Genomic DNA, 144,179 nt, shown 5'->3' on the forward strand with positions numbered 1-144,179 from the left:
AAAAAACCAAAAACCAAAAACCAAAAAAAAAGACAGTTGGGTAGGTTAGTGTGCACATAGGAGATGGTGGTTCCCATAACTTGGGCAGGTAGGCTCAAAATAGAAACTCGTAGACAGGGGAAGGGATTGCATAGACTCGGATCAAAGAAGCTGAGTCCATGAAAGAAGCTGGTACAGTAGCTAGCATCACAGAACAGGTTTCTGTCAGCACCACAGCAGAGGAACGTCTGAAGAACGCGGCCAGGGCAGTTTCCCGGATGAGTCAGCAAATGGGCTGCCTCCATCTCCTTTTCCCAGTCACAGAGTCGGAGGGCCAGCCTGAGCCAGGCCACACGGAAATAAAGCCAGGCTTCTCCAAAAGCAGAACTGTTCTTTAATCAGAGCAGCTGAAGAGAGGCTGTGCACGGGTGGTATGTGGTATGGGGTCTTGGGACTGGGAAAAGGGGAGCTAGAGGGGATGGAAAAGTTAATCTGTGGGTCGGTTCTCCTGTAGGCTCAAAGTGGTAGATAACAGCAGGTTTGGTTTATGGATCCTTATCAGGCGTTATCAGCCAAGGCAACTTTCCTGTCCAGAGCTTCTCAGCGCACCTAAGGCTAGCCTGCTCCACAGAGTGACATCCTATCTCAGAAACCAAGAGAATGACATGTTATTATATGGACACAGAGACACAGGCTCAGAGATAAGGAGAACGGTGGGGCTGTGGGTGTGGCTTGGAGGTAGACTGCTTGCCTAGCAGGCAGAACCAAGAGGCAAGCCAGGCTCACATCATCGTTGTTACAGGACATGAGTCCGAATAAACAGCCATAATAAACAAGTGAATGATAACAGAGAAAAATGGAAGACAATCATGTGAATAAGACAAAACCAAATGATGGGAGAATCTAAAAGATTTGGACAACAGATACTTGTTCAAAGAATCCATCAAGCAAAATAAGTTATATTGGGGCTGGAGAGATGGCTTGGTGCTTAAGAGCACTGGCTGCTCTTCCAGAGGTCCTGAGTTCAATTCCCAGCAACCACATGGTGGATCACAACCATCTATAATGTGATCTGATGCCCTCTTCTGGCATGTAGGCACACATGCAAATAGAGTACTCATTCATAAATAAATAGTTTAAAGAATAAGTTATATTAAAATTGAAGGATTTTAGCTGGCCATGGTGGCACATGCCATTAATTCCAGCACTCGGGAGGCAGAGACCGGAGTATTGCTGTGAGTTCAAGGCCAGCCTGGTCTACAAAACAAGTCCAGGACAGCCAAGGCTACACAGAGAAACCCTGTCTTGAAAAACAAAACAAAACAAAAAAATGGAAGGATTTTGTAGCCAAAACTAATTTCTTTTTTCTTGTTTCTTCTTTGCCTGTAGCTGGTCATTGCTACTTTGTGGGTTCTTTTTTCCCACCTTTTAACTCCCCAGTTTCACACCCTATCACTAGATAGAAGAGAAGGAAGGATAGAGGGGGGAGGGGGGAGAGAGAGAGAGAGAGAGAGAGAGAGAGAGAGAGAGAGAGAGAGAGAGAGAGAGAAATCTAATTTCTTTCTTGTTGTTTCTTCTTTGAGCATGACTACTAACAAATTCAACCACTACCCGCCCCCTGAAAGACCACCACTACCAACCCCATCTCTTGGGGCTCTAGCATTTAGACACCATCTGAAAAGTTCCCAGAATTCCAAACATCACACACCCACAGAAACTATCTGCAGCTGGTAAAACCACGCTTCTGCTAGAACACAAAGCAAATCACAGGTGCTGAGTATAGTCTGAAGCACCCCACATCCCTAGACCTGGGATTAAATCATAATATTTCTGTGGTTTTTTTTTTTATAAAAGAAACTAAAATTGGAGAATTGTCACTACAGGATTTCAATTCTTAGAAAAAAGGCGAAAAGCAGCCACATTGGGTTTTTGGTTTTTTACCCAAATATTACAAGAGTGGTCTGTGACATGCTTTGCTAACACTGTTCCCCTCTGAGAGCTCTGAAGTTGGGCCTCCACAGCCCACATCACTCTCAGAGCCATTGTCTTTCATGCTTCTACTGGGATGGCCCATTGAACCCTGCTTACAGCATCCAACTGCTTTCCTTGTCCGAAGTCTAACCTTCTTCCACATCCCGCAAAACAGCCCGGTCATGTCTGTCACAGCAACACACAACTCGTGGTCGCAACCTTTATCGTGTCTGTCACAGCAACACACAACTCGTGGTCGCAACCTTTATCGTGTCTGTCACAGCAACACACAACTCGTGGTTGCAACCTTTATCGTGTCTGACACAGCAACACACAACTCGTGGCCGCAACCTTTATCGTAGTTGCTTTTCTATTGCCATGACAAAACACCATGACCAAGGCAACTTGTAAAATACAACATTTAATTTGGGGCTCATGGTTGCAGATCATTAGAGTCCATGGTCATCATGGTAGGTAGCATGGTGGCAGGCAGGCAGGCATGGCACTGGAACAGTAGTTGAAAGCTTACAGGTTTAGTCGAGCATGAGGCAGAGGGAGATAGAGCTAACTGGGCATGTCCTGTGCTTTTGAATCTTCAAAGCCCCCCACCCCCCACTTTTGACACACCTTTTTTTTTTTTTAACAAGACCATACCTCCTAATCCTTCCCAAATAGTTCTACTAACTGGGAGCCAAACATTTAAATGCATGAGTGTAAGGGGATCATTATCAGTCAAACACTACAAGGCCTATGTCAGATTAACTTTCAACCCTTTTAAAAATGTTGTCATTTAAAAACCCACTTGAAGGCTTACAAAGGCATGTACTAGCACGCATCTGCCTGAGATGACACAACCCTCTGTAAGCTTGAGGGTGAATCAGCATGCTTTCACAGGGTGATAAGTAACACAGCCAAAAGCAGCTCAGTAAGGAAAGTTGGTTACATATCCAGTCATAATTTGTCACTGAGCGAAGCTGATGACGAGTCCAGGACAGTCAAGGCTACACAGAGAAACCCTGTCTTGAAAAACAAACAAACAAACAAACAAACAAAACAACTCAGAACCACCTGCCCACGGGTGGCACCATCCACAATGGCCTGAGCTCCCTACATCAACTATTAATCAAGAAAATTACCCCCCCAACAGGCTTGCCTACAGAACAAGCTTAGGGAAGCATTAAAAAAAAAAAATTTTATTTATTTATTTTATGTATATGAGTGCTCTATCTGCATGCCAGAAGAGGTCATTAGAAAGTATATATGGTTGTGAGCCACCATGCAGTTGCTGGGAATTGAACTCAGGGCCTTTGGAAGAGCAGACAGTTGTAGGCATAATTTTCTTAACAATTATATTTTATTATGAACTTATTAACCAAGAGTATCACACTTATAACCTGACTAACCTAAACAATAGAAAAAGGAGATTAAAGAATACAATAATGAAACTGTAAGAATATCAGAGGAATGATTCTCCTGGTGTAATCAGCAGGATTTCTTCTGCTGGAATCTGGAGCAACCATAGCCTCGAAGACTCCCTCAAGGGGTTCTCTCTAGGAGCATCTCCGGAAGTGCAGCAATGAACAGACCAAACTATCCAAAGTCTCCAAAGTCCTGGCCTCCTGTTTTTGGCTCACATTTATATCTCAGAATTTGTTCAAGGATATTTTTCAGCGGGTTAAAACCAATCTCCCCCACGCAGTGGTTTGACTTCTAAGGGGATAAATATCACCTGCTCTCTCACAAATCTTTTTCTCATCCCCTACTTGTGATCTAAACAAAAAACATGTTTATCTCTCCTTCAGACAGTGCTCTTAACTACTGAGCCATCTCTCTAGCCCCAGGAAGCATTTTTTTCAATGGAGGTACTGTCTTTTCCACATGACTTGACCTTGTATCAATCAAGTTGACAAAAACAAACCAACACAGATGAAATACAGAAATCCTGAAAATAAAGGAATCATTAAAATAAATGATAAAGTCTCTCTCTGTCTCTCTCTGTCTCCCTCTGTCTCTGTCTCTGTCTCTGTCTCTCTCCCCCCCCCCTCTCTTTCTCCCTCTCTCTCTCTCTCTCTCCCCTCCTCTCATTTTTTGAGACAGGGTTTCTCTGTGTATACTTGGATGTCCTGGACTTACTTTGTAGACCAGGTTGGCCTCGAACTCACAGAGATCCAAGTCCCTCTGCTTCCTGATTGCTGGGATTAAAGGTATGCACTACCACACCCAGTGATAAATTATCAATACAACAGAAACTATGCCACTTTTTAAAAAGGAAGCAAAATATAAAAAAAATTATAAATTGTGACATCAAGTGTTTAAAATGTATGAAGTTATAGAGACTTTTTAGCAATAAAATTTACCAGCCTAAAACAGTATGTTTTAAATATCAGATGTTTTCTGCAAGCCTGAGAGTAACCACAAGTCAAAACTGCCACAGAGTCACTGGAAAATAAAGTAAGAAAACAGCAAGGGACCAAGCACTCAGCTGTAGAATTAGCGTGACCACGAAGGAAAACCAAGAGAGACAAAGAATCCTAGTAAGAGGTGATTACAAAGCATAGGCTTTACCTCCCCTGCCAAGAATCACCTTGAAAGTAAAAGTAATTTAAGGACCTGACGTGATGCATCCCAATCAACAGTCTTTCCACAGGCTGGAGTGGAAGGGTTAGAAAAGGAGTCCACGCAACCAGGTGTGCAGAACTATATCCTGTCATCATCGCGCTTGAGAGGAAGAGGCAGGACAATCACCTACATATACCCTGAGGTGCATAATGAGTTTCAGGACAGCCAGGGGTACATAGTAAATATCTGCCTTTAAAAAAAAAAAATCCACAGAAAGAAAATAGAAAAGACAGCGTATGTCTCTATAAGTCTCTGTTACTTTTCTATTGTTGTGACAAAACACCATAATAACCAAGGCAACTTAGGAAAGAAAGCATTTTTCTGGGCTTGTGGCTTCAGGGAGCCAGAGTAGACGATGACAGAATATGGCATCAGATGGCAGGGATAGCTGAGCGCTCACATCTTGATCCACAAGTAGGAGGTAGAGAGCAGGCACAAAGGAAATGACAGGAGTCTTTTGAAACTTCAAAGCCAGCTCCCAGTGACACACCTCCTCCGATAAGGCCACTCCCCCAACCCCTCCCCCAACAGTTCCACCGACTGGAGATCAAGTATTCAAACACCCGAGTCTGTGGGGACCCTTCTCATTCAAGCCACCACACTACAAGTAAAATCCTCCCTCATTCAGAAAACACAAAGAAGCTATTGAATGGCAAGGGATCAACTGAAGAAGCTGTACTAAGTATAAATACATACGTATTCAACAGCAGAGCACCTAAGTTAAGAAGGGAAATACCAGTCTAACAGGAGGGGAGGACTACAATACAACTTTGCCGAGGATTTCAATGCAGTGCAGAAGATTTATTTGACCTGAGAGACTAACCAGAGGCCAGAACTCACCAAGTAGCAGCAGACTCAGCTGAACATCTAGATTTTCTATTGAATTCTTGTTTTGTTGTCCCTGAAAAATAAAAGTAATCTTGTGTTCCATCCCAGCCTAGTGAGTCCCCTGACCCTAGCCCCCAGGCACCACATTTAACAACCTGCCCTAGTTCAGGTCTCATGTTGTACACTGGCATAGCCTGGTGAGTCACCAGAACTTCATCCACCCTCACCGTTCACAACTCTCAGGCATAGCCTCAGTCACACGGCCTGTGTGGGGCCTAGCCTTGTGCATACCCAAGACTCTGGGCCACTCATACCATGCCTGCACACTCAGGCATAAGGCAGGTAGTACAGCTTGCGCCAGCCGTGGCAGATGGGTGCCTGTGTACCACTCTCAAACTTTCTTGCTTACCACAGAATTGGAAACACTCTATTCCTCCATTACAAAATTATGTGGAGTATCTGAAGGAATGACCTACCAACTCCTTATGATTGAGCAGAAATCGACCAAACTTGGACAACAACGAAAGCAAAGCCAGGCACAGTGGCCCACACCTGTAATCTCAGCCCTCGGAGAGGGAGAGGAAGCCAGATCTCTGTGAGTTTGGGGCCAGCCTGGTCTACAAAATGAGTTCAAGACAGCCAAGGCTGCCTGAAACCCTGTCAAAAAACAAAACAAAAAAACAAAAAACAAACAAAAAAAAAAAACCCCAAACCCAAAAAACTCAAAAACAACAAAACCAACCAACCAAATAAGAATGACAAAAGCAAAGTCAAACTTCCACTCAAGGGACACATAGCTAATGAAAGAAATCTGCATGCCCAGGTCTCTTCACAAAAACACAGTATGAAAGGCCAAGGTAGTATGGCCTTCCCCGGCAAAATCCATCTGCTCTATAGACACGGTCTACAGTGAGAATTAACTAGAGGAACCCCACGGGGTATAGAATTTTAAAAGACCATAAACTTCACCAAAGAATTCAAGCAGTTTAGAAAAAAGACACAAACAGCTCAATGGACTTAAGGAAATACATTTCGAAAACACAAACATACGGATGAACGAAACAGTGAGGACAGTGGGGACTATTTTCACCCAAATCACCACAGTGGTCGAGCCCCACATGTTGAGAACTGTTGCTCTAGGATAACACGCATGCCATGAGCACTATTCACTGATAGACTCTAAGGTGTGTCAAGAGCTGAGGCGGGTATTATAAAAGGCGACCGCACGGTATAGGGGCCTTCGGACTGGCTCGTGGGAACAAGGTGGGAAGAGTTTGGCACTTTGGATTAGAAATATCCTTGAATGCTGTGAGCAGTGTTTCCTAGGCCATTCTGGTGGGGGCTCAGAAATCAAAATTACTGAGAGAAATGAGGACCCTGGAGGTCTGGCTTGTGAGGTTTCCGACAGGCACAGACACTTTGAGCAGGAGCTGTGATGGGGGCTAGTCATCTATTCATCTCCCATCGTGGCCAGGAATTTGGCCTTATTCCGCCTGTATCTTGAGAACCTCAGTGAAGCTGAATTTAAAGATGACGGACTCATTCATTTGACAGAGGAAATTTCTAGGTAGGCTGGTATTCAGGATGGTGCTGAGGAAGTAATGGGTACATCAGGGTTGCAGAGACCCCCTGCACTGCACTGGGAGTTGGGCAAAGTATCCTGAGGACAACACCCCACTCTTCAGAGACTCCATATGGTGATGCTCCAAACTCATTTCAAGAAGGAAAACCTAAGCTGAAGGAGGCAGCTAGGAGAGTGGTTCTCCAGGGTGAGCACGCAGATGCTAAAGCAGCTCTGGCTCACCATGGGGACCAGCTGTTTTTTGTTTTTTGTTTTTACTTGGGAGCACAATTTGGAAGCTTCATTCATGTTCTGTTGGTTTTGAAGGCACGGAAAATGCAAGGTTGAGGGGTTAATGGAAATCACCTGATGCACCTGCATAGTTTATGTCAACTTGACACAGGCTAAAGTCATCTGAGAGGGGAGAACCTCCATTGAGAAAATGCTTCCATAAGCTTGAACTGGTGAAAAGCCTGTAGGACATCTTAATTAGTGATTCATGGGGAGGACCCAGCCCATTGTGGGTGGGGCCATCCCTGGGCTGGTGGTCCTGGGTGCTATAAGGAAGCAGGCTGAGCAAGCCATGAGGATCAAGTCAGTATGCAGCAACCCTCCATGGCCTCTGCAGCAGCTCCTGCCTCCATGTTCCTGCCCTGTTTGAGTTCCTGTCCTGACTTCCTTTGATGATCAACAGTGATGTGGAGGTGTAACTGAAATAAACCTTCTCCTCCCCAAGTTGCTTTGGGCATGGTGTTTTATCATAGCAATAGAAACCCTAACTGGTTATAATGAAACTACGTATCAGTGGGATAAAATCTTATCACCACTGCATTCTATTCCCATAGAAGGTGTATCTTTTCATTTTCTTTGATTATTAATTTTTTTCTTATTTTCATGTTTTGTAGTGTTCAATGAACAGATTATGAAAATATTTTGTTAAAATTTTCCCTACTTAATATATTGATGTAATTGTAAATATTAGTGTCTTATACATTTTGTGTCTCTAAATGTTGGTTCTTGGTATATAGAAATAGCCTTGATTAAAAAAAAAAAACTTATGGTGAACAAACATAAAAACCATAAGAGTTATTATCTTATCATTTTGTTACCAGCCGAGAGTCCTAACCAGGTGTTTCTAAGTCTTTGGCCTCTTACAGGGTTGTTTTTGTTTTTGTTTTGTTTTGTTTTGATTTTTTGAGACATGGTTTCTCTGTGTGTATCCTTGGCTGTCCTGGACTCACTTTGTAGACCAGGCTGGCCTTGAACTCACAGAGATCCACCTACCTCTGCCTCCCGAGTGCTAGGACTAAAGGTGTGTGCCACCACTGCCAGGCCTTTGTCCTCTTATGCAAAGGAGTGAAATAAGAGCTCATACTGATTTACAAAAACTGCAAGGTAACTTGGTTCAAAGAAAATATTTCTGATCTGTTAATCCAGATCAGAAATGCACTGTCAAGATTGACAGTGGGCCACTGAGTGAAAAACTGAAGAGCTTCAATTATTATTTAGGGGCTTTCTTCTATGGGATTCAAGAGAATAAAGAGTTTGGTTCTTAGGGGAATAGTTGGGTGGCTCTCTGTTTGGTTGACAGCCTTTGCTCACTATGAATGGCCCTTCCCATAAAGCACTTGATTTTAATCATGTGCTTAACCAATTATGCATAGGCATAAGGTGGTAAATAGGGACTGTTCCTAAAAGTTCACTTGGCAACAGAGTATTGTCTTATTGTGCATGCACCTAAAACCAGTCAGGCTGGACTGCGCCATTGTCGGTAGACTCCGAATGTACTGGCAATCTGTTTGATAGGCTCTGAGTTTGACAGTTGTCAAAGGGAGGAGAGAGGTGTGCTCGCAGCTCAATGCAGGTGGGGTCCTAGGTTGCTAACAGGTTTCTGGTTATCTTGTTTGGAGGTGTGTGTGTGTGTGTGTGTGTGTGTGTGTGTGTGTGTGTGTGTGTGTGTGTGTGTGTCTGTGTCCCCGAAGCCCATTTACTAAACTATTTTCTACCCTTGCCTGCTTCATCTTTAGGTGTACAGTTCTGTGTTTTGAAGTCCACTAATATTGCTGTATAGCCTACTCTATTGTCTTCAGAACCTTTCTATCTTGCAAAGCCAAATTTCTATACCTATTAAACAACTTCTCATTTCTTCCTCATCAACCTCTTCCCCGCCACTGCCGAGCAGCATTCTACCTTCTGTTTCTGAGCTAGACTGCACTACGTACCTCGCATAACCGAAAGGTACCTTGCATAACCGAAAGCAGGCAGCGTCTGTGTTTTGATTGTCTTATTTCACTTAACACAGTGTCCTCCAGCCTCGTCACGCTGTAACATGTGTCAACTTGTCAAATTCTTGGCCTCACTCCCTTTGGGAACACACTCTCACTATGTAGCTCAAGATGGCTTCAAACTCAAGATCCTCAACACTGAGATTATTTATGGCTGTATCCCACCACACCTGCCAACTGGCGGGGTTTTAACTATAAATTGTATTATGTTGATAGCAGAAGAATCTGGGCGTGGTGGCTGGGAGGATCACAGAATCCGCGGCCTGTCTGGATGACAGAACAAATTCAAGGCTAGCCTGAGTAGCTTAGTGAGACTGTGTTAAAACAGGGGCTGGGTTGACACACGCCTTTCGTCCCAGCACTTGGGAGGCAAAGGCAGGTAGAACTGTGAGCTCGAGGCCAGCCTGGTCTAGGACAGCCAAGGCTACACAGAGAAATCCTGTCTTGAGAAACCAAAAAACAAACAAACAAACAACAACAACAACAAACCAGAGGCTGAGGATATAGCTCAGTGGTCGAGCACTTGCCCGCCCAGTTAGCATTATACCCTGAGGTCAATTCTCATTACTGAAAAAGAAACAATGAAAACCAAACCACCTGTTCCTTATTGTGGCTACTAGTAAAGTATGTCTTTCGAGAAAGTCTCTATGTTTTAAAGTTATATATTGGTATGAAGGTATGCATTGTTTTCTTTCTTCTTCTTCTCTTTCTCCCTCATCTCCATGCCCCATTTCTCTCTTCTCCTCTTTTGTTGTCTCATGTAGCCCAAGCTTCTCTTGGACTTACTCTGCAGTCAAAGATGACATTGAACTTCCCAGATTTTCCTGCTTCCACCACAGTGCTGGAGTTGCAGGGGTGTGCCACAGCCACGGTCACAGCCATGGCCACGGCCACAGCCACAGCCAACTTATAAAGTGCCTTGTGGATGGTAGGCAAGCATTCCATCAGCTGAGCTATATCCCTGACCCTTTTTACTTACCTTGCTTTCCTTGTTGCTTGGTGATCCCCACTGTGTTGGAAAGGCTGGCCTGGAGTTTGTGGGCTCGCGTGTCTTTTCTGCCCCAGGCTCCACAGTGCCTGGGACCACATGGGCACCCCGTTGTGTTCAGCTTTACTGTTCTTCTAACATGCTTGTGGTTTAATGCTAGGTTTCCCATTCATTCTTCATATTGGTAATTATTTCTTTTATTTTTTTCCTGGTCAATCTTCTTAGAGCTGTATCAATTTTATTAAAAATTTCAATGTCCTTGGTTTCATTGAGTTTTCCCTGTTTTTCTGCTTTTCCTCTAATTGATTGGTGTTATCTATGATTTCCTCTCTTCTGCTTACCATGGAAATTATACTTCCTTTTTACAAATTTTAAAGTGACTTTTTAATTTGAGACATTTATTCTCTGCAGTAGTGGAGGATACTGGACATTCTACCAAAAAGCTACAGTACTCTGTTCTAATACAACTCTTTAATGCTCTAAATTTTCTTGTGTGCATAGATTTAGCTATATATTCCACAAACTTGTATGTTCTTTTTCATTTCCATTCAATAAATAATTTCTCTTGTAACTTTTTTGACTTGTATGTTGTTCGATTTGTAAATATTTGTTGATCATTCTAAATGATTTCTAGAAATAATATTTTGTAGGGAATATCTAATTTTAATTTGGACAATAATATTTCACATGATCTCAACCCTTTAAATTTATTGAAATATCTCATGAGATACAATATAACCCACCTTGATGATTTTTTTGTGCATTGGCAGGTAACATGGCATTTCTTTGGCTTGGGTATCATGTTCTATAACTCTGTCAGATGTTTAACAATGCTGTTCAAGTATTCTATCGCATTACTTGTACTAGGTAGCTTTTTGTCAACCTGACACAAGATAGAATTATCTGGGAAGAGGAACCTCAACTGAGAAAATGACTTCCATACCTGTAGGCAAGTCTGTTGGCGTTTCCTTTATTAATGGTTGGTGTGGGGGTGGGGCTAATCCGCTGTGCGTGGTGGCACTCTTTGGCAGGTACTCCTGGAAGCATAATAAAGAAGACAGAGCAAACCACAGGAGACAAGGCAGCAGGCAGCACTTGTCCATGTCTCTTCTTCAGTGTGTCTCCAGGCCCCTGCTTGAGCTTCTGCCCTCAGTTATGGATATGATGTGGAAATGTATATGCCAAGTGAACCCTTTCCTCCCAGGTTGGTTTTTGCCACTTAAAAAAAAAAAAATTGCAGCAATAGAAAGCACGCTGAGGTATTATTTCTTTCATTTCTACTTTTAGTCATCAGTTATTTTCATAAACATTTAGTATTATTTGATCCACTTGATGAAGTGGCCTTTTAATTATTATAAAATATCCTTTTTTATTCCTGGTACTATTTGGAATTCTTTAGTATTTATTACTTGATACTAATAGTGCCAATCCATCATTCTATTTTGTTTTCTTTTTTGAGACAGGGTTTCTCTATGTAACAGCCCTGGCTATCCTGGACTCACTTTGTAGACCAGGCTGGCCTTGAACTCACAGAGATCTGCCTGCCTCTGCCTCCCCAGTGCTGGGATTAAAGGCGTGCGCCACCGTGCCAGCTCAGTCCATCATTCTTGTAGCTGGTATTTACCTGGCATATCTTTTCACATTCATTTCATTCTGTTTGGAATGTCTTCCTTGTGGACAAGAAGTATTGGGTTCATGCTCTTACAGCTGATGCAGTAAACCCATCCTTCTAACTGCATGCTTTGATCACTTATGTTTAATATAATCATCAATATGGTTCAATTTAAATATATATCTTGCTATAATTACCCATTTTTTTCTCATGCATTGTTCTCTTTATCTCTTCCTTTGCTGCTTTGGGGATTCCATTTTATTTTCTATTGGCCCATTTCATTTCATCTCAATTTTATTATTTATATTGGTTGTTCTAGAGTTTCAAATATGTACTTTTAGCTCACTAAATATATAGTATAAAAAAACTCACGACAGCTATTCACATCCCTAGAAGAGACTCACACATTTTACCTCAATGTAAGTTTGTTTGTTTGTTTGTGTATATGCTTAGAAAATGTTTGTTTTCTCTGGTTGGGATCGCTCAGGCAGTCAAATGGTAACACCTACAGTGTGCCCCCAGATAAGACAGACACGTTGCTGACAAGAAAGGCTTACACTTTTACCCGTTAAACTCTAAGAAACAAGAACACCATGGATGCTTTGCATGTCTGAGTATTTTTTATTTTTAGAACTACCTACTCCAAGAGGTAAGTGTTCTTTTCTATGCAAAGATGGGGAAACGGAGTGTTCTGTGGTCATATAAGATGACAAAAGCACAGTCAGGCACAGTCAGCATTACAATCCAGGTCTTACTGAAAGCCAATTATTTAACTATTTAATTTTTCCCTTTCATTTTGTGTGTGTGTGTGTGTGTGTGTGTGTGTGTATTTATTTCCCCATGCATGTTTAAAAGAATGAACAAATGACATTTCAAAATGGATGTTAACAATGTCTTAAAAATTAACCCAACTGGCCGTTAGTGGAAGCGCAAGCCTTTGATCCCAGTACTCAGGAGGCAGAGGCAGGGGGATCACTGTGAATTCAAGGCCAGCTTGGTCTACAAAGTGAGTCCAGGACAGCCAGGGCTAACACAGAGAAACCCTGTCTTGAAAAACAAAACAAAACAAAATACCCAATCTGTTTTTGTTTGTTGGTTGGTTTTTGTTGTTTTGTTTTTGTTTTTGTTTTTGGAGACAGAGCTTCTCTGTGTAGCTTTGGCTGTCCTGCACTCACTTTATAGACCATGCTGGCCTTGAACTCAGAAATCTGCCTGCCTCTGCCTCCTGAGTGTTGGGATTAAAGGCATGTGCCACCACGCCCAGCTTCTGACCATCTGGATTTAAAAGTAAAAGCACATACAGTATAAAAGAATTAAAGTTATATAAATCTCATTAGTAAAATATAACTAGCTATTATTTTCACATATTCCTTAATTTTTTTTCAGTAAATTATCTTTTTAAAGATTTATTTTCATTTTATGCATATGAATGTTTTGCTGACATGATGTGGTGTCTGGAGTTCATGGAGGTCAGAAAGTACCAGATCCCTGGAATTGGAGTTACAGACAGTTGTGAACTCCTGTGTGGATACTGGGAACTGAACATAGGTCCCCTTCAAGAGCAGTGTGTGATCTTAACCACTGAGCCATGTCTCTGCCCCTCAATTCTCTTTTTCCCATCTAAGCTTATAAAATACATGGTTTTTAAGTATGGTCAACAAAAGTTTGAATGGATGACAAAAGAAGGACTTGGTGACAGACCTTAGAGAGGCAGAACGTAGTCATACTTAAGGCCATCAAAACCTGTGCTCTGGCTGGGCATGGTGGCACAGGCCTTTAATCCCAGCCCTCAGGAGGCAGAGACAGGAGAATCACTGTGAATTCAAGGCCAGCCTGGTAAACAAAGTGAGTCCAGGATAGCCAAGGCTACACAGAGAAACCCTCTCTCGAAAAACAAAACAAAACAAAACACAAAACAACAACAAAAACTTTGCTCTGTCTGGTACATAGATTCCCTGTTTGTTTGTGTTTATGCATCCCAGTGGATCTATACCACTTATGTAACAAACAAACTTCCAGCCACATTTTTCAGAGAGAGAGAAAGGATAACAGCCAAATCTGATTAAAAATTTTTGTGTATCACAATGGAAAATATCTAATACGTTTGAAACATTTTGCACACTTAAGTTTATATAAAAACAAGTTAGCAGGAAAATTTAAAAGATTATTGATAATGGCTCAAGGAAATTCCAACTGTTAAAACAGACTTGATCTTGAATTATTAAACTTCCAGGGAGTTTATTATCAAAATTTTAAACGAAGCCTTAGTTGTACATGAAGTAATAGTCATTTTAAACAGTTTCTGGGGAAGCGACGGGTTGCTGAAGGCAAAGAGCAAAAGTGAGCTGCAGTTGGAATGCCAAATGCATTCAGGCAGTGTCCTCTTAATTCAGACAGTTGCACCATCAAATGAAATCATCATGTTAGGAATGCACAGCACTTTGTTGATCAGAATTCTATGAAAGCCCTCTGTCTGTCAGAGGCCTCAGTCACTGAGCCTCACAATACAGTGTTATTAGCTCGCTTTAAAGGTATTTTATCAGCCACAGAGGAAGGTGGATCTCTGTGAGTTCAAGGTCAGCCTGGTCTACAAAGCAAGTCCAGCATAGCCAGGGCTATACAGAGAAACTCTGTCTCAAAAAAAAAAAAAAAAAAAAAAAAAAAACTGGCTGGAGAGATGGCTCAGAGGTTAAAACACTGACTGCTTTTCCAGAGGTCCTGAGTTCAATTCCCAGCAACCACATGGTGGCTCACTACCATCTATAATGTGATCTGATGCCCTCTTTTGGGCCACAGATGTACATGCAGGTAGAGTGCTATATACATAATAATAAATAAATAAAATAAAATAAAAGAATTTTAGGTTTAGTCTTAATTTCTCAACAGTCTTTATATGCTTTGCTTTTAGCTACATAGTTTCATGAGAACCCTGATTCCTATCTTTCTTCATTTGCACACATATCTTTTCCCCCTGGTCAAAGTTAGGCATTCTACTGGTTTTCAACAACTTTACTATAATGTAGTTCTTAAATTCTTTGCCAAATTCTGAGGATGTATGAGACAGAAGGCCAAGAAGCCTTGGTGTGGTTCCACATTTTCCCTCTACTTGAACTGGAGGTTGGTACTTTTTGTTAAATGTGTGTGTGTGTGGGTGTCTTTCAGTTATCAATTCTTCAGCCATCTCCCACTCCCTACACTATCAAGAGAAGTAACTGACTCATTGTTGCAAGAATGGGATCAGGCCTAAGTTACTGCAAGGTCTTTCCATCCTGCCTAGTCACGGATGGGCCCTACTTCCGCTCTCATGGATGCTCTGGGGATCGTTTTTACCTACCCCTTTCAGATAGATGGTTCCTTTCTTCGGTTAGTTTCCAATTAGCTTCTTCTCAGATGTGCAACCAGTGCTTCTCCAACAGCCAGGGAAGCCCTCCGGGTGCCCTGAGGAGTGCTGCATACGGGAAGCTTCTGCCTTTCTGCTTTGCTGCCACGGGCTACAAATCCTGATATCTGTGTCTTCACGTGAGCACCTGGAAACTAGGACAATACACTGTGTGGGGGCAACTCTATGGCTCCGTTTATTTCTTATTCTTATCTTACAAATCACTGTCCTACACTGTCTATTGTTCAATGTCTAAAAATTGTCTCATCTAGTTTGTCAGTGTTTCCATTTGTACAAGTGGAGGAGAGTCAGTCTAGTGCCTGTTACTCAATTGTGGTAATAGCAACTGTTCTTACCTGGAGAGATTTTAAAACAAAGCCGAATTCATCTCACCCTCATAAAGTCATCATTAGCAAGGTCTGGTGTGGAATTAAGTCATTGGGTGCTCGTGATGCACAGCTATTGCTGGGAGGCTATATTCAGACACTTCAGGCAGTCTTGCTCCTGTTTAAATAGAAGGCCAGATGCTTACATTAAAAAAACCTTTTCTTGTTCCAAGAATGAGGAGAATAGGCAGATATTCAGCTGAGAACAATGAGGGTGGCTTAGATAGAACATTGATCAGTACCTTTGTCTCTTGGAGAAAGTCTAGCCATAAGTCTGCCTTCTGGAGTTTGCTTCTGAGTACAGGAGAAAGCTCTAGGTTACAAAGACATCAATGAGAGTTGAAGAGATAGTGGGGCCAGATTCCCAGAGATAAAGAATGAGTGAGTTGGTCCAAGATACTGTCAGTTTTTTTTTTCTCAACCCATCTGCCACATTCTGAAGATGCACAAGAAAGTGTCTAAGAAGCCAAGTAGAAGGACTAGAGATGGCTCAGGGGTTAAGGATTCGATGTTCAGTTCATGAAGAATGGGGTTTATTTCCCAGAACCCATGTCAGGTAGCTTAAAACCACCTGTGACTGCAGCTCCAGAGGATCCAATACTCTCTTCTGACCTCTGCGATCACCCACACTTATGAATACATACAACCCAAAGAAATTGACTCCCTTTGTAGGTCAGGCTGGCCTCGAACTCAGAGATCCACCCACCTCTGCCTCCCCAAGTGCTGGGAAGCAGAATGACATTTTTTTCTTTTTCTTTCTTGTTTTGGTTTTTTGAGACAGGGTTTCTCTGTGTAGCCTTGGCTGTCCTGGATTTGCTTTGTAGACCAGGCTGGACTAAGACTCACAGCAATCTGCCTGCCACTGTCTCCTTGAGTGCTGGGATTAAAGGAGAGCACCACCATGGCCTGTCCTGAATGGCATTTTTGGCAGACCTGTGCACACAAGGAAAGAGGATTGGAGTGAAGCATCCACTAGGATGGAAGGTTCTGGAAGGAACATATCTCCCAGCCAGATCCCGGGAATGTTATGCCACAGAAGCATCAGGGAGAGATGAACTAATCCATGATAAATTGTAGCTTCAGGTTAACTCACTCTGTGACTGATAAGGAACAGCCTTCTCTTCCCTGCTTTGCAGAGGACAAGCTCAGCCTTTTCTGGATGTGTGGAAAGTTAGCCAGAGCCTCTGCACACTTACCATAGAGGTGTCTATCAAATAGGAGTAACAGTAAGAGTCAGAGCTCATGGTAGAAAAGGAAAACGACAACAAAATGGCAAAAACTACACCCACAGAAGGTCCAGCAACCACAGGAATCAATAACAGCTTTTAAAAACCAGGGACTGATGTGTTCAGGAAAATAAATGCAAAGATATGAATTGGATTTATTTTTGCAATCACCTGACAATTTGATAGCCTAAAATATGACAAAAATTAAGAACTCAGTGAATAGGTTTAACAGCTCACTAGAAAATACATATTGTCTTAGTTACTTTTCTATTGTGAGAAAACACCATGATTAAAAGCAACTTGGGGAGAAAAGAGTTTATTTTGGCTTATTATACTTTTTATTTGTTATACTTCTAGTCTGTAATAGTCTGTCATTGAGGGAAGCCAGGGCAGAACTCCAACAGGGCAGGAGCTGATACAGAGACCATGGAGGTGTCCTTCATATTGGAGTGTTTTGTCAGAGCATTACCTATCACACCTCCTGCAGATGTCATCTCCAGATTCTCTGTAGACCTTAATATGATATAACAGTTATGTATTTACCGCATTATATCATTTAGGCAGTAATGATGAGGTCTGCAGTCTGTGATGTTGACGTAGCAGCAATTTCCCCCAGTATTTTTGACCCATGTTTAGCTGAGTCTCCAGAGGCACAGTCATGGAAGCTTCAGCTTCGACAGAGATGACATGACACAGAAAATAGCCAGAAGTTAAGTGGTCTGGGCTGTTGGCTGGCAAAACCTCAGCACCCCGGAAGCTTGGTGTGCTTTTTATACAGTTTCATTGGGAAGTGGGGTTATTACATATAGATAAACAAGGCAAGGTTTATGGCTTATGGGTTTCTGTATGCTCCTGTAAGGAGCTGTCTTCAGGCTACAAACATCCAGTGGGGAGAAAGCTATGGTAGATAATTCCTGCGCACACTACCAACATCCACACCAGAGGAAGGCTTTCCCATCCTCCATCAGTCTGAGCAGGGGGGTCCTTGACACGGCCACGTCAGTGTCAACAGCATGCTCAGAAGACAGAGGGAGGAGGGCAAAGTAACAGGAAGAATGCCTGAAAAAGTCACAAGGAATCATGTTATTATCTACTTGCAATTAAATATTTTATTATATATAGTTATATATTTTATTTACATATATAGTAATTAAAAAATATATGTAATCTTAGTCAGAGCTTCTATTACTGCGACAAAACACCATGACCAAAAAGAAAGCTGGGGAGGAAGATGTTTATTTAGTTTACACTTCCAGATCCATAGTCGATCATTGAAGGAAGTCAAGACAGGAACTCAAGCAGGGCAGGAGCTGCTGCAGAGGCTGTGGAGGGGTGCTGCTTACCGGCTTGCTTCTCATGGCTGCTCAGCCTGCTTTCTTATAGAACCCAGGCCCACCAGCCCAGGGATGGCACCACCCACAATTGGCTGGGCCCTCTCCCCCTTGATCACAAAGTGCCCTTCCAGAGGACTCAGGTCCAATTCTCAGTACCCACATGGCATCTTACAACAGTCTGTGACTGTGGTGTCAGGGGACACAACATCATTTCACCTCCAAAGGTCCTGCATGTACATACTACACAGACATATGTGCAGGCATTGAGAAAATGCCTTACAGCTGGGTCTCATGGAAGCATTTTCTCAGCTGGGGCTCCTTCCTCTCTGATGACATTAACCTGTTGACACACACACACACACACTTATATAATATACACATAATAAATATAAATAGTTTTTTAAAATTCCAATCGCGGCTAACAATGCTTTGTGCCAAGAGACATAAACTATTTAATACTAGGCACAAGAAGCCTCCTTTTGAATTGTTGGTCAGGGCTGTCCAAGAGGTTCTTAAAACACACAGCCTATTGCTGTTGTCCCTGGCTGCCTCTCAAAGGTTGAAGACAAATCCCTGTTGCCACAGACACCATGCACTTTGTGTACAGGACCTGCAGGATCAGAGCAGGTTCTGACCCAAACGCCTTCTCCGTAAGTACTAGCTTTCCTGTTCCAAGGGAGGGAAGGAATCCATAGTCCTAGCAAGACCTTATGCTCATGGACGACAACAATGACCTGTATGTCACTGTATACATAAGGATGCAATAACTGGCATTTATACCTTTGTTGTAACCAATAGCTTTTTAATATCTACCCAAAATGAGGGAAACTATGCCTGGTACAGATACCTAACCAACAATCAAGGGTTAGTGAAGTCATGGATCTCAGAGTAGAACCTACAAGGGCTCATATATTTTAATGTTTGGTTCCCAGTTGCTGGAACTGTGTGGGAAGGGTTAGGAGGTGTGGACTTGTTGGAGGACATGTTGCTGGGCTTCAAGGTTTCAGAAGCAGAAGAGGTGAAAATATTTTAAGAGCTAGAAGGACAGAAGTTTGTTGTGTGATTGTGTCTCCTAGAAATATCTGAAACTCTACACCCACAAGTCTCATCAACATGCCCGCTTAAATGTGAACTGAACAAGGTTGACACCCATAGACATGCTAACATGGGAGGTAAAAATCTCATGGGGTCCTAACCCTAGACAAAAACAAACAAACAACAACAACAACAACAACAACAACAAAACCCCACCACCACCACCACCACCACCAAAACCCAAAACAAAACAAAACAAAAAACTACAGGCAACTAAAGAATGCTGAGAGTGAGAGAAATAGCTTTCCCAGGGTGAGCTCCCAAATTGGTTATCCAGTTTACTTTTTTATGTGTACGTGTTTCTGTTTGCGTGACTGTATGTCATGTGTTGTCTGACACCTTCAGGGTCCAGAAGATGATACTGCATCCCCTGGAGCTGGAGCGATAGGCAGTCATCAACCACATGACCAAACTCAAGTTGAGTCTCTGTCAGCTATGGAGAGCATGGAATGCTGCCGGTCCAAAGGCTAATTGTCCAGAGACAAAATGAACACAAGTGCTCTGAAGGAGGAACAAGTGCTCTTAACTGCTGAGCCATCCTTTTAGCTCCCATAATTGGAATATATTAATGAACTCAAAAGAAGGCAAGATAGAACAGAAGATACAAAAGGGATGAACCAGAATAAACTAAAACATTAAAGCAGTGAATATAAGTGTAAATTCCATCCATTACTATATTACATGTAAATGCACTAAAAATATTTCCAGTGAAAACAGAACACAATTAGTCTCTTTGACTTTTGAACTGACCTGGGATGAATAAAACATGGTTACCAAGAATAGAAGAAAAGCAGGGATTTCTAGAGCAAATTATTTAAGGTGTGAATAAGAACTCCTGGAGAGAAGCTGCCTCTGCAGAGGCTGATTGGCTCTTGAGAGCTGTGGTGATATGGAGAGAATGGAATGTTGCTGGTCCAAAGGCTAATTATCTTATCTTGAGCTCCATTTAGCAGGGGGACAGCCATTCCTTGCCTACAATTATCCTGTGACTAACTGATAAAAATCTTTTGAAATCTTAACAGCAGACTACTAGGATCCACCAACCCAAAAGCTAACAACAACATCAGATGGCATCTGAGGCCTATTGAAAAGCTTCTCCCCTCTTGAAACCACTTCTCTCAAGTACCCACCAATGGATTTTAAACTTGTCTTGATTTATCACTTTCTGTTTTGTAAAACTATAAAACTTCACTAAACTGTTTCCACGTTGGAATGTGGAATTTGGGGTAACCTAAATCTGTGTTCCCAGGCTGTGGTCATTCAGAACAGTGCCAGAATAAACTACCTTTTATTCCCTTTATGACTCGAGCTGTGCCGTTTTCATTGGTAATTATGGAGTCACAACCAGGGCCTCAGAGAATGATCTGGTTTTCACTGGATGAGTCACCTGAATGGAAGCCACGTATCTACATGGACCCAGAGTCCAGGCCATCTGTTATTTACTTAAGAGGGTTGTGGGTGAGTTCTTTCCTGGGCTTGGGATGGTCCATTTGTTTACTGAGAGGGTTAATTAAGGATCCTAACGTGATAACTCTCTAGCTCATGTAAGGTATCTAGTTTGTTTGCTTTGAAAGAATTTTAAGGTCTAGATATTTAGTTCAATTTTTTCTTGGTTGATTTCAGATCTCTAACAACAATTTGACTTTTGCTTTTTTGAAACTTTGAAGCCAGTGTGGTTTCTGTTTTGTTTGTCTTGGTTTCATCTTTGAAATATTTTGACTTATCATTTGGGCTTTGTTTCTTGACACTCCTCCTCAGTTACCTAGTTTTGTCTTTTCCCTGATGAAATCGCCAAACCTGAAGCTTAGGAATTTTATGAGAGCCTGATCATAAAGACAGCAAAGAGGCACTTGTTCCCCCTACCTAAAAGAGTCAGGGCAAACACCTCACAACATGCAATGGCCACAGAACCCAACAAACTCACTCCTGGGTCAGAATGAACTTTATTGGCTTTCCTGGGGAGACACATACATATAAGCGATTGACTGGCCACCCAGTGTCTTGAAAACTCTCACATTCCTGTAAATAAGCAAGATGACCCCCAGATCTAGTGGAACAAGATGGCGATTTTAGGCTCAAAGCTGAGAAAGCCAATCCCAAAAAGTAGCACACACAACCAACTCCAAACCACATGTTCCCTAACTAGCACAAACAAGCAATTTCCCAGGAACATATATAATTCTACACACACACACACACACACACACACACACACACACACACACACACACGAAACAAGATTTCTCAAAAGGAGGGATTGTTTGGAGATAAACTACCCCCAATGCAAAAGCACAGCGTCCAGCTTAAAGGGAGTAAGAGAGAGTTAAATCTGGAGCCATTCTGAGTGACTAGGGTCCAGGAACACAGATTTAGGTTACCTCAAATTTCATGTTCCAATGTGGAAGCAGTTTGGTGAAGTTTTATAGTTTTAAAGAACAAAGAAAGTCATAAATCAAGGCAAATCTAAAATACCTTGCTGGATATATCACAGAGGCAGCTACAGCAAGACGGGGAAAAGTTTCTCTCGGTCTGAGACGCTATCTGGTAACACTCTTAGCTTTTGGGATGATAAAAGCTAGTAGCCTTTTAAGTTAATAAATCACAAAAGGGTTTATCAATTATTCATAGGATATTAGTTCTGACAGAGGTAGGCAAGGAACGGCTCTTCTCGGGCAGGCAAGAAATGGCTGTCCCAGGGATTAAGCTAGCTCCAGACTGGGTAATTAGTCTCTAGACCTGTGACATTCCAATCTCTCCACTGTACTGCAGTTCTAAACAGTCAACCAGTCCCTGCAGACACAGCGTTTTTTCCAGTTCTCATTCATAATTCTCCCTGTTCGCCAAGGATCCCACGAAACCCACTCATGGGATCTGATGTAGATGAGTCTGGACAGTGTGCAGGGCAGCAGTCTGCAGAGAAAATGACTAGCTGGGAAAGCCACTACTAAAGACACTCTAGGCCAGGTCAAGACTATCAGCCATCAGGATCCAGAGAGGAATTATTTTTCTTGTACCCTCTTCTTCTGACATAATATTTACATATGACACATAACAGCACTACTAGCTCTAACGTTAAGTAATCAACAACACAGCGTGGCCTAATAGAGTGAAGGCAGCAGATGGGGACACATGTATCTGAAATAAAGATTTGTATAATTTAAAAATTAGATGGACTATTTCCCCCTTGTATTTTTACTTATTTGTCCTCACATTTAAATGCTTGGAAATGGAACCTCGGAAGGAGCCACTGCGGTATATCATTCCCCCCTTTTTAATTAATAAAACACAACTACTGCTTAGTTACTTTTGTAATCCCAGCTAATTGTTCTATAGGACATTTTAAATATAAGAAACATCAGTGCTTAAGGTATAAAGCATCAAATATGTTATTAGAGATTTATGTCTTTTGTGTAATTTGGATGAAAAAGCCAGGGGAGGTGGCACATGTCTGTGATCCCAGCACTCTGGGAGACAGAGGCAGGCAGAGCTCTGTGAGTTCCACGATGGCCAAAGCTACATGGAGAAACTCTGCCTCAAAAAACAAACAAAAATAATGAATAAATAAATACAGTCTTTGGGTATCTCTAGCTAGAGTGAGTGAAGTTAAAGTTTAATTGAAAAATCTGCAGTTTAAAAAAATCCAAATGTATATAGATAATATAGACATACACACACAAACACATACAATATAGAAATGTTAAATAGCACAATTTAAGATCTAATCACAATTCTGTTTGGGGAATTATACCTATTTAGAATATTCCTACTAAAATAAATGGTGGTTGGGAAGCTTGCTTTAATGGACAAGTATTTAAATCTGTTTATACAATTTGGTCAAGTTGATAAACCATTAACATGTATCTTGTAAAGGACTTTTAACTATGATAATTAAATGAAAATCCCAGCGTTTTCATCTAAGGATAAAGAAAACTGAAGGGCAGAGCCATGACACCAAGGGGCCCGGTGTGATGAAACGTTCAGGGCTGTACCCAGCACTTCTGACCACGTCCTAGGACAGGGAGCTCAACCACCTGAGAGCGTGCTCATGTGCTTTTTGGAAATGCTGATACTCGCCTTCAGCTGAGTACCCCGAGGGACTGAGCATCTCTCTCAGTTTTTGTTTCTTAAATACTTCTGTAGTTAGATATTAAAAAATCGTCTACAATATTTGATATTCCACCTCGTGAATTTCTAAGTGATAAAATAATACTGTTGGTTTTAATGAAGGTACAAATGGAGCAATTATGTCCCGGTCGTAGTTACTCAGAATGGACACAGAAAAAACTCTTTGTCCCTTTCAGATGAGGGCGGTGGTTTTTTGGTTGACAGAGGAAATAACTTTTAACTGTCTGAATTGTCTCAAAAGATCAACAAAAATCTCCAACAAACCTAAGAGTTTTGCTAAAATAAACCCTGCTCTTTTAAAGGACTGCAGTTGTCTTTTCATTAGTAAAAACAGATTTCTCTTTGCTGCAAAACTTGCAAAGAGCTCTGAGCATGCCATTTAGTAATTAAAAAAAAAAAAACAAAAAAAACCAACCCAAAACAAAACAAACAAAAAAACCAAACCAAAACAACAACAACAACAACAACAACAACAAACCCTGTGCACGCAGGCCTGTCCACTTTTGGAGGCCAGAGGATGATACTAGGTGTCTTGCTCTGTCAGCCTCCACCATAGTCCCTCGAGACGGTGCCCACTGAATCTTGATCTTGGTGATACTCCGGTCTCCAAATTTCTCTTCTAATAGCTGTGTAATGTAATCTGGGGTTTGGAAGTAAGTAAGGGTGATTCAATAATCACAACTTCTTGTTATCAACGCCAGTGTTAGTATAGGGCACTGCAGGCCAGGCCCTTCATGGGAGTTTTCCAGGCTAGTCCTAATATGGAATGGCTTTACCAGTCTATGGTGCATAATAGTCTGGCCGAGATTTAGGGTGGAGGACTATACTGATCTGGAAGCAGAGAATGAGGTTTTGAGACAGGACATGAGGTGAGGTGTAAACTCGTCTCTCAGCAGCTTACAAAGGCTTATTCATTACAAGCGCTGTTTTGAGCCTAGACATCATGTTGGTTAGACTCTGGAGATGTCAAACAGCACTGTGGAAGAACATTTATCTGGGAATCCGTTAAAAGTATTAGGACTACGTCTTAAGCGTAAAACGAATAAAGCAAATAGCACCACAGAAGTTCAGAAAAGAAAGTAAATATCAAAGTTAGGGCAGCGACTAGCAGGTGGCTTTCGGGGGGGGGGGCAAAGCTGTGCTAAACTGAGGTCTTGGGGGAGTAGTCTAGGAAAAAGACACAAAACAGGTACATCTCAAACCATTGAGCATTTAACATGTCTTTCCAGTGAAAGTGTGTGTATGTATGTGTTTCAATTTCTCAAGTTTCTAGAAGATCAAAAGACAAGACAAAGGAACAGGTAGCCAGCAGAGGACAGACTTGGCCACACCAAGTGTCTCTTTGCAGTTCAGCCATCAGTCTGGACTGGAAGGGATGGGAGACCCAGGTTCCACAAGCAAGTGTGTGTCATAATAGCTACGTGACCTTGTCCAAGTCCTAGAAACCGAGCTCGGTGGGTGATGTTTCTTATAAACGTGTTTCCAAGCTCTGGCAACTTTCGGGCAGGGGGGGGGACAGGGAGTGTGCTTGGGTGGGCATCCTGCTGGCCGACAGGGTGTCCAACTCGGTGCCGCTCTCCCATCTCTGGCCAGACTCTATTATTTGAAATCACGGGGTGGAGCGGTTTGAGTGCAGAGTGAGCAGAAAGGCGAAGGCAAAAGAAGGAACTTGCCACCCGCGTCTCCCCACCCAGCCTCGGGGGCTCCCGGAGCCACCGTGGAGGCCCCACGCCCGGGGGAGCCGTACCACGGAGGCAGACACAGGTGCGAGCCCGGGCGAAAACATGCGACTGGGGATGGGAACGGACGCCGCGCGCGGGCTGCCCCGAGCTGAGTAGCTCCGGGTTTCGGCGTCGCGCCGAAGCCGCCCCACCCAAGCGCCTGCCCCAAGTTTCCCGGGCTATGTAATCCGGCTGCACCTTCCGCTTCGGGCCTCGCCATCCGCCAGACCTCAGCGCGTGAGAAAAGGAGGAGGTACGCCCCCAGCTGTTGGCCTCCAGCCCGGCCAACTCCCGCTTCCACCCTGGCTTCGGCCTTTTGTACCCGCCCCACGTGACCCGCCCAGCGACTCCTCCGCCCCCCGTCGCCCCGCCCTCCCGCCCTTCCCGGCGACGAGCCTGCTCTTCCAGCTACCGGCTGCCCTCCTCCCGCGCCCCTCCGCTCCTCCCCTCCCTCCCTCCCGCGCAGGCTGTTCCCGCTCCCTCCCCGGGCAGCCGTTCCCTCGCGACGCTCCCCTCCCCCCGCGGCTGTTCCGCCGCCTGGCCTCCCCTCCCCCCAGTCGGAGCTCACTGTCTCCAAGATGGCGGCCGTGTCAGTTTGGGGCATCTCCGCGGTCCGGCCCGGGCCCCCGGGATCCCGGCTGTCTTCCCCCCAGGTAAGTAGCCGAGGGGCCGCCCCCGGTCGCTCCCGGCTGCCGAGCCGGAGGCCAAGCCGCCCCGGAGTCGGCTTCGGCGCCTCGCGGGGTCGGCGGGCTGCTGCAGGCCCCGCCGCGGCCTGCGCCGCCTCCCGCTGCTCTGCGCCAGGCCTCGGGCTGGGCGCCGCGGCCGCCCCCTCGCGTCCGACTCCGCGGCCCAGCCGGCCCGCGCCGCCCTCCCGGCCCGCGCCCGCGGCCCCGCCGCCCTCGCTCCTCCGGCGGCCCACTCCCGGAGTCGGTGCTCACGGGCGGCGAGCAGCCAGGCCGCGGAGCCTGGGGCTGCTGTGCGGGCTCGCCCGCTCTCCCTCGGGGGCGCGCCCGCCGTCCGTCCGCCCGCCGCTCCCGGCGCCGGGCGCGCACTCCGGGCTGTGCCGAGTGCGCGGAGACCCGAGCGGGGCTGAGCGGTGCGGGGTGACAGCCTGGTGGGTGCCGTGGTTGTGGGTGCAGGCAGCACGTGTGGTGTTGTGTCTGTCGGACTGTCAGCCCTGGGCCGGGACGGCTGGCGGCTGGCTTTGCCTGTCAAGAGCTCTGCGACTTTGGGCCGGACCTGCCCGACCTGTCAGGCTCCGTCACTGCCCGAGTCCCCCACACTGCTCTTCTTAGCCGACCGCTTGGAGCTAAGAGCTCGCAGGAGCTGGGGATAGAGCTTGGTGCTCTTAACTCCACGTGATTTCATTGTTAACTTACTCTTCGGGCTGTATTTCCATAGAATGGGACCGGCGGAGCAGTCCGTTGGCAAAACTGCGAGGCTCTGCCGCTTCAAGTTTTTAAAGTTCCTGGGGCTTTTAAATCGAGGGCGCGAAGACGTGTGTTGGGATGGGAGGACGCGGGAAAGACCGGTTGGTCTGTCTTTCTAGCTGCTAGTGTACTTTCTGAGAGTTGGGGTTCAGATCCTAAAAGCGTTAGTTTCTGCAGACCTGGAGATGGGGGAAACTTCCGGCCGGAAAGACAATGAGTGACTGTCATTCATTCTTTCACCTGAACGCTCGACCACATAGGCTGTTCCCAGCTTCTTAGGTCTTAGTTCTCGTTATTTTAAAGTTTATGTCTGTGTCTGTGTCTCTATATCAAAATATAAACTTGAGTAATACATCTGATATTTGTCCTCTTAAGGCTTTCACCAAAATTAAGACCTCCCCCCACTCCCCCAGGAGCTTCTTTTAGTTAGATAATTTTGCCCCAGGTGCTAATGTCTTGTTGCACCCTTTGCTTTCTTGTCAGAGTTATAGTACTGTTTCTTCCCCAACCTGTATCAAATTTTCCTTTTGCTCTTAACGTAGCTATTAAGAATACTTGCTGGAGGACATGTCCCTCTTTTTTTCTGGTTGTGCTTATATTTCTCATGTTCTTCAGAACAAGAGAAGTTCAAAGTTAAACTTAGTTTTGAAGGGAAAAGCTTAAAATTCATTATTTTAGTGCTTAAAAAATGTGTATCTGACAGCTTCTTGACCCAGAAAAGTAGTGTATGTTTTTCTTTTATTGAGTAATGCTCACTGCGAGGTAGCTATCTCAGAGTCACTTTTTAAAAATTAGATCCTCTTCTATAAATACACATAAGCAATACTTGTCTACTATAGTGTACATTTCAAATGTAGTGTGTGCATTTGATTCAAATGATTCTAGGCCTTTCTTATTTCTAATTTAGCAGGACGTTGCTTATAAGTACTTTGACAGTCATTTCCCTCAGTATATGGGTATTAGTGAAAGTTTGAATGAAATTGGATTACTTTAAAATTCTTTAAGCACTTTCAAACTAAGCTATTTTCATTGCTTTTGTTTGCATTAATGCCTTTATTGTGACATGTGGAACATGTTTATTTCCTTTAGTGTATGAACTAGTCAAATTGTTCTCAGTGGTTTTCTGCATACCTTATTGATTGTTTTTTTTCCCCACTGGAATTTTGAAAGATGATTCATTCTTGCTTTCATTGCAGGAGTCTTTCTACTAATCCAGATACTTATTGAAGTACTGAATAGTTTCTTGGGGGAAATGTGGAGGAAGAGTTGAATCCATAGACTGGTGAGCACAGATTGCGGAGAAGAAAATAGCACTTCTCTGCTTAGTTACAGCTTAAGGTCATTCATAGACCATCTCATTTTATTTCCCCATTTTACCTTAACTACTCATCTTTTTTCTTCTGGTTTTGTTCCAGTGGTTTCCAGTGATTGTTTTGGAATATTGATAGTACTGTATTTAACTCTTAGGAGTGCTTGGTAAATACGTTGCTTTAAGAAAGACTAGAGTGTTTCACCTGATAACTTATTTATAGAGTGGCTCTTGATAGAAAAATGACATTATTTTAATTGCTTTTCAGGCTTAAGATACTCATTTTCTGCTTGAAGCCGGGAATCAGATGTGTGGAGTACAGGAGCGTATGTGGAATAGAGACCGATGTGTGGTGCTATTGGGAAGCTCCGAGATAGTTCAAAGAACCAGTGCTTCTGATTTCTAAAGGGAAAGTAGGTTGTAATTCTATTTTGTGAACAGAGGGAAGATTCAGGCCAGAAATCTTGTATGCTATGGTTAACTGGTTCCCATCCTCCGAGAATCTTGTTTTCCATGGTGTAAGACTTACTCAGCATCAGGATAAGGGATAACGACTCTATGGATATACAGAATCCTTCACCATGGTAAAACTCGCTAACCCGCTGTACACGGAGTGGATTTTGGAGGCCATCAAAAAAGTCAAGAAGCAGAAACAGCGACCTTCAGAGGAAAGAATATGCAACGCAGTGTCTTCATCCCATGGCTTGGATCGTAAAACTGTTCTAGAGCAGTTGGAGTTGAGTGTTAAAGATGGGACAATTTTAAAAGTCTCAAACAAAGGTCTCAATTCCTATAAAGATCCTGATAATCCTGGGCGAATAGCACTCCCTAAACCTCGAAACCATGGAAAATTGGATAATAAGCAAAGTGTGGATTGGAATAAATTACTCAAACGGGCATTTGAGGGTTTGGCAGAGTCTAGTGGCTCAACTTTGAAAAGTATTGAACGCTTTTTGAAAAGCCAGAAGGATGTGTCTGCTGCCTATGGAGGCAATGCTGCCTCTGGGTTCCATCAGCAGCTACGATTGGCAATCAAGCGTGCCGTAGGCCATGGCAGACTTCTTAAAGATGGACCTCTCTACCGGCTCAACACTAAGACATCCAATGCTGAAGGGAAAGAGGGTTGTGAGTCGCTTTCTTGTTTACCTCCTGTATCACTGCTTCCACATGAGAAAGATAAGGTAAGAAACTTGCATCAGTGCTCAAAGGGCAGAGAGAAAGGATTCACACTCACATTTCTGAGACAGTACATAGAAGTTGAAGACTTGGGGGGCTTTCCTGCGTCTAGCTGTGAAAACATAAATGATGTTAATTGTTTTTAGTGTTTAAAATCTTGGAAGTCGTAAGATTCAGAGTATAGAATGTTGACTTAAGTACAGGAACATATTTAGCTTAGCATCAAAACTTTTGATTGACAGTTCTTTTTAAAAATATTTTTAAAATATGTTTTATTAATTTATTCATATTACATCTCAATTGTTATCCCATCCCTTGTATCCTCCCATTCCTCCCTCCCTCCCATTTCCCCCTTACTCCCCTCCCCTATGACTGTGACTGAGGGGGACCTCCTCCCCCTGTGTATGCTCATAGGGTATCAGTACCTTACTGTTGCAACTTGAGGAACTTAGAAATGCTGGGGACTTGACTTTGAAAGAAGTCAGTCACTCACTCAAATAATTTTTTTTACTTTTTCTCCCATTTTGTTTCAGGCTGTCATTAGACAGGAATGAAATAGGTTCTGTGACCCACAGTAGGAACTAGCAAGTCAGTCATTCTTATTTCTGTGTTTCGTGCAGCTTTCTGTCATCTGTTATATTTTGATTTATTTGGTTGGTTTGTTTTTATTTTTGTTTTTGAGAGAGAGGGAAGGGTCTTGGTATAAAAATACAGACTGGTCTTAATCCTTATTATCATCTTGCCTCTGCCTCCCAAGAAGTGCTGGAATTATAGGTGTGTGCCAGCACACCCACTGTGGTTCTGTATATGATGAAATCCTGAATGTTCTTATTTGTGGCAGCTGTAGTTATGTGGAACAGAAATACAGTATCCTGTATTATAAAAAGTTGTGGAGCATTAGGTACATAGAGACATGTACCTTACTCTGCTGTCACTGTTGCTTTATGAAATTGAAAGGATATTATAACAGTAAATTTTGGCCCTTAAGTGGACTATTTGGGGACAGGGCGAGTTGTGTGTGTGTGACTATTCTTTTACATTGATAGGAGTGTCTTATATAGGCGTGAGGAACTCTGAACTGTTATTTGGAGAATGAGCTGTTAACCTCGTTGTGCACCTTAGTGTGTATATCATGGAAGCTACTTCTGGGCAAAAATGTTTGCTGTTTGTTTAATATTTGAAATTGTGCTATAAGTACAGCATTTCCCCCTTCCCTTTACTTCCCTCAAACTCCCCCATATGTCTCTCCCCAATTTCCTTCAAATGCATTGCTTCTTATCTCACTAGTTGTTATTGCATGCATGCATATATACATACATATGTGTTTCTAACCTGTTCAGTCACTATTACTTGTGTATGTGTTCTCAGGGCTGATCGTTTGGCACTGGACAACCAGTTGGTGTGTTCTTCCCTGGGGAAGGCTACCTTTCCTCAGTTTTGTGTAGGCTTGAGGTCTTGTGGGCTTTTTTTCTTTCTACTTTGGCCTGTTCGTTGATGTTATCCTTGTTCATTTTTGTAGACGTAGTCACGGACTAGAGTCTACTGCTCTGCATTTTGATGGGCTGTGGTTTTCTGTAGTGGTCTCTGGTTGTTACAAAGAGAAGTTTCCTTGATGAGGGGTAAAGACTACACTTAACCTATGGTGTAAGGACAAAGCTAATAGATTGTTGCCAGGGATTTAGTAAATCAGTGGTGACAGTTCTACACTAGCCATGACTGCACTTGCACGCAGCAGCTAGATTCCAGTACCAGGCATGGTTTAGGCCTCTTGTTTGAGCAGGTGTTAAGTCCAATTAAGAGCTGTTAACCATCAAGCTTTGTGTGCCCATGTTGCACGCTGAAGGTTGTCGTGCAGTGTTGGTTCTTGATGTGGCTCATAGGCATCGTAGGTGGGAGACTGTTAGTCGCTCCCTCCTTTGGAAGCTGACATGGTACCTTGTGATACATAGTCCTCAGGAGGGGCATTCAGGTCAGTTCCAGCTCAGGATCCTTTGGGTCCTTTGTCTGAAGTACATGGTGTCTTCAGCAACGGGGACCTACCTTTTACCTCTGGGAGGCAACCAGGGCAGCATCAATGGACTATATATTTTGGGAGTCTCTTGGATAGCCCTGAGCAACAACTCAAAAGAGGGCTTCTCATGTCTAGTATTGGGTTTTATTAGATGGTCTTTGGCTGTTAGTGCGGCACCATCAGTCTAGATGAGAAAATTTCATTAAAAATGTATATTTATACACAGAATATATGTATTACAGGGTTTTCTTTTGTTTCATTTTGTTTTTTGGTTTGTGTGTGTGTAAATAGTTAATAGTATGATTCTTTGTGGCCCTTACAGACATCCTTACTGTTATTTACCCACCTTTCCCCTCCTATATGCATCACCTTCCTACCTCATCCCTGAAGAGCATATTTCCTTTCTCATTTCCCTTTCAGATCACTGTACACTGCTATTCCTACCCTCTTCTGCATTGACCTCCTCCCTCCATGAGGAGCCCCCTATATTCTACTTTCACTTGTGTGTGTCTCACCTTCTAGAGTTAGAATAATAGAGGGTTGTGGGTTGCATGTAGCGGGTGCTGAGAGCTGAACTTGGGTCCTGTGGAAGAACAACAAGAGCTCTTAATAGCTGAGCTGTCTCTCCATCCTTCACGGTAGTTACCAGCAGCTCATTAAACTACACATTTTTGTTTAAATAACAATTAGAAAGTGAAAGTATTTTTCCTTTGTTTTCTTGTGGGTGTGGGAGGTGAGGGGTAGGGAGATGCGGCTTGCCTTTCTAGATAGCCCAGATTGGGTTTAGCCTTGTAGAAGCCTTCCTGTTTCATCTGTCGGTACTGGAATTAGAGGAGTGTACTACCATGCGTGGCACTGGTATATTTCATTGGTGAAATTTTTTTTTTATAATTAAAAAAATTATAATCACTCCGATTTCCCTCTTCACTTTCCTCCTTCAAAACCCCTCCCATGCACCTCCCTTAGACTCTCAAATTTTTGGCCTCTTTTTCTTTAGTTGTTGTTACATATAGTTAGTTATGTACACATATGTATAAATTTATATATATTTCTAAATATGTGAATACAGCCTTCTCAGTCTGTCTCATGTCACTGTGTGCATATGAACTCAGGCTTCGTATTAAAGAACCTGTTAGGAGGACTCTTCCCTGTGGGAGACCATTTCTCCCTCTCTAGTAGTCTTCAGTTGCATGCAGTTCTTTGTTGTGGTTGAGGCCCCTCAAGCTTATCCCTTCTATATTAGTATGCCCATTGGTATTTTGGTAGTTCAGGTCGTGTTTAGGCAGCCATGATGAGACTTCATGAGTGTAGCCTCTGACATTTCTAGGAGACACAGCCTCAAAATAAACTTCTTGTTCCCTTGGTTCTTAAAATCTTCCTTCCTGCTCTTTTGCAATGATCCCTGAGTCTTAGGTGCAAGGTTTGTGTTGTAGATTTATTAGTTGGGGCTGGCCTTTACAACTCTGCATTTTAATCAGTTGTAGTTTTCGGTAATGGTCCCTGTTGCAAGACGTTTCTTTGATGAGGTGTGAGAACTGTACTCACTATGGGTAGGAGGATGAGTATTTAAACTATAGTTAGGGACCATGTTGCTTTACTAAGGTGGTTATGTGTTTCTCCTCCACGGTCTTCACTAGCCCTAGGTGTTGGCCAGAACTAATACCAGAATTATTTCTCTCTTGTTGTGCAGGTCTTAAGTCTAACTAGAGAGCTGTTGGTTACTTCCAAGGTGTGCATGCCACTACTGTGCCCTGAGGGTTATTATGCCCTGCTGACTGTTGCAGCTGGGTAGGACTGTTAATTGCTTCCCTTCCTTAGAAGCTTGCATGGTGTCTCCTGATAAGATGAATGTTCTTCAGCAATAGGACATACCTTCCACCTCTGGGAGGTAAGAAAGGACAACAGAAAAGGGCTATCCGTTTTGGGAGTCTCTTGGACAGCCCTGACCAGCAACTCAAATGAGGGCTTTTCATGTCTGATGTTAGAATTTTTGTCTATAGCTTGTGGGAGTATTGTCAGCCCACATGGGATGACTTCATTTAAACTATATATACACATGCTTAGATGTTATTATATGTAATTTTAGCTAGATCATAAATAATATGCTTATGATTTTTTTCAGGCAATCCTTACTATTCTTTCAGCTCCTTCCTCTGTCCTCTGTATCTCCCTTCCCCTGCTTAGTGTCTTCCCCACCCTCATGTTTCCTGGTCAGATCGCTTGTGCCCTGCTATTCCCCCTTCTATTGCTCTTCCCTGCCCCATAGTCCCTTTATATTTTCCTGGTTTCTGCATTTACTCCAGGTTATATACTCATTGAAAAACTTAGAACGAACCACAGATAGAAAATGTGACGTTCGTTTTTCTAGGTCTGGATTACCTCTCTCAATATGATCTTATTCATTTACCAAGGGTCCAATATAGTGCATTTTATTTTAAAATTTTTAATTATTTGTGTGTTTGTGTATGTGTGTATGTGCATGTACCTGAGAAGGCCAGAAGAGGGCATTAGAGTCTCAGAGCTGGAGTTAGCAGACTCCTGTGAACAGCCTGATGTGGCACTGGGGACCACTCCAGGCCTCTGAAAGAACAGCTTTTAACCATCAAACCGGCTCCAGCTTTCTTAAATTAAATATGTCAAGTCTGTCTGTCTGTCTGTCTGTCTGTCTGTCTGTCTGTCTCTCTCTCTCTCTCTCTCTGTGTGTGTGTGTGTATGTTATGTTTGTATGTGTGTATATACATTTATTTAGTTTTAAAGAGAAGATCTCACATATCCCAGACTGACTTTGAATCTCTTATGTAGCCTTCAACTTCTTAGGTTTCTGCATCCACCTTCCAAGCACTGAGATTACAGGCATATGCCACCAATGGCAGTTGATCTGTGGGTTGACCCCAGAGTTTCATATATGTTAGCACTCTATAAATTAAGCTACATTCCCACCCTCATGAGTTAAAGTTTTAGAGATATATTTCAGAGTTCAATTTGCCCTGTGATCTTTGAGCTGGAAGCATATACTTTTACAGATTGAGGCTCTGTAATTTTTATCTATATCTATCTATATATCTCCCCTGAGAGAGGGTTTCTCTGTGTAGCCCTGGCTGTCCTGGAACTCAGTCTGTAGACCAGGCTGGCCTCAAACTCAGAGATCCACCTGCCTCTGCCTCCTGAGTGTTGGGACTAAAGGCCTAAAGAAGTGCACCAACACTGGCCAGGGAGGGTATGTAATCTTAGCAATCAAAAAAAAAAACACCCTCCAATTCTGAAACTTTTGAACATTAAGTGAATGCTCTTACTCAGCATAATGGCTCAAGTGGGGATTTTAGATTAGGGTGTTCAGCTGCTGATGTCTATGCAAATTTTCAAAAATTGAGGAACTCTGGAATCTGAAATATTTCAGTTTCTAAGCATTGCAGGGGTTTCTTGTCTTTATATTGACAACTTGTCATCATGAATTGATGCAGAATCACATTCATAAAATAGTTCTCTATCATTGGGTATTCTTAAAGAGTTTATGTTAAAGTGGACCAGTGCATAAAAACTCTGTTTTATAGTTTTTCTTTCTTTCATTTGAACTGTTTATTGATCACATGAAGCTAAGTAAAATATGATTGGATTATTATAATTACTATCAAATTATCCAGTGCTATGAATAGGTTATTGTATGTTCTTGTTAGAATGCCTGGGTACTTGCATTTATAATAATTCTCCTTGCTTGAAGTAAGTGTGTGTGTGTGTGTGTGTGTGTGTGTGTGTGTGTGTGTGTCTGGAATTGAATGCAGGAGGTCTTAAACAGTAGCTGTAAGCATGAGCTGTCACTGAGCTATATACAGTATATTTTAATGTAAAAAATATCAACCTTACATAAAGTGTCAGTTGTGTATGTTCTTTAAAAAGCAGCCAGGTGATAATATAGCTGAGGACAAATTCTAATACTAGAATTCTGAGGTTTGACTTTTGGAAAGAGCCTGAGAATCATTGTACAGTGTTTTGCAGCTGAACTGAAGACCTTTCCTTCAGCCTTCCTTTAAGGGCATTTCATTCAGTAGAAACCTGCGCTTTGCTTTGATTAGAAATATCTCTCCATTACTACATAGGTCTAATATGTAGTGTTACAGACTGAAATTACTGTATTTGGAAGTATATATTTAGGGGTTGTATTTCTCTTGAGTAGAATTCCATGTGCACTGATCAGTAGAGTATACTTTAACTTTTCATTTATTCTCAGCTGCTTTTGTAATATCTATGAACTTAGAAATGATGAGACGTTCTATATTTTACATGATTTTTGTTTCATACACTATTTCCAATAGTTTATTTCCTGAATGAACTTTCCCAAAGATGTGAAGAGCTTGCTCTCAGAATTATAATACAGTGAACTCAAAGGTGAGAAATGATTCTTCCTCTGAAGAGATTATGTCTCTTCTTTCATTACATCTTAATGGCTTTCCTTTCTCTCTTTGAAACTGCCTAGTCAGTTTCTGTGAAGAAAGGGGTTGGTTTGCTGTTTTGAACCTCTGTATTCTTTTTTTTTTAAATTATTCTTTTTTGTTTTTAAAAATTTAATTAATTTATTCAGATTACAACTCAGTTATTATCCCATCACTTGTATCTTCCTGTTCCTCCCTCCCTCCTGCTTTCACCCTATTCCCCTCCTCTAGGCCTATGACCGAGGGGGACCTCCTCCCCTACTATATGGTCAGAGGCTATCAAGTCTCATCTTGGTAGCCTGCTTATTCTTTCTTTGAGTGACACCAGGCCTCCCCACCAAGGGGAGGTGGTCAAATATGGGACACCAGAGTTCATGTCAGAGTCAGTCCCCGCTCTGCACAGTGTCCTGTCCATTGGCTAGATCAGAGTAAGGCTTCGATGTTTACTACTTGTATTGTCCTTGGTTAGTACAGTAGTTTGAGCAGACCCCCCTGGGCCCCCATCTATCTGTCACACAATGTCCTTCTTGTAGGTTTCTAGGACCCTCTATATCCTTCTATTTCCCCATCTCCTATAGTTGTCTTACCTAGAGTCTCAGTAGGATGTCCTCATATCTATCCCTATGTCCTGGTAAGTGAAGACTTTCATGGGAGATGCCTTTTGGGCTAGTGCCCAATTATAAGTGAGTATATACCATGTGAGTCTTTCTGCTTCTGGGTTAACTCACTCAGTATGATCATTTCTAGTTCCATCCATTTGTCCACAAATTTTGGGATTTCCTTGTTTTTAATAGCTGAGTAGTATTCCGTGGTGTAAATGTACCATGGTTTCTTTATCCATTCTTCAACCAAGGGACATTTAGGCTGTTGCCAGGTTCTGGCTATTATGAATAAGGCTGCTGTGAACATGGTTCAGCATATGTCCTTGTGTGGTGGGGCATTTTCTGGGTATATTCCAAGGAGTGGAATAGCTGGGTCTTGAGGAAGCCCTATTCCCAGTTTTCTGAGAAAGCGCCAGATAGATTTCCAAAGTGATTGTGCAAGTCTGCATTCCCACCAGCAATGAAGAAGTGTTCCTCTTTCTCCACATGAACCTCTGTATTCTAAACACATAGATATATGCGTCTCCAGAGTGTATTTGGTAGTGTTAGAAAAAGGAAGGTGTAGGCCAGAAGTGATTCCACTTGTAGTTGCAAATTAATTCAAATAGTTACTGAACACCTGTTGGAGGCTGCACATAATACTTGGAAGTGAAAGGGTGGGCCCTTCTGGAGTGCCAATGTATCTATTGACCTGGTCAACTGTGGAGTATTATCAGCTGTGGAGTATTATATTACATATAGTTTATGTTCTATGCTACTATTCCTTTTAAAAAATATGTATTTATTTTTATTTTATGTTGTATGAGTGCTCTGCCCCCATGCATGTTTGTGTGCTATGTGAATACAGTTCCCACCGAGGCCAGAAGAGGGCGTCAGGTCTCTAAGAACTGGAGTTACAGACAGCTGTGAGTTGCAGAGTGGGTTCTAGGAGTCTTTTGGAAGAGCAACTAGTGCTCTTAACCGTTGAGTCATCTTTCCAGCCGTGGTGGAACTAGTTTTTTTGTGATAATTGTCCAAATCATTAGAACGTTTTTCTGTGGGTACTTTTGAGCAGAATTGAAATATTTTTGCTGGAAAAGAAGAGAGTTTCAATTAAGCTTGAGTTTTTTACTCAGGTACGTAAATAACCTGGACCAGAAAGAGTAAGTGATCAATTGCCTGCTTCCTTCAGTTACTGCTTCTCAGTACAGTAGTTAATTAGGATAGCCCAGATTATCTAATTTTACTGGAATTTGTATTCTGAGTTTGTAGCACTAGTGAAGTTTTTGACAGCAACTTCTTTTTTTTGAGATTTATTTTGTTTTGTAAAATGTGTGTGAGTGTGTGTGTGTGTGCATATGTGTGTACAGATGCTCTCAGAGGCCAGAGAGGTCATATTCCATTGTGAGCAGCCCTGTGTGGGTGCTGGGAATTGAAACCAGATCCTTTAGTAAGTGCTCTACACTGATAAACCATCTCTCCAGCTTACAGCTTATATTTTTATGATAGAGATACTGACAAAAATGGTCTGTGTTAAAAAATATAAATAGATAATTGAATGAATGAATGAATAAATAAAGTGGGATATGATTTCAAGTTACTAAGAAGGAAGAGTGATATAGTTTTAGCTGTTTGGAAATAGCCATTATAGTAAAGCTGTTTTATAGTTTGTCTAATTAGAATAGTGATGCTATTAAGAATAATTTGTAACGGGTAAATAATTATCCTGTACTTTATTTATTTTTTTTTTTTGGTTTTTCGAGACAGGGTTTCTCTGTGTAGCCTTGGCCATCCTGGACTCACTTTGTAGACCAGGCTGGCCTCGAACTCACAGTGATCCGCCTGCCTCTGCCTCCCGAGTGCTGGGATTAAAGGCGTGCGCCACCACGCCTGGCTATCCTGTACTTTATTAAGAATACAATGAATAGTTGTCTTTCTTAGCAGAGCTATTGTTCATTAAAAAAAAACCAAAAAAACCAAAATCTTCTAGGTGTGACTAGAACTGAAAAAAAAAAGACGAAGGCATGATGACATAGAGGGTAGAGATTTTGCAGGACTGGTTTGACTCATTGGTAGAACGCTTGCCTAGCATATAGAGCACCCTCTGCTTGATCCCCAGAACTGCCAAAACTAGTAGATTTTTGTCATGTTATCGAATTGCAACTGTATTAGTCTCAATTTTTAAAATAATGCATGGTATTTATTACACACATGACACAGTGTTTATATTGTACATTTCCTACTTCATTTTTTACTATTGTGGTGACTATTAAGTCAGTGGTAGATTAGTTGTAAAGGCATGTAGGAGTTGGCTTTTCCTGTAGATGTGTTTATATTTGTGTGTCTGTCTGTTGGTGGGTGGAGGAGGGGCCCGCAGAAGTGCCTTGAGACCCAGGCTAGGTTGGGTTGTACATAGCAAGAGCTTATCTCAAAATAAATAAATAAATAAATAAATAAAAAGGGTCTCACTTAGCACTCAGTGTACATTTAGTGCTAAATATCCAGGAGAAGCTTGAGAAATTCATTAATATTACCAGTGAATCCTACAGGAAAGGCAGCAGACAACTAATTGGGGAGTGGAAAAAAAGTGTTTGCGTAAGATATCTTATTTCTGTGCCTTTCCAGTTTGGTAAGAGTGGACAGAGTCTATATTTCTAGAAAGCAGAATTATAAGACCTATTTCATGGACCAAATATTTCTCCAGTAAGTCATGAACTGCATTTGACCTAGAAAGCTGGTGGTTTGTGGTTTTTAATATACTAGACAGGTTCAGTGTTTTCTTAATCTTTGCCTACAGTGAAGTATTTAACTTCAGAGTTTGTAATAAACAACTTAAAACATAATATATATGCTTTGAATGTGATGGTGTATTTTGGTATTTCCAAGTCTCATTATTTAGGGAATCTTTAAATATCTGATTATTAATGTTTCTATTCTCTTTCAACATTTTCTTGTTTACTATTGTTTTCTTATTTTCTTGAGACAAGATTTCAGTGTGGCTCAGGTTGGCTTTGAGCTTGCAATAATCCTCCAGCCTCAGCCTCTTGCGAGATAGAATTACCTAGATGAACATCCCTGTTCTTTCTTTCTTTGGTATTTCTAGAGAGGGTCTTTCTATGTAGCCCTGGCTGTCCTGGAACTGTGTAGATCAGGCCGACCCTTGAACCTGCCTCTGCCTCGTAAGTGCTGGGATCAAAGGCATGTGCCACCATGTCCATTGAAATCTCTGTTCTTTCTAAAGTAGTAGGTCTTGACATTAATTGTCTTTAGAAACATCTGAGGAGCTTTGAAAAAATAATCAGGAAAACAAATTAGACCCCAGTAGAGATGGGAGAGCCCAGGTTTTTGGGGGGTGTGTCTCTGTGTGTATCTATGGTTCAGTGGAAGTTAAGTACCACACTGCCCTAATAGTTAGAACCAGGATCTCTGGAGTGGGAACCACTTGAGGGATGCAGAGGATAAAAGAAGGTTTAGTCATTAATAAGTGAGATAACATACTTTACGTTCTCCTGTGAAGATGTTTTGGACACAGGACTATGTACTACTGCAAATTAAGTTCCTTTTATTCTCCAACTACCATTTCCTACCTATCCCATTTCTCCTTATTCCAACTACACTTGCTATTTAATTCACCTTCATGATTCTGATTGCAACGTACTAACCTAATACTAACCAAATGTAACTTTACAAATGGTGTGTGTGTGTGTGTGTGTGTGTGTGTGTGTGTATGTGTGTGTGTGTGTGTATGTGTATTTGTATAAAAAGCAAAGTTTAACGTGTGGGAATCAGTTTGGTTCTCTCCTTGTACCATGTAGGTCCTAAGTTGCCATGCTTGGCTGCAAGCACCCTTACTATACTGTGCCATCTCATTGGTCTTTAAATGCTGTTCTTCTAATTGCAGGGTTTATGAATTGTCTTCCATTATTCCCTGTATTCTTGCATCCTGTTTGAAAATTCTTAGCTTAAAAAGTTAAGGCAAACATTTTCCTTTCCTGCTCTTCTGCAGGACTGACTTTCACTGTAGAGAAGATGATCCAACCCTGTGGTAGTGCTCTTACTCACAGATCTGTGATTCCTAATCTCAGTTTTGCCTTCTGTTTAGGATTTGTTGCTATATACTTTGTTTGTACTACAGTAATTCAGTATTTCCTTCAGTCTCTTTGACTTTTTCATTCTGACACATACTCCCATATTCTCTTTGATAGATAGAATTGAATCTATCCATCCACATAAGCTCATTCCTCTGGAACCAGAGTTATAGACCATTGTGAGTCACCATGTTGATGCTTGCAATTAAGCTCTGGTGTTCTGGGAGAGTGCCAGTGCTCTTAACTGCCTAGCCATTTTCCCAGCCCATCTTGTTACTTTGATTTTTAAGCTTTTGTTTAAAAAAAAAAAAAAAAATCTGTGTTCACTCCAGATCTGCTGCAGTCTGGCTTTTGCCCGTACAGTATTTTTTTTTTTTTTCTTTTAAACTTTTTTGGACATAGGATGTTATGTTGTTAGCTAGCCTACATGGTTTTTAAACTATCAGTCTTGATTCTGTGTCTTGAGTACTGGGTTTACAGTTTTGTGTGACCACTCCTGGTTTTAAATTGCCCTTGTTAGCAATTTTCAGGCTTATTTTACCTGACTTCCCAGCAGCCTTTTGTACTTGTTGACTGTTGTTTTCTCCCTCCACATCTCGGATAATTCTTTCTTAGCATTTTCTCTCCTCTTGTCTTCCTGGTAATGACATACCAGTGTCCTGGCATTTTGTCTTGTGTTATGTATCTTACTTGTTATCCCTATGGTTCTGTTATTGTTTCCACTTCCTGAGTTATCTCTAGACCTCTCTTCTGGACTCTGGACTTGTCTAATTTACTGGGCAACTTTTATCTTTATTATTTCTAACAAGTAATGGCACAGATGGGCTTTGTTACTTCCTTTCCAGTTGTTCTCCTAACTTGTTACTATAGTAAGAACCATTCTTATTGACTAATGCTTAAAATGTGAATTTCCATTTTATTTTTTACACTTCATTTGTTGTCTTTTAGATTTAGTTCTAAGCTGCTCCTACTCTTTTCATACCTTTGAAATTCTGTTAATTAACTTCATCTCTGTTCTAGCCTGCTGTTCCTCAGCAGTTCTCTTATGCTTGAGTTTTCTCATTGGTTTTCTTGCTTCCAATATAATCCTCTCTTTCCAGTTAACACAGTTGCTCAAAATACCTTTTATCTGGAAGGATCAAGAACCTAGGCTTAAATCCCAGCACATGTGGGTTAGCATTCCATACTGGTACTACTTGCTTTAAGACCTTAGGTAATTGACGTAATATTTTTGTACCACATTTCCCCCTATAAAGTGGAGATGAGCAGAGTGTTTATTTCCTAGGGAAGCTATGAAGATTTGTGTTAATATGCATCAGTTGATGGAACTTTGTGTAGTGACAGAAGTACTGTGGAGTTATGATTGTCTTCTCTAGTAGCCCTGCCCACAGTGAGCTAATGATTTCTGAAAACATGACTAGTTGACTGAGGAACTGAAGGGTTAATTTTAGCTGTAATTTGGTTGAATAGCCATACAAATAGTTACTGTATTTGACAGTACAGAGCATATAAAATCCTCAGAGTAGTAAAAAGGTGCTCTATAAATGGTTACTAGTATTGCCACTTTTTAAAACTAAAATCGCCTCTCTGCTTAAGCTCTTTCTGTGCCATAGCATAAACGACTTGTGATTCTGCCATTTGAGTTGCTCTGTATCCCTACCTATATGAGAATGTATGCCATTGTGCCCATGTGTATACTGTGTGTGCGTGCTGGGAACAGAACCCAGAAGCTTGGCAAGAACATTAAGTGATCTTAAACAGTTGAATCATCTCTCAAGCCCTCTAGGTCTCAGTTTTGACGTCACTACCCTCCCTAACAAACATCGTGTTTTATATGCTTTTTATTTTTGTTTATTTTGAGACAGTGACTCACTGTGTATCCCTGTCTGGCCTTGAACTCACAGAGATCTGCCTTTCTATGCTTTCCAAATGCTGGAATTAAAAGCACACACCACCAAATAGGCTTAGCATGCTTTCTATTTTAAAAATTTAGTTTAGTTTTATGTGTATGGATGAATGCTTTACCTGCATGTAAATGGTTCTCACAGAAGCCAGAAGAGGGTGTTAGATCTCCCAGGATTGGATTGATAGATATTGTAAGCCACCATGTGGGTGCTTGGAATAAAACCTCAGTCTTCTGGAAGATCAGCCAGTACACTGTACTGCTGTGCATCTCTCTAGCCTCATGCTTTGAACTTTTAAAGAAGCCTTATATACAATACTATGCTTTATTTGATTCAAAGTGAAGGTAACTTCCAAAATAGGATACACTTATTTTGTTTTTGTTTTTGTTTTTTGAGACACTCAGAGAGGTCCGCTGCCTCCCAGGTGCTGGGATTAAAGGCATGTGCCACCATTCCTGGCCTACAGTTACTTATTTTTAAAAAGCAAGAAAAAAGAAAAAAGATTAGTTTTATTGGAAAATTGATTCAACAGAGGAGGAACAGTGATTTCATTATATAAAAATAGACCAGGGTTGGAGAGATGGCTTAGTGGTTAAGAGTGCTGCCTGCTCTTCCCGAGGTCCTGAGTTCAATTCCCAGATGGTTCGTAGCCATCTATAATGGGATCTGGTGCCCTTTTCTGCAGATAAAGCACTCATATACAATAAGTAAGTAAGTGAATAAATAAATAAATCTTAAAAAAAAATAGACCCAAGATTTTAATAAACATTTGTAAATTTAGAACACAAGAAAATGTATCATTTAAATTAAAGACAACAAGCATTCCCACCACAGTTGTGACTTTGGTAGCTCCACCCCCTTTTCATTTGTTGCTGACTTCCTAGGATTCATTGTTCTCACCCTGCACTGTAAAAGATACAACACAAGGATGAGAGGGTTGGGATGTGTGCGAAAACAACTGTAATTACATACATGTGTGAAACGGTCAAATAACAGACCTTTTTAAGGGTAAGAAGTAACAAATGGCTGGTTGATAGAGAAAAATTCTAGTGTATTGTTGGTAGACATGTAAATTAGGACAGCCACTATGGAAAATAATATGGAGGCACCTCAAGAAATTAAAAGTGTAAGTATCACATGACTCAACAATCTTCTCCCCACCCCCGCCCCCCCACCCCCCAGATATATGACCAAAGCTGACGATATCGGTACTCACACATTGAGTAAGCATAACACGTGATAACCAACATACAGAAATAATATGCCTATTGGTAGATTGATGGGTAAAATGAAATACACTTGCATTTTATTATTATACCTTGACACAAAACACAACAAAAATCATATCATTTACCATAATACGGATAAGGTTGTAGTATATTACATTAAGTAACAAGGCCAAGCAGTAAATAAATAAAATATGGCATTTGTGCGTATTTTAAAAAACAGCAAAAGAAGGAATTGAATACCAGAGATAAAAAATACAGTTTTTATGTAGTGCTCTGAAATGAGATGTAAGGTAATGCTCAAAATCATAGTTATGTAGAATAAACAGATCTAAGAATTTGACATACATTAGGACGACTGTAGTTAATAGTAACATCTATTAAGATCTGTGAGTTTTTCTGAAAAGAAGTGCATTTAAAGAATTATTGATACACTGGATGTAAAGTCAAGAAATGGTGGATATGCTTAATTGCCTGTATCATTTTATATTCTACATACATGACACACATATATGTATAATCAGCCATTTCAATATGTGTATTTGTCAAAATGTATGGTATAGCTTAAATCTATGTAATAAAAATGGGGAAAATAGAGAAAAATCTTAGTTTCAGGACAGTTAGCACAGACATGTCAAGACAGATTAAATAATAAAACCATTTTTATTGCCAAGCAAAAGAAATGTTTTATATGGTTGCTTTGTGGTCACTATTGAGTCAGGTATTATGTGGATAAAAAGGAAACAAACAGTGTATTGGTTAATGTGTTAGGCTAGTACCTGCTATACTTTGTTGTTAAATTCGTGTTCCTGCGTGTTGGTTTCCTGAGACAGGGTTTCTCTGTATAGTCCTGGCTGTCTTGAACTTGCTTTGTAGGCCAGGCTGGCCTTGAACTCACAGAGATCTTCCTGCTTCTGCCTCTACCTCCCTGAGTGGTGGCAGGTGTTCGGAACTTTTTATACTAATTTTCCAGTAGAAAATTTTATTCTTGTGTGTTACATAATTTATTTGGCTTTATTTATTTATTTATTTTAGGCTAATATATAATTTTATTATTTTTATTTTTTAATTATGATGATGATGATTTTTTTGAGACAGGGTTTCTCTGTGTAGCTTTGGCTGTCCTGGAGTTGCTTTGTAGACCAGGCTGTCCTCAAACTCACAGAGACCCGCCTGCCTCTGCCTCCCGAGTGCTGGGATTACATGCGTGCGTCACCACGCCTGGCTAATATATAATTTTAAATTTTCTATGTTTGTTTTGTTTGAGGCAAGGTCTAACTTCACACTGTAGCTGAGGTGACCTGGAACGCCTGATCTTTTGCCTCTGCATCCCAAGTGCTGGGCTTAAAGTGGTGTGCCGCCACAATGGATTTTCATTTCTTAACTTTCAAAGAAGACTGATACAAATAGCAGTTTGTTTCTGGTGCCATCAGCCAAGCAGAACAAACCTATAGGAGAAGGAAAAGGGAAATAACACCTTTTTCATAAACTTCATGGTTCTGTTTTTTAAGTATTTCAGATTATAAAAAAGTTTATTTCACTCATTTATACTCCACAAGCTTATTACTTTTCCAGCCACATCACACTATCGCTGTAGAAAGACTAAAAGCTCATAAAAATAACAGATATTGAAAAAATCTTGACTATTCTTTTTGCATTTGTTACATTTGTTTGTTAAACCATTTATGAAATCACAGGTGCTATTAATTGGTGTATACAACTCTTTTAAGATGTTCAGAAATGTTTTCACATTGCCACTGCCAGGTTTGAATTTCAAATGATAGAAATTAGGTTGACAGGATAAATTGCTTACTGCAGAAGCATGGGGACCTGACTACAGATTTCAAGCATCCATGTTTTAAAAAGCCAGGCCCATATATATTTTATAAACCCCAGCATTGGGTGTGGTGAGGTAGAGACAGGAGAGCCCATGGAGCTCATTGGCTAGTCTGCCTTGCCAAATCTAGGTTCAGTGAAAGACTGTCTCTAGAATCAAATGAATGAGTGAGGGAGAGAGGGAGGGGGAAGGGAGGGAGCGAGTGAATTAATGTAGAAAGCGATAGGGGAAGGTACCCAACAGTGGCTTCTAGTCTTCACATGCATACATGCACCACGTCTTCCACATCAACTCATACGTACACACCACACGCATACAAGACAGAGCAACAATTATTATCCTGAATGCAGAGAGGACAGGGGCCAGGCCACTCACGCTACCAGGTGGAAAAGACAGGGTGACCAAACTACCAGGTAAGCAAGCAGTCCTGCTACTGCAAATGAGCTTCAATAGCAGCCATCTCAAAGAGGCCATCTTGCTGCTTAGACTTCACAATGTCTATTTTTTTCAGAGATGTAAATGCCTTTTTATAAAAGGACAGCTTTTCAGAACCACTCCAGTGCCTGCAGTTTCTCAAAATAACAAACTCAGAATATGCCAAAGAAGTCTATTTTTGGGTGGCACATTCTGGTGTCCTACAGTCATATTTTTGGGTGGTATATCCTGAGCCCCAGCAGTCTCTGCTGCAGTAGTAAAGGGAAGGTGACATTGAGTTCTGATCAGCAAAAAATACGAAATCATTTATGAGGTCAGTTATTTCCTTGGTTGGTTTAGGCCTTCATCTTTTCTTTCATAGGTTGTATAATTATCTTTCAAGATAGATTCCTTTCAGCCGGGTGTAGTGGCACACGCCTTTAATCCTAGCACTTGGGAGGCAGAGGCAGGTGGATCACTGTGAGTTTGAGGCCAGCCTGCTCTACAAAGTGAGTCCAGGACAGCCAAGGCTACACAGAGAGACCCTGTCACGAAAAACAAAACAAAAACTAACAAACAAAAAAACCCAAACAAACAAGATAGGTTCCTTTCATCAGTAAGTTGTGGTGACAAAAAGACCTTTGTCCGTAGTGGAGCTTTGTGATCGTGCTGACCCTTACGCTTTGTCTTAGTGTGCTCCTTGAAGTATTTTATCCTCCACTTGGTGCACTTAGTCTAGGTCCTTCTAGCCTTCTGGTGTAGTGTAATTACTGGAGGCATCACACTCTATGAAATTCTCTCTTGTCTCCTTATCCCTCCCTCCCTCCCTCCTCCCCTCCCCTCTCATCCCTGACCTTAGTACAAATGAAAACAGTCACTACAGTCAGTTGTTAGCTTTTTGTATTATCAGGTTCTACATCTGCAAATTTAGTCAGGTGCAGATTAAAATGAGAATATTGAGTCCATAATAAGTGTAGACTTTCTTCTTGTCATTCCTTAAGCAATACAGTATAGATATTTACATAGCATTTGTTTTTGGTATTATAAATCATTAAGAGATGACATAAAATATATGTGGGAGGATGTACATAGGTTCTATGAATGCTGTGTCATATTATAGAGACTATTTGAGCATCCTTTAGAGTTTGATGTCTTTGGAAGTGGGGGCTGGAAAATATCTGTTGTGATACTCAGGAACTACTGTACTTTAATCCTCATTGACTTATCTATTATCTTAGATTGTATCCTTATTTTTATATGTATATTTATTTTTTATGTTCTGGATGATGCAAATTGTGTGATTTGTAAAGATCATGTAAAGTTCTTTCTAACATTCCCCAGGGAGAAACTCTGCCAAACCTTGTCTTACATACACTTTGTAGTTGCTTCCATGGTAGAACGACATTGGCTATTGTAGTCTTTGTAATTAACAGGCCTTCAAAATTGGGTATATCATCTATTCAGTTATGTTATAGGTTCTGTGAAGATCTAGAAAGATACATTAACTTTTTAAAAATGTATTTAATATTTTATTTTATGTGTTTGAATATTTTGCCTGTGTGTTTGTATGTATCCTATGGGTGTGCCTGGTACCCTTGGTGGTCAGAAGATGGTATTGGACCTGGAGCTATAGATGGTTGTAATGTCGGTAATCGGAATTGAACCTTGATCTCTGCAAAAGCAACAAATGCTTTAAACTGCTGAGTCAACTCTCCAGCCCCAATACACGAACTTCTTAAGGACTTATATGTGTAGATTGTGGGTCTTGATTGATTGATTTGTTCATTTATGGATGTGTGTATATCTGTGGAGAGGGCAGAGAACAAGTTCTGGTGTAGGTCCTCAAGGGTCATCCATCTTTTCTTTCTGAGATAGGTTTTTCACTGGCCTGAAACTTGCCAAATAGGCTAGACTAGCTAGCTGGTCCCCAGCCCTAGGCATCTCCCTGCCTGTGCCTCTGCAAACACCGAGGCTGCAGGCGTCCTCACACCAGGCCTGGCTGGACTGAGTGGGTGCTGGGCACTGAACTTTGGCTCTCATACTTGTAGTGCTAGCACTTAACCAACTGAGCAATTACTGCCCCAGCCCCTTGTACCACAGTTACACACACACACACACACACACACACACACACACACACACACACACACACACGGTTGACTTCACACTGTAGCTTATTACTATCGGGGGCATGTAGAATATCTTACAGTAGAATATTTTGTTTCAAGTTGTGAACTTTGCAAACTTACTTTTGAAGATAATTGGTCTTTAGAATGATGATTACATTTCTAAAGAAGGCAAAAGATATTGTTGGTCATTTTGTTCTGTGCTTGCTCAGTTACTGAGCTTAAGTGGTATGAGGGAAAAGAATGAAAAAGGGAAAGAAGAGAGTGACTTATCTATGGATTTATGTAGGATTACAAGCCATTTTGATTTTAAAATTTTTGTTTAGCTCATATTGCTCAGGATGTCATCATGCATGGCTTGGTGTAATATTCAAAGTTCATTTAGTCTGTGGCAGAGGGAAGTATACGAAGAGATCGAGACTAGGTATGGTATTGTGATCCAGCATTCAGGAGGCAGAGCAGGGAAGGAGGATTGTGATTTGGAGGTCAGCATGGTCTGCATAGCAATTTCTAGGACTGTAGAGCAGGACTTAAATAACCAAACGATAAAGAAAAAGAGTTTGAGAGTCATCATTATACTGTTAAAAATCTTTCCTCCCATCTTCCTCTGTTGAGATAAAGTAGAGTTATTAAATAAATATTTTAGGCAATTTTGTATTAGAGCCACAAAAGAGCTAACAAGTTTGATGAAGATAAAAGCAAAGATACACACATCTAATTTTCAAATGTTTCATATACATGAACTTTATTTTTAACGTATGAGTGCCCTGTTTGCATGTACACCTGCATAGCAGAAGAGGGCATCAGACCCTGAAGCACCATGTGGGTGCTGGGAATTGAACTCAAGACCTCTGAAAGAGTAGCCAGTGCTCTCACCCACTGAGCCATCTCACCAGTCCCGATAAGCAACTTAAAAAAACAAAACAAAACTGGGAAATGTAGCCAGGTGTGGTGGCACACAATTGTAATTCCAGCACTCAGGGAAGAAGAGGCAGGTAGATCTCTGTGAGTTCAAGGTCATCCTGCTCTACAAAGCAAATCCAAGACTACCAAGGCTTCACAGAGAAGCCCTGTCTTGAAAAACCAAACCAAACCAAAAACAAACAAAAAACCCCACAAAAACAGAAAACACAGAGAGCCACCTCTGTATATGACCTATTCATTTATTTGCTTAATTATTTATTAATAAATTTATATGCAATAATATACTTTTTTGATTATATGCACAGGGTTGGGTCACTACCACCACAGCGAAGGTACAGAAAAGTTCAGTCTGTTCCAGAAGCTTCCCTCATGTTATTCTTGTGCAGTTAAACCTCTTCTACTCCAGCTCTGGCAAGCCACTTGAGTTGTTATATTTCCCAGAGCATTAAGTCTTCTAGACTGTGATAGAAATAAAATCATATATAGCCTTTTGAGTCTTGTTTCCTTCATGTCACATAATCTGTTTAATAGTTGTGCTATTGTGTTGAATCAATAGATTATTCCTCTTTATCACTGAGCAGTAGTTTATCCATTATAAGGATGTAGTGTTATTGTATTGTTAAGGGTAGCTTCAGTGCTTGACAAGTGCAAACAAGGCTGCTATGAACATGTGTAGACAGGTCCTGGATTGTTCAAATGTGCTTTAAATGTTATCACAAGTGTTCTTATGAAAGTGGAAGACTCCTTCTCTGTGTGTGCCTGTCTCTGTCTTTCTCTGCACATGCATACTGCCCCCCCCCCCAAACACATATGCACACTGACACAAAGACTTAGATGATTAGGGTGAGACTGGCCACAGACCAAGGAATGCTAGGAGCTGACTGTAGAGGGAGTGTGTTCCACCTAGCAGCTTGATTTCAGATGTGTGACCTCTTGAAACAGTGAGTTCATTCTTACATGACACATGAATGAACTGTGTATTTAGACTTTAAGATATGTGACCATGTGTAAGCGTAGTCTGATGTCCTAAAAACCCTGAAACATGAAACTTGATCTCAAGTATTTGAATAATGCATTGACTTTTAAAAAGATGTAATATGATACAGAAGTGTTTGATCATGGTTCCCTTTTTAAGTGTATGAGTGTGTACCCAGGCACACACCACCATCTGCCTGTGTTAGTGTGTACCCAGGCACACACCCACCATCTGCCTGTGTTAGTGTGTATCCAGGCACACACCCACCATCTGCCTGTGTTAGTGTGTACCCAGGCACACACCCACCATCTGCCTGTGTTAGTGTGTACCCAGGCACACACCCACCATCTGCCTGTGTTAGTGTGTACCCAGGCACACACCACCATCCGCCTGTGTTAGTGTGTACCCAGGCACACACCCACCATCTGCCTGTGTTAGTGTGTACCCAGGCACACACCCACCATCTGCCTGTGTTAGTGTGTACCCAGGCACACACCACCATCCGCCTGTGTTAGTGTGTACCCAGGCACACACCCACCATCTGCCTGTGTTAGTGTGTACCCAGGCACACACCCACCATCTGCCTGTGTTAGTGTGTACCCAGGCACACACCCACCATCTGCCTGTGTTAGTGTGTACCCAGGCACACACCCACCATCTGCCTGTGTTAGTGTGTACCCAGGCACACACCCACCATCTGCCTGTGTTAGTGTGTACCCAGGCACACACCCACCATCTGCCTGTGTTAGTGTGTACCCAGGCAGACATCACCATCCAGGCAAACATCACCGTCCACCTGTGTTAGTGTGTACCCAGGCACACACCACCATCCACCTGTGTACGTGTGTACCCAGGCACACACTACTGTTCACCTGTGGAAGTCAAAGGGCCTTTGGGAGTTGGGTCTCTCCTTCCATTTTTACATGGACTCTAGGAATTTAACTCAGATTATATGTGTTTGATTATTTCAGCTTTTATTTCCCTAATGGTTGTTGTGTAAAGCAGTCTTTCATGTGCTTATTTATATCCTTTGGTAAAGTGTCCGTATTTTTTGCTTTTTTTTTTTTAATTGGTTATTTTTTTTTCCCTTGTTTAATTTGTTCATTTTTTAATTTTTCTTTATTCTCCCACAAATAGCCCTTGGATTCTAGGGATAAGACAGATTGTTTGTTTTTTTTAATTCTTGATGCTTTGTGTTTTATTGCTAAAAACTTGTTTCTTTTTTAGTTTCTAAAATTAGATGTTCTTTTCTGGCTCAGTAAGGGAAATGAAGTATGAACTGGCATTTAATGAACTCTGTTGGATAGCTCTGAGGTGGTAGCGACAGAAAGCCTTGCGTTAAGAGAGACTTTTAGTAATGCATAGAACCAACCCATAGAGGATAGTGGGGATGGAGTTGGTTCAGGACCACTGAGCTGAGAATAACCCACACAGTTCCCTCTGACCTCCCCAAAGCCCCAGTGTATGGTTGAACCCTGTATGTACTAATTTTTTCTTATTTATACACACCAAATTAGGTGCACTAGGATTAATAATTCCATTTACTATTTTGTGGCTAAAACTGATAGGGTGTCACTGAAACCCAGGAAAATGGAAGGGACTGGTGTGTTGCCTAGATTCTCTCAGTGCCCTCTTTTTGGATTGCTTGCATTGTCTCATCTCAGACATCTTCTCCACATGACTGGGATCAAGATTGGAAGTGCCCTGCATTAGTGACCCTGAATGGAGAAATGTCTCTTCTCTGCAGGCCTGGTTCAGGACACCTGTGAGGAAGCTGCTTTTGGCCCGGCACTGATGAAGTGCACATCCCTAGAGTTCTTGTTCTGTCCTGACTGTCTTACCTTGAATGAAGGTGATTGTAGGCTCCTGAGAGGGTGCAGTGCCTAGACACTGGCTGCGAGCCTGATGGCCTGACTTCAGCATCTGAATCAACCCACATGATGGAAGGAGAGAACGTAGTCATGCAAGTTGGCGTCTGACCTCTGCACATGTGCAGTGGCATGTGAGCGCCCCCTGGCCAGTAAATTATAAAAAATATGTGGTGCTAACAAAACAAACTATGTTTTCTGGTAGTTTTCCTTTTCTGTAAACAGCCCCATTATCAAAGTTAGCAGCAGGAATTCTTTGACTCCTCTCTGATTTCCTATAAGAAATGACCATTTTCTTCCATATCCACCCTTGCTCACTGCTCTATAGACACCAGTTTGTTTCTGTGCTGTCTGTCCTTGGACGTTCTGTGCTTTAAAGCTCTAGTCTTTTCTCCTCCTCCTGTTAGGTCTCCGCTAAGTGCCTTCTGTGCTTCACAGGACTAGTTATCACAACTGAAAACCATCACAGCCATCTCATTGTCTTTTTCTTGCTTGAGTATAAACTGCATGAGTTAAGGATAGTATCTTGTTTACTTCTGTCTCCACAGCCCTCAGATGGTGTGGGGCTTATGGTAGGTGCCTGAGCGGTTTGGAATGAATGAATCCAGAGTGCAATAAAAAAATAAAATGGCCCAAGCTGATGAAAGTCCCCCTGTGGCACAGAGTCTGGTGAGGACACAGACCCACAGCAGCCACTGCAGCAGGTTCCAAGTGAAGCTATATGAAGATGCTGTAGGTGGTGATTTCTGGTTTTTTAATTTTGGGTACAAATTGTGGTACTAATACTTTGTTTGAAAAATAATAATTTCTGAGAGGTATCCATCTGTAGGCGTAGACCTAAGAAAGTAACATTAAATTGTCACTACAGAATAAAAGCGTGGCCATTTTTTTCTTTCTTTAAAAAAATACTTTATGCGTGTGGATGTTTTGCCACCTTGTATGTCTGTATACTAGATCATACAGTTCCTGCAGAGGGCAGAAGAGGGCGTTCTCAGGTACTGAAATTACAGGCAGTTGTGAGCTGCTCTAGGAGTGCTGGAAATTGAACTCAGGTCCTCTGAAGAGCAGTCAGTGCTTTCAAGCACTGCATAGCTGCAGACCCACACTGTTTCTTCTTTAGTGGCGTAGATAAAGTGACATGTGGTGCCAACAAGCAGTTTTGAAACTTCTAGTAATGGCATTGATTTCCTCCCTCCCCCACTGTTCATGTTTGTTCTGGGTATTTGTTTAGTTTGTATTTTGCTTTCTGACACTCTCATTTTGACTTTTCTATTTATTGATACTCTCTTAACCGCTATCAGAGATTTAGGGCAGAGAGAATCTGGTGTCAGTAATGGTTGGACCCTTAATGCTACAGCACAAATGGCTTTTAAGCCTGGCTAAAATGACTGTTTAGAGTTCTATACTTTGTCATGCAAACCTAATGGTACCCCCAACCCCAGAGATGAAAGGAAGCAGTAGGTGAGCAGGTGTAAATCTAGATTCTCCCCTTGAGTTGTCACAGAATATGGTGCTATTAGGAGAGTTTGGAGCTGGTAAAAGGTCTCTGTGGAGGAAGCCAGGCAGCTCTTGGGCTTTCTTAACCCTTCAGGGTAAGCCAAGATTTCTGTTTTTGTTTTTTGTTGTTGTTTTTTTTTTTTGTTTTGTTTTGTTTTGTTTTTTTGAGACAGGGTTTCTCTGTGTTAGCCTTGGCTGTCCAAGACTCGCTTTGTAGGCCAGGCTGGCCTCGAACTCACAGCGATCTGCCTGCCTCTGCCTTCCGAGTGCTGGCATTAAAGGCATGCACCACCATGCCCGGCCCTAATATTTCCGAACGTGTGCCAGGATTACTAACTTATTGCCTACCCTTGGGTCCAGACTTCATCCTTTTATTTCCTTTTAGGAAACTAGTATTGTTCTTTGATATAACGTTTACTCAGTGAATACATAGACTAAATGATTTTGTGACCTATTATTGTGTGTTTTTTGCTCTGGCGTTGAAGGATTTTCTCAGATAAGCTTACATATTCTTTCCAGTTATCATAAAAGTTGGAAAGTGTTTTAAGATTTGTATTTAAGTCTGTGTAAAGCAAACTTTTATCTTGAAATTTATTTTCACTTAATAGAGTTTAGGATTTTTGGAAATCGATAATCATAAGCAGGTACATATTATAGAATTTTGACTTCTGCTTTAGGTTCCAATTATGGAATTATTAATAAGAATAATGTAATTGAGATTGGTAACTATGGCAACTTATAAAAAAAGTCTGTAAAGATAAGACCATCACCCCAGAGTTGTTTTTGTTCCTGTTGTTAGACAGATACATGCTTTCCTGTAATGAAGTGCTGAATACATGGGATTTGAATTTAAATGATTGTGGGATGAAGTTAATTCAAATCTTTTGTTTTGACATAGGATGCTAATGTTTGTAGCAAAACAGAAAACACCAAAACTTGTAAGTAGGATGTAAAAAAACCACACAAGTCTACATGTATTAATCATCTTAGGTTTTTCTCTTTGCCTAGAAGTTACTTTGTTCATGAGACACTATTGTTAAGGACTTTTTATGCTGATTTGCATGTAGCAGTTATATATTTAGTTGTTCATCCAGAGTACAGTCACTCTGAAATGTCCTAAAATACCAGAATTAAAAATAATATTTAATAACTTTATTCCCATGTAAAGTAGTGGCCATTTCTTTCTGTATCTCAATTCAAATTACTGTATGGGTCCTACTTTATTTCACTTACCGTATTTACCAGTTAAAACAGGGTTTGCAGCCCAAGTCTGTTGCACAGGGTGTGCTTTGGAAGAGGGCAGTGGTAGACTATTCCAGGAAGGCAGGGCGTTTATTTGGCTTGTGCGTGTGCGTGTGCGCGTGTGCATGTGCGTGCGCGCGCGTGTGTGCGCGGTGAGCATTTATGTATGCATGTGTATTCCTATGGAGGCTGAAGGTTGACATCAGGCATCTTCCTAAACCACTTCCATTGTATCCATTGCGGCTGCATGTTGCAGTTGAATCTGGAATATGCTAATCTGCTCTTCTGACTAGCCAGCCTGCTTTGAGGATCCTGGGTTTGTTGTTCTTCAGGCCAGCCTTCATGCCCTCCCTATGTTTACATTGGTTCTAGAGGTCCAGACTCTACTCTTTACACTTGCATGACAAACGCCTTAACTACTAAGTCAGACTTCAGCCCTTAGCTTTCAGGTTTTAGACTAGACGAAATTGACCAGCTCAAAAGAGAGGTGCGGTAATAATTGAACTGGAAGGGTGCTTGCTGAGAAGGCCCACAACCTTGGTTAAATACCCATTACCATTACCACATAAACTGAGTATGATGGTGTACTCCTATAATCCCAGTAGTCAGAAGATGAAGGCCAGAGGGTCAGAAGTCCAACGGCATCCTGGGCTACATGGTGACTTTGGGCCAGGCTAGGATGCACGAGACTCTTTCTCAAAAATAAATTAACTGGTTTCTTGGCTTAAAGAAATACTGCAAGTTTGTATTTTTCATGTATTATATTTGTTGATAGCCAATACATACGGTGTTAGAGTGTTTATTTATAGAAACTAATAAAATTTAATGAGCTCCAAATCCTGAGCTCTTAATTTTATAGACAAGTTACAGTCTTGTTGTCAGTATAACTGTTAAATCTACACACTCAGGTTTGCACGTAGGCTACGGATGCATAGCAGAGTGATACACCAGCAGTCTTTCCTAGGTATAGCAAGACTATATGTTACCAAATATCTGAACTATTTATTAAAGTTCATTTTTGACTCCCCACCAGCCCTTTAAAAATGGCGGGTGTGTATTTGGTATTTTTATAATTGTTATTTGATAGGATACTCTTCTACTCAAACAATACTGATTCATTTCTGTGGTGGCATATTCTTTAGATGGAATGGCAGACCAGGCCAGACTTTTTTTTAGAATATATTTCTCTGTAAGGCTAGAATCCTCCCTCAAGCCTTTCTCCTAAGAGCTGAGGATAGTTTTAGTAGGGAATCTTTATTTGGGAACCAAGACTTTAATTACAGGGTTTTGTTTTTCCGGTGACAGTTCCCTGTTCTGCAGTTGTGCCTTCGGCAGAGCAGTGCATCTGTGTACACATACACTTGCAGAGTTGGAGTCTGTGCAGCGCGTTATCTCTCTAGACTTCTTTGTATAGCATCGGCATGCCCAGAGGGCTCCTGTAAGACAGTTTTCTGTTCTTGCCCCTCCTTTCAACTTCTAGATCTGATGACTTTACGTAGATAAATGTTTTAGTTAGAAAACAGTAGAAGAAATTTAACATCTGCCAAAAAATTGGCAGTATGAAACCAAGCTGGCTGCTCCAGCCTCCTTCCCTGATTTCTGAGTGTGTGCATCCCGCACGTGTCAGGCGTTCCTTATTAAGCATTACGTCACTGTGCACTCCATCTTTATCACACTGGCTTTTCTTTGAAGCTGCTGTCATCAGGCTTTAACTTGTTAACCCCTTACAGCTCTGTGCTGTGATGAAGGCAGCACTGAAGAAGAGGGACATACATTAAGTCTAAAAGAACAATCCTAATTTGATATAATGTTGGCATAGATTATGTGTAACTACCTCAAAATTATTAGATTGGTACATTGAAAATATCCAATTTTTTTTTTAAAAGGAAGAAAGGTATCTTAAAGAATTTTAGAGACAGTTTAGGGAAGCATTGAGTTTTAAAATGCAAGTATTCAAAGGGGCTGTATTATAAGAATCAAAATTGGAAATAGCTCTGGTGTCAGCTAGATTATAGATAAATGAACTGTGGTCTATCCATATAGAGAACGTTACTGCACCTATTACCATGAGTCAGTGTCAGACGTGCTGTGCTACGAGAAAGGAGCCAAAGGCTACTATGCAGTTTTATTTATATATAGAAGTGCTGCAAGCTTTTGTTTTCTTTTCGGAAGTGCTAAGTTTTAAGACCTCTGTGATGGAGCCACATCCCAGCCTAGAAGTACAAACTTTCCCTGCTGCTCTGCATTGTGCACAGCCTTTTCTAAACAGAAGCCATTTCATTTGTTTACTGTCTCTGCATTAAGGAAGTTAATGGGGGATCTTGTAGTGTGTGATTCTTATTTTCAAGATTGAGTATTCAAAACATAGACTGCCGGTGATTTTAAAGAAAAAAATAAAAACAAAAGGCTTGTGGTTTATTCAACTTGTTATTCTTTCCTAAAGTATAGGACTCTTAGTCTCTTTAAAAAAAAAAAAGCCTGTTAAAGTTTCATGGCTGATGAAGCTAGAGGCGGCTCAGTGGTTAAGAGCATTGGCTGCGCTTGCAGAGACCGGGGTCTGGTGCTCAGTGCTGTCAGGACTCCAGTTGGAAGTGCCCTCTTCCAGCCTCCATGGGCATAGCACACATGTGGTACACGTAAACACCCGGAGTCACATACATACATATGTGACAAACAGTCACTTACATAAAATAGTACATATGTACTTTTAAAGTTTCATAGTTCTTCCCGTCCCCCAGGCCTGAGTCTTTTGTGTTTGCGGTAGTTTGAGACAACCTTATTTGGAATAGGTTCATAGGGGCACCTTTGTGTATAATATTTTGATTTGTTCCTTAATATGTTCCGTGCTGTGTTGTTAAATACTTTAGTATGTGTCCTGTTCTTTCAGCTGGAGTGTATGACCTAGCAGCAGTGAGGTGGCTTTGCTACAGCTCAGTGTCCTTATAAATAGAATGGTTAAATGGTGTGTGGAGGTACACTAAAGATGAGACTACTGTGACTGAGTTCACTAATTGCATTAGTCTGCTAAGACTGCCATCACCAAGTGCCATGGATCAGGGACCTCAAACAGCAGACACTTGTTTGCCCTAGTTCTGCAGGCTAGAAATTCAAGAGGGGCCGGTGAGGTTTGTCTGGTGAGACGTCTTGCCTTGAAGATGGATGTCTTCTTGCTGGGTCTTCTCATGCATTTTCTTTTTCTTTTTTAATCTTTTCTTTTTTTTTCCTCATGCATTTTCAAATGCCTGAATCCTGTAGTGTTTCTTCCTCTTAAAAGGGTATCAGGCCTGGCAGATTAGGGCTCTATCCTTTGACCTCATTTAATGTTAATTGCTTTTGTAGAGATTGTATTTCCAAATACAGAGAGATGCTAAGAGTGAAGACTTCAACATAAGGCATTTTGAAGAGCAGGCACAGATTAGCTCACTAACTTCCTGCAACTAGATGAGTACACTGCTTTCAGTTACTTTTTTTGTTGCTGGGTCAAAATACCTGATAAAAGCAACTTGAAGGGCGGGTTTATTTTGGCTTACAGCCGTCAAGCAAGGCAGTCACATCAGCAGGAGCCCCAGGCAGCTGTTTACACACCATCCACAACCAGGAAATGAATGTGGTCGCTCAGCCAGTTCATTCAGTTGACAGTGACAGTGGTTCTCAGCTTCCAAATGCTGCATCCCCTTTAAATACAGTTCCTCATATTGTGGTGTCCCCAACCTTAACATTTTTGTTGCTAATTCATTACTGTAATTTTGCTACTATTATGATTGTAATGTGAATATCTGTGTTTTCTGATGGTCCTAGGTGACCCTTGTGAAAGGTCATTTCACTTCAAAGGGGCCACGACCCATAGGTTGAGAACCAGTGGCTGCCTTATGAGATTTGTTCCATGGGCCGCAGTGTTTGTGAACATGAGTCTAGTCCTTTGATGCTGAGACTATAAATTAGTGTGCTCGAAGAAGAGCCATAGTAGGGGACCACTTAGAACAGGATACAGACTGGAAGGAGTGAGGTGCTTTTCTTATTTGTATCTTGTAGTGTGCGTGATGTGTGTGTGTGTACACGTGTGTACACGCGTGAGCACACTAAAGGAAAGCCATCTGTTAGAGGAGAAGTACACAGTCTGATCCCAGCACAATGAAGGAGAATGTAGAGGGATTTCAGGAACTGAGATAGGAATTTAATAGCTGATAGCTTGTTTTCATTGATGTGAGTGTAGCCTTTCAGGAATCCAGTTTGGCAGTATGTATCTAAAAGTTTAGAAATGTGTATACTCTTTGGTCCCGTAGAAAATAAAGCTGTGGCATGATCAATAGTTACTCTTTGTAAGTTTTGAAAAATGGTGCTGCTCACCAGTTTGTTCAAGTGTTAATTATTTTAACCCTTGGTCAGGCTGGATTAAATGCATAGAATTACACTTTTAAAAACTACAGTGAACATGAAGGTCTTGTTGAGCAATTTGCTCCTCCTACACCATTAGAAATGTGTGTGGTTGTATGTTTGGTTTGGTTTGGTTTGAGACAGGGTTTCTCTGTGTAGACCTGACTGTCTGCACTTTGTAGACCAGGCTAGCCTTGAACTCACAGAGATTCAGCTGCCTCTGCCTCCTTGAGTGCTGGGATTACAGGCGTGTGTTTTTTGTGTATTTTAGGATAGAAATATTCTTTTGTTACCATTCTTGTACTCAGAGATTTTCTTTCATGTAGGTTATATCCAATAACTCTTATTAAACCTTAATACATGCGTGTAAATAAATACCATATGTGGACATATATTAGTACAAAGAAATTTTAATCACTACTCCTGGAATGTTAAAATAAAGCAAACACTTGCCTAGAGTTAAGAAATGTCAGTTAGCAAAAATGAGATTTGAACACTAGGTATTCTTTCAAAGTAAGTAGAGGAAACCATGGTTTATCAGATATTTCTTAGATTTGAGTTGTGTTGCTGTGTCTTACATCGTCCAGAAAACTTAAAGGGTGTGTCTGTTTTCATACCCCTTTATATTACAGAAGTCTTGCCCAAAGTAATGCCAGAACTGGGAACGCCCAGTCTGTCTTTAAGCAATACTCCAGCTGATTCTTAATGGAAAGATAAAAGTTACTTTCAGGAAAGGGGTAAAATAATCTGCAGAAAAACCCTAAGGTATTATCTCTGGCCAGGTGTGATGGTTCATACCTGTCTCAGCACTCAGGAGGCAGAGGCAAGAACGTGATTGCAAGTCCAAGGCCAGCCAGGCTTGCATTTTAAGATCCAGATATTAAGATTATCAAGAACTTCATGTTCATTGGAGTTTTAAAAACCATAATTCTGTGTACTTAATCCAGCCAGACTAAGATTTAAAATAAATGGACAGCACTATTTTTGTCTCAAAAAATAACAAAAACAAGCGAGTAGATTAGGAATGAAGGCAAGGGAATCATGTATTTGGAAAAATCCTATTTGGAAGACTGAGGAGGATGGGGTAAAGAAAACAACTCTCAGATAATCCCTAAACGTGCAGAAAGATGATAGGGCTTCTCAGCTTCTTAGGAATAAGTTTAAATTCAGCAGACCAGCAAGATGGCTCAGCAGGTAGAGGGATTTGCTGCCAAGCCTGACATCTTGAGTTCAGCCCCAGGGAGAGAGAACTAGCTCCCAAACACTGCTCTCTGAGGTACACACAAAAGGTGGCATTGTGCACATGTGCACATATACAATAAATACATGTAATAAACTTGTTCAAAGATATTAAATTTGGCAAGCATTTCTATTATTTTTATGTCACCCAATTAAGAAATAGAAAATTGTTTAGTTTATCTGTTAGATGATTGCTTTTTTAATCTAAATTTACAGTAATCCACATATATAGCAAAAGTGGAAGCTGAAATTGCTCTTTACTAACCTAATTATTAACTTTCTTTTGTCATTGATCATACTATTGTATCTAATTGTAGATGCTATTGAATAAATTAGTGATAAAAATAACTCAATTTAGTTACAGCTAATTACAGTTCCTCAGGTTATAGAATCTAGGTGGAGAGGCTTTGAGAAAGTAACTGATTATCCTGTTTGGAAATAAACACGGTTCTTGACACTATTTTAATTTCAAGAAATGCTTACTTTACAAGGTACTAGAGTGATAGGAAGAATTGTAAGTGTAGCCACAAATGTCAGAAGGGATCTGGGGGAGCTGAAATTACGAGAGGGTGTTAGTAGGGAAGACTGGGCTGTTGGTAAAACTGAGATTGAAGGCTTACCTGGCCATAGCAGAACATGTTGCTTTACAGTCAGTGTTCAGTTTTCTCACCAAAGTATAAACACTTTGAAGTAAGTATGAATTTCCTAAAGTGAAGGCTAGGAGCCAGTTCATTTTCCTCATAATGCTGGAAACAGTGAATTGTGCAGTATCTCCAAAGGTTCATTGTGCATTTGGACTTTGATTATGTAATAGGTAATACAAATAGTATTTAATTGCTTCCTAATTATTTCGTGTGTACTTTGCCTTGTTTTCACTGGTACAGCTACTTTTGAAAATGTATTTCGAATGCCTTTCCTTCAGTCCTCTCAAGTTATTGCTACAGTAGAGTACTTGTCAAGCAGTGACATTTACCGCACATTTTATGAGGTGGATGCTTTCAAAATCTAGCGATTCTTGTTATCCTGGTGTTCAACCCTTTATTCTTTTAGAAAGATTAATTTTATTTTTTGTGTACATGTGTGTATGGATGCTGTGGTGTGGGTGCCTGTAGAGGCCAGAAGAGTGTTGGCTCTCTTAGAGCTGGAGCTGTCGGGGTTGTGAGCTGCCTTGTGTGGGAGCTAGAACAAACTCAGCCCCTGGAAGAGCAGCAGCAAGCTGTCTTCACCACTGAACCATGTCTCTAAATAGCGCTCTAGGACTCAGCTATACATACATACATACATACATACATACATACATACATACATACATTCATACATACATACATACATACATACATACAACTATTCGTACTTACTATGTATATAACAGAATGCTTTGGCAATAGGTATTTTCAACCATGTTTCACATCTGCTAAAAGTTAAGTTCCGTGATATATCTGTACTTAAAATTTACCTTAATTGGGGGCGGGGGAGGTCAGGACAAGCAAAGTCCCGAAGAATCCCTAGGAGACTCAAAGAGGTAGGATCTAAGTTGTCACTTTAGGGGACAGACTTGAGAGAAGTTTGTGTTGGTTTGTGCAGTGTAATCTTTCTCGATAAGAGAAATAGTGTCAGAAGTAGATCTTACTTTGAGACTGAGTAGTACTTGATAAACGATTTCTAATTTTTAGGTTTGTTTTGAAATAAAGTTGTTAAGGTAGGTTATTTTTATGTAACTGGATAAGAAAAGTCAACTTTTATGTAGTTACGAAATAGCAACATTTTAATCTCAGCAAAAGTTTAATGATTAATAGTTGGTTTAAATTGTTTTGATTTTGTGGAACATTTCAGTTTCTTTTCTAAATTCAGTCTGCAGGACACATTCAAGATAACACAGGGAGAGAGTTTTGTAGCAGCAGGTAAAAATAGAGGCTCAAAGTGAGGACAGTTTGTAGTACACTCAAACCATCTGCTTTGTGAGAACATGACAATTAAAAGAGCTGTGTTTATTTTGTTACTGTGTTAAAATTTACATAGAATAAAGTTTGCTGGTTTGGTCGTTCCTATGTACAATACAGCGGCTTTAGGACATTCAGAGTGTTGTGGAACCATACTCACCATTGTCCATGTCCAAAACCATAGCCAAAACCTATGACTTCTTCCCTGCACCCAGGACCTGATACTCTGTACTCTGCTTCTTGATGTCTTGACTTTACCTGTCTTAGGTACCTCATGGAAATGGAGTTCAAAGTGGCTTTTTATGATGCACCATTTGATTGAAAAATTAACTGTAGTAATTTAGTTAAGTGTGTGTATGTGCGTGCGTGCACGCAAGTCTGGAATAATGGTGTACTCATTATCTGCCTTATGTTTAGTGTTACTGGTCTTTGTTAGTGTCATTCTTATATGAATTAGGTACTTCTTGAGTACTTTTGTGTTTTGAGACAGGATCTTGCTGTGTACCTGTTTAGGTATTTTCTTTCTTAATTTTCACTAGGTTTTAAAAAGAGTGTCTCAGAGCATGAATTTGGAGCTCTCAAAAATGTCCCTATGTAAGATATACTAAAATTTGTAACCAGAAGTTATTTTATTTCATGTCTTAAATTTCAAATAACTGAAGTACTGGGCTAATTTTTTTACTGTTTGTATTTTTCAAAGATGATTTCAGAAGTTCACGTGTTTGCTTCAGTGCTGCCATCTGGTGACTATTGAGGATATCTCAACAAGGGGCTTAAAGGAACAGTGTATGGCCTAGCATCTTAAACTTGCCTTGCAACCTTATAATGTTATGCAGCTGAATGTGGGGTTTACCATTAAAAAAGAAAAGAAAAGAAAAGAAAAAGCAATAACAGTAAAAAGTTTTGAATATCCAACAGACAAAAAATAATTGAGAATCAGATGTATAATTACCTAGGTGTTTGTGGTAGTGCTCACCTGCGCAGTTCACTGCATCATTGGTTCTGAACCTTAACACCAGCAGCATGAGCTGCCTGAGAACCTCTTACAACACTGCTGAACATTGCCCAGAATGCCTCAGCTCAGATTTGGGGCCATCGTATGTTACGAACTCCAATGTTTTTATCCTACAGTTAAAACGTTTCTACTGCTATAGATAATGATTTAATTATGGAAAATAATGACCATTAGTGTGTTCCTACTGTCATTTTGCATGTGAGTATCAAATCAGTGCATCTTGGGGTTGTGTTGTGCTAGAGTAGTTGGTTTTTAAATTACTATTTGAGTTGCTGACAAATTTTATGAGAAGTTACATGGATTTTAGCTTGAGTTTTGGATAGAATTTCCAATAATTTCTAAAACGTCTCTAATCATACTTTTGACATTTTGTACTATGTATTTAGGTGAAACAGCATTTGCATAATTGTAAAGTCAAAATACTGATCAACTTCAAACAGTGTTGAAGGTGTGCTGTGTCTTTCAGATGTCTAACCAAGATTTAATTCTTTATGTAAAAAATAAGTGAACCTGTCCATCTTACTGTGGAGATTCACTGTCATCTTTAATAAATGGTAAAAATAAGGATACCAGAGAACTATCTTAAATTGTATTATGATTTGCTATCACTAAATAGTGTATATGTCTCTTTTTTGTATCTCAATAACTGGGATTGTTTTAAAAATTTGAAGGCCAAAGGTGATCACAAGTTAAAAAAATGGAAGCCCTGACACACGGCAACAGATACGAAGTACAGCTGATGCCATCCTAGCCCTGAGAGCCCCAGTGTCTGAGCGAGCTCGAGTGGAGGGGAGCTGTGATGGGAGAAGTTGTACCTAGTATTCGGGGCTGTGAAGTCACTGTGAGATTACTTCTGAAAACCCCAGCATCTATATACTATTGTTTTATTTTTCTTTACATACAAGGTATAATTTTTACTGTTTTTGTTCTGCCAGATACTTTAATACACAACACACAATAGTGTATTGTACAGTGCTTATTATATGCTGTGCACTGTTGTCAGCACTAGTAATACTATTTTAAACAGATAAAAATCGGAACCTTCATAGAGTTTACAGTTGTGGATAGATGTCAGTTAGATACCCATTAATTAGTGAAAATAATTAAGGGACTAGGCAAGGAAGGACCTTGTGAATTATTATGATGAGTAGATTGCTTTGAAGTGTTTAGTAGGGTGTTCAGAGAAAGCTTTACTGACAAGACTTTAGTGGAGATCTGAAAGATTTAGTCGAGAGCAGTCTATGTGGAAGGAGCAAATGCTTTGGAATGTCTGACTGGTGAAGAAAACAGGAGCAGACAATGGAGGGGGATGTTGGAGGGTTTGGACAGTAGGTGAGGAGATGGGGTGTGGTGGGCAGGATTTAGGGTTAGGCTGTTGCCTATCACACAGGGATTTGTGGTTCACTTGCCATTTGCATCTGAAGATGAGAGTTGGACTGGATGGTGTGAAGCAGCTAAATCACGTGCTCACCTTAGCTCTTAGCGGGGTCACGCTGGTGGCTGAGTTTAACAGAGTGTGACTATCGCTGCAGGAGCCAGTTTACTTTTACACAGATCATGGGAACAATTCGGTACAAAGATTATGCCTTGGACACGTCTATGAACAGGGAGTGTACAGCACATTGTCTGGGTTTTCATAGACCTTTAAAGTTGTCTTACGGATTGCCAGGAGCAGCTAGTTTTGTCTCTGTGATACAAGAGAATCAAAGTCTTGGTTATAGAGTCTGCTAGGAACAGGTTAAAATATTCCTTCTGTCTTCTTTTGTCTTTTTTCTGCCTTCCTTTTCTTTTCTTTTTTTTTCCTTCTTCTCTTTTTGGTTTTTTGAGACAGGGTTTCTCTGTGTCCTGTGCTGGACTCGCTTTGTAGACCAGGTTGGCCTCGAGCTCACAGAGCTCCGCCTGCTTCTGCCACTCTGAATGCTGGGATTACAGGTGTGCACCATCACATCTGGCTCCATCTCTTATATTCTGCTGGTGATGCTTGAGTTTGTAGTTCCTGTTCTCTTCCCTAGGTTTTCCATCTTCAGGATTCCCTGTTTGTGTTTTCTTTATTGCTTCTATTTCCATTTTCAGGTCTTGGACAGTTTTATTCATTTCCTTCACTCATTTAATTGTATTTTCCTGTATTTCATTAAGGAATTTCTTTATCTGTTTGAATTTTTCTGTATTTCTTTTTTATTTTTTTATTTTTTATTTTAAAATTTTATTTTATTGAATTATTCATAGTACATCTCAGTTGTTAGCCCATCCCTTGTATCTTCCCATTCCTCCCTCCTTCCCGCTTCCCCTCTTCTCCCCTCCCCTATGTCTGTGACTGAGGGAGACCTCCTCCCACTATATATGCTCTTAGGATATCGAGTCTCTTCTTGGTAACCTACTATCCTTCCTCTGAGTGCCACCAGGCCTCCCCATCCAGGGGACATGGTCAGAAATGGGGCACCAGAGTTTGTGTGAAAGTCAGATTTCACTCTCCACTCAATGGTGGAGAATTTCCTGTCCATTGGCTAGGTCTGGGTAGGGGTTCGAAGTTTACTGCCTATATTTTCCTTGGCTGGTGCCATAGTTTGAGCAGGACCCCAGGACCCAGATCCGCCTGTTATAATGTTTTTCTTGTAGGTTTCCAGGACCCTCTGGATCCCTCTATTTCCCCATTCTCCCATGCTTCTCTCACCTAAAGTCCCAATAGGATGTCCTCCCCTCTGACCCACTTTCCTGGTAGGTAAAGTTTTTCATGGGTTATACCCCTTGGACTAGTGTCTCGATATAAGTGAGTATATACCATTTGCCTCTTTTTGCTTCTGTGTGAACTCACTCATTATGATCATTTCTAGTTCAATCCTTTCTATATTTCTTTAAGGAATTTTATTTTATTTATTTTTGTCCATCTGTTTGTTTGAATTTTCCTGTATTTCTTTCAGGGATTTCTTTATATCCTCTTTTAAGGCCTCTATCATCTTTATAAGGTTGGATTTAAGGTTGTCTTCTTTTGCTTCAGCTGTGTCAGGGTGTCCAGGACGTGCTGTAATAGGATAGATAGGCGTCTCGTGATGCCTTATTGCCCTGATTCTTGTTGTGTTCTTACGCTGGCCTTTAGCCATCTGGTTGACCCTGGTCTTGGATGGATGTTCCTGGGGACCTGCAGGCCTGGATGTCCCTCTGGTGGCTGTGTCCCAGGTAGGCCTAGCAGGCAGGAGAAAGGCTGGGAAGCGTCTAACCTGGCTATTCCCAGGGCTGGCAGACCTCCTCCTCTACAGGGAAGGTCATGGAGCTGGGGGTGGGGTCTGGTAGCGACCTGTGCTGGCTGTGTCCCCCAGCAGGAAAGTCTAAGTTAAAAACATTTTAAAGTTAACATCACAGTAATTAGTTTCAAAACGTACATCTATCTATCTTTCTTTCTTTCTTTCTTTCTTTCTTTCTTTCTTTCTGTCTGTCTGTCTGTCTGTCTTTTTTTTTTAACGGTATTTGTGCCTGATCTCCACAGAGGCCAGTGGAGGACTTCGGATCCATGGGACTTGAGTTACAGACAGTTGTGAGCTGTCATATAGGTGCTAGAAATTGAACTCAGGTGCAGCTCTTAACCACTGAACCATTTTTAGCCTTGCATACATTCTTCCTTTCTTTCTTCCTTCCTTCACTACTCTTCTCCCATTCCTTGTCTTCTCTTGCTCATCCGTTTCTTCTCTCTAGTCTCCTTCTGCTTTCATGTGTTGCAGCCCTCTCATGAATTCAGTGTAGGTATAGTGACATATCATTGGCTTTCATGTAGCAAGAAACAACCCAGCCAGTGTGAGTGTCTCATGCTGATTGAATGCAGAGATTTGAATGACCTCAGTAAATATGATTTGGGATGGAGGAAAGCCTAATAGTAGACTGTTAAATATAAACAGTAACACAAGGACACACAAGGACACAAGAGATAGTTATCAAGATTCTAGGTAGGATTTGAACCATGGCACTATTTTTTTGTTTTGTTTTGTTGTTGTTTTTAATTAGAAACGGTACACTCTGAATTCTAGATGAAGCAGACCATTTTTAAAGTTTTATTTAAAAATTTAAAATTTTTATTTTTTTTGAAATTTAATTATTTTAATTTATGTCTATGGACATTCTGCCTGCATGCACTTTTGTGTACCACATGAATGCCTGGTGCCTAGTGGAGTCTAGAAGAGGGAGTCAGACCCTTGGCACTAGAGTAACAGGTAGTTGTGAGCTGCCATGTGGGTGCTGGGAATCGAACCTGGGTTTAGAGGAAGAACAGTCGGTTATCTCAACTGTTTAGCCATCTCTCCAGCCCTGTTTTTACTTTTTATTGATACATAGTGATTGTACATATTTTGGGGATATAATATGCACTTCGGTACAAGTCAATACATAATGATCAGGTCAAGATGACTGGCATATCCATTACTTCAAATATTTATTGTAGTTTATATTGAAGACCTTCAGAATCTACTGGCTCCTTTGAAATACAGAGCTAACTCTTGTCAATCATAATTATCTTACTGTGCTGCACAGCAATCGCAGCTAATTTTATCCAACTCTACCCTAGTATCATTAACTGCTCTTCTTTGTTCCCTACTACTCCATGCGCATTCCAGGGTCACTAACCACTGTTCTCTCTCTGCTTTTATGAAATCAACCTTTAACATCTACATTTAAATGAGAAAATACTGTTGTTGTTGTTACTGGATGATTTCATTTTACCTAGTGTCCTCCAGTTTCAACCATACTGCAAATGACAAAGTTCCTTTTTTTTTTTTTGGTATTGAATAAAAGGTTATTGAAAACACACTGTAAAACAGACTATTGCATAGATCTATTTGTCTGTCTGTCTAGATGTATCTATAGACAGGGTCTTGCTCTGTACCTCAGGCTAGGTTCCAATCTTTGATTCTTCTGCCTCAGTGCGTAGAGTAAAAGCAGTTCTTACCAAACCTGGCTAGTGATGTTGCTTTTTATCATAGCAAGAGCTTCACCCATTTTCTCCTTTATTTTTTTTTTATTGATGCATGATTTTCTGATTTTGTCTTGATTAGGGATGTGTATCCACTCTTCATCTGGGAAAAAAAAAGATTTATTTATTTGTGTATATCCCTGTGTGTGCTTGTCCTGCATGAGTGTGTGAGTACATGTGTAGAGATAAGAAAAGAGACATCAAAGCTGTAGTTGAGTAACAGGTGTTGGCAGAGTACCCAGCTTGTTGTGTGGGTGCTCAGGTCCAGACTCCCTCCTTGTAAAACATGTGCTTTTAAATACTGAGTACTATGAGAATCTGAGCATAGTACTGAGTATCTCCAGCGCCTTCATTCTCCTTTTAAATACTGAGTACTATGAGAATCTGAGCATAATGCTGAGTATCTCCAGCGCCTTCATTCTCCTTTTAAATACTGAGTACTATGAGTATCTGAGCATAGCACTGAGTATCTCCAGCGCCTTCATTCTCCTTTTAAATACTGAGTACTATGAGTATCTGAGCATAGCACTGAGTATCTCCAGCGCCTTCATTCTCCTTTTAAATACTGAGTACTGTGAGTATCTGAGCATAATGCTGAGTATCTCCAGCGCCTTCATTCTCCTTTCTGGTAGGCAGTGCTTTTGTTATGTTCTTCTTGGCCCCAGCCAGTCTTACGTCTGAACTTTTTCTATTAGTTATTGCTTTCTTGTGTTCTAGACTGTTTTAACTAGCCAGCCCTTGGCCCACATGTGGCAGGTGATTTTATTTCTAATTTCCCAGAAATAAGTAAAACTATAAGAAATGGCATCCTCAACTTCCCCATTTTTATTCCTCCTCCAAGGCAAATAAATATCTCTGTGCAAATAGCAAATAAATAAACTATTCTACACCGTTAAAACCAGTCTCTACCCATGCTTTAAAAGATACCCTTTTTTCTAAACCTTTGGAATGAAATCATTTTGTATTGGTGTTGCTGTTGCTCATTACTGTTAGTCGCTAAATACATGTGCCTTTGATGTACTTGCAGCTAGTATGGCTAGAAATTAAGTGAATTTAGAGTTAATAAACACAAGTAGGGGCAGCTCTAGACCTTGCGAGTAATCCTACTCGCTTCTGTTCTTGTTTCTTGGATGTTTGACAGTTTTTGTCCAATCTTCCACATTTAAATAGGTTTACCTTTTATACCTTAAACACTTAGAATGTATTCAAACAATGTGGTATTTCTTTTTAGCAATTTTTTTGTCTGATTTCTCTCCCCTTCACACAGTGTTCATTTCTGACTGTAGTTCTTACAGTGTTACTGACAGGTGTGCTGTCCTAAATGTAGTGATGTCTCTAGGTGCAGAATCCAATCAATATTTTATCTTTGCAATTGCACTTCTGTACCACGTCAGGATGGCTGCCCTTGGGAAGAAAGGAAGCGGTGGTGTATTAGGAGGGATTGCTGAGGTGTGACGCTCTTATGGTGTGGGTGGTGGCTTTGTAGACACTTGTTACACAGTAACGTAAGGGGTGTACTGACAGTCTGTGTACTTCCTAGTATGTTTTAATTAGAAAGTTAACATTTAAATTTAAATCAGTGAATAAATATTGATTAGAAATGTGGTAATCCTCTATTGTCTGAAAGCATTACTAATGGTAATTTGGATATTAGTGTTCAGAATTTAGGAGGCAGAATAGGCTACAGGAAGGTTTTAGTGACACCAACAAGCAGATGATAACTAAAAGTACCCAGTGAGATGGAGTGGGTGGGAAAGGACACAGAGAGAAGAATGAAGAAACGCTGTCAGAGATGAGGAACACCAACATTTACAGGTGTTTGAAGGGGGTTGGGGGGAAGGACACCAAAAAGATCAGACTGAGAGAAAAAAGAAAAGATGAGGAAGCAGAACCGAGAGAAGTAATGACAGAAGAATTTCTGGAAGCAGAAAGCAGTCAGCTCTGGAAAGAAGGCTGGTGACCAGGCTCAGTGGGTACCCCCTGACCCACACACACCCAATACATCTAATTTAAACATCTGGAAGGATAACATCACTCTATGTTAGTGACACCATAATGACTATTTAAGTACAATCATGCATTATTCTTTGTGATAGTCATAAAAGTTACTTTTTTAAAAGCTTGGTTATGCCATTGTTTTAGTGCTGTGAAGAGACACCATCACCAAGGCAGCTTACAAAAACAAGTATTTAATTGGGGGCTGGTTTAGCAGTTTCACAGGATGAGTCCCTGCTGGCAGCAGGCAGGCAGGTGCAGGCATAGCGTTGGAACTATAGCTCAGAGCTTACATGTTGAGACAACAATCACAAGGCAGAGAACCAGTGAGCTTGCTTACAATTTCAGAGACACTGTTATCATGGTGGGAAGCATGGCAGCAGTCAGGCAGGCAGAAGGCAGGCCGGTCACTGGTGAGGTAGTGAAGAGCTTCACATCTTGATTCAAAGGTGGTGTGGGGGGAGTGTAGGGATAGAAGAGAAGGGGGGGGGGAGGAAAGGAAGAGGGAGAGGGAGAAAGGAGGGAAGGAGAACCAAGACTGCTGTGGGCTTTGGTAATCTCAAAATCCATTCTCAGTAACACACTTCTTCCAACAAGGCCACACCTCCTAACCTATACTAAACCCACACAGTTCACCAACTATGAACTAAATGTCCAAATATGTAAGCGTGTGAAAGCCATTCTCTTTCAAACCGTCATATCATTCCTCTTCTTAAAATCTTCCACTGGTCCATTAGAGGCCGTACCATAAAACCCAGATCTTAGGACCTAGAGTTTACCTCTTTTTCTAGGCCTTTACAGCTCACTTCTAAAGATGTCTGCCTTGCCTTTCTTCTCTAGTCTTTTTTTCCTATTCCTTCTTAAGGTAAAGCAGTGGTAGCTGTCTCCATAGCTGCAGTAACTAGTTAAGGTCACTCGGAAGTTCATCTGTCATCTGATCTTTCCACCCAACACTTCTCTTACTGTCTCTGCTGGATCTTTAAAACGATTTTGTGTTGATATTTTACCCAGCTCTTTTTTTAGTTGTTTCTTTTTTAAAGACTTCACTAGCCACTGAAATGTCAATCTTTTGGCCTTAGCTGTTATTCCTGGGGAAAAAAATCACCAGCTCTATGTAATCTAGAATGGCCTTGAACTTCTTATCTTTGTCCTCCATGTGTTAGCTTTACAGGTGTTGACTACCACTCCTGGGCTATACGGTGCCAGGGATCAAGTGCTAGGCAAGTACTTGACCAGCTGAGCTGTACACCCAGCTTCACCTGGCTCACTGACTTCTTAATGATACATCATATATTCCCCCTGAAGAATAAAGTCCAAGGTTTGAGAGATGGCTTAGTGGGTAAAGTGCTTGCCAGGCATACATAAGTATCCAAGTTGGGATCCCCAGCACCTGTGTAAAGGCTACTACAGTGAGATGGGAAGTGGAAACAGACAACCCAGAAGTTCATGGGCTAACTAGTCTGGTGAATGCAGGACCAAACAAGAGGCCCTGTCTCAGCTGGGTAAGGCAAGGACCAAAGACACTTGATGTTTTTCTGACCGCCACATGCACGCCGTGGTACACACCTCACTCAAGCACACAAACACACACACACACACGTATTCTTTTCCTCAACTATAAATCCTTTTTTAGTCTTTTTAAGGGTATAGATGATATATGAAAATTGAAAATATCAAACTGGAGAGATGGCTTAGTGGTTAAAACCATATTGCTCTTGCAGAGGACCCAGGATCAATTCCTAGGAAGCACGTGATGGTTCACACCCCTCTGTAACTCCAGTTCTAGAGGATCTGACAGCTTCTTCTGGCCACATACCAGGCATGTATGTATATGTATACATACATGTAGACAAAACACTCATACACATTTTAAAAAATAATTTTAAAAATTTTAAGTGGAAAATAATTTGTACATTTTGTTGGTTTTGAAAGACCAATTTGTTTTTTACAAAATGATCTAGCCCTTTTCTGTTCTGTTTTCTTTCCATTTTTTCCTCTCTTACACAGAAGCCATACACTGACCCCAGCAGTCTGTATGTCAAAGCCCTTCCTGTCAGTGTTACCTGTATTGCCTTTCTCTCCATCACCACTAGTGAGTGGGGGAAGCACTTAGGAGAAGAAGGTGACACTTTGATTTGCTTCTTATGCCCTTGTCCCCTGACTAGCTGAGTAAGTGCCGTAACAGGAGCACAAGAAATGCTGAACTCCTCCTCCAGGTCACCATGGGAATGTCTCTCTCTGCCAGGGCTGCATAGAGTAATGGTGCTGAGGTTTGTTTCTTACAGAGTTTAACGGTGCTCCATGTTACCTTAGGCTTGGGGATATGGTTTTCCAGATCATATGTATCCTAGATAGGATAAGATCCCAGATAAAATTTTTTGTGCTTACCCCTTGGGAAAAGCAAGCTTGATGAAAACTTACTGAGTAGGAATTTTAGGAAGAGTGATATAATTGCCCCAAAGTTACATAAACTCAGAATGTAAAACTAACTTTAATTTTATGTTCATACTAAAAAAGTACTTTTAGTGGAATCAGATTGTGTTTTTCTCTGCAGCCGATTGCTGAACCAATCCCCATCTGTAGTTTCTGTCTTGGTACAAAAGAACAAAACCGGGAAAAGAAGCCTGAGGAGCTCATCTCCTGCGCAGACTGTGGCAATAGTGGTATGTGGCTTCCTGTTTGCCTTTAACACATCTGCAAGACAAGAAGGGAGGGGGCAGATGAGGCTCTGTGGATGTCCACATCATGGCAGCTGGCTTCCTCTAAGCACATAACCATGAAAATCAAGGAAGAGCCTTTAGTATCTTTTATAACAGCCTTACAATTCATGTTGTCATCTCAACAATATTGTGTGGTTCTACAGATCAACCCTACTCAGTGTGAGAGCAAGTCTACATAAAGGGAAGGCAGCTTGGAGGCTAGCTATCACAGTTACCAAAGGAGAAAACCATGAACACAATATGTAAATTGATATTTTCTAAGATATTTTAAAACATGTATAGCCTAAAATAAATAGAGCAAGAATAGTTTGGCAAAATACATTAAATATGAGAAAGGTCCAAATTCTTTATGGGTAAAAAGAAGCATATGTCTAAGCATGGAATCTAAAGAGAAAAGTCTGTGATCAAGCAGCTTACATAAGAGCAAATTAATTGATGAGCATATAAAAAGAGCCTCACCTGTAGAGTAACAAGAATGCATGTCAAACAGTAGGAAAATACAAGTTTTTAGAGTTTAAACACTATTGATTGAAAACACAGTGTAAACTTCAGAGTGAAGTACAACAATCAGATGTTCATACTTTCATAGTGGCACTCGACATTACACCATGACTTTTGGAAACGTTTGCCTGTACAGTTAAGCCAATCAAACCCAAATTGTCATCGTAGTCACCCGTCTTACTTTCAGGAGTTTTTTTCCTATGGTGTTCATTTACAGTAAGAAAACTGCATAACAAGGATGTTTTGTTGGTTAAGGTTTCTCTTGCTGGGATATCATGCACAAACCACTTGGGAGGAAAGGGCTTATTTAGCTTACTCTTCTCCACCACAGCCCATCACTGAAGGAAAAGTCAGGGAGGGACTCAAGTAGAGGCCATGGGGAGCACTCCTTACAGGCTTGCTCAGCCTGCCTTCTTACAGCACCTAGGGACCACCTGCCCTGGGGTGGTACCACTCACACCAATCACTGTACTTGCCTACAGACCAGTCTTAGGAAAGCATTTTCTCAGTGAGGAATCTCTCTTCCAAGATATGTCCATGCTTATGTCGAGTTGGAAAAAAAAAAAATCAGTATTTAACAGTAGGGAAATGGTCATAAACGTGATCATTTATCAAATCAGTAGCATATAGTCAGTTTAAAGAATAAGAACATGAAGTTTACTAGAATTAAATAATAGAAAGCAAAACAGGAACTACATATTCTATAGCCGTGACTATCATCTAGTTTAAGAGGGGAAAGTAGACCAGGAAAATAGCTATTATTAGAGATGATATATGTAGGTCACACTTCCTCTCCCACTTTTCTTCAGTGTCCATGTTGTGATAATGAATTCGCTACCTTATATTATAAAAGAGGTAATTCTTTAGAAACAGAAAACGAGAAAAGATTTAATTAGCCTTTCTCTCACAAAAGAAGAAAACTAAAGGAATGCATAAATCTTAGTTGACTCTGAAAACTGGAGAATAAAGTGATACTAACTCATGGGAGAGGAGTCTCCCTTCCCATCCCTCCATCCCTCCAGCTGTTGTAAACTCTGATCCCAACAGAAGTACTGCTTTTCTTGTATATTTAGCTCAAGTACCTCAAACCACAAACACGTAATTAAGTATTGGTGTTTTTATCCAGTCTTTTAAAATATGAAACTAAACTGTTCCCATTAAAAAATGAGATCATAGCCATTGAAATAGCCCAGTGGGTAGGGTGCTTACCACCAAACCAGGCTGCCTGAGTGTGATGCTTAGGCTCACACAGCAGAAGGAGAGAGCCAACTCTGGCAGACTGTCATTTGATTTTCATATTTACATGTATGTGCTTGCATGTGTGTTCATGAAGTGGATAAATAAATGTGATGATGATTTGGATTGGCAAGATGGCTCAACAGGTAAAGACACTTGCCCTGAAAGCCTGGTGGTCCTCAGAACCCATGTAAAGGTAGAGGGGGGAACTGACTCTACAAAATTGTCCTCTAACTTCTACATGCCCACTGTGACACACATGTGTGCACCCACAAATAATTTTTAAAATGTTTAAGTAAGACACAAAAGTAGGTATAAGTGTGAATCAGGGTCCTTTAAAATGTTTATAGCTATGGCTGGAGAGATAGCTCAGAAGTTGAGAACATTGGCTGCTCTTCCTGAGTTCAGTTCAACTACATGGTGGCTCACAACCATTTATAAGGAGATCTGGTGCCCTCTTTTGGAATGCAGGCAGAACACTGTATACGTAGTAAATAAATGGATCTTTGAAAAAATGTTTACAGTTCTATTATTTCAGGTGTTACCAAATATGTATAGATTTTTATATGTTCTTTCAGAGGTCGCTTGGGCATATTTGTATTCATATAAATACCAGCACGTGTTCAAACAATACTTTGATACAGACTCAATACAAGTTTGGACACGATTTTTATATTTATAATGTGGGCAGATATGCTAAATCCTATTTGGTTTGAGAAAAACTGACTTGGAGTGCCGAGTTGTGATGACACATTGTATGGCAAGCTTTCAGGAGTATCTTGTTTTATCTTACATGGTTAGGATAATTAGCATTTTTGTACCTTTTTAAAGTATAATTACAAAATAATTTTTTATTTTAGTCATTGAATTTTTTTTCACTCTTAATAGGTCATCCATCCTGTTTAAAGTTTTCCCCAGAACTAACAGTAAGAGTGAAGGCCTTGCGGTGGCAGTGTATCGAGTGTAAAACATGCAGCTCCTGTCGGGATCAAGGCAAAAATGCAGTGAGTATCTTGACTTCTACCATGGCTGTTCTAGTCAGTAGTTTTTCCAGGTAAATATCATTAATTTGGAATATTGTTCACTTGGACATAGACTGGGTGAATAGTAAAGTAGCTTGGTCATATATTTGCAGAGATACTAAATTATTCTCAAGAAAGCTCCCAGTTCTTCTGAGCAGTACAAAGGCATTGGCTTATGAATTCTTAATTAGAGGCATTGATTTATGAATTGTTCTTAATTACAAGTCATCCTTTTCATCTTTATTATGGCAGTTCAGGGTTAGCTCTTACCTGTCTATGAATGTACTAGAAAACATTGAACCTGTAGGTTTTCAGCAAAGATTTCTGCTGACTCAGACTGCTTAGTAAGTTAATACTGATTAAAGAAAGCTTTAATATGGTAATAATTATTATCTTTGAAGTTTCCCAGATTTGATAAGGCTTGGAATTTTTCTGTCTCCTATGGTTAAGCAGAAATATCTTTTCCTTTTCCTTTGTCTTTTTCTTTTTTTTAAAGGATAACATGCTCTTTTGTGATTCATGTGACCGAGGTTTTCACATGGAGTGTTGTGATCCACCACTCACACGGATGCCAAAAGGTAAGAAGTTTTTTCTTAAGTCAGACTGAGAAAGGGTTGTTAATGGAACCACGTTTGATCTTGAGATGAAAACAAAGATTGATTTTCATTTTGAGATTGTGTAAATAAAAAGACAACTGACATCTTAAAGGTAGGATATACTTTTTGTAAAGGCTAATTAACATGTTTTGTATTTGTTTTCACTTATTTTCAACATTGCAGTGGCTATGAAGGATGAAATGGTTTATGTTTAAATACTTGCTAGGCTCTACCTACAGGCTAAAATGCTTGGCTCTTGTAGTGTCTGGAAATCTCTATTGTTTTAAAAGAGGAAATAACATTTGTTGTAGCACTACTCAGTGTGTTTCAAGGTCCTATACTCAAATGTGACTTACTCACATTAAAATGATTAATTAAATAATTTGTGACCAATAAGTCTCCATATCATAAGATACAGCTTAATGCTATTAGGTTCTTTTGACAATTGTTCCTCAGAAGATGTTGATTGGGATATAATTGCCTTTTGGTTAGGTCTCCATGGAGCACCTTTTGATCATCATATGTTTATAATTTTTTTGAAAGAGAATGTCAAGCTATATCTAGTGACATAAACCTATAATTACAACTTTTGGGGATTCTGAGAGATGATGATCTTAAGTTCAAGGCTTGCCCGACAAAGTGAATTCAAGGCCAGTCTGGCTAACTTTTCATAACCCCCTTTCACATTTTGGAAAGGAAAAAGGTCCAGAGAAATAACCCAATGAGTTGTGCATTCCAGTGCAGTTGCACCCCTGCTTTTTCTGCCATTTCCACAGCTTCTGTTTCAGTTCTTGAGTATGATCTGGATGTTTCCCTAAGTATAAATAACACCTGTGGGATAGTGCCTACAGTGTCACACCTGTAGGGCATTTGGCCTGTCTGCTTAGAGGTGGACAGGGACTGAGCCATAGTTTACAGTGCTTATGGGTGTACCTCAGTTACCCTATGACATCCTGTTGTCACCTCTTGAAACACCTTATATGCACATATAGGTGCACATACACGTACACATCCCTCTTTATCTCTCCTTTGCATCTGTTTGAAGTTGAGACATGAGGCTGTCTGAGAGTCTTTCGAGATAAGATTTTCTTACGAGTTTTTCGTGTGCATTTAACTTCTACAAAAGGGGTTTTATGATAGCTTAAGGCAGGAAAGACTTTATTTTGAATTTCAGACTTTTAGGAAGTTGCAGAACAGTAGAGCATAGCCTCTTGATTAGCCTTTAATGGTATTATTTTACAAAAACCGTAAGACACTTAAACAGAATCCAGAAAGTCAGCATTCATATGATTAGCCATAATCTAGAGGCCTCATTTGAATTCTCAAGACCCATTTAGGACCTCGCTCTTAGTATCATATACTACTTTGATTGTCTTCAGCCTGTGATAATTACTCAGATTTTGTTTTTTCTGACTCTTGACACATTTGGAGAGTACTAGTTGATGACTTCACAGAAAACTGTTGGGGACAATAGGCCATTTATGATTTGATCAGAGTTATAAATTTGAAAGTAAGATGACAATAAGCCCAGAAGGACTTCCTAGTGTGTCACGACAGATAGATAGTACTGATATGCCTTATTACTAGTAATGTTAATGTGATCACTTAATTGCAGTCATAAACCTGGCAGGTTTTTCCTTTTACCCACTAACTAGTGACTGTCACTCTTTTCTTGCCTGTGCATCTCTCTTTTTTTCTTTTTTGTCCTTTCGGTTTTTCGAGACAGAGTTTTTCTGTGTAGCCTTGGCTATCCTGGACTCACTTTGTAGACCAGGCTGGCCTCGAACTCACAGCAGTCCACCTGCCTCTGCCTCCTAAGTGGTGGGATTAAAGGCGTGAGCCACCATGCCCAGCTTGCCTGTGCGTCTCTTACTGTGATATCTCCACAATGGTGACTGTCTAGTTCACCATTCTTTGTAAACTGACTAACTGAAATTCTGACTTAAATAATTGCTATTACTTTCTTCATATTTATTTATTAAATTACTTAAATCTGCAGCAAAACATGAAATTTTTTATTCTATGGATAATCTTTCATTGCTTTAATCATTTGGCCATTGGAAATATTTTGACATCCCTTTATGAGTATTTCCTGGCATTGTAGCATTATGTTTGTAACCATTTTAGGTTTTCTCTTTATTGTCCTGGAATCACCTGTTATTCTGTGGAACCTGGCTTTTTTATTGTTTTTGCTTTTTGTTTGTTTGCTTTTGTTTTTTTGAGATAGGGGAGCGTTGGCTGTCTTGGACTTGCTTTGTAGACCAGGTTGGGCTTGAACTCAGAGCTTTTTATTGTAGACTAGTAATTAAGTGCTAATATTTGGGTCCTACTTGTAGAGCAGGATTCCTTTTTTTCAGACACAATGAGAGCCATTACATAGCTCTGGTTGTCCTAGAACTCACAGAGATCTGCCTGCCTCTTCTAGAATTAAAGGTTGCACCACAACACCTGGCTAGAGCAGAAATTTTTGACTGGGAATCAGTGACTCCTGTGCATTTCCAAGTTTCAAGGGTGTATATGCATTTCTCTTAGCTGTTTGTAGATGTTCATGTGTGTATGCTTTTATATCTTTTTTTTTTCATATAAACATTTCATTAGATTTTCACGTTGCTTCTTAACCTTGAGGGATTGGGATATCTGAAACCTTTCAGTATATTTGTAGCTAGACTTTAGTTTAGAATTTTATTCTTTTACAGGTATGTGGATATGTCAGATATGTCGACCTAGGAAAAAAGGACGAAAACTTCTACAAAAGAAGGCGGCACAGATAAAACGGCGCTATGCTAATCCAATAGGACGTCCAAAAAACAGGTTAAAGAAACAAAACACGGTGTAAGTTGTACTTATGGCAAGGTGAGGGGAGAAAAGAGTAGGGCCTTCTCTGTAGTGTAGGAGCCACTTGTTTTCTTTATGAGAAAGAGCTCATTGTTATAACTGGCACTTGTATATAACATGCTAAATTTTACCAAGCCTTTAATAAAGTGTCAGGCAGTACCACTGAGTGCCTTTTATGTTGCCAGTCACTCGCAGCAGCCCAGTGAAGTGGAGGTGCAGCTGTTACTTTTAGTTTTCAAAAGTGGAAGTTAAGGCATAGAGAAATTAATTTGCATAAAGTTATACATTAAGTGTTGAGTTGGGATTAAAACCTAAATCCAGCTGGGTGTGGTGGCACATGCCGTTAATTCCAGCACTTGGGAGGCAGAGGCAGGCGGATTGCTGTGAGTTCGAGGCCAGCCTGGTCTACAAAAGTGAGTCCAGGACAGCCAGGACTGTTACACAGAGAAACCCTCTCTCGAAAAACCTAAAAAACAAAAACAAACAAACAAACAGAACCTAAGTCTGGCACTAAACTGTGATGTTTACCTTTTCCTTATGTTGCTGCTTGGGTGAAAATAGCAAAGAAAGCCCTTTAAGTGTACGGGTCTTTCTGATGCAGCCTTAGTTGCTTGTCAGTAGACATAGGCAGGCCACTGAGCCAGTAACTGAGTTCCATTTTTGTGTTCTCCTGAGATAAAGGGATATAGTTTCATTCATACATATATATGATATACATGTCACATATATTGTAGACTGGGAAACAAGAGTATTTCTGAAGGTGGTGGGACGAGGTTCAGTAGCTTTCTGTCTTTTAGAAAAACTTTTATAGTGATTCACCTTTGGTCGTATAAAAATGTTTTAAATATGTAAAACCTCAAGTGTCAAGAAATTTATTTATGTACCTTTTCTATACTTAATAATATCTTGAAGATGACATAACGGAAGTATATGAGCATGACCTAACATGTATAGCACCAGCATTTTAGTCTGTTTATCATCTGAAATGAAGCTCTAATTTGCCTTTTAAAATGATCTTTTGATTTCTGATCTCTAGAAAGTAAACCTGTCTTTGTTTTAAACAGAGTTAAAAGTATAGTTCTTTGGCACAGTCATCACAGAGTTAGAGGGCTTTATAGCCCAGAAAGCTAGTTGTTTTCTGACCTAACTCATGTGCCAGAGGAAGACTGAGGTTAGGGATGTGATTTGTCCTAGATACATGACTAGTAACAGTTGACATCCACATGTGCTTTAACTCTGACTTAGGGTTATTCCCGCAATAAGCTAGGCGTTCTAGAAATAAATGGTTCTAAGATAATATTACTATTTATAGTTTATAAATTTCTCCCTCCCTCCCTCCCTCCCTCCCTCCCTCTCGTCCTTTTTGTCTCTTTCTTCTGTTCCATTCTTTTTGGCAGCATCTCAGTGCGCAGTTATGACTGTCCTGGAATCTGCTATATAGACCATGCTTGCCTGAACTCACCACAGAGATCCACCTGCCTCTGCTTCCTGAGTGCTAAAATTTCATATAAATATATACTTGAAAGATAAAGCAATAGTTTATTTTCTAAGCTTATGTTATATATTAAATACAAAGCTTATAATGGTTTATTTTTAATAGTTATATATATGTTTTTCCTTTTTGATTCTTTAGATCAAAAGGTCCGTTTAACAAAGTTCGAACTGGTCCTGGAAGGGGTCGGAAGCGTAAACTCACTGTCTCCAGCCAGTCTGCATCATCGTCAGAAGAAGGCTATCTAGAGCGGATAGATGGCTTGGACTTCTGCAGAGATAGCAATGCCCCCTTGAAGTTCAACAGGAAAACCAAAGGGCTCATTGATGGCCTTACCAAATTCTTCACCCCTTCTCCTGATGGGCGCAAAGCCCGAGGGGAGGTGGTAGACTACTCTGAGCAATACAGAGTCAGGAAAAAGGGCAACAGAAAAGCAAGCACTTCCGATTGGCCCACAGGTAAAAGTCTGAACCAAGCTTAGAAACAAAGATATTCCAAAAGTATATTTGCATTAACACAAGTCATTAGAATAGTAAATACCATAGTCATGGTAAAAATTATGGACAAGCCTGGGTGCACAGACCTGTAATCGTAGCACTAGAGAGCCTGAGGCAGGAGGACCACACGTTCTAGACCAGCCTCGGATACATAGTGAGGCTGTGTCAGAGTGTATTGAAGGTACATATTCATATGATGCTGTGTCAGCAATTTGTGGGGGGGGGGGGGCGGGCGGGTGGTGAAGTTGCAGAGTGTAACTCTTGATGCACCATGGCTTTTGGTTTATTTCTGCAGGGAAATTAGAAAGAGCACACAGGGTTAAACTGCTGTTAATGTTTAAGTATACAGAAAAGACCAATATCTGCTGGATGATATGCATGATTTTTTGCTTTAGATCTTAGGGAATGTATTTGCAAGTTTTAATATATTAAGCAGAGAGGGAAGGGGGTTCCTATATTGCTCCAACCTGTTAGCCTATGTATAGACTGACTTCCAACTTTTTCAAAAATAGGAAATAGCTATGGAAAGGGCCAACCCAAGTCAGAGGAAGTTGATTAGCTGTCCAGATTTTTAAAGCTTTAAATAGTCTCTGTTGTGAGGCTTGAATTTAAAGAAAATAGCCATGTTATGGAGTTGAAAGGGGCTGAGAAAATTTGAAAAATAAGAACAAACTGGATCATGGGGGAACCAAAGTTCTAGGGTCTTACTACAGACAGGGTTTTTGTTGCTGTTGTTTTATTTTTTTACTTCATGAGAGTTAAATTTATTGTGTAAAACAATGAAGTTATGAATACAAGTTTTTTAAACCGTATTATTTTTTAATTTATTCTTCTCTCATACAATACACCCTGACCGTAACCTCCCCTCCCTCCAATAGAGGTGGTTTTGTTTGTTTGTTTGTTTGTTTGTTTAAGTTTTAAGGTCTTAACTACTTGAAGAGAATTTCTTAATTTTGGTTTCCTCTCTCAAGTGTCCCATGAACAAGTGGTTGCATTTACCTGCTCCTTCATTCCTGCATATGTGAATGGTTGATTGGTCCTCCATGCTGTGACTTGCTGAGTGGCAGTCAGTTACTGTACACGCTTAAGACTTTCCATGTTAGATTATGCGTGAGCTTGTTTGTTCAGGAAGAAGTGTAATGTGGTCTATTTATGTTAGACTTACAAAAGGACTTGGAAAATTTGCACCTGAAATGGATTAGTAGAACCTCCTGGAAACTTAGAAATAAAAGCTGTTCTAGCAAATGTATAAAAATATGTAAAGAATTAACATTAAGCTTTAATGATTGATGCATTTGCTTCACTAGACTGTATGAGTTTATTTATTCATTGTAAACATTAAGGAACAATTTGCATCATTTTATACAGTGTCTCAGTATGCAATACTAGGTCTGTGCCTGCATCCATCTGTGTTGTGCACTAGGGGGCATTAAAACTACTTGGTTACATTAGCTTGTACTGTCTTTTCAGTTTGAGAATGTTGTCACCCTTGAGTTTTTGTCTTCTTTTTCTTCTTGTACTAAATGAATAACAGAGCCAGTATATGCAGTCAATTTGAAAAGAACTGTCACTGATTGGTCTTTTCAGCCATACTCAAAGAGGAGGTCACCAGCAGTGTCATCTTCAAATGCAAAGGATAATGATCTGCATAATCCCCATACTCCCTTCACTAATTATTTTGCCCAGTTGAGGAAGAGCCATCATTTAGTGGATGATTATCATAATTTTTCATACTTACCCAGAGGATTATCATCTGTGGTCCTCAGGTTTGTGGAGTTTGTGCTTTAACAGGGCACCCAGAATGTGAAGGGAGTTAGTATTTCCTGGTATCAGTTAAAGTAGCTCTTTTGAAGTCTGTGTGGTGATTGTTGACACATTAAGTTCATGCTAAAAGTGTCAGTATTCACACTTTCAGAATAAAATTTCTATTCTTTAGACCCTTTTCTTGTTCTGTCTATTAAAATTAATCTTTTAATGAATTTAAACTTGGTTATGTCATATTTTTAGGAAGACTTAAGACAATTTGGGATTTTCACCAAAGGACAGATTTTTTAATACTTGCGTAATGTTTCTGAGTCAGTTTAGTGCTGTCCTTTTTTTTGGGTAGTACATAAGTAATGTAAGGTCTTCAGGCTGAAAGTTCCTACTAAGTTGAAGACGGTACAAATGACCTGTGAGTCCTTTCTTTATGTGTAGACAATCAGGATGGCTGGGACAGCAAACAAGACAACGAGGAACGGCTTTTTGGGAGCCAGGAAATCATGACGGAGAGAGATATGGAATTATTTCGAGATATCCAAGAGCAAGCACTGCAGGTAAGGTTGCATATTCAGGCTCAACAGTCAAGGAGCTGTAAAACAAAGCAAACAGAACTGATGGTAAAACAAGAGGAGCCATGTATGCTGAAGGAGACGGGGTTGATGAGGATCTGTGGCTCTCCTTGCTACAGAGTTTCTTTCAAACTTCATATGTTTTCCCAAGAACTACATTGCTTTGATTACCAGTGTTAAGGGAGAGTACTATGTACATTGTCTTGCTATAGTAAGTAGAATTGGTTAGTTACTATTATTATTTTTATGTGTATGAGTATTTTGCCTGTATGTAAGTCTGTGTACCGTATGCATGTTTCCTGAAACTGGGGTTACATATACACTGTTGTGAACTTCACTGTGGGTGCTGGGAATCAAACCCAAGTCCTCTGCAAAAATAGGTGCTTTTAGCTGCTGACATAGGTAGGAGAAAAGATTTATTTGAACTCATTTTATGTTGTGTGAGTAAAAACTCTTTAGGTTAAGAGATAGTACATTATGGTTAAAGCACATGACATGGAAGCCAAGAAGAGAGAATGGCAAGATCATGGGTCCTAACAATCCCTTCAAAGGTATGCCCAATGATCCAGCTTTCTAAGCCTCATGCATTAAGAGTTTTTCCATCTCCCAGTCATGTCATAAACTGGCAGCCAAGTCTTTGAACATGCAGCTTTGGTAAAAAGATTGGAGATTCAAACCATAACCTTAATCCTTTTTGTGTATTTGTATAGACAAACAAGCAGCATTCTGGTTCTTTACATTTTTGCCTATACTGCACATTAGAGCCATTAGCTGATTCAGATGTGTCCAGGAGATGACGGAGGTTGTTGCTTCAAAGCCACCATCATTTGGTGTGGTATTACCATAGTCTGTAGACTGAGACTCTGGTCTTCACTTTGCCTTGCCTGCCTTGCCTCAGTCTCTAGATTGTTTTTTACACAGAGTAATTATTTTGTGACCTAAGTTGGATTGTGCCACCTTTTCGCTCAGAGAACCTCCAGTGTCTCTTAGCCCTACTTAGAATTTTTGAAAAACACAATCTGTACAGGTTTAGGTGGTCTTGTGCACGCCTCCCTTTTCAGCTGCTTTCCTTCCCTCTGGCCCAGTGCTACCCAGTCCAGGCACCTTCTGTCCTCACACACCAAATACAGTCTGACCATACATAGCACTTGATGTCCACAGGCCTAGCTGAGTCTACGCTTACTTCCTCTAGGGCACATGCTTTCAGAAAGGCTGTTCCCCAACTCAAACTTACGGACAACCCTATTAGACTGCCCATTGTATCACTGACCACCCCTTTCCTGCTTGTTTTTACTACATAGTGCTCATCATCTCTTGAACTTATCTTGAGGCAATGTCTTACCATGTAACCTTGGCTGCCCTGAGCTTACTGTATAGACCAGACTGGCCTTGAATTCAAAGCCTGTCTCAGCTTTCTGAGTACCAGGATAGATACCAACATACATGGATTTAAGTGCCCTAAGAACAGACAGTTGGTCTTTATTTACTGCCGTAAACTGAGTGGTTAGACTGAAGTCAAGGTTTTGTTTAATGGATGGAAGGTTCTGCTGGGAGGAATAGGATGAGAACAGCAGTAATAGGTATATGAAGAAAAAGATGACTAGAGAGAGTGTGAGGGGCTGCTGACCTCCCAGGATAGTTGGTGTGCCTCTCTCAGGGTAGTGGGCCAAGTACTACAGAAGAACAGCCCAGTAGATTGTGGTGTGTGTGTGTGTGTGTGTGTGTGTGTGTGTGTGTGTGTAGGAATTTAGTAGATTAGCTTATACAATAAAGATTGAATAATCTAGGAGTGGTCATGTGTAACAGCTTAGTAGCTGTTTAGTCCATCATTCTGGATGCTTCAGTAGTCCTAGTCTGGCATTAAAGGGCTAGAAGATTCCTAGTTGCCTCATACTCAGGCCACATTGGAATGCCAAAGAACCTGGAATCCACTGTCGGGGAGGACTGTAGCAGCCAGTGCCATGACCCTGAGTTTAGGAAGATAGGCAACTTTTCCTCTGGCTTCTTTATATTCAGGCCACCAATGGGAGGTCTTGCCCAATCTGAGTGTGGGGTCTTCCCCTTCAGTTAAGCTTCTCTGGAAATGCCCAGCAGCAGACACACCGATAGGTGTGTGTTTCCTAGGGGATTGCAGACCTGTTATGTTGGTAATCAAGGTTAGACAACACATATACACACACACACACCACACACACACCACACACACACGGAGCACTTTACAACCGAGCATAGCGAGACTGGCAGAGGCCCTCAGAAAGGGTTGCCGACAGCAATTTACTAAGCTTTATCCTGCAAGAAGGACATAAACAGCTAGATATTATATATTTAAATCTTTAGCATTTGAAGTAGAAATGAACAGAAATTCTCATATAATGATCTTTCTCCTTGAGATTGATTTATTTAGAATATGTGTGTCTCACTTTGTATTGAAGATGCAGGTAAAGATAAAGATTCAGGAATTTTCTGTCTCCTAAGTGACACAAATGGTAAATAATCATAAACACAAAATACAAATTGATAGTAGAAAGGAAGGAAGGAAGGAAGAGTGCAGTGAGAGATCTAATAGGGCTTCCTGACCTAAACTGCTGGGCTGTGTTCAGAGTGTAGGTAGAAAGTCATGAGCTAAGAGTGAAAAGAAAGTCAGTGAGGAAGGCAGGCAGTGGTAAGAGGAGTGACTCAAGGACATTGCCTAGGAAATGTCAGCAGAAAAAATGAAGGTGAGGAACTAAGTTCGGTATGGAGACACGGGCCAGGAGTTAAGATTGGGGTTTTATCTCTTGTTTTGGGAAGCCCTCATGAATTAGTAAGCTCTGTGGCATTGAGGATTGTTTTTTCTTAGGCTGGATGTTTACCTCAGTTGGTAAGCATGCCTGTCTAGAGTGCACAAAGTCCTAGGGTTTGGTCCCCTGCACCACATAAAATCAAATGGTGGTGATACACACCTGTACCCAGGAGGTGGAGGCAGAAGGGTTAGAGATTTTTAAGGCGACCTTGTAGTAATACGGTAACTGATTGAGCAAGTTGCAAGGGAATAAGAGAGTGCATGTGTATTGTTTTCTCATGGAGAGTCTTGTTGACTTTAAACCTGAGTGAGTGGAAAATTCTTCCTCTGAAGGCTACACAGGGGAATTGGGGGTGGAGGTGGAGTATCTGTGCATGAGCGCATGTGCCAGAGCAGTGCGCAGCACCAGAGGTGAAGGTGTGTGTGGGCAGAAGGTCTGGCTTTTGGTTGTGGTGATGTGTAAACAGCTATACTGGAACTGGATGTCCACATTCTCATCGGGTATCCGACTAGAGGAGCGCTGGACAGCCGATGGCCACACTCTCCCATCACAGGCTGCGTCTCAACAGGTGCATGTTTTAGCTTTTATCTTAGATAATCCAGACCTTGGGAAGGGAAACTCGCGTTCTCGTATTCCCTTACTCTACTTTCCTGTACTACTGCTGTCGTTGTAAGCTGCAAAGGCAGATGAAAAGGTCTTCCTTCCTTCATGAGAATATTTAGAGTCTAGAATGCAGCTTAGAGAATGGCCTTTTACCATCATCTTTGTTGTGTTTCTGAACTGTTTTACAGTTGGAGGAGCCCTGGAACACTGAGTTTTACCAAGGGAATAATAATCTTTTGTTTTAAGGTGTCTCAGAAAGAGCTTCGTCTCACTTGGCTCTATTCCATTGTGAAACCTGAGATAATTCCCTTGGCCTTTGAGGAAAGGGAATGAATAGGAAAGGGAAAAGAGGGATTGTCAAATCAGATGTGGTGAAAAGGTTTCTTTCTTATTAACCTATAAGTATGAACCTTTATTTTTTAGATTTGTTGTATGTGTATCTATGGGCTCCAAAGCAGGGGCTTTTAGTCTGTTGGTTTTAAAAGCATAGTGTGGACGGATACTTTTGATTGTTTTTCTGATGAAGAGTTGTTAATGCTAATATCTGCTCAGCCTGAGTTATAGTTCTGTCATTTTCTTAGGTGAGTTGACGTTGTATAAAATGTCCATGATGAGCACATACACGTATATATGAATTTGTTTCTAGGTTCTGTGCAGAGTAAATCAAATTGCCTTTGAATTTAATGTTTTAAGCCTGACTTTTAAAAGGAACTTGTATTTGAATCTCTGGTGTAGAAAACAAGCAAAGTCATCAAGGCTACAAACACCACTTTCTTGACAACGCACTTTACATTATTATAGGATTGAGGGAAACGTCGAGAGCGTTCCCACTAACAGACAGTAGGAAAAGGTTGGCCTGTGTAAAACAAAGTGTGATCTTGTTTCAGTCAAACTGCACAGCTACTAATGAAGGAAATCTCACATGTGGTGTGGATTGAAGACCTTTTTGGTACTTTCTTTTAATATTGCTCTTAACTATTTACTTTCCCAAGTCAGAAGATTCTCTTCTGTGTGTGCTTATATGATAGTAGAGGTCGTTTGTTTTGTTGTTAGCTAGCAGGAATATTCAATATCTTTCCCTTTTAACCCAGCAGTTTCTTTTAGTAAAAGTCGTTAAAGGAGTAAGCTTAATTGAGGAAAATGTCCAGTCTCTAAACAGATAATCAGTAATACCAACTTGATACGGTTTAAGAGGTTTGCTAGCATCTTCTTCATGGAGCCACTATTTAAATGTAGAGCTCACTTCAAGATTTGTTAGCTTGCTCTCGACTTCTCTTGTTCTTTTACTGATCCTGAAAGACATTTAGATTCAGAGTATCAGTTTTATTAGTGGCTGTTTTGTTTTCAGGTCACTGTATTAAATTTTGCTAACTTGTATAATATTTTTCTTGACTGCACAGAAAGTCGGAGTAACTGGGCCCCCTGACCCACAAGTCCGTTGTCCTTCTGTCATTGAGTTTGGGAAGTATGAAATCCACACCTGGTATTCCTCTCCATATCCTCAAGAGTACTCAAGGTATGTTTTCATCTCTTAAGACTTCAGAACTAGACGGTATCTGGTGGTGTTTGATCTAGTTCATCTTACGTTTGAAAGCTTTCGAATGTCCACGATGGCAGCATGCTTTAATAGCTGCTTCATTCTAGCTGGCGTTAGCTGTCCAATGCCCATCCAAAGCTATTGTTTAAAACTATAAACCGTATTGACTGACTGATACTTTGTGATATTTCCTTTAAGGTAGTATCATGAATAGCAACAGTTACGCTGATTTATAAGAAATAATTAAATTATATACAGGAATGATCCATTTATATTTGTGTGTGTATGTATGTGTTATGTGTGCATGTAAAAGGAAGGCAAGAAATTGATCAACTTGTATATTACCCTGCTAATTGGTGATTTATTTTTTTGGAGTTTGGAATAGCTATGATCTTGTATGATCAAAAAGAAATAGGCTAAACTTTTATTTTCTTCATGATATTTTAAAGTTATTTTTAAAAATAATTTTACCATATTTGTATGTGTGCCATAGCATATGTATAAGAATAGATAAACCATGCTGGGCGCAGTGGCGCACACCTGTAATCCCAGCACTCGGGGAGGCAGAGGCAGGTGGATCAGTGTGAGTTTGAGGCTACCCAGAGAACCCTGTCTCGAAAAACAAACAAACAAAAGAGAGAGAGAGAGAGAGAGAGAGAGAGAGAGAGAGAGAGAGAGAGAGAGAGAGAAAAGAAAAGAAAGAATGGACAAACAATGGGAGTCAGTTTTCTCCTATCATGTAGATCCTAGGCATTAAACTCAAGATTATTTTGTTTGCTGAGCCATCTTGTTAGTTCCTTTTACCATCATTTTAAAGCAAGTTCTTTATAAGCTATCTGTATCACAAGTATTAACCTGTCAGCTGTCCAAGGGTGCAGATAAGTTGAAGCCGTGTGTACTGTAAGGGGTTGTAGAGAGTCAGCCTTTGTACTTGCAAGAGATGATGCGGGCACAGCTGTGGACTTTTGCTTTATAGACATTGAACGTATTCATGACATTATTGCTGTGTATTCTGGTAAAATTGTTACTAGAACCATTTTTTAGGGGTCCTAGTTTAGTGAAGGAGTTTATTTTTTATTTTTTTAAAGGTTTATTTATTTATTATTTAGACAGTATTCCACCAACATATGACCCTGCACACCAGAAGAGGGCACCAGATCTCATTGTAGATGGTTGTGAGCCACCATTTGGTTGCTGGGAATTGAACTCATGACCTTTGGAAGAACAGACAGTGCTCTTAACCTCTGAGCCATTTCACCAGCCCTCGTGAAGGGGTTTATATTGCCAGCAGAAATAACCAAAAAGTATAGTGAGAATCATAATAAAAGGTAGAACTATATAGGCAACTTCCTTACAGCAGTATCTTAGACATTTTTTGTATATTTCCTTACTCGTTGTAATTCCTTTAGTTTTCCATGAGAAATATCCAGCAATGTAATAGTGTCTTTACTAATAACAGATTTTGTTTTCTGTCCTTGTTTTCATTTGTGCAATTATGGTTTTAAAAACTAAAAAGATCTGCTCAGTTCAGTTCAGCTGAGTTCTCTTTGAGTTGAATAAAATGCCTAGAGATCTTAGATCTTTTTAATGTGTTTGTGGTACATGTGCCTTTGTGTGTGCATGTTCATCTGTGTGTATGGGCACATAGGTACCTGTGTGCACGTGCATGTAGAGGCCCAAAGTTGAGGTAGGGAATCTCTCTGTATGATTCTTCATCTTAGTCTTGAGACAAGACTTCTTAGTCAAACCCAGCTCACGCAGACAGCCAGCTTCATTAGCCATTTTGCTCAGTCATCCGCTCTGGCTGAAGCAACAGGTGGGCTAGCAGTCCTAGCAGACACCTGTGTGGGTCTTCTTGCTTCCATGGCAAGCACAGTCACTCCTGAGACCTGCACAGCCCAGAAAGCATACCTTTTCACACGATAAACCTCTGTTCTTAAGTTTGGAGGCCCCTACTTACTGTTTTATACTAAGTTATTTCTAGGTTAATTTCTTACTGCCTTTAAAACAAATTCCAAGTTCCATAGCATGCAAAAACGATGTAGCAAACAAACAAAAAACAAAGGATCATGAAAGAAAAAGTTAGTAGGGGGGATAGGACTGTGCTTGAAGGCATGCTGCATAAGATCCAAGTATCTGGGTCTATGCCTTGCATATTATTTTACCTTTCCCTGACTCACGCCAAAGCAAAGTAAAACAGCACTAGTGAAGCAAGGCTGTATAACATGGAGAGGGCCAGGCAAAGAAACTGATGCCCTTGAGTAGCCTCCACTCGAGCTACTCTTAGATTAGCTTCATGATACCCTCTTTGCTGTGAGGCTGATTCCCATGTAATAAAAGTAGCTTAAGAAGTTCCACTGTCTTGTGATTTTCTTCTGTCTTGGCTTGAGACATAGACTATGAGATTACTGCTACAACCAGATTTGCTTGATCTCAGTTATTGGAAAAGAAGCCACAGTCTTTAGGGCCTTGACTATTAAATAATAATGAGGTAAAATGGAAGAAAGGAAAGTAAAAATGACTGCTATAAATATAGCACAGGTAACTACACCAGTTGAGCTTGATAACCAACTAAGCATCTCTGGACTAACTGTGTTAGGTGAAAATTTATATCATCTTTTATAGACTTTGGTCCAGTGAGCACAGTCAGGAGAATAGAGTTTATAGGTGGCTGAAATAGAATGTGAGCCCACTTTACTTTTCACTTTTTATTTTATAGACAGAGTTTTCCTAATTTGTGCTGTTCTTGCTTGGGCCTCTTTAAATAAATTTAAGAGGAGGTGTGTGTGTGTGTGTGCGTGTGCGTGTGTGTGTGTGTGTGTGTGTGTGTACGCGCGCACACAAATGTGGAAATCAGGAGACAACTTTGTTGAGGCAGGGTTTCTCTTGTTTCTGCTGCTAGCTCTGTACGTCAGGCCAGCTGACCCAAAAGTTTCTGGGAATTACCTATTACCAATGTAATCTTGATTTTCTTTTTTTTTTTTAACCTTGTTCTTTGTTCTGATTTGGTTTTCCATCTTTTTTGGGGGTTTGGTTTGTTTGAAACAGGATCTTGTTGTGTAGATTTGGCTGGCCTGAACTCAGAGATCTGCCTGCCTCTGCCTCCCAAGTGCTGGGATTAAAGGTGTGCACCACCACACCTGGCTTTTGTCTTTTATTTTTATTTTTAAAGCTAGGAACATAACCCAGGGCTGCCTTGCACTTGTGAGTGCTCTACTACTGAGTTAAATATACAACACCCTTCCCCTCAGCATCCCACTTTTTGTGGGTCCCAGAGATTTTATTTTCTCAGGTCATTAGGATTGCAAAGCTATCTCACAGCCCAGGGTGATGTTTTCATTTTTGTTTTAAGTCAGAATCTCACTATATAGCTTTTGCTGGCCTTGAACTCACAGAGATCTGCCTACCTGGCCTCTGGAGTGCTTGGATTAAAGACAAACACCACTATGTCCTGCCCAAAATAATAAACTTTTGACTAACAGGATTTCATACATTATTTGTTTTTGTTGTTGTTTAAACTAGACAAGCATGGAAACAGAACTTTAGGGTCAGAAAGGGTATGGTATACAGTATTGCTTAACTTTCTAAACATCTTCGGTGTTATAATTTTATCCTTAAAAGCACTTACAAATTATGTTCTTACAGTATACACTTCACGTCCATTTTGCCCAGCACTACATACACACTTACAGGTCTCTAGCACAGAGTCTGACATCTGGTAAGTATTCAAGAGCTTATTTCCTGAAATCAAGAGATGAAAGAAGAAATAAATAAGGAAGGAATCATGAATCTATAGCTTTATTCTACTTATTGGAGAGTCTTTGAGGAGTAACAGTATGAGAATTTTTTTAAGATCTGTTGATTGACTTTTAAAGATAGGGAATTTTTAGTTTAATAGGCATCTTGATTTCTCACATTTGCCCTCCTGCTACTTAGTTGGTGGCTGCTATCTAAAGTTTGGGGTGTCCCCCTCCTCCTTTCATAGAAATAATGCTTACATTCTTACACCTTTTTTTTTTTTTTTTTTGGTTACTTTTTGTTTGTTTTTTCGAGACAGGGTTTCTCTGTGTAGCCTTGGCTGTCCTGGACTCTCTTTGTAGACCAGGCTGGCCTTGAACTCACAGCGATCCGCCTGCCTCTGCCTCCCGAGTGCTGGGATTAAAGGTGTGTACCACCACGCCCGGCTTGTTACTTATTTTTATTTTGGGGGTAGCACACATAGATGTCAGAGGACAACTTGTAGGAGTCATTTCCTTCTACCATGTGTGTCTCGGGAGTCATACTCAGATTGTCAGGCTTAGCAGTAGGTGCCTTTATCCACTGAGCCATCTCCCCAGCCCTGTTCTTTCCACTCTTTAACATGGGTGGTAATGAGACACAAAAAAAGTTAAGAGTCGTGAAAAATTGAAGATCTATAAAATATAAAGCCCTATTTTAATTATCATTTGCAGGCTGCCTAAATTGTATCTTTGTGAGTTCTGTCTAAAATATATGAAAAGTAGAACTATTCTACAGCAGCACATGAAGAAATGTGGTTGGTTCCATCCTCCTGCCAATGAGATTTACCGAAAGAATAATGTTTCTGTCTTTGAGGTAAGGTAGCTGTCTAGTGCCTGTCTCTGACCATTTCCAAACCAGTGCTCTCTGTGCTACGTTGTTGTTCACTCACTGCTAAGTCAGATAGTTGATGGGTGTGAGAATCAGAGTCAGGCCAGTCCAAATGGCACTCAGTCCATCAGCTTAGCTTTTACCATAAAGCACTCTAGTTGCATTGATTTAACACATCAGTCATAGTATATGTTATTATGTTATGTTTCACTAAAAGGGGAAAATACTGCTAACTAAAATGTTTAAGATTTCAGTTGACAAAATGCCAGCCAGTTTTTATATTATGCTAGGATGTGATGAAAATAGATTTCAGAATCTGTGAAATATAGCATTTAGAAAGTATTTATAAACAAGGATTATTAGTTTATGCCTACAATCTCAGAAGGCTGAGGCAGGAGGATTGCCATGAATTTGAGGCCAGCCTGAGGTACACAGTGAGTTCCAGGCCAGCCTGAGCTACAGTCTCAGGAGAAAAAAAGCAAAACAAAACAACAGTAATAAGTGTTTTATTATTCAAAAAGAGCGTCTTATGGAAGTATGCTTAGTATCATTAGTAAATCTGGCATGAGTTGTACTACGTCTGTGATTCTGTGTTATCATTAACAATAGTCTTTAACTTCTTGATGCACAGCTGTATGATTTGAATGCCAAAACTTGAGTACTTGTATGTTGGGTCCTATTAATTAATGTAATGACAGATTTTCAGATGATCTGGATCTGCTCAGTCTCTCTTCCTGGATGAACCATTTAGTTCATCAGTTAGAGGGGAGCACTTCACCTGGGAGTCAGAAGTGTCAGATGTATTATACAGTGCTGTTTGAGAGTACTCAACAGCAAATTGCTTCTTGGCCTTTCCATATATTAGTTGGTATGCGTTATATGAGAAATCATATTAAGGCAGATCATCTGGGAGTGCAGTTAGTGTGGCAGTGTCTTGAAATAGCTTGTATGGGGCTCCATCAGCATTTTCATAAAAGACACAGGGATGTGAGGATGGATAGAGCATGGTGCTCCTGATCTTGGCCTCTCCCTTGCCAGGTGCTTACCTAGGACACTGCTTGGCACTTCTGAGTGGTAGTAACTAGCACTGTACTTCTGTCTGGGGCTGTGCCTGACCATGGTAGGCAGACAGTTCATGCCAGACTGCTTCGGGGATATCAATTTCATCATATTTTGTTAAATACTTTAGAAAATGAAGGCTGTCACCGAAGTATCCCTGAAGTTAGTTTTTAGGAAAGCAAAAGTACCATTTCAAATCTCGGTTCTCTCCCCCATCTTTATCTAGTCTGCTTTGTTGAAGTTTAGTGTCTTATGTACAGCATCCATCCTCACACCCCTGTGTCTTTTATGAAAATGCTGATGGAGCCCCATACAGGCTATTCCAAGACACTGCCACACTAACTGCACTCCCAGATGATCTACCTTAATATGATTTCTCATATAACGCATACCAACTAATATATGGAAAGGTCAAGAAGCTGTTTTAGAACAGCAAGTCCCATTGCACTGCCATTTCAGAAGTTAGCCTTGAGGATGTGTGGTCTGACACCAACAACTTTTCCTAGGCTAGATGAAGGGTACCTAGCGATGCCTGGAGCTGATGTATATGATTCCAGAACCAAACGACATTTTACTGACCACTTTTTTGTTTTGTTTGTTTTTTTCTTTAGGTTGATGGGAACGTGAGTACCATTTATTGTCAAAATCTGTGTCTCTTGGCAAAGTTGTTTCTTGACCACAAAACACTCTATTATGACGTGGAGCCATTTCTTTTCTATGTTCTAACACAGAATGATGTCAAGGGCTGCCACCTTGTTGGCTACTTTTCTAAAGTAAGTATGCCAGTTTAAAGTTCTTGAATTCATGTAGAAATCTGGGACATCTATGCTGGTTCTCAGGAGGGATGCAATAGAATTTAAAACTTTGTGGGTACCTTTTAGTTTTTTCAGAAAGGAAATAGAAGGAATATTTAAAAACTTACCAAGTGCTAGAAAATGCCTAGTAACATTCAACAGACTATTCTCCTAGGAGAAAGAACTATGGTAATACTCGAGAGGAAAAGCTCTAAACCGACCTCTAGTCCCATGACGATAACAGGTAGAACCTGTGAAGTAAACACCAGCATGACCTCTGAGTTCTTTATGAACAGAAACACTGTTAAGTGGAGGTTTAGGCGTGGAAATGTAATTCTAGTCAAACAGTATGGCAGATGTACTCAAAAAAGCAAGTCTATGATAAAGTTTTAAGTGTGCAAAACAGACTGCTGGAAAGTCCTAGCTTTATAAGAGCTCTTTGGGGCTATTTTTCTAGCAAAATAACATTGAAAATGCCTCAGCTTTTTTATGAGAATGTATTTGTGCTCCACACTTAGGAATATTTTGTATATAGTTTGTTCATATTGTCTGTGGTAACCTGCTCTTTGTAGCAGTGCAGAAGCTGCCTAGAATACTGCTCTGGCATGGGGCTGCCGACCCCTGTGAACTTAGGTTCCTTTGCTGTCCTTGGGATCAGTTTTGGTTTTAGTGGCAGATAGTTTTGGATGGTATTATCTTCCAGGGATGGTTGCTTTGCATACGTGGTAGTGATGAGTATTGTCCTCCTTCTCCCAGTGGCCTTTTCCTGATGTGCCTTTGCTATTCCCCAAGGACTATGACTGCTTTTGGCTGATAGTGTTTGTTTATTAATGATTTAGCTTTGCCAATCTATTGTTCTAAAACCTGGCTTTTGTTTTCTCTACCAGGAAAAGCACTGCCAACAAAAATACAATGTCTCCTGTATAATGATTCTTCCCCAGTACCAACGTAAGGGCTACGGCAGGTTTCTCATCGATTTCAGTAAGGACCGTATTAACATATTTTCTCATTTTCTCTTGTGGCTTCTTGTATTTCTTTGTTTCTCTCTTTTAAAAAGTTTATTATGTCCCTTCTACCCGTGTGTCCTGGACAGTGGACTCCGGTTATCACCTTGGCAGCTTTTACCCACTGAGTTGTCTTTCCATTTCCTCTCATATTGTTGGGTGCACTTCTTAAACTTAAAGCCACAGTCCTTTGCTTTTTGGCTTAGCACGAAATATTTTAAAATAACTAATACCAAATATAGTTTCATGGGAGCCAACAAGATGGCTCAGTGGGTAAAGGCACTTGCCGCCAAGCCAGATAGATGGCCTGAGCTTGATCCCTGGCACTCACATGGTGGAAGAGGAGAACCACCCTCTGTAAGTTGCCCTGTGACCTCCACATGCATGCTATGGCTTGTGCACACACTCTACACACATATGCATACATGTATACATGTAAAATGATTTGTTTGATACATTTTTCATGACATCAGTAGTAAATGTCTTTAGTGTGCAACTGTTGATTTCCTGTGGAACTTAGTTTTATGGTAACACTGATTCACAGCAGTGTTGGGAACCCTGTGTAACTACTTAGTGTCTGTAAAGAAGCGTAGCATTACCTCTTTTCATTGTTCCATTATCTGAGTAACCGGGTGTGTTCAGTTTTGCTTCTACCTAGTGTTAAAAAGTACATAGCACAGCTTTGAATGCCCTAAGAAGAATAAGTGTTACAGAAAATAACTTCATGTGAGTTAAAAAGTGAGCGCTAACAGTCTGAGGAGGTCATGGTAAAGCATGTGTTTGTAACATCCTGTTTCCTGATGACAATCTTAGAAAATACTGAAAAGAGGCCATGCAGAAATAATAGGTCAGACTAAGGATATTTTGTTTATTTTGTCCTCCCCCCCTCCCAATATGAATCCTGGCTGGCCTGGAACTCACAGAGATCTGCCTGCCTCTAGCTCCCAAGTACTGGAACTATAGCCATGTGCTACCGTGTCTGGCCAAACGTAAGAGAGTTTTGATTCTAGTCCTGAAAAACCAATTCTCATCTGAGCCATTGAAGCTTATTTTACTTGGCTTTTGACCACACTGACTAATTTGTGTGTATGTGGAGTTGGACATGGGTGTTGCATACCTGTAATCACAGCACTAAGGATGCTGAGCCCCAAGTCCACTCCTGGCTACACAAGGAAGACCATATCTCAAAACGAACAAGCAAAGTGAAGGAAATATCACACTTACATGTATCAGTGTTCCTGAGGAAATATCACACTTACACGTATCAGTGTTCCCGAGGCCTGTAAACAAGTGTGACGACAGGCTGTTGTATTTTTCCAGATTTTAAATATTCCTTAGTGACAAAACTATTTCATTTCTACTCTTTCTATTTCAGTAATTTTTCTCTGAAAACTTCTTCCCTTTCTCTTTATTTCCAGTTATTGAAAGCCATGCACTAAGTTGGAGGAGAGAGTAATGTCATAGCATGCTCCCCCTGGCACACGTACCTTCCCAATGAGGGCCTCTGAGCAGTGACACCAAACCCACCCACCTGCACTCTCTCACTCTCTCCTCTCGTGCATTATATCACAACTACACTTTACCCTTCCTCTACTCCTCCCAGGCCATCCCCTTACTTTGCTATTTCATTTCCCTTCAATAAATAAATACATAAATAGCCAACTTAACAAATTACAATATGGCCAAGCATGAACCCTCACATCAAGGCCCCCTGCTGTCCTTGGGTCACATATAGTAGTTGCCCTCTATAGATCCAAATAAAATGAGGATTTTTTTTTCTGTCCCCTCTAGTCTAGTACATGGAAACTGAAAAACATTGTTACTTTAATCTTATTAATGCAGCTTATTGATAGAAACATTTATTTTGTTTTTAGCAGTTTGAATATTTAACAAGGTGGCATATCAACGATAGACAAAATACCATTAGCCTAGTACTCAGTACACACACACACACACAATCTTGCCTAGTGCTCAATACACACACACACACACACACACACACACACACACACACACACACAATCTTGCCTGCGTGTTGTTTTTGAAGTTGCTTTACAGGTGTAGTCTTCAGTTTTGAAGGAACTTGCCTTTGGAGTTAACATGAGGCTAGTTCTTGGATTGGTTGTGTAGAGGAACATTGTTATTGTTAAGGTCTCTGACACATTTGTAATTTGGATTTTTTTAGGTTATTTGTTATCAAAACGTGAAGGCCAAGCAGGCTCTCCTGAGAAACCGTTATCAGATCTAGGTCGTCTTTCCTACATGGCATATTGGAAAAGTGTAATATTGGAATGCCTTTATCACCAAAATGATAAACAGATCAGCATTAAGAAGTTAAGCAAATTGACTGGAGTTTGCCCTCAAGACATTACTTCCACACTCCACCACCTGCGAATGCTAGACTTCCGCAGTGACCAGTGAGTGTCACACCCTCTGTATACTTTCAAATATGACGGCGTCAACAAGGCGGTTGAGTGGTTAAGGGGAAGGTGATGGTGCAAGTTTTGGATCAGGCCAGATCCCTGCTGCAGTTCACTGAAATGGCACCTGTGCTACTTAGTCATCACTTCTTTCTGTGGCATCTGAGTCTGATGAACATACAGAAACTGTTTCTAGTCTATAAGCTTTACAGCTAAGCCACTAAATTGTCTATCTTCTAGTTTACCCATTTATCTTTTAGGAAGCTTCTTCTAACATGAAGAAGCAGCTCTAAAAATCATATCATTGAGTAAAATATGTTCAGTTGACCTCATTACCTGCCTGTATGAGTGGCACTAAGTGGAGTACATAGTGAAAGGAAGGGCAGGGTTTAGTTTTGCTTTAAGTGATCAGGGAAAGGCCACAAGGGGGAAAAACACTTGAAGACTTGGAAAAGGAGCTCAGTTGAGCACGGGTGAGGTGCGAGTCAAGGGGTGGGCCAGCCTGTGGCTGTTCAGTGGCGTCTGCCCCACTTGCCTGCCCTGCCTCGCTCATGTACTGACATAGTTACATGCTGTGTGGTTCTTAGTTCTGGGGTCTTTGATGGGTCACATCCCCTGTTCATTATCGTGTGTCTTATACGTTGTTGATTGCTATAAACTTTTCTCTGGTTGTAGATTTGTGATTATCCGCCGGGAAAAACTTATCCAGGATCACATGGCAAAGCTTCAGTTGAATCTACGACCTGTGGATGTAGACCCAGAATGCTTACGCTGGACTCCGGTCATAGTCTCCAACTCTGTTGTCTCAGAGGAGGAAGAAGAAGAGGCTGATGAAGGAGAAAAAGAAGAGCCCCTAGGCCAGGAAAGAGAGCTAGAGACTGCTGGAAGGGTATGATCTGTTTTATTTATGGTTTTTATAAATATTTGTAAATATATCATGATTTCTTACCAACAAAATATCCTCACTAGAGGACAAGGGAGATAGATGTGTAGTTGTTCAAATCATTCAAACTAGAGAACCTTGTTTGATCCCTGGAACTCATTTTAAGAAGCTGAGCACAGTGTCACACACTTGTAATTCTAGTGCTAGGGGGTGGAGATGGGGAAAGCCTCAAGCTAACTGGCCAGCCTTGCTGAGTCTCATAAAATAGACAGAGGGGCTGAAGAGAGATCTCAGTGACTTAGAACACTTGCTGCTTTTTGCGGAGGGTCCATTCCCATGACATTCATGGCAGCTCACAGCCACTGTAGCTCCAGTCTAAGAGCTGCAACACCCTCTTCTGGCCTCCTCAGAGATTGCAAGCATGTGGTACACAGATACACACTGATAAAAAGGAAGGTGTCATTCCTTAGGAAGGATACTCAAGGTTGTCCTCTTGTCTCCATATGCACATGCACAGATGTGTGTGTGTGTGTGTGTGTGTGAACTTGTACAGACATGTACATAAAAACATGTACACACACCAATAGTCACATTAAAACTTCAGAGTTTTATTTTAATGGTAGAAATTTCAGGAATATTGTTTTTATTTACATTTGTTTGTTTAAGGTTTAGGCCACTAGGAAACCATTAGATTTTTGACATTCTGTTTATTAAGACTAATATTTACTGGAGTGTCAGTATGAGCTACATTTTAAACTATATAGTAATTAGAGAATCTAAATTGAGACTCTATGTGACAGCTGTTAAAATGAAATAAAAGTGCATTTTCCTTAAGATGGAACATGTAAGAGCTATTATAAGCATGTATATGCTTTCAGTAGAACACTGAAGTTTCCCTGGAGTCACAGATGCCTTCAAAGCATTAATGATAAACTGGTCTGCGCTTAGAGTTTCCAGTATTTTTCTTCAGTGATAATATCTGGTTTGGGTTTTCCTTTGACAATCTTTTTTTTTTTTTTTTTAAAGTAGTGCTTTCATCCTTTATGTCCTCCTCTGATAGGTGAGAGAGAGAGAGAGAGAGAGAAAAATCTCATCTACTTTATTGCATTCTAATTTAAATATTTAAGAAAAAAAATTTTTAATTGTCCCATATTTCTTGAATGTCTACTTCTTGCCCATGTCCTTATAGCCTAGCAGTTCTCAACCTGTGGGCCACAATCCCTTTGGGGATTGAATGAACCCTTTCATAGGGGTTGCCTGAGACCATCAGAAAACACAGATATTTACAGTACAATTTCTAACAGTAGCAAAATTACATTATGATGTAGCAATAATTTTATGGTGGGGCCACTACAACATGAGCTGTATTGAAGGCTCCCAGTGTTCAGAATGTTGAGAACCACTGTTATAGCCTGTTCTTTCTTGTTTTTATTTCAATTTATATCAATTTTTATTTCTAGAAAATGTTATAATCTCATCTATTTATAAGACCACCAACACTTTGATATCAAAGGTGATATTTCATAGTGATTATGAACACAAGATAGAGTCAGATGTTCTGGATTTGTGCCTCCTTCACAGAATGGCATCATCATACTTCACTGTGTGGTTGTGAAAATTAAACCAATAATGCATATAAATACATTTTAAAATGTGCCTACCAAGGAAAAGATAGATATTCATGATAGCTATTAAATACTTAATAATTTCTTTCTAAAGTTCTGCTTGCTTGCTTGCTTGCTTGCTTGCTTTTTTAATTGTTTTTTGTTGTTGTTGTTTTGTTTTGTTTTGTCTTTTTGGGTTTTTTTGAGACAGGGTTTTCTCTGTGTAGCCTTGGCTGTCCTGGACTCACTTTGTAGACCAACTGGCCTCGAACTCACAGCGATCCACCTGCCTCTGCCTCCCGAGTGCTGGGATTACAAGCATGCACCACCAGGCCAGACTAAGTTCTGCTTTCTTATCTCAACCAAACAGACTGAGAAATTAACCAGCATTGTTGTTTTCTTAATCAGGTGGGAAAGTCTGTACCTCGGGAGAACAGAGATCAAGACTCTTCCTCTTTAATAGAAAGTGAAAAGAAACCGGAAGTTAAGGAACTAACTAGTTCTTCACGGCTGAGCAAACAAGCCCTTCCCCGGGACAGTCTTCCTGCAAATAGCCAGCAGCCTCGGAGGGGCCGCTGTGGGAGGAGGAACAGAAAGACCCAGGAACGTTTTGGTGACAAAGATTCCAAGATGCTTGTGGATGAGACATTATCAACTCCTCAGGAACAGTATGGAGAATGTGAGGAAAAATCAGAAACCTCCCAAGAACGGTACACTGAGATGGAAGAGCAGTCGGCAGCCCCTCCAGTGCAAGCAGATGGGAAAGTGGACATCCCCAAGGGAAGGTTCAGTGAGAGTGTTGAGTTGTGGCGAGGACAGCTGAAGAAAAGCCCCGAGACCCTGAAGTGCCGGTTGTCAGAAGGAAATGACAGACTGCCATGCTGCTACACTGATGGCGACAGGGCTGTCTTTAGGGGCTTCAGTGAGAGTAGTGAGGAGGAGGAAGAACCAGAAAGTCCTCGGTCAAACTCACCACCAGTTCTCACAAAGCCCACCCTGAAAAGAAAGGTGATGCATCTTTATGTCCTGTCTCCCTGTAGCTGTGACTTGTGTAGGTTTGCTCTGTCCTGCAGCTCTGACGTAGAACACACTGTGGTTCATGTGTTACAAACTTGAAACTGCAAATACATGAAAGCAAGTAACTGAAGCTATGGAAAGTGACAATCCTGGTGGGATGGCACTGACTACTCTGCCAGACATGCCCCAGGCTGTGTGTGCATCTCCACATTACCTGAGACAGTCAGAATGCCAGCTGCCATGCTTGAGAGTCATTTCTTTCTGTGGCAGGGCTGTAAGAAGGTGCACGCCTGTTTAAAGGAAAACCTTTAAAAAATGTTTTTAGATTTATATATTATTGCAAAGACAGTACACAATGTTCCCATAAGCTCCAAAATCAGTCCCTCTGTTAGGCACATTTGTTACAGTTCATGATCTACAACATAGACATTAGTAGAGAGCATACTTTATTCATAGTTGTGGTTTGCCTAAGTGGCCTTTCTCTGGTTAGGATCCCGTCCTACATTCTGTGATACAGTTAGTGGTTCTTTTCAGGGTAATGAATTTCTCAGACTTTGTATTTGATAGGACCTTGAAGATCATGAGGCCAATTATTTTATACATTACCCTTCATTAATTAGAATGAGGTCATGTATTTGAGAGTGAGGCAGAGAGGCACTTAAGCATCACCTCTAGTAGCCATATATAATAAAGTATGTCAATCAGTGTGGATCAGTTAAAACAACACATTTTGTTGTTGATGTTAACCCACTTGGGTTTCTCTGCTGTTGTTGCTTTTCTTCCCCGTTTCATATTATAGTGGAGGAAAGGCATTGCATGCAGATCATACTTAAGATACATATGGCTACTTACTCTAGGAGCAGAGTGTCTGCATAGATAAGCTGTGTGTCCAGTCTGTTGTCTCTGTTCATAGGACCTGATGCTTGCTTCTTTAACCCTGTAAACTTGCAGCTCAGCTCATCCTTCCCAGCACCAGGCATTTGGAGGGCCTTTGTTTTGCTCCTGTTATATTCATAGTCTCGTCATCATGGGAAGTTTGTTCTGTTTTAAGCCCTTTCTGACACTACAAGATACTATAAACTTAGCTTGCATACTTCTTGCTTCAGTCGTAAAATCAGCCCTTTTCTAAGAAGCAGAGCCATTTTTAATCTAACTTGAAAATTCTCAGTAGATTTTGAAGTAGAGAAAACTAAATCTATTAACCCTACTGTTGATTGCATTCTCACAAAGAATATATTTATGTGCTAAAACAAATATGTTATTTTCTTGTGTTAAAAACAAAACAAAACAAAAAAACCCACAAAACCACAAATAGTGGGTGTTAGAGATATGGCTCAGTGGTTAAGAGCACTCTCTGCTCATTCAAAGGGCCTGAGTTCAATTCCCAGCATTCACATAGCAGCTCACAACTGGCTGATGCTATCTTCTGGTGTGCAGATGTACGCGTAGACAAAGTGCACATATACATAAGATACATAAATAAATTTTTAGAAATAATTATAAATTAATAAGTAAAGTTATTGTAACACACATCCAAATATAACAGCTAGTGAAATTGTATACAAAGTACTTAGACATTCTTGAAATTCACTTAAAGGAGACTCAATAGATTATTTCACAGCAATGCCTAGATGTATGCCCTTGAGTGAGTGCTAACCTTTCTAGCCTCTGTAGAACAAGAATTTGATTCAGTCATCCCTTGGCTATTGTCTCTATTGGTGACATCACTATGTAATTTAAGCTATCAGGTCAGCCCCGTGTAAGCATGTCCTGGTGCACCAAGTTTCAATCAGTGCTGTTACTTTTCTTTCACATCAAATGAATACATTTCAGCTCTGCATTTCTGTGCTCCCCTGTAACTAGCTTGCCCAAGTGGTGTGCAGACTTACTGATCTACTAATGCATGGTGATGCATGAGATGTAATGTTTCTATGCCTTTTGCTCTTGAACAAAAGTAGAGGGGATAATATCTGAGGCACTGCAGTGTTGAAGCAGGTGAGCTGATAATGCACTAACAGCATCTGCTCTCGGGACACCTGCTTTTTAATATTGTAAGGCTGGAGTTAGTATCTAAAACCTTTGTGGAGAATTTTTGTTGTTTTCTTTTTGTGTGTGTATGTGTGGGGTGGGTGGGTGAGTGTGTGTGTGGGGTGGGTGGGTGAGTGTGTGTGGGGGGTGGGTGGGTGAGTGTGTGGGGGGGTGTGGGGGGGTGGGAGTGTGTCTGTGTGTGGGGTGGGTGGGTGAGTGTGTGTGGGGGGTGGGTGGGTGTGGGGGGTGGGTGGGTGAGTGTGTCTGTGTGTGGGGTGGGTGGATGAGTGTGTGTGTGTAGTGAGTGGGTGAGTGTGTGTGTGTAGTGAGTGGGTGTGGGGGGTGGGTGGGTGAGTGTGTGTGTGTGGGGGGGGTGAGTGTGTGTGGGGGGGGTTGTGCCATAGTAGGTATGTAGAAATCAGGCAACAACCCTAAGGGTTTACTTCCCCATGTCAATCCAAGGATTGAAGCCAGGTTGTCAGGTTGCCCAGGTTGCAAAGCAAGCACCTTTATCTACTGAGCCATCTTACTGACCTACAATTTTGTGTTCTTAGTACTTTATATCTTTACCAAAATATCTTTTGGAAACTACATCTTCATTTCAAATATGCCAGTTCTACAAAGTTTTAAAACTTTCATGTTACAGCAGAAAAAGAATGTTCCTTACTATGAATAAAATAGTTGCTTTCTTTACTAAATAGAAACCAATTCTTCACCGAAGAAGAAGAGTCCGCAAGCGGAAACACCACAATAGCAGTGTAGTCACAGAAACTATTTCTGAGACCACTGAGGTGTTAGATGAGCCTTTTGAAGACTCCGACTCTGAGAGACCAATGCCAAGGCTGGAACCTACATTTGAGATTGATGAAGAGGAGGAGGAGGAGGATGAAAATGAGCTCTTCCCCAGAGGGTACTTTCATCGCTTGTCCTCACAGGATGTCCTTAGGTGTCAATCCTCCTCTAAGAGGCCATCTAAAGAGGAGGAAGAAGAGGAGGAGTCAGATGATGTGGATGGTATGTCATAGAAGTATTTCTTAGAGAAGTTTCCATGTGTCTTTAAATACGCAGTTGTAGTAGCTACAAACCCTTCTACAAAGGGTTAAAGTAAACACAACTCACAGGCAGAAAGGGAAGGGTTGGTATATCCGTATTCATCCTTGCATTTAATTTGTTTTAATCTGTACCTCTTCTTAGCTTTGCAGGAAATCTTACTATTGGAAGTTCTTCCTTTTTGCCTGATACTGTCTAGTTTTTTTCCTGGCTCTTCAGTGAAAGGGTGATGGAATAACTGATTGCTAGACTTCGTGGTTGCTGGTGTTTATCTGTTTGGCTCATTGCTGCATGCTGAGTGCTTAAGATAGGTGCTTATCCAGATAAATAAATGTGCAGGAGGCACTTTGAATATCGATGGGAACTTCTGTCCTCTGTTCAGGAACCTTCCCGGATCAAGCCTCTAATATATCTCACTCAGTCAGTAGTCTGTCTCTTTTTGTTGGTTTGTTTTTATCTTGTTTTGTTATTTAAAACACTCTGGCCTGCCTCAGCCTGTTTGGTCTGCGATTATAGAGGTGCACAACCCAGTCACCAGTTGTGCATGTCTAATAAGTGGCAAGGATAGCAAAAGGAGCCACCTTATAGGGTGTAGCTAAAATTCCAGTCATTTACTTGTAAAATAGACTTATTTTTAGTTTCATATTCAGATATACAGTAGCTGAGGCTCGTGTGATGAGATAAGGAAGAAACTAGACTTGCATCCTAACTAGGTTTCATGAAGTAATGAGTTGCCTACACCTGCATTGTGTTTTCTATGAATGGCCTCAAACTCAGCTGTTTTATTTTCACAGATGGATTTGAAGAAATCTAGTAAAGATTTCTTTGTACTCTTTTAAAAATTTTTATCTTTTGCCTTATTTAGTAGAGCCTTTTATTTTATTCTCTTAAAATCTTGACTTTAAACGTAGTAGATAGGACTTGGATTTTTCTGACAGATGTTAGTTTGGTGGTAATGGGCCCCGAGTTCAGTCCCTAGAATCAAAAACAAAACAAAACAAAATCCTTGTGGGGTGTGTTCGTGTATGTAAATGTAAGTGTGTGTATGTATGTGTGCGTGCGCGCGCGCGCGCGCGCGCGCGCGCGCGCGCGTGTGTGTGTGTGTGCGTGTGCGCGCGCGCGTGTGTGTGTGTGTATGTGTGTGTGTCTGGCTTTGAAGCCCATGCTGGCCTCAAGTTTGTGACCCATTTGCCTTAGCCTCCTAAGTATTGAAATTCACACAATACCCAGCACATTTTTCTTATTTTTAAGGCTTACTTTATAACACCTGTTGTTTTGTGTTGGTTGGTTGGTGGGTGGGTTTTTTGTGTTTTGTTTTGTTTGGAATCAGGGTCTCTCTGTGTAGCCTGGGCTGTCCTGGACTCACTTTGTAGACCAGGCTGGCCTCGGACTCACAGAGATCCGCCTGCCTCTGCCTCCTGAGTGCTGGGATTAAAGAGGCATACGCCACCACACCTGGCTGATACCTGCTTTAATGTAATGATCATTAAAGTCTTTGCTTTATAAATGATGATCCAGAGTTTTACTCTTGCTATATATTGCTATGTTTTGGTTTTTGGTGTGAATTGAGGCTTGGTGCTCTTTCTTGAATCACACTGTATGTCACACTGGTATCTCACCTGAAAGCCCTTATTACCCTGACAGTTTTTCTCATACAGCATTGCCTTTGTGGACTCTCCAGATACACCACAAACGTCCCTTTGGTTCCCCTTCCTTAATGTTCATAGCCTTTAAAAATTAATAGAAATGGAGAATGCGTTTTTTAATGCCACTGAACTCTACTTTAAAATTATTAAAATTTTATGTTATATATGTTTTACCACAATTTAGAAAAAGTAGTGCCAGTGCTGAATTTATTTCTTCTGAGTATAATGGGCACTTAGACCTTTTCTTGTTTAGGACCACATGTCAGCGCTTGCTTAAGACTAAGTGCCTTGCAGTTTTCCCCATATAAACATACTGACTAACAGTTGTTCACAGGGGACAGCTCAATTGTGGTCTACCAGAACTGGTTTATGGTCTGACTTTATGTAATGATTTTTGTGGAAACTAACACAAAAACAAAACAAAAAACCAAAGAGGTAGCAAAACAGCAGACAGACAAAGCTGATGTGTGACTTAGAGTTGACGACACTCTTGCTGCTCATTGTGTGCATCTTCATAGAGTTTGGTCTCAAGCTGCTTTTAAGTAGCAGTAGGTGGTAGAATCATGTTGCCCAGGACTATTTCATTGTCCTGCCAGTTCATTGTGTAACTTTATGTGTCATTAATTAGTTCATTCCTTAGATTATTATGTTGGACATGTTGGTCTCAGAGAAATACTAGGTCTTGTAACCTGTCTTTACTATTTCTTTTCTGTCCAGACACTCCTGTCCTAAAGCCAGTATCTCTTTTGCGAAAATGTGATGTGAACAGTGCTTCACTTGAGCCAGATACCTCTACACCTATGAAAAAGAAAAAGGGATGGCCCAAAGGCAAGAGCCGAAAACCTATCCACTGGAAGAAAAGACCTGGACGAAAACCAGGATTTAAATTGAACCAGGATATCATAGCTGTTTCTACACAAGAATGCATAGTTGAGCCTGTGGTCCCCATTAAGCCTGGGCGTAAACCCAGAACTCAAGAGAGTGAAGAAATCGTTGAGATAAAGGAGGATTTGCCCTTGCTGGAAGAAAGGAAGGAGGACCTGCAAACAGAACCAGATGAGGAGGCTGAGGAGGAGGAAGATACAACTGGCAGTGACATCAGAGCCATGTCCCCATTGGACAGCAGCAACAGTCCTGACGCAGAACCAAAAGAACCTGAGGCAGAAGAGGAAGATGAGAAGCCTTTGGACGAGCAGAGGCAATCAGAGGAAGAGCCCCAAGAGCTGGAAGGACAGGAGCAAGAGGAAGAAGATGAAGTGACTGCAGAGGCAAACCAGAATGAAGACCATGATGCCGATGATGAGGACGACGGCCACCTGGACTCCCTAAAGACAAAAGAGCCAGAGGAGCAGCCAGCCAGAGAAGACCGCAAAGAGGAGCCTGGCATTCAGGAATCTTTTTTAGATGCAAACATGCAGGACAGTAGGGAGAATATAAAGGATAAAGATGAAACTGAACTGGACTCTGAAGAGGAACAGCCTTCCCATGAGGCATCTGTGGTATCAGAGACCATGCCAGGGTCTGAGGAGGACCATGAGGAAGATTCAAACACTAAGGAAGAATTAATTGAGCTAAAGGAGGAGGAAGAGATCCCACACAGTGAGCTGGACCTGGAAACTGTACAGGCAGTGCAATCTTTGACTCAAGAAGAAGGCAGTGAGCATGAAGGAGCCTACCAGGACTGTGAGGAAACTCTTGCAGCCTGCCAGACTCTGCAGAGTTACACCCACACAGATGAGGACCCGCAGATGTCAATGGTTGAAGACTGTCATGCTTCAGAGCATAATAGCCCGATATCCTCCATTCCATCTCATCCCAGTCAGTCAGTCCGCTCAGTCAGCAGCCCCAGTGTGCCTGCCCTGGAAAGCGGCTACACACAGATCAGCCCAGAGCAAGGATCCCTGTCCGCACCCTCTATGCAGAACATGGAGACCAGCCCCATGATGGATGTGCCTTCCGTATCAGACCACTCTCAGCAGGTGGTAGACAGTGGCTTCAGTGACCTGGGCAGCATCGAGAGTACCACAGAGAACTATGAGAACCCAAGCAGCTATGATTCCACCATGGGCAGCAGCATTTGTGGGAATAACTCCTCTCAGAACAGCTGCTCCTATGGTGGCTTGTCCTCTTCAAGCAGCCTCACCCAGAACAGTTGCGTTGTTACTCAGCAAATGGCAAACATGGGCAGCAGCTGCAGCATGCTGCAGCAGAGCAGTGTCCAACCTGCTACCAACTGCAATATCAAGTCACCTCAGACCTGTGTGGTGGAAAGGCCTCCCAGTAACCAGCAGCCACCACCGCCGCCGCCGCCACCGCCACCACCACAGCAACAGCAGCAGCAGCAGCAACAACAACAACCGGCACCACAGCCTCCCCCACCACAGCCACAGCAGCAACAGCAGCCCCCTCCACCACAGCAGCAGCCCCAGCCCCCACCACCGCCACAGCAGCAGCCCCCTCTGTCTCAGTGTAGCATGAACAACAGCTTTGCTGCAGCTCCGATGATTATGGAGATACCAGAGTCTGGAAGCACTGGGAACATCAGTATCTACGAGAGGATTCCAGGGGATTTTGGTGCTGGCAGCTACTCTCAACCATCAGCCACCTTCAGCCTCGCCAAGTTGCAGCAGCTGACTAACACCATTATGGACCCTCATGCCATGCCTTACAGTCATTCTCCGGCTGTGACTTCCTATGCAACCAGTGTTTCTCTGTCTAATACGGGACTGGCTCAGCTAGCTCCATCTCATCCCTTAGCTGGGACTCCTCAAGCACAAGCCACCATGACTCCACCCCCAAATTTGGCATCTACTACTATGAACCTCACGTCACCTCTGCTACAGTGCAACATGTCTGCCACTAACATTGGCATTCCTCACACTCAGAGGTTGCAAGGGCAGATGCCAGTTAAGGGACATATTTCTATCCGCTCCAAGTCTGCACCTTTGCCCTCTGCGACTGCACACCAACAACAGCTCTATGGCCGCAGCCCACCAGCAGTTGCCATGCAAGCTGGCCCTCGTGCATTGGCTGTTCAGCGTGGCATGAACATGGGGGTTAATTTAATGCCCACTCCAGCCTATAATGTCAATTCCATGAATATGAACACCTTGAATGCTATGAACAGCTATCGAATGACACAGCCCATGATGAACAGCAGTTACCATAGTAACCCTGCCTACATGAACCAGACAGCACAGTATCCTATGCAGATGCAGATGGGAATGATGGGGAGCCAGGCCTATACCCAGCAGCCTATGCAGCCAAACCCTCATGGAAACATGATGTACACTGGCCCCTCCCATCACAGCTACATGAATGCTGCTGGCGTGCCCAAGCAGTCACTTAATGGACCTTACATGAGAAGATGAGTGAGATGAACTTGCAGTAAAAGCTTAAATATATATAAATAAAGGAACTTTTTATACTGACAAACCAGAGAAAAAAATGGACCTTTTTTCCAGTTAAAATATTACTGTAGAGTTAGAGGAATTTTTCTTTGGTTTATTATTATTATTATTATTACTGTTTTTTTGTTTTGTTTTTAGAAAACCTGATCTCTTTTTGGGGGTTCAACTTTGTTTTGGGTTTTTGTTTTCTTCACAATCTTGAACATTTTACAGTAGAACTCATCTAAAAATGGATTTGGGTAGGGGAAACATGCACAAAATCTTCTCATAATTAAAAGGAGCCTTAATTTCTTTATACACCACATGGACAGAATTTATGTAAACGTGAATTTATTTTATTTTAAAATGTGTGTTTCCCCTCAACTGTCTGCAGCTCCCAATGTTGTCATTTTTAAATGTTATATATACATCTCAAGGGTCAGCCAGACCCTTTCCTCCAAACCCAGCCTTTCATTTCCCACTTCATTCCAGCAGGAGGCACTTAGGGGAGACTGGGATGGAGACATGGAGAGCAGCCCAGGCTCCTTAAACTTAATGTTATTATTATTAATAATAAAGTGAGGCAGGAAATGCTTCTCCTTGTAAAATTCCCTCCCTCCTTCCCTACACACACACACACCTCTGGAAACCTTTCCCCAGGAGTGTTTCTAGGTAGAAGTCATTGAAATACCTGTTTTTCTTGAATCAAGTGTAATATAATTCTTTTTTTAATATTCCCACTCAGCACTCAGAGACACAAAAATACTGTAAGTCTCACCTAACAGCAGAATCTCAGAGAAAAGCTGTTTGCAATCCTTCTCCAGCCTCTGGAGGTCACAGATGGTCAGCTAACAATCAGAAAGGGGAAATGAACCTCTTGGTTTTTACCACCTGGTGAATCAGCCATAACATGCACACTCCACTCACCTCTTGTTTAGTATGTACTTGGAAATGTGGACTAAGGTCTTGTGCTTGCACCTTTGACTCTGGCAACCCTCAGAGCAAGCCCCTGTGATTTGCCTGTCACAAATATTTCATTCGTAGTTTCCACGAAGGACTGTAGTATCAGTGATTTAGGAAACACCTGGTGCACAGTGAGTCAGAAGGGAGGTGGTGGTGTGACTCTTGTAGCTGCCTCAGTGATGCATACCTCTCGTTTTCATTGTGTCTGGAGATCCTGAATTCATCCCCATGAGCCAGTGTGCACTAGCCCCTCTCCTGTGAGGACGAGCAAGGAGAGACCCACCACCAGCATAGTAGGGCACATCTGGTAGCAGGGCTTCAGGAGGCTCGTGTTATTTCACTAGTTCGCCAGTTCTCTTCCTACTTGCTCCAGGGATAGGTTAAAAAAATTATATATATAATTATAATTATATATATTATATATTCCATCATTAGAAGATGGAAACTATTATACCACTTGGTATGTGCAGTCAGATATCCACAAGGAGGACACAGTGCTTAAAGAAACACCTGTAAGCACAAAGTCTCTCCTGTATTTGTACATTTTATAGAAATACATTTTTAAAGTACTAATTAGGCATTACATTTTTTCAAATGCACAGGTTTGTTGGGCTTTTTTATAGACCTTAATTGGCTTTCTCAATTAAGTGTGTTAGATAGAAAAGCAGAATTCCACACTGTACCGCTGTTGACTCTGAGCATGTGCAAGGCTACGTAGGACCCAGTTTCTCTGTATATACTGTCCAGTTCCCAGTCATCTGTAGAATGTGCACCGTGCTGCCCTCTCCCACACCTTCAGCTATGTCACTGCTTCCTGGATGGGACGGGGCAGGGATGGGGGGAGGGAAGGGAGGTCTCTTTGGGAGGAGGGTGGGTCAAGGCAGAAGGGGAAGCTGTTGAAATGAGGGCCGTGAATTCACTTTCTGTTGGTTTGCAGTTGTGTTTGGGTTTTTTGTTTTGTTTTATTTTTAAATTCAATCAGGCAGCTCCCTTTTCCACAAGCCTCTTTGTGACTGTAGAACTATTGTAGAAAAATATGTTCTTTTCTATATTATAAAAGAAATTATCCAACACGGTAATATTGGTACCTGTCATTTTTTCACTTCTGTTTTAAGAAAAAAAAATGTATTTTTAGCAAGATAACTTGGGTAATCTTCTAAAAAAGAAATTTAAAAACTCACTTGTTAGTGACTTTGATGCCTTTTAAAATAAGAGCTTTTTCATTTCATTCCATCTTTAAAATTTTTTATCTTTGTTGTAGAATATTAAAAACTATTTTAAGAAAGATAAAAATTCTCTTTAAAGAGATCTCTAGAGTGTGTGAATAGAGCTCCAGATGCCTCTAAAAGCCGCATGTACAAACTAAGTCTATTCCTGTCTGTTTATATTTGCTTTTCCTGTTTTGTAACCTCTTTGTACTTTGTTCCTGGTGACTTGTAAGCTGAGGGGAGGGGTACCTAGACGCCTTTGTATTTCTCCATGTCATGCGCTCCTGGCCAGGTAGCCTCCCTTCCTCTCCTTGTATGTAATATCTTTTTCCCCCTTTCTAGCAAGTACTTTCAAAAGAACTCTGTACATTTTAACATAAAAAAATAAATTATGTTGAGCCATTTTGGATGTCTGTCTTGCATGTGGAATTTTTCTCCTAACCGGTTCAGACTCTCCGGGATTGTTGCTCCACACCGAGACTTTCCTTCCTCCCCTTCTTAGTGCGGTGTAGTGACAGACTGCACATCTTTTGCTTTGAAATTACAGTGTTCGGGGCTGGAGAGATGGCTCAGAGGTTAAGAGCACTGACTGCTCTTCCGAAGGTCATGAGTTCAATTCCCAGCAACCACATGGTGGTTCACAACCATCTATAATGAGATCTGGTACTCTGTTCTAGCCTGCAGGCAGAATACTGTATACATAATAAATAAATCTTAAAAAAAAAAATGAAATTACAATGTTCATTTATGTGAATGTCTAAGTACCAACAAAAACTGGCATATGGGGTTGTGTTTCAGGCAAGGTCTCACTATGTAAGGCTAGCTACCTAGAACTTGCTACAGACCAGGTAGATGGCCTTGAAACATCCTCTGCCTCCTGCCTTGAGTGCTAGGATCAAAGGATGTTGGAATCTTACTTTCCCCTTTTCTAAAGGAAATATAGTAATGATTTTTATTTATTTATTTTTTTTTGAGAAATCCATTTGAAAAACCTAAAGGGGACATAATTTACTTACACAAAAAAAGAAAGCACACTTGTAATAACAAATAAGCAATTTTGTATAAATTACCACTTTATGATTACATAATACTTTCTACTTATGATTAGTTGTTTATCTTAAAGGATCCATTTCAGAAACAGCCAAACGTGTAATTCAGTCTCTTAAGTTTGAAGTAATTTTTATCTTAAGAACCAGATCCGACCCACTCCAGGGCACTTCTGCTGCTTTAGTGTTCTTTTAAATTTTCATACAAGTATTTACTGTACATTAAACATATCCCTCTGCCTCTTCCTCACCCCTCCCATCCTGTCCCTCCTTGTTGCCATAAACAGTATCTATGTTTGTGTCATATATGCATGGGTGACTTTATGTGTATAGAATCTGGGAACCACAAAACATCACGCAGGACTTTTAAAGGAAAGCATTATCTCCTTCTGTCCCTGGGTTGTGATCCAGAAAGAGCTGCTCTGCTCTGTGGGAGCGTGTGCGCTGTTACTGTACGTAAGCTTTCATCACTTACTATTTTGGATATAACACAGTCCGGAAAATGAGACGTAGCTCTGGGAAGTTGGCCTTTCTTTCCCGATGTAAGAGCATGAGTTGGGAAGGGTTTAAGTGGCCATCTCGCTGTGCGCGCCATGGCAACATCAAATTAGCAGTTAAGGAAGTACACACGGCTTATAGCAGGCACTTGGTCTAAGCCCAGCGCTAGTGAGATGAAACAGCATGGTTTTGTCACCTCCAGGTGATAGATCCCTTCCTTGACTTGATTTGCAGTCTGTCGCTACACCGCACCATCCGTTGTGGGCGTCAAAGCCTGTTGCTTGCCTTTGCTACTGCAAAGTACTGATTTTCAGTCCAACATAAAGTAATTCTGAAGCCGGGCATGGTGGCGCACGCCTTTAATCCCAGCACTCGGGAGGCAGAGGCAGGCGGATCACTGTGAGTTCGAGGCCAGCCTGGTCTACAAAGTGAGTCCAGGATGGCCAAGGCTACACAGAGAAACCCTGTCTCGAAAAACAAAAACAAACAAACAAAAAGTAATTATGACTTTTTTTTTTTTTTTTTTTTTTTTTTTAAAGACAGGGTTTCTCTGTATAACAACCCTGGCTGTCCTGGCCTTGAACTCACAAAGATCTACCTGCCTCTGCCTCCTGAATGCTGGGATTAAAGGTGTGCTGGTGCAACACACCAAGCTTAGTAAATCTGATTTTTCTGCAAAGGAGATAGTGAAACCATAAGGTATAAACATTCTTGACACCTCTCACTATCTCACACTTAAATATATTTTAAAGTAGGCTTGTTTATAGCCAGGTTATGAGTGGACTTTACATAGGTGCTCCAGACAGCAGATGTGGGAAGAAAGTGGTATTAGTGGATGCTGCTGCCGAGGGTCCTGACCTTCGCTGTCATGTGACCAATCACTAACGTGCTAAGAGTCATATTCCTTTAAAATAGGTATCCCAGTAGGATCCCACTTCCTTTGTAGCTTGGTAACAACTGTTTTCTCTTGAATCCCAGAGTTTTGTGAGGATGACCATATAGCCCATTAAATGAAAGTTATTTGAGGTACTCCCTAAGTACAGTTTTGTCAAGTCAGTTCCTTTTTTTCCACATGTATTTTAATCATATTCAAGATGTGGGTCATTGGTGATGACTAGTTGAAGAAATCGTAAGTAGAAATAACAAAAACAACTGCTCTGGGCAGAACCAAGTATGTGGGACTTGAATTGGAAAAGCAGTGGGCTTCAGGGAATCCTGAAACAGGTCTGTAAACGAAATGTTTAGAGAGTGACACTTTTCGTGTTGGCAAATGTGTAGGATTTGTGAGCATCCAGTTAAAAGCAGACAGCCCCCAGAGCAAGCCCCACCCTTTGTATTAGCATCTTTCTGTTAAGGGTCGGGCTTTATGTAAGCTGCGGTGGTTATATAGTGTAGCACGGCCTGTGGATGGTGGTTCATAGCTTCTTTTTCCAGAGTGGCAGGTACAAATTGGGGCTTAATGGAAATTCCTCACTGTCTTAATAAGGAGTCTAAATAGTGGTGTACATAGTACGTAAAGCTTCAGAAAGGTGTCAGCTTGATTTTATACCTGAAATAGGAAAAGCCCAGGGGTATGATGAGCTTTTATTTCAGATATTTTAAAATACAAACAAGTAGCCGTAGTGGATTGTTTCCCTGTGGCCAGTATGAAGATACATTCTGAGTAAACATGCATTTTTGGTATTTCAATGAAAAGCACTAACATTTAACTATGCTAAATAGACACACCCAATGCTACATGTAGACTCTGTCCTCTGGAAAGATAATAAGTGCAGCCAGCCGCCTTTAGTTTTCTCTGCCTGCTCTTAGAGTGTGCGCAGCAGCCAGCTGCAGTGCTGGTGTGTTTGTCTGGAATTTTTATTAATATGCACTGAAAAATTTACAGCTGTTTAATGTTGGAAGGCAAGCCTCTCACATTTAGCCTTAAAGAGCCTTTTAAACCGATGGAGGCATTGCCCATCTATAAATAAGTCATAATTGTTCAATTGATCTGTTAATGAAGTGAAAGTCGCTGAGTGCTGCATGCATCCTTGTAGCCCAGTGCTGGGGGAAGAGGACAAGTGGACAAGACGACCCCAGGTCACAGGCATTCGGAAACAACACTGATATACATAAGAAATAATCCTGGCAATGTCTTTGCTGTATAGATCTCCTAGCTGCCTAAAGTGACCAGACTTGCCATCTCTCTTCTCTGTTCGAACTGGGCCAGAACCTGAAAGAAGGATGTCAGCACATGTGGAATGCATAAGCCTAAGGCATGTAAGTTAGTAAAGCTGTTCTAACGTTAGCTAGAGCCAATCAGGCGAAATATTAAAGAGCTTGCTCTTTGTTAGTCTCCTTGTGTGGAATGGTTTTTTACTAGGAAAACAGAATTACACAGTCTTATAAAGAGGGACTCTGTTCCTATATGTCTGTCTTTTTAAAAATTTGTTCTTTTTGTTTTGATTGAGACAGGGTCTCACTATGAAGCTCTGGCTGTCCTGGAAATCACTATGTATACCGGGCTGGCCTAGAACTCACAGAGATTATCCTACCTGTGTCTTAAGTGCTGGGATGAAAGGCATGTGCCACCATGTCTAGCTCCTTTTTAATTTTTTAATCTTTATGCATGTGGGTCTTTTTCCTACATGTGTGCTTGCACATCACATACATGCAGTATCTATGAAGGCCCAAAGAGGGTAGAGTTACAGATGGTTGTGAGCCACATGTGGGTGGGTGCTAGGAACCAAACCTGAGTCCTCTGGAAGAGCAGTCAGTATTCTTAACCTCTGAGCCATCTCGCCAGCACTGTCCCCTCCGTGTCTTTCTTAATTAAGCCTTTTCTACTGCAAATAAGGAAGAGTCCAAATCATATATAGCCATGTAGACGTGTATAAAGTGAGTATCTGTGAAAACAAATTAGGCTTTAAAACAACAGCAGCCCTTGGTGGCACACACCTTTAGTCCCAGCACTCGGGAGGCAGAGGCAGCAAATCGCTGTGAGTTCGAGGCCAGCCTGGTCTATACAGTGAGTCCAGGATAGCCAAGGCTACACAGAGAAACCCAGTCTCAAAAAACCAACCAACAAACAACCAACCAGACAAACAAAACCAAAACACAAGAGCAACCTAGTAGTTCTCCACCCTGACCTGAAAAAAAAAAACAAAACAAAAAAATTTTTCATCCTATCCTTCCCTACCAAGCAAAGGTAACTGCCATACCTTTATATAGTACATTAAGTACATATTCATATTTTATATTCTGTGCATTCCTAGTTACCACAGTTTTGTTTGATTTTACTGTTTTTGAATTTTATAGAATTACTATATACAGTTTGCACTTGGTATCCCTCAACTCTTACTAGATTTAAGGTGCTTGGTGCCTCTGTACTTCACTACTTTCATTGTACAATATTTTATCACGTGAATACACAAAAATGTATACATGTACATATATCTAAAGGTAACAAATATTCAAGTTCTTTCCAGTTAGGTTATTACAAATTATACTGTTCTATTTAATCCTACATGGCTCCTGTGGTCCACATTTGTAGACATTACAAGTGTGTTTCCAAAAGCTTCAAACACCCAGTAAACGACATCCTCAGCCTCCTTCTTCCAGCAGTTTAATGCTAAGTGGCCTTTGAATGCTCCCAGGACTGTGTTTGCTTCCTGAGGTCCCAGTGCCCCTTGGAGTCACCCCTTGTCTCAATTATTAGCCACTCAGGCTGTATGAACTCAGAAGTGTGGGAGACCTACTTAGCCCACACACCACAAAGCTAAGTGTGTCGAACTCCTGGTGTGCAAAGGAGAAACTCCCATAGGGAAGACAGAACTGGCTTAAAACTTCACAATGTTAATTGACAACTCGTACTGGCAAACTTTCCTACTCTAAGACTATTTTGTATTTCTCTGTAATTTCTAAGGGCATCATTGTTTGGCTTACATAGCTAAATCTTTGACATAATTTAGCTCATGATACATGACTAGGGAGCAAGTTTAATTTTTCCCACATGTATCCACAATTCCCACAACATTTACTCGTTCTTCACTGTGAATCATGGCTGTATGTACCTTAGTCTACTTCTGGACAGTTCGATCTGACGTTGGTCTATATGTGTGTCTTGCCTTAACTGTTGCTCTTAAATAAATGTTCACACTGCGTCAAACAGGACCTTTTACCTTTTTTCCTTCAATGTGATGGATTCTTCTAGGCTTTCCATACATACGTAACATTTTAATAATTAGCTTTTCAACCTGTTAAACAATCCCATTGACATTTTATTGTGGTTACAGATTTTACACATGTTTACAATTTGTTGGCATTTTAACAGTGTTGGCTCTTCTACTCATTGAGCATGTGAATTTAAGATGTCTTTACTATTTATCACTCTTTTTTGTTGATTTCTATGTGGAATCTCTGAGTCTTATCTTTTGTGGGTTAGACCTTACTTAGCTCAGGGATTAAAATAAGAAGTGGTGGGGACAAGAATAAAATTACCTCCATCAGATTGGCCAGTGGGTGTGCCTGTGGGGAATTTTCTTGATTGCTAATTGAAGTGGGAAAGCCTGGCCTACTGTGGACCGTGCCACCTCTAGGCAGGTGGAGCTGGGCTGTAGAAGAAGCAGCGTTCCTCCGTGGTCTCAGCTTCAGTTCTTGCCTTGGCTTCTCTTAGTGATGGGCTGAAACCTGTAAGCCAAGGAAACACTTTCCTCCCAAGGTTGGTTTTGGTCAGGGTTTTATCACAGTGTCGGAACCCAAGCTAGAATGCATGCAGCCATATATAATTAAGTACAAGATGATAACCTCACATATTGGTAGAAGATGAATGAAGCTCAAGTATTTCTTACATCATATTGACTAATTTTAGCTGTTGAGAATTTAAAAATGCATGTTGTAAGTTTCTAGGGTGAATAGGTAAAATAATGAACACAGACAGAGTACCTAATTTCCAAGTAATGGGGAAATAAAATGATAAAATATAAGTATTAAATCTAAAATAAAGTATAAGAGGCCAAGTAAGTAGTTGAAAGTTCATAATAAACATAGATATAAATATATCAATCATTAAATTATTTGTAAATGAACTAGAAAGTCGATAAAAAATATATATAAATAACTTGGGAAAGAAACCATACAAAAATAATAGATTCTTTTTGAAACTAAGACAATAGGTGCTTAGTCTTACCACAGCCTGTTATGCTATGGCTGGCTGATCTCCATTGAGGCTGGCCGTTTTCTGTAGAGAAATGGAGGAATGGATGCAGGGGTGGGGAGGGTGAGGAGGTGGTAGGGAGGAGAGAGGGGAAACTGTGGTTCAGTTGTAAAATAAATAAACAGAAAAGAAAATAACAAAAACTTAAGAAAACTCCAAAATATTAAGAATAACAAAACCATGCGAGAAGATTACTAATAAAGGGGTTCAACACAGCTATGTTAATATGAGACACATAGCACTTAAGGCAAAGAAGCATTATTAAGATAGAGCTACTAGCTGGGAGTGGTGGCGCAAATATTTAATCCCAGTACTCGGGAGGCAGAAGCAGGCGGATTGCTGTGAGTTCAAGGCCAGCGTGGTCTACAAAGTGAGTCCAGGACAGCCAAGGCTACACAGAGAAACCCTGTCTCGAAGGGGGGGGGGGAAGAGCTACTGCTTGATAATGGCAAAACAAAACAAACAAACAAAACGAAAAACCACAAAGTAGCTTTGAGATTTGTCAAGTCTTTGTATTATTTTCTTTGTTTCTGTTTCATTGGTTTGACTACTGGTTTTTATTATTTCTTGCTGTTGACTGGATTTAGATTTGGTTTGTTCTTGTTTTTTCAAAAAAATTTTTTTAGTTGTATCTTTAACCCACTTATTTGTGCTTTCTCTCATTAATGTAGGCACTTAGAGCTATTAATTTTCCTCATAGGATGCTTTCAATGTATCCCAGAGGTTTTGTTGTGATGTGTTTTCCTTTTCATTTAGTTACAGGAATTAAAAATTTTTTCTTTCTTGATTTCTTCTTTGATCCAGTCATCATTAAGTAACGTGTTGCCTAATCTCCGTGGGTTTGTGTATTTACTAGAGGTGTTTTTGCTGTCAGTTTTAAGTGTTATTGCATTGTGGTCTCATCAGATAGAAGGGGGATTTCAATCATTTTGAATTTGTAAATATTTGTTTTGTGTCCCAGGATGTGTGGTCTGTTTTAGAAAAGTTCCTATGCGCTGCTGAATAGAATGTGTGTGGTCTGGTGTTTGGGTAGACTAATCTGGAGATGCCTGCTAAGTCCACTTGACGTATAATGTCAATTAATTCTGGCATTTCTATGCTCATTTTTTTTTTTTTTTTTTCAGATGACCTATCTACTGGAGAAAGTGGGGTACTGAAGTCACCTACTATTGATGGATTGATGTTGGTTGTGTCTTTAGTTCCAGTAGTAGGACTTCTTATGTAATTAGGTATCCCTGAGTTTGGCACATATATGTTTAGGATAGTGACAACTTGGTTCACTGTCCCCTTGATTAGAATGAAGTACCTTACTTTGTCTCTTCTGATTAGTTCTAGTTTGATATATATTTTGTCGGATCTTAGGATGGTGACACTTGCTTGCTGGTCCCATTTAACTGAAGTACCATTGTCCATTCTTTTTCTTTAAGATGGTGTCTGCCTTTAAAACTAACTTGTGTTTCTTGCAGGCAGAAGATAGCGGTTTTGTATCTTCATCTATTCAGTTGGTCACTATCTTTTGGTTGGGGAGTTGACGTCAATGGTGTTTATAGTTACTGCTTAAGTACATGCGTTGGTTGTGGGCATTGGTGGTGGGATTGGTGGTGGTGTTTGTGATGTCGATGTTGCTCTGTGTTTAATCCCACTGTGTCTCTGACATGCTCATTTCTTTAGCCCCAAATACCGCTTCCTGTATTTTTTTTTTTAGGTTTGGTTTGCTTATTGGATGTAACTATTTTAGGCTGCTTATGTCATTGTAAATTTTTCCTTTTCTTTGAAGTCTTTGTCTTGTACTTCAGCTAAATTGCTTTTCTCAGGGCCTCTTGCTGTAGGGTTGCCCGCTGCAAGAGGAGGCATGTTATCATGCCTATCCATGCTGTGACCTGTGCCGAGATCTACACATATGGAGCTGTAGTGTTGGAGATGTTGTGTAGACATTTGCTCTCATCTTCGTTGGGAGTTGTCCTGGGCTTTGGCTGTTCTTGCCCACTCTGGATTTCAGGTAAGTGTGAGTCCCTGGTAAAGAGTACTTCTTCAGGTCAGTGGGTGACACAAAAGACGGGAATTGACTCGGAGCAAAGGCTGGGAGGGTGAGTGAGAGCTAAAGGGACCTTGGGTTGTGCTTTGTTGTGTTGGAAGAGGCCGTCTAATTTTTCTCCTATTGTCTTATTTGATTTTACACTTAGTCCTACAATCCATTTGGAATTGATTTTTTGAGAATGGTGTAAGGTCTGTGTCTCTATCTCTCTCCCCTTCCTTTCTCTTTCCTTTTTCTCCTTATTCTTTCTCTTCTCTATTTTTTATTTTTATTTTTTTGCTTATGATGTCAAGCTGTCTCAGATTTTGCCAATGCTGTCTTGATCACCATTACTCTATGGTAAGCCTAGAATTAGGTAGAACCGGTCATTTAACTTTGTTCTTCAGGACTGAGTCGGTGATTCTGGACCATTTTCAGATAAACTTCAGAATCAGTTTGTTCATACACCAGAAATTAACCTGAGAACTTTTATTCAGATCATACTGAACCTATAGATAAGGCTCAGAGGAAACAGCATCTTAGCAATGTTGAGTCTGTCTGTCTGTGAGCCTGGAATAGCTTTACAATTATTTGGTTTTCCTTGATTTCGTTCATCTAGTTTTCTGGGATCCTGTAAATGTCTTGTTAGGTTGTACGTGAGTACTTTGGTTTGAGTGTGCTAATATAAACAGTAATATGGTTTTAATTTTTTAATTTTACTAATTTCATTCTTTAAAACTTTCATTAATGTAGACAACAACTCTAGTCATCCTCCATATCTGCCTTCTCTTTCCTCCCTCCCACCCCATAAGCCTCTTTCTTCCCACAAAGTCTCCATCCCATTTAGAGCTAAGTGGGTAAAAGTGCTTGCTGTGAGAGCAAGAGAACCCGAGTTTAAATCCTTGATACCCACGGAACATCAGGCATGGCTGCATGCGTCTGTAACCCCAGCAGTGCGTGAAGGAAACAGGAAGAGCTCAGAAGCTCACTGGCTCACTAGCCTAGCTAAATGCAGCAAGCTTCAATGCCAGGGGAAAACTGTCTCAAATAGTAAGATGGAGGGCCATAGACAGACACATGCTAATCTTCCTTTGGCTTCCACGTGCACACACACAGAAGCATACCTATATACATACTTGGCACATACCACACATACACATTCTTTCCTCTCCCTCCCTCCTTCCCTCCCTCCTTCCCTCCCTCCTTCCCTCTCTCTTTCCCTCCGTCCTTCCCTCTCTCTCTCTCTTCCCTGTCTCCCTTCCTCCCTGTCTGCCTCCCTCCTCCCCCTCTCTCCTGTCTCCCTCTCCCTCTCCCACCCCTCTCTCTCTCACACACACACACACACACACATGTTAAAGAATAAAGAATTGAAAGCAACTACCAACATTGCCATAGAGAGCACATTCAAAACACAGTGCACAACAACAGCTAAGTAGATTATTCTTAAAAATTGCCCATCAACAAAGCCCATTTCAACAGACATTAAAGGGCTAAAGCCACACAGAGTAAGTGCTCTGACTGCTGTGTTGTGACACCAGAAGTCTGTGGCAAAAAAAAAAAAAAAAAAAAAAAAGATGATTAGAAGCATTCCAGATGTTTAGAAATGAAGAAATGTGTTTAAAATAGCTCACGAACCGATGTGGAAATGGCTCAGCGGATAAAGGATTTGCCTGGAAAGCCTGAGGACCAGAGTGCAGATGGAAGAAGCCAAGAAACTGAGGCTGGCACAGTGGCTTCCTGTAATCCTAGTGCTCTGTAGATTTACAAGTGGAGATGGGATGTCTGGGGCTAGTTAGCAAGAATAGCCAAATCGGTGGCCTTAGGTTCAGTAAAGGACCCACTTCAATAAATAAATGGTAATCAAAAGTCCTCAATGTCATTCTCTGGTCTATACACACATCCCCATAAACATGTGTGTGCCCCCCAAACATACCACACACATATGTATATACAAAAATAATAAAATGCATGAGCCAAGAAAATAAAAATTGACGGTACATTTTAAGCTAAATCGTTACATTTTCTACCAGATAAAATAGTGGGTCTAGGCAAAGGGGAAATCAAATGCTCCTAATAACACCAAAGAAATACCAGTGCAAGTATGTTTACCAAAAAAAAAAAAAAAAAAAAAAAAAAAAAGTTAACCGGGCTTGGAGTAATAAGAGACAGAATAACATATTAAACATCTCTATAAGAGTACAAGCAACAATAGTTAGAATAGAAGAAGCTAGAAAGGATAAATGACAGACAAATTGCAAGGAATAACAGTGGAGGCCCAGCTGCAAGGGAAGAGGAGGAGCTGGTGTGAATTCAAATCCCAGAAGTTAACTGAAAAAGCAACAGCACAGACAACTGAAGCCACCCATGTCTGGCAATACCGAGGCTTTGGTAAAGTATGGCATGGTGTGTGTGTGTGTGTGTGTAAGACAGTACTGTGTGTCTGAGACTGTGTGTGCACATGAGGATATGCACGTGTGCATGAGGGTGTGCATGAGGGTGTCCATGTGTCTGAGAATGTGTGAGTGGCTGTGTGTATGCACATGTGTGTAGGAGAGAGAGTGTGCGTGTGTGTCAAGAGTGTGTGTGTGCATATGTGTGTGTTTGTGTGCATGTCTGTGTGTGCATGTGTGCGTGTATGCAAGTGTTTACAGTTTGAACAGAAGTTTACCATGCAAAGCTAAGTCAAGCAAATGCCCTAGAGAGAGGACCCTGTTTGTTTTTCAAAAAGGTTGTTTTCTTCTAGAGTTAGGTACTGAAATGTAAAGATGAAAGGAGATGCTGACGTCTGTTTCACAGTAAACCATTGCTTGAATGAGTTCGCAGTACTTCTGATCTCACAAGTGCTCAGCTGTCAACAGTGAGCTGCTATTTTGAAACTGGTAAATTTAATTAATTTACTGTTATTTGGCTATTTTTGAAAATCTTCAAGTGTCTCAATGAAACACTTTTTAAAGGCTTTAAAAAATAATTTAAAAGCAGCTAAAGAAGCATTTATGTGGAAATTCACGACCTTAATAAAAGTGAATATAGTAAAAAAGAACCGCTAAAAATGAACAGTGACTGAAAAGCCACTATTTTAGCAAAATTGACCACACAAAGCCCTCAGCTCCTGTAACCTGCTTGTAGGTGTAGCCTTTTACTTTGGAAAGCCCTGGTGTTACATGGTAGAGTGGAAGTTATGCATGTCCTATCACCCAGCAATTCCACTCAGATACAAACCTAAAGGAAGAGATGGAAGTCTTAGTAATGTGTGTGACTTGCACACTCCAGGACCCGAGTTTCCCCTAGCACCAAGGACCTGAGTGATCCCTAGCACCCATGTAAAAACCCATGGTGGCACACACATGTGCTATGAAAAGCAGAGCCAGGTAGATTCCTGGGGCTTGCTGGCCAACTAGCCTCACCTAATCAGTGACCTTTAGGTCAGTAAGAGACTCTGTCTCCAAGGTTCTGTAAGAGAGGTCTTTCGTGAGATACATGTGCCATAGTAAATCAAATGATCTATTTGGCTGTAGTCTCTCTCTCTCTCTCTCTGTCTCTGTCTCTGTCTCTGTGTGTGTGTGTTTGTGTATGTATGTATGTGTTTCTGTAATAATTATTAATAGCTGAATAAAAATCCATTGTATATGTTTTCTGCATTTTCTTTATCCCTTTGGCGGTTGATGTACCTTTTCATTGGTTGCATACCTTGGCTACTGTGACCAGTGCAGCGGGACGTGTGGATACAGAAGTGTGAGCTCAGGATGGAGTGCTGCAACAAGTGGTTCTATTTTTAGATCTTTTATGAACCTCCACACTGATGTCCACAGTGCCTGCTCCAGTTCACACTCCCACCGGTACTGAACAAGGGCTCTTTCCCCACATCCTCACCAGGATTTGTTGTTATCTGTTTTCTTGACTGGGGGGAGGTGGAGTTGGAATCTGCTGTTTCCTGGTGGCTAAGAATACTGAACATTTTGAGAAACACTTACTGGTTGTTGGTATTTTTACCATTGACAACTATTCAATTATTCAGTCTATTTGTTGGTTGAGGGAATTTTGGCTCTTTATTTTTAATATTCCTTATAGATTATAGACACATTCAGGTGGATGTGTAGTTGAAGATTTCTTCCCTCTGTGGGCCATCTCTTTGCTGTGCTGTTTCCTTTGATGTGCAGAAGCCTTTTAATTTCACAACGTCCTGTTTGACAAGTAGAGTTATCTTCTGAGAGTCCTTGCCTGAGCCTGTACCTTGAAGTGTTTGTCGCGTTTCCCTCTATCAGCTTCAGAGTGTGAAGTCTTTGATCCATTTAGAATTGCGTTCTATACAGAGTGACTTGTCCTATTTGCTTTCCGTGGCTATGATAAACACTACGACCAAAAGCAACCTGGGGAGAAAGGGGTTTATTTCATCTTGTGCTTCCCGGTAACAGTCCACCACTGGGGGAAGTCAGGGCAGGAACTCAAGACAGGAATCGCGGAGGAAGGCTGCTTGGTGGCTTGTTCCCAGGCCCACATTCAGCTACCTTTCTTTCAATGGTTTTTTTTTTTTTTTCTGTAATTATTATATAATTTAAACATTTCTCTCTTCCCTTTTCTCCCTCCAGACCTTCTTATATGGCACTTCCGGTCTTTTTCAAATTCATGGCCTCTTTTTTTCCCCATGAATTGTTATTGAACACACACACACACACACACACACACACACACACTCTTCAATATAACTTGCTCAGGGCTGATGGGTTGGCACTGGTTCCTGAAGGAGAATCTACAGCCACTAATTGACTAAGCCAGTATAATCCCTAACAATTTATAAACATTTGTTCTTATACCCACAGGTAAGTGTAGCCCTTTCCCCTCATCAAGGAAACATCTTTTCAACAGACAGAGACTATTATAGAAACCCACAACCAATCAATATGAGAGTTTTGGAGCCCCATCTCAATGGATATATCAGCTACTTTCTTATAGAGTCCTGATCCACTTGCTTAGGGATGGCCCCATCCACAGTGGGCGGGGCACTTCTACATCCATTAGTAATCAAGACAGTACCTCACAGACATGGCCACAACTTGGCAGCTCTTCAGTCAAGGTCCCTCTTCTAGCTGGGTGTGGTGGCACACACCTTTAATCAGGAGGCAGAGGCAGGGGGAATCTTTGTGAGTTCAAGGCCAGCCTGGTCTACATGGTGGGTTCCAGGACATCAAGAGCTACACAGCAAGATTCTGTTTCAAAAACAAAACAAAACAGAAAGGATGTGAGTGGTTGTCTTCTCAGATGTGTCAAGTTGACAACCAGGGTTAGCTATCACGATGAGAGACTCGGGGTGGGGGGCGGGAGCATCATCCTTCTGGCTGTGGGTGTTCGGTTTCCCGGCACTGTTTGCTGAAGAGGCTATTTTTCTCCACAATGTGTATTTGGACATCTTTGTTAAATCTTAGGTGACTGTAAGCCATGTGGATTTATTTCTGGATCCTTTAGTCTACTCTGTTGGTCTACACATGTCTATTTTTGTGCCTGTGGCACTCTGTCTTCTTACTGTGGGTCCGTAGTGTAGTTTGATATCAGACATATATAGTAATGACCCCAATATCATTCTCTGCTTAGGACTGTTTGGCTCTTTGATGTCTTTTGTGCTTGCAAAATCTGGCTGTCAGCATACGATGCAGCCCTGGCCCCACTCTGGGAAACAGCTTCTGTGTGTTGATGGCGAGGAAGCACTTCCCAGAAGACTTCACCTCAGTGATGCTGGTCTCTTCTTTAAAAAAAAGTTATTCTTTATTCATTTATTCATTTTACATCCAGATCATGGCCCCTCCCTCCTTGTACTCTCTTTCCCTCTTTCCTCTCCCCCCTTATCCTCAGAAAAGGGAAGTTTCCCCTTACGAACCCACTGTGGCACATCAAGTCACATCAGAAATAAGTGCATCCTCTCTCACTGAGGCCATACAAGGCAGCCCAGCTAGGGGAAAGTGATCCAAGAGCAGGCAACAGAGTCCATGTCAGATATGGCCCCTACTCCACTTGCTGGGGGACCCACACAAAGACCAGCTTGTCATCAGTTATGTGTGTGTCGTGGGTCTAGGTCCTGTCCCTGGATGCTCTGTGGCTGGTGCTTCAGTCTCTAGGGGCCCAGGTTAGTAGACACTGTTGGTCTTCTTGAGGAGTTCTTGTCTCTTCTGGCACCTTTTATCCTTCCCCCCAATCCTCCACAAGACTCCCTGAGCTCTGCATAATGCTTTGCTGTGGATCTCAGCATCTGTTTTGTTCTGCTGCTGGGTGGAGCCTCACAGAGGGCAGTTATGCTAGGCTCCTGTCAGCAAGCATAGCAGAGCATCATTACTAGTGTCAGGGATTGGCTCTCTCCCATGGGGTGGGTCTCAGGTTGGGCCAGGCATTGGTTGGCCATTCCTTCAATCTCTGCTCCATCTTTATCCCTGCACATCCTGTAGGCAGGGTAAATTTGGAAGTCCTGCCTGGCTAGCAGGTGGCCACTTCAGTCTCCATGTTCCCCTGCAGCTAGGAGTCTCGGCTAGAGTTACCCCCATATCCTCCCAGGAGCCTACTCTGTCGGAGGTCTTCAGCTTGTCTCAGAGATGTCCTCCCCTCGCGGCTTCTCTTCTCTTTCCCAGACTTCTTGCCTCCCACCTCTGACCCCCATGTCTGGTCCCCACTCTCATTCCTCTTCCCACATCCTCTCCCATCAAGTTCCCTCTCTTCATCCACTTCCGCTGTCTATTCTATTTCACCTTCTTAGTGAGATACATGCATCCTCCCTTGGGCCCTCCTTATTACTTGGCTTCTTTGGGTCTGTGGATTTTAGTAAGGTTATCCTGTACTATACGGCTACTATCCACTTATAAGTGAGTATATATCATGTGTGTCTTTCTGGGCCCGGGTTGCCTCATTCAGGATGATCTTTTCTAGTTCCATCTACTTGCCTGCAAATTGCGCGATTTCCTTGTTTCTACTGTCTCTTCTTAATGTAACCATTAATTTCTCAGCCTCAGCTACCAGCATCAATTGTCCCAACAAAGCAAAGGTTTCACCTCAGTGCTTCTGGTCTCTTGTTCATCCCAGTTGACTCTTCAGTCCCAGCTAACCAGACAAACAGATTCTTGAATAAAAAAATAATCACATAAATGGCCTTGATAGAGTCTTTGCTTCCCTTTGAAACTTCACAACCCTGACTTCCATCATATCTCTGAAAAGTCTTATCTTTCAAGCTCTCACTTGAAAACCCATTAAGCCATGAGCACTCAATGGCTTTTCCAGCCCAAAGCTCCAGAGTTCTTCCACAAGTCACCCTAAAACAACATAATCAGGTCTGTCACAGCAATTTTCCATGAACCTAGTGCCAATGTCTGACTTAGCTGTGGTTTCTATTTAAAAAAAAAAATGACTGAAAGCAACTTGGATGGAAGGGGTTTATTTGGCTTACATAGCCTGAGTCAGTCACGTATCCTGACGGAATCGAAAGCAGAGGCCATGGAGGAGTGCTGATGGTTTGTCTTCTGTAGCTTGCTCAGTCTGCTTTTTTACACACATTAAGACCATGTACCCAGGGATGGCATCACCCACAGTGTACTGGGCTCTCCCACATCAAGAAAGTGCCCCCACAGACAGATGAATCAGAGGCATTTTATCAACTGAAGTCCCTTCTTCCAAAATGACCCTGGCTTGCATCTGGTTGACAAAACCCTAACCAACACAAGTAGCAAATGAACTTAGGCACAGGACCATCTCTCTGGCCCCAGGAAGGCCCAGTCCCCAGTACCACTCATCTAGAGAAAGCAAATGTAACAGCAACAACAGCAAACAGTATACAACCAAGCATGCACGCTTGGGGAGAGTGGAGGGCTGGGCACTGATATACCAAAAGGTATGACTCAGGGAGAGATGTGCCCAGGGAAACGCAAGGGTGCCGTTTGTGGCAGAGGACACATTTCTTAACTGATAACCCTAAAGGATAAAAGTCCCTGGCCTGAGGTCAACATCTGGGTAAACTTCTGGAACCATCTATCCTCCATTCACTGCTATCCAGTCTGAGAATGCCAAAGTTCCTCAGGACATCATCCTTCCAGCAGGATGATCAGCCCTTCGGCAGTTGAGGAATTATGAAGGCAGATCCTCTACCCACAGAGCTCTCAATGATATGATAGCTTCCTTACTCACAACATTCTTGGACACATCTCTCACCTGGAACACTAGCTCCTCCAGAGGGTAAAATCTGGGTGGTCTCCAGCCCACAGCCCTCAGAATTAAGTGTGGCCAGCAAAGGCCTCTGGGATGCAAAGAAGGGAAGAGAATTCTGTCTGACCGACACTGGGCACTTGCCCCCCCACCCCAAGGCTGGACCATGGCAAATTTAATCTGGGTTCTCTACTTGTGACATTTTGGCTTTTAGGGCCCCCGTGGTAGGTCAGTTTAAAACAATACACCCCTTTTCAAAATGGCACCCTGCCACTGCTCTCTAAGTCCCAAATAGGATTTGTCTCCGCAGCTGACCTGTGCCGCAGGAACCTAGAGGCCTCATCCAAACCTGCAACTGGGTCTGAGGCCTGTGAGAGCTATAGATTTGTCCCCGAGGGCAAGACTGCCCATTGTTTTACTCTAGGGACCCCTGGTTTACATATCGGGATGTTTTGTTGCCTTTCTCCCCTCGCCCTGGTTAGATACCTGGAGCTGAGTTCAGCCTGGCTCACTTCTTTTCAGTGTTTCTCCCATCTTTGTATCTATTACTAGTTCTGTGAGCTCCCAAAGCACAGGATCTGTTTTCTTATTTCAACTTTTCTCCTTCGCTGGGTCACGTGACAGCAGTCTGCCATATTATCCTAGAAGTCTAGCACTTCCTTAAACATATATTCATTATATTCCATCCTGTTAGGGCAGCTTGTCAACATTTACCAAAGAAATGAAGGTATGCATCCCCACCTTATGCAGCACTCACTAGCAGATGGTTCACAAATGACCACAGCTGGAAGAGTCTTCCAGATGCTTCTTAACTGTGGAGGGAGGAGTAAACAGCACTGACTTACCGATACAATAGAACATTTCCCCCACAGTGACAGGAAAGCAACTCCAAAAGGCCACAGAGCCAGAGAAGCTACTCCATTACATAACAGTTTGCAAAAGGCAGACCTAATGTGTGATGACAGAAATTGGGGCGCGGCTGCCCATGGGGGTCTGGGAGAGAGTAATAGCAAGGGAGCCGGGTCAGAGAGATCATAGCAGCAGGAGTGGGTGGCAGAAGTTGCCAGCATCTTGGTAAACAGAAAGCAGAGAGAGAGGACCAGGGCTATCTTTTGTCAGCTTGACACAAACGAGAAATACCTGGGACAAGAGAACCTCAGTTAAGGAATGCCTCCCTCAGCCTGGCCCGTGGGTGTGGTGATGGGGACATTTTCTCCAATGATGGATTTAGGAGGGCCTCACCCGCTGTGGGTGGTGTGGCCCTGAGTGTGTGGATGGTATAAGACAGCAGGCTAAGCCAGGCGTGGAAGCAGTTCCTGCCTCCGCATTCCTGCCTCGACTTCCTGATTTGGCTTTCACTCATGATGGACTGTACCCTGTAAACCAAGCAAATTCTTTCCTCTCCACGTTATTTTTAATCATGTTGTTTTGTCATTGCAGGGAAAAAGCAAACTAGAACAAAGTCCCAAGAAGAGGAGGTCAGGGTCCTACGTTAAAATACTTTCAAAATTCTGACTCCCCCAGAATGATCTACTTTTCTAGCCACCCCCTCCCCCCACATTCTAAAGTCTTCCAGGACTGCCCCAAATGGCACCACTATCCGAGCACCAACCCTTCAACACATAACCACATGAGATCCTGTTTTGTATTCAAACCACACCTGTCCCCAGGGAACAGGCGTTAACAGAATGAAACATCAAGGCAGGGATTAGTACAGTTATGAGGTCACACGATGCTGTCTTGGAAAGGGAGTGGTGTAGTTTCCATGAGCCTACAAAGAGGGATTTCAGGTCTTTGCCATTTTCTGGCTTCCTGTCTTGCATGTAGTCTCTCCCTTTGGCGCTTGCTTTTTACCATGAGGTCACCTGCCACATGGTGAGCCAGCCAGATGCTGAACTGGTGGTGGGAACTTTATCTTGGATGCTCTGCCTCCAAATCTACGGGCTAAATGAACATCTGCTCTTTCTGTCGTTCGGATGCACTTATTTTGTTCACAGCGATGGATGGTTGGCGCTCATCTCGGAGAGAGTCAGCCACAGCCCCTGCTCTGTCGCCAGGTCTCAGGCCAGCAGATGCTTGCTGGTTACTTCTCTCCTGAGGAAGTGTGGTATAGGACAGGAGAGGAGAGAGTCCCAGATTCAGCTTTAGTTTAGGATGTATTTCCACACACACCAGTCAACTCTGAAGACTATTTCAGTTCTAGTCGTAGGCCTGGGGACTTGAGTATGAATACAAATGAGTCCAGTTCCTGGGTTGCCATTTGTAAACGGTGACCCTGGTGGACTGCTTCATGAGTCCACTCTTATGCTAATGAAGCTCACAGGAACATCCAACACACGGGTATGCTTTAGCTATTTATATTATTTAATTCAGGAGGCAGCTTTTATGTTGGGGAGTGGCATTAATTATTAATAATGTTCCTTTTAAAAACAGAATTTGGTCCAGTCATATAAGCCATATGCTTAGAGGATGGAGTTGCGGGGGAGGAGGGAGGACTGCCTGGAAATCTTAGAGGAAGCAGAAATATAAAAATGGATCCCCCTTCCATTAAAGAGATAAATGAAAGGGCCCATTGAAATAGAGCACTCTCTGTGGAGGCTCCTCGGGGCTGTCTTGGCCTAGCATGTCCAAGCGAGTGGTCACCCTCACTTCAGAGCTAGAAACAAGTGTCAGAGCTGCTCAGGGGGCGACAACTTTTCAGAAATGATAAGTGGAACCACAAATGAATTTCCTCCCTGATCCTAGCTAGACACCTATGAGAGCTGTGGCTGTGGTGTGGGAGGAGGTCTTCTGGAACTATACAAAGAAGCCATTTCCTTTACCTTGAGGTCATATAGGTTTTGTGTTGGACCTTTGGCTGCCTGGACATACTGTTTTATGTGTTCAGATAATAACAATTGTTTCTACCCCTTGCAAGATGCTAATAGTTATTTTCATTGTAACTGAGGCAAAATGCTTGACAAATGTCACTAAGGAAAGAGGCATTATGGGATTTGGGGCTCACAGCTCTAGGACATGATCTGCCATCGAGGCAGTCACGCTAGTCACGCTGCATCCATAGTCAGGAACCAGAGAGGCAGATGCCTATGCTTAGCTTACTTCCTCGGTTTGTTTTTTTGTTTTTTAACATTCTGAGTGCTAGCCTACAGAATGGCTCTGCCCACTGTTAAGTCCCATCTCAATTACTATAATCTAAATCATCTCTCTCGGGCATACTCAAAATTTTGTTTCCACAGTGATTTTTCAATCTTATCAAATTGACAATTAAAACCAGCCATCGCAAAGATCTTGCTTGTCAGTGGCATAGCTGGCTATCTGATGGTCTGTCTTAAGTCAAGCTTTTGGCAGGGAGGGACACCTTGTATCCAAACCATAACTTGCTGGGGATATTGAGAGACGGAGCCTGACCCTGGCCCTTCACTCTGACTCTACTTCATTGTAACGCGACCTAAAGGGAATCACTAAGTATACACAGCCTAAGCTTCTTTATGTGGTGGTGACACTTTGATGGTCACACTGTCATCACTGTGACACAGTGGCAGAGAAACAACTAGGAGGAGGCAGCTGGGCTCCTAGATTGATAGGTTTCAGCCCAAGATTGACACTTGTGGGGGCCATGGTGAAGCAGAGAATTATGCTGGCGAGTGTGTGTGTGTGTGTGTGTGTGTGTGTGTGTGTGTGTGTAGATGCTGCTCAGATCCTGGTAGCAAGTAACTGGGGAGGAGAAACAGAAAGTGGACAGGGCCAAGATATCTCTTCAAAGAGTCACTGCCAGTCCTTCCAACCCAACCCCATCTCCCACAGCTCCATCACCTTCCAATTGTCTAGTCAGACACCTGGATCCATCAATGGACTGATCCATTCGTGAAGTGAGAGCCCTTCAGACCCACCCACTGCCCCCAAACCCCACCTCTGAACACTGCTCACACGGGAAACAAGTCCTTCAATACAGGATCTTTTGGAAGGACATTTCATATCTAAACTCCAAATGCTTTTGTCAGGATGGGATGAGGTGTTGAAAGAAAGAACCTTACCCTGTTTTAAAAAACGACACCGTGGCCCCACAGCCTCAGCCTCTGGTGCTGGGTTTACAGCCATATTTTGTTCTGATAAAATACTTTGTAAGTGGTTGGCAGTACCTAGAGCTTGGTAAACATTCAGGTTAGCAGAGGGTACAAATGGTCTGTGGTAATGACCCTGAGCAGAATTACTTGCTGTCTTTGTCAGGGCTTCTATTGCTGTGAAGAGACACCACAACCGTGGCAACTCTTATATAGGAAAACATTTAATTGGGGCTGGCTTACAGTTTCAGAGGTTTAGTCCATTTTCACTGTAGCAGGAAGCATGGCAGCACGCAGGCAGACATGCTGCTAGAGAGGGAGCTGAGAGCCCTACATTGGGATCGGCAGGCAGCCGGAAGAGAACATAGCCACTAGACCTGGCTTGACCTTCTGAGATCTCAAAGCTCCCCCTCCCCCTAGTGACACACTTTCTCCAACAAAGCCACACCCACTCCAACAAGGTCACACACCTCCTAATAGTGCCACACCCTAAGGGCCTATGGGGGCCATTTTCATCCAAACCATCACACCTGGGTATTGTTCCCACTAAGAATGAGGCAGTCCCTCCAGGTGCCACCATGCTGTCCTCAGCCACTTCCTCACTCCTGTTAGGATAACGTGCCTGCTATCTCCTCCAGCCTCTCGCTGGGTCTAGATGAGCCTGCTGAGTGAACCGCTTTCGCCTGTGCCTTCCTGTTTCTTTCTCTAAGGCTGAGGGCTCCCAGTGCATCACCAGTCTTAGGAGAAGGAAGTGCCAGACAAGAGAATCCTGAAGACGAATGGCACCTACACCTGGCACCATGGGAACTGTCTAAGTCCAGGGCCAGAGCCACCACCTGAGTGGTGACATCAAGGACAGCTGAGGCGGGGTCTCTGATTCATACTAATGTTTCATTTTGGGTCTCAGAGGAATTTTGTTTTATTTTAGTTTGCTTCCAAAGGGCTCCGGTAGAGATTTTGGTATATAGGAGACATCTCTTTATTCTGGAGCTAAAAGCAGTTTAGACCAGCCACAGATTTAGACAAACACCAGCCCAGTCCTCTCTGTGTTTTACTGCAGGGCATTGTGCCCTCTTCCATGTCTTTCAAAGGAGACAATTCACCATCCTTGTTTACAGACTAGGAAGAGAAATGGTTTCGCTCGTTTTCCGAGGCAGTGGAATGGCAGAGGGTGGACTCCACCACCAGGGTATTAGTCTTCATATTTTACCTCTGCTCTCTATTAGCTCTGTGGTCTCAGGAAAGCTGTTCAACCTCCCTGTTCCACATTTGTGCCCATCTGTAAGAGTGGAAATGTTCAGTGCAAAGCGGGTGCTGCTGCTCAAAGTCTTATTCCTGAAGCCAGAATGCAGGTGTGGTTTTTAAGGACCATTCTCTGAGCTTCCTGGCCAAGATGCTGAAGATGCAGGAAAGAACAAGGTGTTGCATCTCTCTTCCCGGAGACATGCATCAACCCATCTGATCACAGTAATGTGAAAGAATCCCATGTCGGGTGTGATGAGCGCGCACCTGCTGTGCTACAGGGAGAAGGTTGTCTTTCTAGGGGTTCCTGAGTTCTGCTGAGATGCGGAGGGAGGGAGGGAGGGAGGGAGGGAAGGAAGGATGAAGGTGGAGTATGGACAGAACAGTCTCAGCAGGGGCAGCAGGGATGTGGGTCCTGTTGTAGATGACTCCAGCACCTTTAGAAAACACGTGGATACCCAGAAAATGTTGAGTGAAAAACTGGGGGTCAGGGCGAAGCTCATCATTCAGGTCCTTGTAGGTAATAGAGCAGATTTTTTTTTTTTTTAAATCTCCGTTTTGGAACAGAAAGGATGTTTTGCTGGGAAGTAGCAATAATTACCATCTGTTTGAAAATATGATCACGACAGTCAAGGGACATATTGGTGGATGGCCAGAGGGATGCAAAAGACATGGGGCTGGGTCCCCAGAGGGTTTCGTTCTGGGCAAGTTGGTTACAGCTAAGGTATGCTATCCAGAGAGAGACCTATAGTGGTGAGGGAATGCGCCTCGCCTGAATCCAGATGAGAATAGACTAGGTTCTGAAGACTCAGCAGAAAAATGTAAAATCTCATCAATAATATATCAACTTCATGTTAAAATGATGATTTGGGGGCATATAGGCTTAAAATACATTTTCAATCTATCTTCCAGTTTCTCTACTTGACAGTTGAAGTTGCTATGTGATTGGTTATGCCTACAGCGAGAAGGAAGACCCAGGACCCAGCCCTGCGAGAAGACAGCAAATAGGTCTGTCAGAACCCAGGTTCATGCAGCACCTTACTTCCTGTCAGGTGCCTGGTGGGGAAGACAGAAGTGGGAATCACTGAGCGAGATGAGTTTGTGAAAAAAGGGGTGGGACAGTACCCAGAACTACCCTGTGCCCTGTATACCCCTGCACAGGCATGCGTGAGGGTTGGGGGCGGTGGGTGGGAGGGAGGGTAGGAGGGAGCGAGCAGTCTCTAAACACTGGTGTTCAAAACTGTCCTTAACACCCCGCGGGATGGGGAAGGAGTAGGTTGGGAGCTGCAGCCGACTGAAAGGCCTCAGTTTCCCCGCCTGTCACATGATTGAGTGGTGACATGAGCTTAAGTCATTTCCCCCTCCCACAGTCTGCGTTTTGGTGGCTGCTTGACCCCAACTGATAAAGCTCTTCACAGCTGAACACCGGTCCAGACCACAGTAGCTAGGGAGGGTGAGGAGAGACCTGGTATTGCAGGGTGGGCGGTCCCTGGTGAGGAGACCCAGTTCCGCTCCCGTCCAAAAAGAGCTAAAAGAAAAAGAATTGACTTGACACTGGACACCTCTTTTTTTTTTTTAAACCTGTAATTGGTAAATATACAAATGAAAGGCCCTCTTGGTCTGACCGGGGCAAACTAAGCTCTCATCTAGGAGCTAAGGCCCTTTCTGGAGGGCGCCCGGGGCCGAGCTTGGAGCTAGCGGAGTCCGTGCCGCAGCGGCGCCGAGGTCCCACGCTCCGCAGCCGGGCCCGGGAGATGCTGGCGTTTCCGCCGCTGTCAGGCACACCGGTCCGCAGGGTCACGGGGCTCCGGCGAAGCGGCCCCGCTTTGTTCCTGTCTCCCAAAGGCGCCCCCACCCTTCCCACCCCAGCCCCCCGCCCGGGGGCCTCGCTGCAGTGGGGGACCCCGTGCTCGCAGCTCCTTGCGCCCAGTCTGGTGGGGTGGCCGTGCCGAGCTGCCCCCCGCGCCTCCCGCAAGCCCGCGAGTCCGCCCTCCGCGGCCCGCGCCGCAGTACGAGCCTCCTCCCTCCCGCCCCCCGCGCCGCCGCCGCCGCAGGAGAGGGGGGGCCCGGGCGGGCGCGGCGAGGGCGCGCGGCGAGCCCAGAGCCGGTGCGGGGCGCGGGCGAGCGAGCTCCGGCCGCGGCGGGAGGCGCCACCCGGGGCTCGGGTAGCGGCGCGCCCGCCTCTCCTCGCCCTCCGCGCCCTGCGCCCCGCGCCCCGCGCCCCGCGCCCCGCACCCGGCCCTCGGGCGCCGCAGCCTTTGCTGCCGCGGGTGAGAAGCTAGCGCTCTGCGCAGCTGAGGGAGCCGGCTCTTCCCGGGAGGGTGTCGCCGCCGGCTCGCAGAGTGCGCGGGCCCGGGAGGCGGGGACCGAGCGCCGCGACCCGCCATGGCTCAGGCGGCCAAACAGCTGAAGAAAATCAAAGACATTGAGGCGCAGGCCCTCCAGGAGCAGAAGGAGAAGGAGGAATCCAACAGGAAGCGGCGGAACCGCTCCCGTGACCGCAAGAAGAAGGTAAGGGGGCGGCGGCGGCCCCTCACGGAGGTGCCCGGAGTAGCTGCGGGATGGCGCTCGGCCGCTGGAGCTGACCCCCCGGAGCGGCACGGGGAGGCGGACAGGGGACAGGGCGGGCGGCCCCTGGGCTGAGGCGCGCTCGCTGCCCCGAGAGTCCTTTCAGCACCTTGAACAGAGGCCGGCAGGCCGGCACGCTCAGGAGGAACTTTTGCTGCCATCCGGGTGGTGGAGCCAGTCGAGGGGCTGCACCGCGGGGGTTTCGCGCTGCTCGCCCAGCTTTTGAGGGGAGCTGGTTTGGATGAAAGGGCAGGCGCTCCAGAGGTGGCAGTGCCCGCTCCTGCTCAGGTGACCAGTTAGTTCTTCTGCGCCGCAGGGAGAGAGCATCTTCTCCAGATCTCTCAGGACGGACGACTGGGGCAACTGCCTTTCCTGGGCCCCTTGCGGACCCTCTGGGTCCGCGAGTGGACCTGGAAGACGCAACTCACCCCCTGGGCATTCGGTAACCTTTTAGGTTAAGGTCATTCCAGAGGAGTCGCTGGTGGTGGGTGGAGGAATTCCCACAGAAGCCTCCGCTGGGGGCTGTCCAGCCTGACCCAAGGCCTGGTTGGGGAAGGGCTCTGCCATGGATCATCATGGGTCAGTCTTTCATGGGACATGGGTCTGTGGTGAGGACACCCCAGGGATCCAGGACCCTGAAGGCAACTGTTGCTATTTGTAGTCCCTCTTTCAGATCAAGGCATGCTAAGGGCCACCTTAGACTAGATCCATGGTCTAATTACAAATACCTGGAGGTCCACAGCGACTAAGCAGCTGACTCTACCGCGAGCTAGAGCTGCGGGAATGCCTAGGCTAGGAGAGAATGGATGGAATTCTGGGAGTCCAAGGTAGAGCAGGACCCTAGCTTCAGAGAGCCATTTTGACCCGGAGAAGTTGGTGTGGGGCCTGCAGGACCGTCCTCTGGTCAAAGATTTGGCTTCTTGGAGCTTCCCCACAGCCCTTACTTAGGAAACACCCCCTCCCCCCAAACTGTCTCCTCAGAAGGAGATATGAAAGCTGCAGCTGACAGCAGTGTAGGGGACAGTCTACTTTGCAGTAGGCAGCAGGACAGGTAACGGCCCTTTTCCTGGAGATGGCACTGGGCAGGTGGAGATGTTCTCTGATTTTTTTTTTTAAACCATGTTAGGTGTTTCTATAGCCCTGAAAAATACAATAGTGTCCTTTCTTCCCCCTCCCCTTCTGTTCCCCCTTCCCCCTGCCCCCATATTGGCATCTTGTAAGTAGTAATCTCAGCATGACACACTCGGTAGGCAAGAGTGGCAAGAGCTCTTTCCCAAACCAACAGCCAATCAGAGTTTGGGCCTGTGCCACTGAGAGGGAGAATCCCACTGTTAGGGTCTCAGATGCCAACCCCATAGGCCAGGCAGGGAAGGCTGTTAGGAGAGCCTGGCGCTCACCCACTTTCTTGGCAATGGTGTTGGCCCTCTGTCTTTGCATTCCTCTTCTTGATCTTAGAGGAAAACTTACTCCACGTTTTCATACCAGTTCTTGCCTCAAACCTCCTCTTCATGCTGCAGACTCCAGAGGTAACATTTGGACCGATGATAAAAACAAAATGCTCTTTAATTTCATTTCTTTCTTAGCGGACTGTGTGTGATGCACACACACACACACACACACATGCACACACATATTCATTTTACATCTTTGATCTTTATTTTTACATTCTTGGTAAACTTTGTCCCACGTTTTAGTCCCAGGTGATTCGAAGTTCTCCCTGGATTTCGTTGTTTTGACTTACTAGCTGGTCACAGCATACTGCGTCAGTATGTGTTCCGAAAATCTTCCATACAGATTTTCATGGTTTTCTGCAGTGTCTTGAGAGCTGTGATTGGTACAACAATGGGGGAAGTTTTAATCCAAGCTGATATCGATGATGTGAACTCCCAGGACATTTTCTTTATTGGAGGACATGTTATGGGGGGTGCTCGGGGATGCTTTGTTTGTATTTCACAGTTGATTGTGAGATGCTTTGGGCAGTCGCATAAGGTAACATCGCTGAAGTCTACAGCAAAATATAAAACTGCAAGAAGGTGGATGACCCTAGCAGGAAAAGTGAGGGACAAAAAGCAACACAAAAAAGAGCATTTATCTGTTTGTTTTCATTTAATTTGTGAAGGGTGCTGGGTATCAGATCCAGGGCCTTGTCCATGCTGAGCAGGTGTTTTACCACTGGGCTATACCCCTGGCCCCAAAGGAGGATTTAGAGAAAGTTCTGCGGGATCTATGTTAAGCAATGGACAGCACTGACGTGAAGGTTCATATGAGGTGAGGTTTTAAATCCAGTGTTTACTAGAGGACGAATGTTTCAGTCTTTAACATTAAAATCAAGCAGCAGAGGACTCTCTACTGATCTCACAGATGACCTGGAGGCTCTGGAGCCATCTCCCTCGTCCCCCATGAGCATAAAAAGAGAACTTCCTACATACAAATGAATACATTCCCACAGAGACATGGCAATTTACAGCAAATGGGTAGCTGAGCCAAGGACACTCTGAATTTACTAGAAGGATAGGAAGATGTCTGTCTCATGGGTAGCTGCTTCACTGGGGCTGACTGAAGAGAACCACGTCCCTCCTCCCATTTGTAGGAATAACTGTGGTTGTAACCTGAACAGTGGTTGCAGCTTTTACAGTTATGATACTGTGTGGGAAGGTGCCTGCTATGGGTGCTGTGCACCAGGGATGGAGGCTGGTGTTGTGACGCACTGACTGACACACATAGAAACCTCAGCACAGAGACTAGAGCTCAACTTGGGAGCTCTGAAGGTGCTTCATTCAGTTTTCTGGTTAAGTAGCAACACCCTCGCCAAGCCCTTGCTGTTTCTAGCTGCTGCTTATTATATTTTATTTAAAAAAAAATAAAAGCAAAACATAGCAGTTATGACATTTACTGTTAAGTTCCCTTGTTTCTGAAGGCTACAGCGGAAAGGAATAAATGGTAAGGCCAGTGTAAAGCATGCATTTGCATTAAAAAGGACTATTTCCTAGGGCTGAGGAAGCTGTGAGAAGGAGGATTTGTGTGCCTTTTATGCTTATCCAGAGCTTGACGCTGGAAGGAAAGGAAGGGCATGGAGAGCTCCAGGTAGTGTTAACTGGGCTCTCTCCTTGCTCTTTATTCTGCCTACCTACTTCATCTTAGATGTGGGTGCAGGAAAAGCTTGTATCATGCTCTGTATGTGGCTGGGCACTCGCCACTCAGCTCGGTACTTCACACACAAGGGGCATGCAATGGATGTTTGTAGAATTGATGGGTTTGATGAGCGAATTATATTTCTCTCTGCTGGCCTAGGCATTGTGTTGGCTGCAGCCTGTGTTCAGGTGAAAACTGTACTCTTTACCTATCTTTGTGAGGTGGGCGGTATTGGAGGGAGCCTGATGCATCTTTTCTAAGTCATTTGCACAGCAATAGCAACTTGAGGCAGGCAGGGGGACTACCTGATCTTTGGGTGCGGCGTTCTGCTGATGAACATGCGGTTATCCCTTGCAGGGTGTCTGCTGTACTACATAGCAAGTGGTTCTAGCTGTTTGGAACAGCAGTTTCTTAACAGGGCCTCAAGGAGCCAAAGCCTTATGGATAGACAGCGAAAAGGCAGGAAAAACAGCAGTCCAAGAGTGCCAGTTGCAGACACAGAAGATGTCTCAGCTCTTCTCCTCTGCTCAACTTCTGGGCAGTGGAGATGGTTGGGGGGGGGTACAGCTGGTTAAGAGTGGGAAAGCTGGTGGAACATAGTGGGGCAGGATTCAAGACAGCAAGCTAGGCTGGAGTCAGGCTGGCCCAGGGCTCCTGCTTGCAGAAAGCGTCAAGTGCAAACTTCTGTTATCTCTGATTTGGTTTTAAAACTCAACCAAGAGCTCAGTGGTAGGGTCCGGAGAACGCTGCTCCTTGGTCCTGTGGTTAGGGCCCCTTGCAAGCACAGGCCAGACTTGTGTGTAAAGTTCCTATTTAGTTCTTGAATTGCACAATTTTTGTACTGCGCATGAATTATTAAGAGCATCGATTTATTAATAATTGCAAGACTCTAAAGCATTCCACCACTTTGGCAATCCATGTTTGTGGAACATGGAGATCCTCAAAAAACAGGAAGCAGTCCTTTTTGCTCTAGATGTGGAAGGTGCTGGCTGTGACTGGAGATGGGATTTTCCCCAGCTTGCCTCATGCCCCACTGCTAGCTTCGCTCTTCCTTCCCTGGCATATGGTATTCTTTGGGGGCTCTTTTCAATGCCCAGTCATAAACTAGGACAGCCTAGCAGACAAAGATACTTACTATGCGTGTGTGTACACACAGCGCTCTGCGCTTTGCAGGCCATGCATGCCCCGCAGCTATCCCATGAAAGCAGGTGACGCAGAAGCTGAAATTCAGCTAGATAGTAGACCCCCATTAGGAAGGGGACACAAGGTTGTGGCTTGCCCGCCCACCCCCCAACCTTTAACCTGCTCACCCCAACAAAGGCTGTTTGCTTACCAGTTTTGCTTTGGTCTTCTCAGTATGACAAGTTGTTAAATTTAACTTCCTTTCTTCTGTTTTAATTGGCCTCTGAGAGCTGTGCACATGGGAGGCCATAGTTACAAACAGTTTTACAAGATGGCTAATGAACTTTGCTTCAGAAATGTTCTGAGGGTTCATGTGTTGAAAATGTGATCCTAGGCCAGGTGCTTCAGTTAAACGTTGGGGTATTCTTGAAGTGGACCCTCGCGGGAAGTTTTCAGGTCACTGGGGAATGTAGCCTAGAAGTGCATTGTGGGAACTTAGCCTTTTTCAGATGCTTCCTCTCTCTTGTGCCTCAGTGGCAAAGTGAGAGTTTGATCTTGCCAAACTTTCCCCACTAACACGTGCTTGGTCGGTCTCATCCCAGGTGCCAGAGCATTCGCAGACTGACACCTCCAGAACTGTGAGCCAATAGGCCTTTCTTCCTAATAAATTGATTATCTCAGGCATTTGTTACAGTGATGGAAATCTGATAGTCCAGAGCTAATTAATTGCTTTTGATTAAACCCTCTGGCCAGGCCTCCGAGTGAAATGTCGATGTTTGTCTGGGAAGGCGGCACATTATTCTTTCAGTGCTGGTGAGTGAGAAGAGGGGCACTTTAAACCACATCTTCATTTCCTTCTCGGGAAAGAAATGAAGTTCCTACTTGGAATAGATTTATTATCGCATGCCCACTCAATCATCTGTGCAGGCAGTCTGTATTGTGAGACGAGCTTGCTGTGTTAAAGTCTGGTGCGGTGTACAGCTGTGCATCAGCAAGTAACATGAAAGTGGTTCCTCGTGTTTCTGAGGAGTCGTGACCAAGGTCACGGCCAGTGACTCCAGGGTGTAGAACATGCAGAAGATGAGGCACGTTGGATTGTGGGTCTACTGGAATTGTATGGGGGAGGTTCCGGACTTTAGGAACCCACAGCACAATACATTTCTCCAGGAAAGACAACTTGCATTATAGCTTGTCAAGCCAAAACCATTACTTTCCAGTGTGACTAGATCCTTTGTGTCTGAGAAGATTGCTTTTCTGTTGTTGTTGTTGTTGTTGTTGTTGTTGTTTTTCAAAGAAGATTGCGGAAAGCCAACGCTTAGCATAGGTGCCGTTCTTCAAGATGAAGCGAACTGCAGATTTGATGCTTAGCACAGAGCCGCTGGACTCTGGCTGCTGCTGCCTCATGAGTGTCCAAAGGCTTCCACGGATATCTTAGAGCAGTCTGCTTGGTGGCTGGGAACTCCACAGCAAGGAATGGGTAATCACTGGGTGCTAGGAGCCCTCTGCTTACCTTCTGGCTAGACTACTTTCCCCTAACTTTCTGACTCAGAGATTTCTCTGCCTGCCCATAGTCAGCCTCTTGCCATGCCGTCCCTTCATAGTGTGTTTATGTGTGTAAGTGCATGGCAGGGGCTTTCTGTCCTTACCTTTTCCTTTGTCTTGTTCTGGAAAGCTTTTTGCATCTTACAAGGAATGTACAGAGTACACGCAGATCTCCAAGGTCGACTGGAACTGACTGAAGTTGGGTGAGAGCCGACCTTAGCACACTGAATAGTCTCTGGGTGATCCACAGGCCAGCCTGGCCACACAAAACTAGTCTTGGAAAAAGATTTGTGGTGGAGGCTTCCTGGGCCTGGGGGAAGTGGCTACTGGGTGGGGTCTCTCTGGGCTGGTAAGGGATCATCCAGATGTGTGGAACAGCATCCAGTGGTGCAAGTAGCATGCGTGGCAGTGGTAAAGTAGACTCTGGATGAGGAGGTGGTCAGGAACTGTGGGCCCAGCATGGAAGCCAGCACCCTAGACTGGAGAGGGACCTGGGCAGGACCAGTCAGGAGAGTAGAGGAGGCCCTGGGGCAGGGAAGGTTACTTCAACCTGAGGTAAGGAAGACATAGAGAAAACACTGGTACCCAGGCTGACCTGGGCTAAGATGGCAGGCAAGGATCAAAAGCCAATGAAAAGCTAGAGAATTGTTCGGGTAGTGGGGTTCTCTATGCGAGCAATGGACAGAAGTACTCCAGGACAGCTCTAGGTCCCCTTTGACCCTGTTAGCATATTTGCATAGGAACTGATAGACAAAAGTGAGTGATGTTAACGTGTGTGTGTGTGTGCGCGCCCTTATGGGATCCAGTGCTAACAGGGACTCATTTCTGACTTGGTGTTTGGGCAGGGAAATGGTGGCACCTGTCATTGAGCTAGGGAAGAAGGGGGCAGTGGAAAGGATAAGGGCTTTCTCAGAATATGCCTGTGAGTAACTTCCTGACAGAGGGAGAAACCATATGGGGACTTCTTAAATAGGGGTAGAGATCTGTTCAACCCTGTGCCCTCTAGCAAGGCCTGGGATGTAGACATTCTAGGTGCTTTAAGTATGGCAAAAAGAACACAAGAGCTAAAGGATGTTGCTGAAGGGCATCATACCAGTGGTAGCACTGCCCTGTCTGTCTGTCTGTCTGTCTGTCTGTCACTCTCTCTCTCTCTCTCTCTCTCTCTCTCTCTCTCTCTCTCTCTGTGTGTGTGTGTGTGTGTGTGATCAGGAATTGAGTCCAGGGCCTTGTGTGTGCTATACAAACTTACCATAGAGCCGAGTCCCTAGCCTTTTTAAAAAAAGGATTTTATTTTGAGATGGTGTGGCAGGTTAGGTTGATGGCCCCATGAGTAACATACTTGCTGCACAAGCCTGAGGACCTCAGTTTGGATTGCTACCACCCACATAAAAAGTTGAGTGTGGTACTGTGTGCCCATAGCCCCAGAGCTGGGAAACAGGGTAGATCCTTGCAGCTTGCTGGCAGATGGTCTGTGAGCTCCAGGCTCAGTGATGGAGGCGCTCTCAAGAGGCAGGTTAGACAACGGCAGAGGAATACGACCAGCAGTTAACACTGGCCTCCACATGAGCAGGCATGGTTGGCACCACATCGCCATCCCTAAAGGGCTGGGGGCAGGACCTCACTAAATTGCCCAGGCTTACCGCAAACACCTTCTGCTTCACCCTTTAGCTTCGGTAGGACCGGAAGCATTTGCCACCACACCCCTGCCCAACTTACTTTTAAAGAAGAGACTGTGACACAATTACCCAGTTGATAACATGCTGTACATTTTTAAAGAATGCTTTCTTTCTTTTTCTTCTTTAAGGAGACAGAATCTCTCTGTGTCACTCATGGTGGTCTTGAAACCCTGGACTCAAGAGAGCCACATGCCTCAGCCTTCTGACTGCTGGCATTATTAGCAGACCCCAGCACACTTGGCAACACTGATAATCTTTGATGTGTGCTTCTAGGTGATTAAGTCCCCCTTTTTAGTGTATTCACACTATTTAAGAAACCAAGTGCAGATAATTTATGCACAGACAAAAGAAAAATACAAAGGATGCCCTGCTTGTCAGTGAGGACGTCTGAGCTCAGCCTTCTGGGGAGGAAAGCTGGAAATGAT

General features: G+C 42.1%; 2 protein-coding genes across 2 annotated transcripts in view; both read left to right on the top strand.

Annotated features, from left to right (window-relative positions):
- The first annotated feature begins 25,623 nt into the window (after window positions 1-25,623).
- On the top strand, window positions 25,624-111,915 carry Kat6a (lysine acetyltransferase 6A). The gene is given in 17 exon segments (XM_051170037.1): window positions 25,624-25,762; window positions 28,117-29,029; window positions 72,217-72,325; window positions 75,008-75,123; window positions 75,638-75,719; window positions 78,434-78,569; window positions 80,206-80,522; window positions 82,758-82,876; window positions 87,678-87,793; window positions 92,266-92,407; window positions 94,093-94,254; window positions 95,163-95,256; window positions 97,465-97,696; window positions 98,375-98,597; window positions 100,595-101,194; window positions 103,933-104,245; window positions 106,645-111,915. Coding segments are annotated over 16 exon segments (6,015 nt in total). The 5' UTR covers window positions 25,624-25,762; window positions 28,117-28,429; the 3' UTR covers window positions 109,299-111,915.
- A 24,058-nt stretch (window positions 111,916-135,973) lies between these two features.
- Ank1 (ankyrin 1) overlaps window positions 135,974-144,179 on the top strand; it is a 175,543-nt gene continuing 167,337 nt past the window's right edge. Inside the window, exon 1 of the mRNA XM_051170036.1 lies at window positions 135,974-136,225. Within this exon, the coding sequence (XP_051025993.1) occupies window positions 136,100-136,225 (126 nt within the window). The 5' untranslated portion in view covers window positions 135,974-136,099. The remainder of the gene's footprint in view (window positions 136,226-144,179) is intronic.

Source organism: Acomys russatus, chromosome 27 (assembly GCF_903995435.1).
Source record: "Acomys russatus chromosome 27, mAcoRus1.1, whole genome shotgun sequence".
In the NCBI taxonomy this organism is placed as follows: Eukaryota; Metazoa; Chordata; class Mammalia; order Rodentia; family Muridae; genus Acomys; species Acomys russatus.